Source organism: Saccopteryx leptura, chromosome 6, assembly GCF_036850995.1.
Source record: "Saccopteryx leptura isolate mSacLep1 chromosome 6, mSacLep1_pri_phased_curated, whole genome shotgun sequence".
NCBI lineage: Eukaryota > Metazoa > Chordata > Mammalia > Chiroptera > Emballonuridae > Saccopteryx > Saccopteryx leptura.
Genome location: NC_089508.1, coordinates 64,163,433 through 64,307,611, shown reverse-complemented (window position 1 = coordinate 64,307,611; position 144,179 = coordinate 64,163,433). Strand labels below are relative to the sequence as shown.

At 40.2% G+C, this 144,179-nt stretch overlaps 2 protein-coding genes across 11 annotated transcripts; both read right to left on the bottom strand.

The window, feature by feature from the left end:
• Positions 1-28,874: 28,874 nt before the first annotated feature.
• RSL24D1 (ribosomal L24 domain containing 1) lies at positions 28,875-43,927 on the bottom strand. The gene is made up of 6 exons (XM_066343186.1): positions 43,771-43,927; positions 39,491-39,604; positions 37,802-37,874; positions 32,330-32,393; positions 31,566-31,651; positions 28,875-30,219 (listed from the first exon to the last, which is right to left on the bottom strand). The coding sequence occupies exons 1-6, from the start codon at positions 43,849-43,851 to the stop codon at positions 30,131-30,133; spliced, it is 507 nt and encodes a 168-aa protein (XP_066199283.1). The 5' UTR covers positions 43,852-43,927; the 3' UTR covers positions 28,875-30,130.
• A 16,026-nt stretch (positions 43,928-59,953) lies between these two features.
• Positions 59,954-142,474, bottom strand: RAB27A (RAB27A, member RAS oncogene family). 10 transcript variants are annotated; one of them, XM_066342572.1, is made up of 8 exons: positions 142,129-142,474; positions 141,337-141,461; positions 119,718-119,832; positions 88,672-88,846; positions 82,864-82,949; positions 81,015-81,118; positions 72,472-72,595; positions 59,954-62,145 (listed from the first exon to the last, which is right to left on the bottom strand). In XM_066342572.1, the coding sequence occupies exons 4-8, from the start codon at positions 88,822-88,824 to the stop codon at positions 61,947-61,949; spliced, it is 666 nt and encodes a 221-aa protein (XP_066198669.1). In that variant the 5' UTR covers positions 88,825-88,846; positions 119,718-119,832; positions 141,337-141,461; positions 142,129-142,474; the 3' UTR covers positions 59,954-61,946. The 10 variants fall into 10 exon arrangements, with proteins under 10 accessions (XP_066198669.1, XP_066198668.1, XP_066198671.1 ...); XM_066342571.1 differs by lacking the exon at positions 142,129-142,474 and adding an exon at positions 141,869-142,021; XM_066342574.1 differs by lacking the exon at positions 141,337-141,461.
• Positions 142,475-144,179: the final 1,705 nt, after the last annotated feature.

The following is a 144,179-nucleotide window of genomic DNA, read 5'->3' as shown; positions in this document are numbered from 1 at the left end:
TGTCAAGTGTACAATACAGAATTATTAACTATAATCAACATGCTATATTAGACCCCCAGAACTAACTTACCCTGTGACATTCGCTGCTCATTTCCCCAACCCCAGCTCTGGGTAATCACCATTGTACTCTTGCTTTTTAAAATTTGGTTTCTTCAGATTGCACATCATACAGTTTTTATCTTTCATTGTCTGGTTTTTTATTTACTATAAAACCCTCAAGATCCATCTATATCATCACAAACGGCAGGATTTCCTTCATTCTAATTGCTGAAATATATTCATGTATGTGTATCATATCTTTATCCATTTATCCATTGATAGGTTGTTTTCATATCTTGGTTATTGTCAAAAATGCTGCAATGGACATGAGAATGCAGATGTCTCTTCGATATCCTGTACTTATCTCCTTTGGGCATATTCCCAGGAGTGGAATTGCTAGATCATATGGCAATTCTATTTTTAACTTTTTGTAGGAAACTTCATACTGTTTTCCATAGTGAAGGCACCAATTTGTATTGCTATTTACAGTGCACTAGGGTTCCCTTTTTCCACATCTTCATAAAACACTTGTTATTTTTTGTCTTTTTGGTAATAGCCATTCTAACTGGTGTGAGGTGGTGATATCTCATTGTGGTTTTGATTTTGTATTTCCCTAGAGGTTAGTGATGTTGAGCATCTTTTTATGTACCTGTTGGCCATTTCTGTGTCTTCTTTGGGAAAATGTCAATTTCCTCTACCCATTCTAAATCAGATTTTTTTTTTTTTTGCTATTCCGTTCTATATTTTTGTACTTTAGATATTTATTCCTTATCTAATACATGGTTTACAAAAATTTTCTCCAGATTTATAGGTTGACTTTTCATTCTGTAAGTTCTTTTGCTATGCAGAACCTTTTAAGTTTTCTATATTCCCATCTGTTTGGTCTTTTTCTTTTGCTTTGTGCTTTGAAGTGACATCCTAAAAGTCTTTTGCCAAGATTGATGTCAAGGACCTCCTGCCCTGTTTTCTTCTAGGAATTTTACAGTTTCAGGTCTTAAGTTTAATTCTTTCATTCATTTTGAGTTCATTTTTTTCCATATCCTAACAAACCTCATAACGACAAATAGCATACTCATGAAAGAGGTAGTTCAGCATGAAGACAAGGGTCAAAAGTGGAATGCTGGAGTTTTATTACTTTCTGTGGAATCTTTACCTAACCTTAAGAGCTGCACCAGCAAACTAACATTTCAATCTTTTCCAGGTTAGGAGTTGAAAAAGGAAGAAACAAAGTCCAATTGTCTGTTTTCTGCTTTGGGTGAGGATAACCATAGGGACAAAGAAAGGAAATATGAGCGGAACAGAATGTGCATCTATCTATTCTTCTTGTCTTCTTCTTTTACCCACAGTGCACCTCCTTTGCAGCTTCCTTGAGGAAAGACTATTACAATTTCCTTCCTTCCTTCCTTCCCTGTTCACTACGACCTTAAGCAGGTTCTAACTGTTGAGAGTCAGGGAGAAAAATGTAGCCTTGGAATTAAGCTGTGGGAAACAAAATAAGCAGCCCATAGATGATTTATGTAAGGAGGTTTTATCTTTGGACCCCCTTCACATATATCTCTTGAGTTAATTTTTTGAGTGGTTCAATTCATTTTTGCATGTGTGATTATCCAGTTTTCCCAGCGCCTTTTGTTGAAAAGACTATCCTCTTCAAACTGAATGTCTGACTCCTTTATCAAATATTTACCATATATGCAGGGGTTCAATACTTGGCTTTCTAATTCCATTCCATTGATCTATGTGTCTATTTTTATGCTTGTACCATACTTTTAAATCGTGATAGCCTTGTAGTATATTCTAATAACAACAGATGTGTTCTTCTTTCTCAGGATGGCTTTGGCTATTGGGGTCTTTTGTGGTTCCATTCAAATTTTAGAATTTTTTCTATTTCTGTAAAAAATACCATTGGAATTTTGATAGGGCTTGTGTTAAATTTATATATAGCTTTGATATCATGAACATTTTAACAATATTAACTTCTAATTTATGAACATAAGATGTCTTCTTTGACCTCTTCCAGCAAAGTCTTGTAGTTTTCATTGTACAGATCTTTCACTGCCTTAGATAAATTCATTCTTAGGTATTTTATTGGTTTGGATGCTAATGTGAATGGATACTTCTTTTATTTATACTTTCTTTGGTTCTTACAATTCACCAGGCCAGCTTTTAGAAACCTGCCTTTTATATTCCAGCAGGGGGTGCTATAGCTCAAGCTTGTGGTCTCTCCTTTGCCCAATCACCAGGGCCTACTTCCTGAGCACTCTCTCCACCAGAGCTCATTCTCAGGGAGGAACTCAGGAACACACACAGGAACACACAGCAGCGTGGGGGCAGGTGTGTATTTAGCACATGGGACTTCTGAGATGCCCTGCCCGAGCCCTTTAACAACTGGTTCTCAGTTTGCTATAGCCTACATGCTATAGTCTCATGGATGCAAGCCCTGTCTGCTTTCGTTTGAGGGTCTTAAAAATTGGAGTGCAAACTTCAAACCCTTCACTCATCAGGGACAGTCTCAGAATTGTGAGTTCCCTCCTGAATGTGAGTTACCACACAAGGGGCAGAGGTTATAGCAAGATTGTGTCAGCCTCTCATACCCATAGCAGTGTGGGGTTTTCTTCTGATTCACTCAGTGTATCTCTCAGTTCGTTTTTGGATTTCCTTCCTAAGGAACTGTTCCATGTGTAACTATAGAGTGGTGTACCTGTCGCATGAAGCAATTTCCAGGATCTTCACACACTGCCATCTTGATCCAGAATTCCTTCACCACCACCACCCCCACCTTTGCTCCAATGATTGGCTATTTTCAAGTGATCTATCTTCAAGCTCACAGATTCTTTTCTGTTTGACAAAGTCTGATGTTGAAGCTTTCTATTGAACTTTTTAGTTCAGTCGTTATATTCTCCAGCTCCAAATTTTCTGTTTGGTTATGTTTTCTATTTCTTTGTTGAATTGAACTTCTCATTTTATTTCATATTATTTTCCTGATATCATTACATTGTTTCTCTGTGTTCTTTTGTAGCTCTCTGAGTGTCTTTAGAACACTTACTTTGAATTCTTTACTAGGTATTCCTAGATCTCCATTTCTTTGGGGCCCATTACTGACGGTTCACTGTAATCCTTTGGGGAGTCATGTTCCTCTAATTCTTTGCGATCACTACAATCTTGCACAGATGTCTGCCCATTTGAAGAAGGAGCCACCTCTTCAGATTTTTGAACTCTGGTAAGGGAAGAACTTTTAATGTCCATCAGGGAATCCTGGAGCATGCCATGGTCCTTGGTCCAGTGGTGCAGGGACCAAGTGTAAGGGCATGTGGTGGCACTGGGTCCAGGAAAATGCGATTACTCTTCTCCTAATCTGCTGGGGTCCACAGCATCAACAACTGCATGGTTTGGTAAACAGGGTGAATATCTACAGTGGCTGCAACGACTTCTGGAATCTTCAGTCATACTCCAGGTCCAGCAGCTAGGGTAGGCATCAGTGGCCAGATCTGGTGCTATGCACACATTCAGTCACGGGGGCCAGCTGCAGGCACCTGTGTAATGGCAGGGGCTGGGGCCACCTGCAGGCGCAGTGGCAGCTGCAGATGCCCTACCTCTCAGTATGTACAATACTAGCTTGGCCCCTGGGTCTCACCACAAGTGCACAGCAACAGTGGAGGCCAATTACGGGATTTGAGCTAGAGCCATGCAGGTACCCAGCTGGAGGGACTAGCTGTAGGTGAGGGCAGTGGTGCCAGTGACAGAAGACAGGGCCTTATTCAGCTTCAAAAGGAGCTAGAGGGCCCTGGCTGTTGGTGTGCTGTTCTGTGGCTTCATAGTTCCCCTCGGGAATTCGCACTGCAGGGGAGGCTGGTGTGCAGCTGGAGAGGCTAACACTGAGTGCACACACAACAGGGGGCTTAGCCATGGGAATCTAGGCTGGTATCTTGTGCTCACACAGCCACCGAGGCCTGAACTGGCTGCCAATATGGTTCTTGGGCTCCAGCAGGGGCTTGGGTGGGGTGGCAGTGGAGAGGGATTGTGGTGGCTGGCATTAGCAAATGTGAATACCTGTAGGGCAAAAGCTGGGGAGATCTATAGGGAATCCCTGCAGCTGTGCTGGCCATCGGTTCTGTTTGTGATGAAAGCTGCCAGATTTGTCTGCAGAGCAGGTCACTGGGAACCACAACCATTCCTGCTCTGTGGGGGATACTGGCAGCCCCTGATTTTCTTCCTTGTTACTGGCCATCTCTCTAACTCTAGCTTTGCCACTGGAGTGGATTGAACCTGATGCAGGCACTTCCTTCAGTGCCCTGAAAAGCTAGGGAAGCTGGTGGCTTGCCAGATTCTTCCTTCTAAGGAAGGGGACTCTTTCCAGTGGGTAAGCTCACTCTTGGTGCTGAGCAATGCCAGCTTGGGGGATGGATGACGCAGGAAAGAGGTAGCTGTCTTCCTTCCCTTTCAGTGCGGTTATTCTCGGGTTCCTTGTACTGCCGTGTTGCTAAAGTTTCTTAAGCTCATTCCAGAGCTCTCTCGGAGCTTTTTTTATTTATGGAGAACTGTCTAATTGTTGATCTTTCTTGATGGAGGGAGACTCGAGTCTCCTTTGCCAGTATTTTGATGACATCACTCTGAAATGTACTTTTGAATTCTGTCACATCAGCTTTACTTTTTCGATTTATTGTCTTTTCCATCCTGTTCAGTGCCTGGGCTGAGGGCCTGCATCAAGGAACAACATTGCCTAGAGTGGAATCTTTCTAATCTTTACACAAAAAGTCCAAAGTGACTTTGGTGATGTCAGTAATTAGCCCCGACATCACCAACTTCATGAGTCTGTTTTACTCTCGAGATGAAGGTGACAGGAGTGTTCTCTTGGCAGTGAGCCAGCCCTTCCACTGTCATTGCTCTGTCTGTGGGAAGCATACAATTTGGGGGTTGAGATGAGAGCCCGGGTGACTCCACAGTTTTCTGAGGCTGGAAGTTCTGACAGCGTTCTGGGGAGGATACCATTTTGTTTCCTTGTGGAAAAAAAAAAGTACCAGTATACCAGATTCTTGGAAAAATAAAAACTTTCAAAAATGAGTTCCTCAGCAGCATGTGGGCAAATGTACACTTTACTCTGGTCACCACTTCCCAAAATAACAGCCTGTCTTTTTAAATAACTGTTTCCATGGCAACATCCTCCACACTGAGAGTCACAGTAGTTCAAAGTTGGTCTAAGAAAACCCCTAACCCTTATTCCTGAGTTACTCTTTCAAGCAACCCAGACAAACCCTGGACATGTCAGTCTTTTCATCCCTTCTATAGTAGTGAAAGGTCTTTGGAGAGGTCAACAAAAACAGCTCATTCAGGGTTTTCACGGTCAGCTAGGGAAAACACGTCAAAATATTTTACAATATGGTGGAATAATTCTGCACTTCAGCACAAATCCCACACTGAAATCTCAGTACACTGACTGTTAAGTTTCCCTGCAGTATTGCCGGTCCGTATTTCAGATGACTAGTGGGAAAGCCCTAAAAACTTATTTTCTTGTTCAAAAAATAGTTTGTCCTTTGGTAGAGCTGGAAGTCTGAGCAGCATTTTATAACAGAGCCCCGTGGGAATGATTTGAAGCAAAATAAGCTACATTCATTCCCTCACTCATCACTCAATAAGTATTTATGGAACATCTGCTACTGCCAGGTTCTGTGGGGACTCGGCAGGGTTTCCAAAGATAAATCAGCCCTGTATCCTTCACTCTAGGAAACTGGTCAACCTGGTAGTAAAGGAAAACAATAGCCTTAGAGCATCACCGCAACGGTTCCTATTTATGAAGTACCAGGAACTAAGTTAGGCACTCTCATTTCAGCAGTGCCAGGGAGGGACAGATGGTGTAAGTGTGAGTCAGGGTTTCAGGTAAATTGGGCAGCATGGACACAGCTAGAGTGTGGCAGAGTCAGGGCGAAAAGCAAGGGCACCCTGACCCCAAAGCCTCTCCCTTGATGAACAACAGAGGTTACACTCAGAAAAAGTACACTGGCAGTTCTAAACAGACAAAATACATCTTGACCTTTTTGTAATGTGGGAGTCTCAGAAACCATGCTCACTTAGACTTGGTAGCGTTGCCTTTATGAACATTTAACAAAAGACTTTCCTGAGCCTAAAAATGGGTGCTGCAGTTTACAGCAGTTTTTCATGCCCACCCACAATTAAAGAAGTTACTCATCAGATTATGGACCTTAACGTCTTTGCACGAGACCTGTCCCATCCTGACCTGTCCCAGGCAATCAGTCCCACTTTCATCAAGGCTACTAGGTGTCCAGTGTCTCCGTCCCTTCCTGGGTAAAACCTTTGCCATGTGGTTCCTATGAGATTAATCCACATTACCCCGTTCCCCAGCATATGATCTAATCCAGGTGATCAGAATATTCCTTTCCCACTAACCTCAGTGGGATTAGTTCTGCTATGGAAGGGGCCCCAACCAGACCTCTTAGTCTTTCCTGGGACTCTTCTGCTACCACACAAGAGAGTCTTTTGCCCTTGCCTGGGTGTTAGGTTGAAAAAGTGTGAGTTCAGGACTTCATTTGCCATCTTGCCCAACACAAGGAAAGAGTAGAGAGACAGAGTGAGAGCAACCTGACAGTATCATTGCAACCTGGATTCCACATACCTGAGGCAAGCCACATACCTGGTCTCTCCAGTTCACAGTGCCATACAGTACCCTCTCTCCATAAGCTAGTGAGAGCTGGGTTTCTTTCACTGCAAGCCACAAATCCTAAATAATACAATAAAGTAGTTGTCTACAGACTCCTTTGATTATGTGTACCCCATCACTAATAAACAGTGTGTCCATAAAGTCATGGTGCACTTTTGACGGGTCACAGGAAAGCAACAAAAGATAATAGAAATGTAAAATCTGCACCAAATAAAAGGAAACCCCTCCCAGTTTCTGTAGGATGATGTGGCAGCATGTGCGCATGCGCAGATGATGACGTAACACCTTGTATACAGCAGAGCAGCCCATGGCCATATCAGTCAAGATGTGGACGGTACAGAGGAAAATTCAGTGTATTCCGTGGCTCCCTAAATTTGAATCTGTGACCAAAGTGAAACGTGAATATCAGCGCGTTTATAATGAAGTGCCACCACATCGGAATAACATTACTCGGTGGGATAAGCAGTTGAACAAAACCGGCAGTTTGGTGGAGAAACCCCGTTCTGGTAGGCCATCAGTCAGTGACGAGTCTGTACAGGCTATACGGGATAGCTACCTAAGGAGCCCTAAAAAATCTGTGCGTGAGCCCACATCGAACTGCACTGAATAGGTATGAAACTGGGAGAGTTTTTCTTTTATTTGGTGCAGATTTCACATTTCTATCGTCTTTTGTTGCTTTCCTGTGACAGGTCAAAAGTGCACCATGACTTTACGGACACACTGTATTATGTAATTATAAAAATACACAAAAATATATACATTATGAAAGGATGGTTGAAAGCTAAATATAAATAAAAGCTTTAACATTTTCCTAACCCTTTGAATTGTCTTCCAAAGCCTTTGAATGGTCATACCCCACTTCAGAGACCACCATGAACGAAGTTAGGAGGGTGCAAGAGGTCAAGTAGTACCGAGATTAAAATCAGCTAGGGTCTTAGACACTGGAGCAGTTTCTGTTGGCAATGCCCTCTAAGATGACACCTTTCTGTTGGCTGGTGGAAATCACTGGTAGAAATAAAGGACATTATACCACAGGAAACTGGGGAATTTAGAGTACAGAATGACAGCTCAATAATATCTTCTACATTTTTTTTTTATTATATAATTTTATTTTTTTAATGGGGTGACATCAATAAATCAGGATACATATATTCAAAGATAACAAGTCCAGGTTATCTTGTCGTTCAATTATGTTGCATACCCACCACCCAAAGTCAGATTGTCCTCTGTCACCTTCTATCTTGTTTTCTTTGTGCCCCTCCCCACCCCCTATCCCTCTCCCATTCCCCCCTGCCCCCCCGTAACCACCACACTCTTATAAATGTCTCTTAGTTTCACTATTATGTCCCACCTACGTATGGAATAATACAGTTCCTGTTTTTTTCTGATTTACTTATTTCGCTTCGTATCATGTTATCAAGATCCCACCATTTTGCTGTAAATGTTCCGATGTCATCATTTCTTATGGCTGAGTAGTATTCCATAGTGTATATGTGCCACATCTTCTTTATCCAGTCATCTATTGATGGGCTTTTTGGTTGTTTCCATGTCCTGGCCACTGTGAACAATGCTGCAATAAACATGGGGCTGCATGTGTCTTTACGTATCAATGTTTCTGAGTTTTTGGGATATATACCCAGTAGAGGGATTGCTGGGTCATAAGGTAGTTCTATTTTCAGTTTTTTGAGGAACCACCATACTTTCTTCCATAATGGTTGTACTACTTTACATTCCCACCAACAGTGTATGAGGGTTCCTTTTTCTCCACAGCCTCTCCAACATTTGCTGTTACCTGACTTGCTAATAACAGCTAATCGAACAGGTGTGAGGTGGTATCTCATTGCCGTTTTGATTTGCATTTCTCTAATAGCTAAAGAAGATGAGCATCTTTTCATATATCTGTTGGCCATTTGTATTTCTTCCTGGGAGAAGTGTCTATTCATATCCTCTTCCCATTTTTTTATTGGATTGTTTGTTTGTTTGTTGTTGAGTTTTATGAGTTCTTTGTATATTTTGGATATTAGGCCCTTATCTGAGCTGTCGTTTGAAAAAATCATTTCCCATTTAGTTGGCTTTCTGTTTATTTTGTTATCAGTTTCTCTTGCTGAGCAAAAACTTCTTAGTCTGATGTAGTCCCATTCATTAATTTTTGCCTTCACTTCTCTTGCCATTGGAGTCAAATTCATAAAATGCTCTTTAAAACCCAGGTCCCTGAGTTGAGTACCTATGTCTTCTTCTATGTACTTAATTGTTTCAGGTCTTATGTTTAGATCTTTGATCCATTTTGAGTTAATTTTTGTACAGGGGGAGAGACTGTAGTCCAGTTTCATTCTTTTGCATGTGGCTTTCCAGTTTTCCCAACACCATTTATTGAAGAGGCTTTCTTTTCTCCATTGTGTGTTGTTGGCCCCTTTATCAAAAATTATTTGACTATATATATGTGGTTTTATTTCTGGGTTTTCTATTCTGTTCCATTGGTCTGAGTGTCTATTTTTCTGCCAATACCATGCTGTTTTGATTGTCGTGGCCCTATAATAGAGTTTGAAGTCAGGTATTGAAATGCCCCCAGCTTCATTCTTTTTCTTTAGGATTGCTTTGGCTATTCGGGGTTTTTTATAGTTCCATATAAATCTGATGATTTTTTGCTCTATTTCTTTAAAAAATGTCATTGGAAGTTTGATGGGAATTGCATTAAATTTGTATATTGCTTTGGGTAATATAGCCATCTTGATTATATTTATTCTTCCTAGCCAAGAACAAGGTATATTCTTCCATCTCATTATATCTTTTTCGATTTCCCTTAACAATGGTTTATAGTTTTCATTATATAAGTCCTTTACATTCTTTGTTATGTTTATTCCTAAGTATTTTATTTTTTTTGTTGCAATCGTGAAGGGGATTGTTCTTTTGAGTTCCTTCTCCGTTGTTTCATTGTTGGCATATAGAAAGGCTATTGACTTCTGTATGTTAATTTTGTATCCTGCGACCTTACTGTATTGGCTTATTGTTTCTAGTAGTCTTTTTGTGGATTCTTTGGGGTTTTCAATGTATAGGATCATATCATCTGCAAAAAGTGATACCTTTACTTCTTCTTTTCCGATATGGATGCCTTTTATTTCTTTGTCTTGTCTGATTGCTTTGGCTAGAACCTCTAGTACCACATTAAATAAGAGTGGAGAGAGTGGACAACCCTGTCTTGTTCCTGATTTAAGGGGGAAAGCCTTCAGTTTAGTGCCATTTAATATGATGTTAGCTGATGGTTTATCATATATGGCCTTTATCATGTTGAGATATTTTCCTTCTATACCCATTTTGTTGAGAGTCTTAAACATAAAATTGTGTTGTATTTTATCGAAAGCCTTTTCTGCGTCTATTGATAAGATCATGTGGTTTTTGTTCTTTGTTTTGTTGATATGGTGTATTACATTAACCGTTTTACGTATGTTGAACCATCCTTGAGATTCTGGGATGAATCCCACTTGATCATGATGTATTATTTTTTTAATATGTTGTTGTATTCGATTTGCTAGTATTTTGTTTAGTATTTTAGCATCTGTATTCATTAGAGATATTGGTCTGTAGTTTTCTTTTTTTGTGCCATCCTTGCCTGGTTTTGTTATGAGGGTTATGTTGGCTTCGTAAAATGTGTTTGGAAGTATTGCTTCTTCTTCAATTTTTTGGAAGACTTTGAGTAGAATAGGAACCAAGTCTTCTTTGAATGTTTGATAAAATTCGCTGGTATAGCCGTCAGGGCCTGGACTTTTATTTTTGGGGAGGTTTTTAATGGTTTTTTCTATTTCTTCTCTACTGATAGGTCTGTTTAGGCTTTCTGCTTCTTCTTGACTCAGTCTAGGAAGGTTGTATTTTTCTAGGAATTTATCCATTTCTTCTAGGTTGTTGAATTTAGTGGCATAAAGTTTTTCATAGTATTCTACAATAATTCTTTGTATATCTACGGTGTCCGTGGTGATTTCTCCTCTTTCCTTTTGGATTTTGTTTATATGAGTTCTTTCTCTTTTTTCCTTGGTAAGTCTTGCCAAGGGTTTGTCAATTTTGTTGATCTTTTCAAAGAACCAGCTCCTTGTTCTATTAATTTTTTCTATAGTTTTTCTGTTCTCTAATTCATTTATTTCTGCTCTGATTTTTATTATCTCCTTTCTTCGGCTGGTTTTGGGTTGTCTTTGTTCTTCTTTTTCTAGTTCCTTAAGGTAGGAAGTTAAGTGGTTCACTTGGGCTCTCTCTTGTTTGTTCATATATGCCTGAAGTGATATGAACTTCCCTCTTATCACTGCTTTTGCTGCATCCCATAGATTCTGATATGTCGTATTGTCATTTTCATTAGTCTGTATATATCTTTTGATCTCTGCACTTATTTCTTCTTTGACCCATTCATTTTTTAAAAGTATGTTGTTTAGTTTCCACATTTTTGTGGGATTTTTTTCCTCTTTTTTGCAGTTGAATTCTAGTTTCAAGGCTTTATGATCAGAAAATATGCTTGGTACAACTTCAATTTTTCTGAATTTGCTGATGTTGTTTTTGTGGCCCAATATATGGTCAATTCTTGAGAATGATCCATGTACACTGGAGAAAAATGTATACTCAGTCACTTTGGGATGAAATGTCCTGTAGATGTCTATCATATCCAGGTGCTCTAGTGTTTTGTTTAAGGCCACTATGTCTTTGTTGATTCTCTGTTTGGATGACCGATCTAGAGCCGTCAGCGGTGTATTGAGGTCTCCAAGTATGATTGTGTTTTTGTCAGTTTTTGTTTTAAGATCAATAAGTAGCTGTCTTATATATTTTGGTGCTCCTTGGTTTGGTGCATATATATTAAGAATTGTTATGTCTTCTTGATTCAGTGTCCCCTTAGCCATTATGAAATGGCCATTTTTGTCTCTGAGTACTTTTCCTGTCTTGTAGTCAGCATTATCCGATATGAGTATTGCTACACCTGCTTTTTTTTGGATGTTATTTGCTTGGAGTATTGTTTTCCAGCCTTTCACTTTGAATTTGTTTTTATCCTTGTTACTTAGATGAGTTTCCTGTAGGCAGCATACAGTTGGATTTTCTTTTTTAATCCATTCTGCTACTCTGTGCCTTTTTATTGGTGAGTTTAATCCGTTTACATTTAGTGTAATTATTGATACTTGTGGGTTCCCTATTGCCATTTTATATCTTGCTTTCTGTTAGTTTTGTGTCTTGTTTGATCCTTCTCTTTTGTTTTTCTATCTTTTGTTTTTATTTGGTTGTATTCCATACATCTTTCCACTGTTGCTATCTTTTTTATCTCATGTGCTTCTGTGGTGGTTTTTTCAATGGTGGTTACCTTTGAATAATGAAAAGGGTCCCTACCCTGTTCATTGTAGCGAAATATTTTGTGAGTACTTTTGCACTCCATCGTCCTTTGCTACTGTTAATCTCCATCTTCTCCCCCTCTTTCTTTTTGTTGTTGTCACAGTTTAAATTTGGTTTTATTGTGTTCTTCTTGGAGCTTTTACTTGTGGCTCTGTTTTTTTTTTTGTTCTTTGTATCTGATTGGAGAACCCCCTTTAGTAATTCCTGGAGTGGGGGTTTTCTGATGATAAATTCCCTCATCTTTTCTGTATCTGTGAATGTTTTTATTTCTCCTTCATATTTGAAGGATAGCTTTGATGGGTATAGTATTCGTGGCTGAAAGTTCCTCTCTTTCAGGACTTTAAATATTGGGGTCCATTCTCTTCTAGCTTGTAGAGTTTCTGCTGAGAAATCTGATAATAATCTAATGGGCCTTCCTTTATATGTTGTATTCTTCTTTTCCCTGGCTGCCTTGAGAATTTTTTCTTTGCTGTTGGTTTGTGTCAATTTCATTATGATATGCCTTGGAGTAGGTTTGTTGGGGTTAAGAAAACTTGGAGTTCTGTTTGCTTCTTGAACTTGAGGCTTTAGTTCTTTCCACAGGCTTGGGAAGTTCTCATCTATTATTTGTTTGAGTATGTTCTCCATTCCATTTTCTCTCTCTTCTCCCTCTGATATACCTATTATTCTTATGTTATTCTTTTTGATGGAGTCAGATAATTCTTGTAGGGCTATCTCATTTTTTTTAATTTTTGAGTCTCTTTCTTCTTCTCTCTGTTGTGCCTCAAGTTGCTTGTCTTCTATTTCACTAATCCTCTCTTCTATCTGACCTGTTCTATTAGCTAAGCTTGTTACTTCGTTTTTCAGCTCGTGAATTGAGTTTTTCATCTCTGTTTGATTTGTTTTTATAGTTTCAATTTCCTTGGACATATATTCTTTGTGTTCATTGAGTTGTTTTCTGAGCTCCCTAAATTGCCTTTCTGTGTTTTCTTGTATATCTCGGAGGATTTTTAGGATTTCTATCTTGAATTCTCTGTCATTTAGCTCCAAGGTTTCCAATATATTAAATTTTTTCTCCATAGATTTTTCCTCATCTAGCTGTGTTACCTCTCTTTCTTTTGTATCCATGATATTCGATTTTCTCTTCCTTAATGGCATCTGAGGGTGGTTTTGTTGATAGTATTAATGAGATTTAATAAAGAATAAAAAGTTTAAAAAAATAATAATAATAAAAAATCGAAAAAAGTTGTTTTTTTTAAAAAAAAAATTAATAATGAAATAAATAAAAATAAAATAAAATAAAAATTAAAAAAAAGGAAATTATTCCCCCCCTCCTTTTTTCCTCTCCTCTCCTCTCCCCTCTTTCTTGATAAAATCTTGTGGTGGACTGTGAATTATAACAAACAATGCCTGTGATGGAGGGCCTGAATTGGGGAAAAGTAATAAAGGGGCAAACAAAAAAAAAAAAAAAGAAAAAAGAAGAAAAAAAAAAGAGCGTATGGACCCACAAAAAGCAAATAAGGAAAAAATTTGGGTCAAGAATAAAATGATTTGCTTTTAGGTGTTGGTTGTCTAAGAGTTATGATGAGAGGATTAAGAGGAAAACGGAAAAATGGGGGGACAAATTAAAAAATTACTATTGTATTTAGTGGAACAAGAACTAGATAATATGGAGAGCCAGGGATGGGAGCACTGCTAGTGAGTTAAAAAGGTGAAGTAAAAACCCCCCAGAATGCCACAAACATAAGTTTGAGTCCCAGATAAGATAATTTGTTTGTTATTGAGGTTTGAGTGAGAGGAGATGTAAAGGAGAAAGGAAGAAACTAATATAGAGGGAGAAAAGAAAGAGAGAGAGAGAAAAAAAAGAGGGAACCACTGAAAGAAAAAAAAAGAAAGGAGAGAGAGAGAGAGAGTTAAGGGTTTTGGAGTGCAACCCTCATAGAGAGAAAGGAAGAGAAGAGAAAAGATAATGGGAGATGTAACACTTATGGGTAGTGTAGTTCAAGGAGAGGAGAGAGTAAGACCGGTAGAGAGTTAATCAGCCAAATTGGAGGAGGAAAAAAAAAGTATCAAGAATGAAGATAAGAGAAACAAACGAAAAAATATAATAAAATGCGATAGGTTATAAAGTCTGCAGATTATTCTTGATTTTGAGAGGTTATCTTCTTGCTTTTTCTTTTCTCTCCCTCTTCCTGGTCGGTGACTCTGTACCCCGGGTTTTGCCCCTTTGCCACGCTCAGGTGGAGGTTTGCAGTTGATAAGTCTCTATGGCAATGTCATGTATTGTGCTTTAGTCTCGTTGGCAGTCTAGGCTATTAGCATTTATAGGCTCCGACAGTGAGAGAGTCCGTGTTCCTAGAGCCTTTCTCCTAGTCTTTCCTTCCTCAATTAGTAGCCTGATAATCCAGCTATGGGGTTGCTGCTGCCTCTGCCTGGATAGTAAGAGGCTCAAAGAGCTGGCAACTCCCCACTCTATTTCCACTCAGCACAGGGCTCTAGGTAAGGCTCAGTCAGTCAGAGCTGCTAGCATAATCAGGCGGGCTTTCCGGCCATTCAAAGACCTCTGGCTCTGCCACTCTGTCCGGTAACACAAGCAGGTGCCCACTTCCGGGGCGCTTGGAGGAAACTCTCACTCACTGGCTGCGCGCGCAGACCAGGATATCCGGCCAGCAGTCTCACGCTCTGAGTGAAACCCCCAACCGCAGGGAAAAGTTGCAGCATTGGAATTGAGTCTCGCTCCGTCCCCGTGCGCGGCTTTTGCAAGGCGCTGGGGCGGCCCGAGATTCCGCTTTGGCCCACACAAAGGCCCCTGACTCTGCCCCTCTGTACGATAACACGGGCGCGCACTGCCGAGGCACTCGGAGGAATCGCTCACTCCTTATCTGCGCGCGCAAACCAGGATATGAGGCCAGCCGCTTTCCCTCTGAGTGAAACACCCTCCGGCAAGGAAAATCTCCACCGTTGGAATTAGTTCTCACTCCCTCCCGTGCGTGGCTTTCCCAGGGCGCTGGGGCTGCCCAGAGACTCTGCCCTCGGCCCACAGAAAGGCCTCTGACCCTGCCTCTCCGTGAGGCAACACGGGCACTGACTCCCGGGGCCTAGGAAGAAATCTCTCGCCCACTAACTGCGCACCAGCCAGGAGACCGGGTAAAATGGCCGCACCGCTTGTCTTTCTTTGTTTGGGTTTGGCGCGAGTGTTAGCTTGTATTGCCCGGGTTGCCACAGGATCAGATTTTCCTCGGCTTGGATCTCCGTGCCACAGCCTGGTTCGGCCGTTTGTTTCGCGGCCTGGATGTATTCACCCCCTTTGCCCGCCTCAGTTTCTATATTCACAGTTACCAGAGAAAGCCGCCCTGTTTAGGTTAGTGAGGAAGGTGGAGCATTTCTTACTCCCTATTTCCTTCGGGGTTTGGTTATATATTTAGCCAATTTTTCACTCAATCATACCTTTGGGTGTATTGCGAAGCATCTGGAAGCTCCAAGTATAGGTTTTTCTGTTTCTGGTTGAAGATCTTGTTGAGTTTTGGGGGAGATTTATCGGTATCGCTTCCTACCCCGCCATTACTCTGACGTCATCTCCTCTTCTACATTTTAATGCCATCATTGAAGCCCTCTGCACCTTCCCATGGAATTAATAACTTTCTCATAACTCAACTTTGGCCCCCACCACATTGTGTCATAGCTAGGTGACAACCCCTCTATCGCTTTCATTTAACTGTAAGAATTTTAATTACATTTCACTCATCTTCATCCCTAATGCTTGCTCAACTCAGGACAGGGAAACTTCTGTGATGAACAAATGCATGTAATAACTCCAGCATAGAGCCAGAAAAAGAAATCAATTTAAGATTCTTCCTTGGCAAGACAAAAAGATAGTATGTGTCACTTTTCAGCTAAGAGAACCTAACATTGAGTTTCAGATAGATTACTTTAAACCTGGGTCTACCACTTAGAAGGGAAAGGAGGCCATTTCCTATGCTTTGTCAATGACTGAGTAGAAGAACGATAATGATAATAGCAAACATTCACTCTATGTGATAAACTCTTTATATGTATCAACTAAAAATAGTGTTATCATCCTCAATTTCCATAAAACTGAGACTTACAGAGGTCGAATTACTTGCCTGCGTTCACATAGGATTCAAACAGAATTGTGTCACTTCAAACCTGCTATATTAGAGCTTTCATTTTTAAATAGCCCTTTCTCTTCTAGATTGCCTTGGCTCCAATCCCTTTCAACCAAGATCCAGGGTCTAACCCCTGGATTCTTACCGATTACAGCCACATTTACCACCTTTGCTTGGAACACCCTGCCTTTCTGAGCCTCTCAGGTTGGGGGCACAGCACCTTTGCATGGAATCCTGCTTCTAGCAACTCTCTGCTGCCACCATCTGGCTCCTAGAAGTATAGAGTCGATCACTTGAGCCCAACGGATACCTTACCAGCCTAGTCCAGTCACCATGTATGTAACTAAATATTCTGGAGACCACATTAACAAAGCAAAAATAAATGGATAAAATTAATTTAATGACATATTTCATTTAACCCAATAAATCCAAAATATCATTTTGATACTAAAAATTTGTTGAAATACTTTACATTGTCTTCCAGCAGAATCTGGTACGTATTTTACACTTACAACACATTGTCATTGGGATCCATTCACATTTCAAGTGCCTGATAGCCACACACGGAGTGCAGCTATGATATTCTAAAGCTTAGCCTTTGACATTAGATAGACCCTTTATGTCCGATGAAATTAGTCAAGTTGCTCCCATCTGTAGATGAAAAAGCATTACCAAGTTTTAAAGCTCAGCTAATGTGTTCTGCCAAATCAGACTGGATCATACTTAAAGCAAGTCACTTAAGAGCCAATTTGGTAGAGTGAGGAAAGAGCACAGACTTTTTAGTCAAACAATCTCAAATACAAATCCCAGCATAACAACAGTTAAAAGGATCTTCACTAACTGGTTGTAATAGTGAAAAATTAAACATTTGTTTACATTTCCCTCACTAGAATAATGAATAATAGCTTGCGGTATAGTTTCATGAGGAAATATTGGACCATTATTTAAATGAAGAAACTAGATCTACATGTGTGCACAACATGGCTAGAACTCTGAAAAAAAATAATATGTAACAGGATACCTTCAATATGAGACCCCTTTTTTAAATACATGCAGAATAATTCATTGTTTGTGGATGTGCAATAATGGAGTGAAATTATAAAGACATACTTGGAAAGAGACATCCACTTCAGAAGCAGTGGTTCTCTGGGGATGGAAAGCGGGGAATCAATTGGGTGACAGTGTGAAAGAGAACTCAACAGTATTTATCATGATTTATTAAAGAGGAGGGGAAAGAAACCAAAATCTTAGGCAGTTCACAAATGACTACATATCAGGAAGTGCCTTGGCTGAAAAGCAATATTATTCAGGCTTTCTCTCAGTTTGGAAGAAGCAAAACCAGCAAGTGCAATTTTTAATCCAGAGAGTTCCTAGACAACTATCGATCTAACATCAGCTTTCCAAGGCAGCCGTCTTCCCACAGGCAAACCCGGACTTCAGAGACATTGGCTTGAAGAAGGTTAGAGAAGTACAGAGGGATAGCTACTAACTACTGAACTTGCCACAGAGACAAGTCTGGGAAGAATGCCGTTCTGAACAGTCTAATAACTTACCGTATTTCCCCACGTATAAGATGCACCCTTTTTTGAAATATTTGGGGTCTAAAAACTGGTTGCGTCTTATACAGTGGTTGTAGAATTTTTACTTGCATTTCCCACTTTTGAGCACTTGTTTCTGCACTCGCTGATGAAGACAGTGATTTGTCATCAGACACAGATAAGGACAAGCTAATAGATGGGAGTTTTGACAGTGATGAGGAGTTGTATGAATTTTATGATGAATAAAACTTGAGTTCAATAACTTTATGTGCCCTGGCCGGTTGGCTCAGCGGTGGAGTGTCGGCCTGGCGTGCAGGAGTCCCAGGTTCGATTCCCTCTTCCCCTCCCACAGCGGAGGCTCCATTGGAGCAAAGATGGCCCCGGCGCTGGGGATGCTCTGTGGCCTCTGCCTCAGGCGCTAGAATGGCTCTGGATGCATCAGAGCGACGCCCCAGAGGGGTAGAACATCAGCCCCCGGTGGGCATGCCCGGGTGGATCCTGGTCGGGCGCATGCGGGAGTCTGTCTGACTGCCTCCCCGTTTCCAGCTTTGGAAAAATGAAAGAAAAAAAAAGAGAGAAAGAAAAATAATAATAACTTTATGTAACACATTTTTTTCAAATTTTAGGCCCCAAAATTAAGGTGTGTCTTATACATGGGAACGTCTTATAGATGGAGATATACGGTAAATTAATGGAGAGTGACAAGAAGTGCCTCCATAGTTTGCTCAGTCTGTAGAATTTCTACTCAGAGCTACAAACAGCATAAGAAAATTTAAAGTAATTAATGCAAAGTTAATTGTCATACAGGCACTGGGAATTTAATATAGTACTTATGGAGAATTTATTCCTGGAGATATTTTTATCAACCTCTCTCAGTACATCTGTGCTTCTGCAGTGAGGTTTCTGATGCTCAAGTCCTATGACTATTTCTGTTTGCTTTGTTATAATTATGCAAAACTGTGAGTTTTGTTCTGCCTGATCCCAGTTCAGTATAAACACTGATTAAATGGGAAATAACTTAATATGCAAGTAATAATGGAATCATCATAAACTGGCACTTATACATGGAAACAAACCAGCTACTGATGAATTAATTGTACTCTTTATTGGGGGGGGGGGAATCATTTGATATAATCAAATGGAGTACACCCACAATTGTGGGTCCCAATAAAGGGGTATGTTACAAGAATGATAGTAAGTTAATTTTAATACCTAGCACAGGATATACAAGCTCTAGTCAGAAAAATAAGGGGTCTGGTGAAAGAGAAAACATCATCTGCCTTGCCCACTTGACAGTACTTGTCCTACCAAGATAATGTGACATTTAATCAGAGAAGGAAGACAATTAATTCCCTGATGAATAAAACATGTGCTTTTAAAGTAACAGAAATCCTGAAAGCGTTTCTGCAGAGCCTGCAATAGCATCCCGCAAACCAGCAGAATGCCACTGGCCCCAAGTTCCCTGCAAGTCAAATTCAGAAGCTCATTGGCGCAGTGGATAGAGCGTTGGACTGGGATGCGGAGGACCCAGGTTCGAGACCCCGAGGTCGCCAGCTTGAGCACGGGCTCATCGGGTTTGAGCAGGGCTCACCAGCTTGAGCCCAAGGTCGCTGGCTCGAGCAAGGGGTCACTCAGTCTGCTGTAGCCCCCCAGTCAAGGCACATATGAGAAAGCAATCAATGAACTAATGTGCAGCGACAAAGAATTGATGTTTCTCATCTATCTCTCTTCCTGTCTATCTGTCCTTCTCTCTGACTCTCTCTGTCTCTGCCACCAAAAAAAAAAAAAAAAAAAAGCTCATTGGCCAGGGCACATAGGAGAAGCGCCCATCTGCTTCTCCACCCTTCCCCCTTTACTTTCTATCTCTCTCTTCCCCTCCCACAGCCCCACTGGAGCAAAGTTGGCAGGGGGGCACTGAGGATGACTGCATAGCCTCCGCCTCAGGCGCTAGAATGGCTCCAGTTGCAACAGAGCAACACTGCAGAGGAGCAGAGCATCGCCCCCTGGTGGGCATGCCGGGTGGATCTGGTCAGGTGCATGCAGGAGTCTGTCTCTCTGCCTTCGTCCCCCTTTCTCACTTGGGGAAAATACACTCCCCAAAAAAAGGCATTTTATTGCTAATCTTTATTTCTATGGTGGCCTTAAAAAGGGGTAGCCAAATTAGCAAGCCCATGTATGCCCTTATAAATCACAATATTTTAACCAAAATAATGAGGCAATGGACCTATCCCCAGCTTTTCTGGAGATGAGCTTCAGCAGTTGAGGCATTCAGTGTACATCCTTGTCTCTCTGGGACCTGGGCTCGGGGTGGAAGGTCCTCTGACTTTCTTAGCATAAAACCCAGTGACATCTAAGAACATGCTATTCAAAACGCAGAACAGATGACTGCCCTGGACGGATATTAGCTCATTACTAAGCAGACAAGGACATCCACCCATGTTACAGGAGTAAGCCAGGACCAGGATTACTTATTCTCAGGTCCCTCAGAATAGAAGCATCACAGAGACCAGCAGTCAGGTGTGCACAGGCCAGGAGAGCAGCAGGAAAAGACAAAAATGCCTGAACTCGTTACGAAAAAAACACTGCAAAGCTGAGATAATTAGTTCAAATTTTAACACCACATTTGCTAACAGGTTTTCTTTTTAATTACAAAGTTAATACTTTCTCATTTAAAACAAAATTCAAACACACCAAGAAAAATAACACTAAAAATCATCCATAACACCAATTATACAAAAGGTATTTGTCCTTCAATTCTGTATGTGATCTTTTAAGAGCAGGGTTTTTTTCAACTTCAGCACTATTGATAGTTTGGACCAAATGATCACTGTGGAGACCATCCTATGCACTGTGGGGATGTCCAGCAGTATCTCTGGCCTCTACTCACTAGATACTAATAGCACCACCCCAGTGTGACAGCCAAAAGTTTCTCCATTATTTGGCAGATGTTCCCTGAGGCAAAGCCACCCCAGGTAAGAACCACTGTTTTAGAGGAATCATATCACACAATTTTGAAACCAGCAATTTTTACATAATAGTATGTTGTAAGCATCTTTCTATGTATATTATAATTAGAAACATTTCTGCAGCATCCTTTAACCAGTCTGTAATTTATTTAACCAGTCCCGATTTTCAGTGTTGTGCTAAAATATAATGAAGACCCTTTTACGTACGTATTTAGGCAAGTGATCACTTCCTTATATTTCTTAAGATTTCTAGGTAAAGGTTTTTTAAATTAAATTTACTGGCATGGCATTGGTTAATAAGATTCTATAGGTTTCAAGTGCATGTTTCTATGATACATGATCTGTATAGTGTATTGTGTGCCCATAACCTAAAGTCAGATCATCTTTTATCACTATATATTTGACCTCCTTTACCCCTTACTGCCCGCGCCCACCCTTTCTCTCTGCAACCGCCATACTGTTGTCTGTGTCTGCTTCTGTTTTTATTTGTTCATTTGTTGCTTTCAGTTTTCTATTCCACATGAATGAAATCGTATGGTTCTTAATTTTTCTGACTGATTTCGCTTAGCGTATTTTGGTTTTATAATGTCATTTTATTTTAAAACTGTTGACACATCGTTGCATCATTTTCTGTTTGAGACTGGTGTCAGCCTCTACCTGGGACATTCTCTCCACCCAACTCCACGGGTCCAGGGATCCAGTGCCGTCTGTTCTGTTCTCCACAATACCCACACGGGGTCTAGAACAGTGCTTGGCACATAATAGCAGCTCAACATTTGCTAAAGAAATAACGGGGTGAGGAAAGAATGGCAGTTAAAATTTAAAACACCTTGCAAATTACTAGTTTTACAACTTATCCAAAAGAGCACATCTGAGGTTGAGCCTGAAGTAATTAATAGGCAATAGATGCGTTTTGACTTCAAAGAATAAGGAAGGGTAGGTATTAAGGACAGTTCAAAATTCCAAGACCTGAGCACTTCAGAGTTAGAAGTTGCCAGTTGAAGAGATTTAGGTGGAGGGAAGGAAGTGATGAATTATTCATTGAATTCCCCTAGCTCTGCTGCTTCCTTAGAAGAAAATATGTGTTTGCTGCCTTCGTGACTGTACAGCTCCCTTCCTGGGAAGAAAATTACCAAGAAAGTGATATCTTTGAATATTTTTATAAGACTACAAAATTTGGAAGATGCTTCTTTAACTAAACATTTGTGATGGAAATATTTCAAAATGAGATTGAATAGTTCACCTGCATTAACATTCTGTACTTGTCTGTCTCTACTTAGTACAGGGGTCTCAAACTCAAGGCCCGCGGGCCGCATGCGGCCCGCCCACCAATTTTGTGCAGCCCGCGGGCTGCGAGTTTGTGACCCCTGACTTAGTAGAACTTGAACCCCAAAACTCACTGGGAAAATACAAATCTGATTATAACAAGAATATAAAAAAATGCTTCGTGTAACATTTCATCTTTCAATTATGTCCACCCACAAATGGTATATTAAACTTCTCTTAGAAAACCCCAACTCTTTCCACTCATATATCCTGTTCACCTCTCTTTAAAGTTAGTTTCATTTTTTTGTGATAAAATACACCATGACAGGAGCACAAATTTGGTGAGTGCCTCATTTAAGATTCAAGGAGTCCTAACCAGGCCATTCGTAATTGGGAAAATTAAAGAAGATAAATCATACAGATCCTGGCAAGTGGACCATGCCTTTCTCATTGTTTAATTCCAAGGTCACATCGGTCCAGACAGAATATGAATCCCCAATAAAGAATAGAAATGATTCTTTGTACTCAAATTTGTTCTAAAACTCAAGAAACATCAGTCAGTTAACATGGAGTCATTAGTTACTTGGATAATTATGTAACTGAATTATGCAGCTGAAGATATACAAACATAATGCTAAAAATGTTTTCATTATTGTGTTGAGCCACTTGATAACCAAGAAATAATTTAAGAGTGTTTAGTAAAATTACTCTTTTAAAAAGCACTATTTGAAAACATCTTCACATTAACTGCCTACATTAAGAAATTCTAAATGGTTAAATGGTAGTCCTCAACCTTGGGAAAACATTAGAATCCCCTGGTAGCTTTTTTCAGTTTTCCTGAGTTACAACTGATGAACTAAATTGTAAGATGTTTAAAATATACAATGTGGTGACTTGATATATGCACACATTGTGAAAGGGTTTGACTCATCAAGTTAATTAACACATCCATCACTTCACACATATTTACCCATTTTTATTGAGAACATTTACGTTCTACTCTTGGCAAGTTCCAATTACACAATAGTTATCAACTATAGTCACTACGTATACATTAGATCCTCTGACCTTATTCACGTTATCACTGAAAGTTGTGCCCATTTACAAACCACCCAGCTCCTGGAAACCACTTTCTACTGTTTCTAAGTTGGACACACACACACCCTGCCTTTTAAAGATTCTACATATAGTTCTAAATCATCAAGGTTCATTCATTTTTCTCACAGATAGGATTTCCTTCCATCTTAAGGCTAAACAATACTAATATATATATATATATATAATATATATATATATATTACATTTTCTCTATCCATTCATCCATCGGGGCATTTAGACTGTTTCTATACTTTGGATATTGTAATACTGCAGTTAACATGGGAGTACAGATATCTTTCTAGATGAGAACTGAGATAACTAGAAAATAAGGGTAGTCCTATTTTAATTTCTCAAGGTACCTCCATACTCTTCCAGAGCAGCTATACCAATTTACATTCCCAGCAACATTGTACAAATGTTCCCTTTCCCCCGTGCCTTCACCATCACCTCTTTCGGCATCCTACAGGTATGAAGTAATATCTCACTGTGGCTTTGATTTGCATTTGTCATGAGCGTGATGCTAAGCACCTTTTCATATACCTCTTGGCCATTCATATGCTATCTCTGGGAAAATGTCTATTCAGGAATTTGCTCATTTTTTAACTGGATTATTTCTTTGCTATTGAGTTGTGAAGTGCCTTGTACATTTTGGAATTAACCCTTATCAGATACTATGATTCATAAATGTTTCCTTCCATCCAATAGATTGCCTTTTCATTTTGTTGATGGTTTCCTTTGCTAAGAACAAACTTTTTAGCTTAATATAGTCCCACTTGTTGATTTTTGATTTATTGCCATTATTTTTGGTGTCAAATTTTAAAATCTTTGCGAAAACCAGTCAAGTCTTTAATCTGTTCGAGTTGAATTTTGTTTTTAGGGGTCCAGTTTCACTCTTTTGCACATGGCAATCCAGTTTTCCAAGTGTTTATTGAAGAGACTACACTTTCCCCACTGTATATTCTTGCCTCCTTTGTTGAAAATTAATATACGCATGGATATGTTTATGAGTTCTGGTCCACTTATATTCTGTTTCGTTGATTTGTCTTTATTATGCCAATACGATACTGTTTTGAGTACTGTAATTTAGTAATATAGTTTGAAATCTAGAAGCGCGATGCCTCCGGCTTTGCTCTTCTTGCTCAGCGCTGCTTTGGCTATTCCAGTTCTATTGTGGTTTCATATAAATTTTAGAATTGTGTTTTCTATTTCTTTGAAATATACCATTGCAATATTTTTTGCCTACATTCTAAATTGTGATATAATTGGCACATAACACTCTATTAGTTACAGTTACACATCTAATCTGCTATATTGTAAAAGGGGTAACCACAATATTCTAGTTAACACTGATCACCAGTTACAATTTTTTTTCTTGTATCCTTTTAATCAAGTGCACTGCCTCTAATACTTGCTCAATACCTACATTACATTCCTACATATCAGAAGAGGAACTATGCAACACTGTAAGTGCACACTAGAAAATTCTGGGGAACTCACTGACTAGAATGGCATCATACTTTTCATTGCTGTTCTTCTTAAGAGTCCATGGCTTAGTGCCAAACCAAATATATACTTTATTAGACAAATACTAGACAAAGTCAATATTTAAAAGCTGATTTTTTGAAAAGAAAGTTTTCAAAATACAAAAGGGCAGTCTCCTGTATTTTTTGGTTGGTTAACATTGCTTTGGAGCAGCATTTCATTTTAACAGATTCTCCCCACTGAGTTGTAGTTACTTCTATTTTTAGACTGTGGCGACTGAAATAAAGGACTAAGTTCATTAAGACAGCAAGTTCTGGGAAAACAAGAAACAGAAGAGCCCATGCTAAGTCCTTCCTGGGATTTTCGGACATGCGACTACGCCCACCAGACCCATGTCTGGTCTGTCACCGACAATTAGATCACAGCAGCAGATCAAGTACACAGCCCAAGGTAAGCACTGTTCTTCAGCACGTCTTCTCAACAGGCAGGCTGCTTATTTCATTAATGTCTCTCTGCTGGTAAGTTATTCTTTGTTATCTTTCAAGTTACTGGTCATTTAAAAAAAAATACTGAAGTAAACCTAGCATATGGCTACACTCGTTTTCCATTTATTAACATTTACTGAGCACATTCCACACACCACCTCCCACACATCACGTATTTAATATGCACCTGGAGTACGACAGGAACAGTCCCTGCACTCTCAGACTAGGATAGAAATGGGTTACCTGAGTTTGCTGGAGAAGAGGGGGACGTCCGTCAGTCAAGATCATGGGGGCAGGGGCATGAAGAGACACACAGAATCAGTGGAAGGCTAGAGAATCAGACCAGGTAACTGGTACACTAGGGAAGGGCATGTGGCAGAAGCATCACCTACAACCCCCACATGATAGCTTCAACTAACGTTCAAAACCCGGGAACAAAAAGTCAGTATAGGGACTATAGTCAATAACATTATAACTATGTATGCTATCAGATAGGTATTAGACTTACTGGGGTGATTATTTCATAAGATATATAAATGTCTAATTCCTATATTGTATGCCTGAAACCATTATAGCATTGTATGCCAAATGTAATTGGAAAATAAAATTTCTTTAAAAAAAAATTCAAAACCCAGAGAAGATTCAAGCAGGAGACCTTACATCAGAGGCTTACCCCATGGCACTAGAAGGTAGATTCTTATAATCAGAATATAAGAATACATTCTTTAGATAAAGGTAATCTCTCCTATAAAAAGAAATTCATTGGCTCTGGCTGGTTGGCTCAGCAGTAGAGCAAACGACCGGTGTGTGGAAGTCCCGGATTCAATTCCCGGTCAGGACACACAGGTGCCCATCTGCTTCTCCACGCTTCCCCCTCTCCTTCCTCTCTATCTCTCTCTTCCCCTTCCACAGCCAAGGCTCCATTAGAGTAAAGTTGGCCCAGGTGCTGAGGTTGGCTCCATGGCCTCCGCCTCAGGCATTAGAATGACTCTAATTGCAGTGGAGCAAAGCCTCAGATAGGCAGAGCATCGCCCCCTGGTGGGCATGCCAGGTGGACCCCAGTCAGGTGCATGCTGAAGTCTGTCTGCTTCCCGGCTTCTCACTTCAGAAAAATACAAAAAAAAAAAAAAAAAAAAGGGAAATTCATTAACAGATACAAAAATTATTAAATGAACAACTTAAGGCTGATAGATACACTCAGTATAAAAACATGCACAGTAAAATTTGTGTGTTACCTATCAAGTCTGTTAAATATTAATAAAGGGATGTACATTTTGGAAAATTTCTTTGAAATTGAATTGTTTTCTAATACTGACTTTTCCCTTTATCTTTTCAATATTTTTAATTCAGCAGGCTACCATATTAACTTTTACAAGGTAGTCTTCATTCAATATTGCAATTTACACTATAAATCTGAGTGATTCAAGTATGTTGTCTCTTCCAAATCTTCATTTAAAATATCAGCCGAAGGACAGGGGGTGGGGGATCCAGTCAATCCTAGTAGCTAATATTTTAACACCAGCTTACGATGGTGGTGGCCTTGAAGCGACTATTTTACATGTATTACTGACTAATCCTCAGTAATACATGTAAAATATATTTGTTCATATTATCATCTCCATTCATCAGATGAAGGAACCAAGTCACAGTCAAGTATTACTCAAGGAACTTATATAGTGATCTCTTACAGCCAATACCTCAAGGTCGACTCTGTGAGGTTCTGGATAAAGCCCTACTATATACATGCAAAGCAACTTTGGAGACAGGTTTGTACAAACAAAAATCCCTGCCTCCTCCGTCTCCTACATGTGTGAAAGAGGCATCACCTAGATCTACAATTTTTCCATCTATAAAATAAAAATAATGCTGTCCACTTCATGACATACTGTAAAATAGGCCAGTCCTTCTCAAACTCCCTTCTACAGGATAAACATCTTCCTAGGGTTTCCTATTTGGGGGATTTTTATTTTTAATGTGAGAATTTTTCTGTACCCTTACAAGATTTTGTAAGATGTAAGAAAATTTTCTAAGACTTCCCGTTCAATATTGTTGTTAAGCAACTAGAGAATACAAGCATACTGTTTACTGAGGTTCACAGATGTTGCAATGTAAGACCGCCCACCAGCAAAAAAATGACGACTTGCTCTATTGAGATACTTGCTTTACTGCAATGGTCTGCGACCCAACCTGCAGCGTCTCCGAGGTGTGCCCATATGCAAGTTCTGTGTAGTGAGTGTCTGGAGAATTTTATGCTTTTGTATTATACTAAATGCCCAGCATTGGTCTCAACCAGGCAAGGTGAAACAACAGAAGCCATTAAGTACTGTACCATGTAACCTATCAGGCAACATTTTAAAAAGACAACTCATCTCAGTGATCCAACCAAGCGTAGATAGTTGCGGGGGAGAAAACTGTGGCATTTGAACACATACAGTTTACGAGATCTGGGGTCTCAAAATGCTATGGCATCCTTCCTGACAGTTGAGAACTATCTACATGTTAAATCTGAGATGCACATAGAAGAAGACATAGGTACTCAACTCAGGGACCTGGGTTTTAAAGAGCATTTTATGAATTTGACTCCAATGGCAAGAGAAGTGAAGGCAAAAATTAATGAATGGGACTACATCAGACTAAGAAGTTTTTGCTCAGCAAGAGAAACTGATAACAAAATAAACAGAAAGCCAACTAAATGGGAAATGATTTTTTCAAACGACAGCTCAGATAAGGGCCTAATATCCAAAATATACAAAGAACTCATAAAACTCAACAACAAACAAACAAACAATCCAATAAAAAAATGGGAAGAGGATATGAATAGACACTTCTCCCAGGAAGAAATACAAATGGCCAACAGATATATGAAAAGATGCTCATCTTCTTTAGCTATTAGAGAAATGCAAATCAAAACGGCAATGAGATACCACCTCACACCTGTTCGATTAGCTGTTATTAGCAAGTCAGGTAACAGCAAATGTTGGAGAGGCTGTGGAGAAAAAGGAACCCTCATACACTGTTGGTGGGAATGTAAAGTAGTACAACCATTATGGAAGAAAGTATGGTGGTTCCTCAAAAAACTGAAAATAGAACTACCTTATGACCCAGCAATCCCTCTACTGGGTATATATCCCAAAAACTCAGAAACATTGATACGTAAAGACACATGCAGCCCCATGTTTATTGCAGCATTGTTCACAGTGGCCAGGACATGGAAACAACCAAAAAGCCCATCAATAGACGACTGGATAAAGAAGATGTGGCACATATACACTATGGAATACTACTCAGCCATAAGAAATGATGACATCGGAACATTTACAGCAAAATGGTGGGATCTTGATAACATGATACGAAGCGAAATAAGTAAATCAGAAAAAAACAGGAACTGTATTATTCCATACGTAGGTGGGACATAATAGTGAAACTAAGAGACATTTATAAGAGTGTGGTGGTTACAGGGGGGAGGGGGGAATGGGAGAGGGATAGGGGGTGGGGAGGGGCACAAAGAAAACAAGATAGAAGGTGACAGAGGACAATCTGACTTTGGGTGGTGGGTATGCAATATAATTGAACGACAAGATAACCTGGACTTGTTATCTTTGAATATATGTATCCTGATTTATTGATGTCACCCCATTAAAAAAATAAAATTATATAAAAATAAATAAATAAATAAATAAATAAATAAATAAATAAATCTGAGATGCAGGGTTAGCTCTTTGTTTTAGCTCAGTTTCCCTAAATTAATGGTCTCAAGGCAATAGCAAGTTGCTCCCTAACTAGCATGATAGGACACTTGTTTCCTAATAGTATGTTATTTTGAACATTTTTATACTAAAACAAACATGAACACAGTATAGAGTGAAAACTTCAATTTTACAAATGTCTTTGATTCATATAAATTTCCCCTAATTGTTACATCAATAATATTGTTTACAAATGAGCTGTATTTTACAAATAAGAACAAAAAGGCAAAACCACACTGGAATTCAGGTCTTTTAACACTTGGTCTAGTTATCAACCAACCTTATTACTAATACTGAAGTAAAATTTAGGCAGTACTATATAATTGCATAACCCTAAGAATTTCTAATTCTAAATTCTGTCCTAAAAAATATATTAATACTGAGTTACTTAATACTCATAACGTACTTACTCACGTTTCTGACAATCTTACTGAATAATAAAGTATTAAAATATAGAAACATGAAGCATGAAATATGTATTTTTCTATAAATATACCTCCTACTTCAGTAGTACATGTGGGTGAAGTTATTTTCTTCCAAGTAATCAATACTTGATATCTTTTAGTACCTTTAAATAATAAATATGTAGGCCCTTGCTTATAGAAATGATTTTATGTGTTAATAATGTATAAGCATTCTACTCATAAATTCCCATTTACCCCAAAACAATTAGGTTTTTAAAAGAAAAGCACATAAAATATTTAAAAGGTTCTGGATTCCTCTGCTTCTAACTCAGTGTTGAGCTGGAAGAATAAAGCATGTTCTACCAGGAACCCCAAGTGAGAATTTTCTCAAAAGTGGAAATGAGACAACAGAGGGTCATTTCAGAAATACTCTGCTCTCACACCCAACAGCCACAATGCCTGACCAAACAGCTATACCAGGTCAAACAGCCCAAGAGTTAGACTTCAGTATATGAGGCCATTATGTTCTTCTAAGATATTAATAAACCAAAACATAAAATACTGAAATCAAAACAAAAGACAATAGTACTTGAGACTAATTATCATACACATAATAAACAAAAAATTTTTTACTGGAAAGGAAATTTTATTTTATACATCACAAGCCATGAATTTTTATTAGTTCTTACATAAATGCTGCCTGGTGCCATTATCTACATGGCACGATATTTTATCTCTACACTCCACTTTGTATTTACAAAATTTTACTGATTTACATAAGTGAACCTATCAGTGAAGGTTTACCTTTGAGATGCAACTACGCATCCACCTTATCTGATGTTTTGCCAATAGCAATGTAGAAGAAACGTATTTTTAACCACCTTTCCATTTGAGTCACCTTATGTAAGAAATATATCAATAACTTAGAACATCTAAGTCCCTAAAGGAGGTTTTCCAATGTGCTCACAGAAATGGTTAAATGGTAACATTGTCAGAAACAACTTCCATGTCCACATCTTCTTGCAGTTTCTGTACCATTTTGTCTTCCAGCTGCTTTCCTTTGCCTTAAAAAAAATAAAATCAAAAACCTTATCAATTCAATGTGACTTACAGAACTCATTAACACTTTATAAACGATCTTGAATGTTTTCAAATAACATTGCCCATTTCTACGATATTTAAGAATAGTACATAAACCTATACAGGTCTTATAATACGCCACACATAAGCATTTATTTATTCATTTCACCCTCATAACAAACTGAAATTTATTTTATTATATTTGTATTTTTTCTGAAGTGAGAAGCAGGGAGGCAGAGACAGACTCCCGCATGCGCTCAACCAGGATCCACCTGGCAAGCCCACCAGGGGGCGATGCTTGGCCCATCTGGGGAGTTGCTCCATTGCAACTGGAGCCATTCTACTGCCTGAGGCAGAGGCCATCGAGCCACTCTCAGCACATGGGCCAACTTTGCTCCAATGGAGCCTTGGCTGCAGGAGGGGAAGAGAGAGATAGAGAGAAAGGAGAGGGGGAAGGGTGGAGAAGCAGATGGGTGCTTCTCCTGTGTGCCCTGGCCGGGAATCAAACCCAAGACATCCATACGCTGGGCCGACGCTCTACCACCGAGTCATCTGGCCAGGGCCATAACAATCTGAATTTTAAAGATGAGAAAAGCTGAGGCATATAGAAAGATGAATTTGCCCGAGGTCACTTAGCTGGTAAGTCCAGTAAGTCAAACTGATGGAATTTCAACCCGGACTTCATTATCCATGGTCCCTGCTCTAACTGATATACTTACAACCTCAGAAGGTTATCTAAAAACTTAGATAACAATGGTTCATTCCTGTTGTTTTCTGGGTCAGTTTGTATCATCTACATGTGAAACAGATGCTCCAGGATTCTACTATATTTTGTTTTAATAAAATTTGGTGCACACACAACCAAGGTAAGACTTTAACACAAATCTATTCAAAATGTGCTTACACAAGTTAACCTTTACTAAGATTTAGAAATGGAATCATTTGGGAATCGAGTCTTCAACTAAATCTCACCTAAACTTCTCTCTCTTTAAGCAGTCTCTGTAAGTAAATTATGTAACAGTCTGTACTTGGTGCCAATCTGTGAAATGATTATTCAATTCAATCTGATTAACTTAGAGATAACTTACAGAAAATAGGATTTTATAAAGGATGGAAAAGAAATGCCATAGGTAAAAAATTGACTGGAACTGGGAAATACACTGGATAAATTATATTTTTTAACCAAATCCTGTCATAAATGGACTGAGATAACATTTACTGAAAAAATACCCTTAAAAAAAATGTGGTTGATACCCAAATACATAGACCACAAAAATCTATAGATTCTTCACCTCACTTAAAGAAGAACTCCTATGCACATATTACTTACATGCAAAAGGGGCCCGGATAAGATGAATGTTTTGCTTGACTTCTTTGATGTCCTGAACTTTCTGTAGTTCTTTATTTTTCTTCAACCTAAGGTAAAAACATTAAAGCCAAAATGTCAGTTACTAAAATTTTAGACATTAATTCATAAGTTTTAAAAATGACATTTATTAAATAAACCATATAAATGAATGGGAACTCAATTATTTTTTAATTCCTAATTAGCTTAAATAGGATTCCTACACTATGGACTTAGTCATTCACCATATCCCTAGAGCCTAAAATGGGGATATTTGCAGGGTGAATGAAGGAATGAGATTGAAGCAAGGAATTAACCAATCTCAGAGATCAATGTCTATTATACACACGTAATGAGAATTTTTTCTAGTGCCTAGATCTTTTCTTCTCAAATACAGAACAATCTGTTACCAAATTTTTTAAATCATTCAGTAATTACTAGAGCACAAACTCCTAAGATTGTCAACAAAAAAAATAACAGAGTTGGTCGCAAACACATGGGTCCCTTTTCTCTGATGCTTTAACAAAAGAGCTGTTGGCACATGCTTCTCTTCTATGCCAGACCGGCACAGACACAGGGATGAAAGTAAATGTGGCAAAAGCTAATAGAATACATAATTCTATATACTATTCTTGCCAGTTTTTGTAAATCTTAAGTTATACTGAAAATAAATGAAAAAAAGAAATCAAATGCCTCTAGATATCTACTAGTAATTACTTTTCCATGAGTTACTCTCTATATATTCATACCTGTTCATTATAAATTTAGCTTGACGCTTCTGTTTGATCTCTTCGACTCTCTTCATTGCATCAACTATAAAAAAATCCACAAGTGTTAGCAAATTATTCACATTCAATCAAGAACTTTAACAATTACTTCTTTAAATCTTTATTCCTACTTAGAAACTGAATAAATGAAAAACTCATTGGAAAAAAATCCCTATTAAAACAGCTGGAGAAGGTATGTATCCTTTGCTGACATCACTGTTAACTCTTTATCTTTCACAAGTATCACTTCTCTAACTTTTATTTTACAAAGGCATTTGCTATAAATTTTCCTTCTACATTAAAGCAGTCCAATGCTTTCCAAATCTTATTCTACAGAGAACTTAAATTAATAGCAACTAATCCCATTCTTAGCTTGTCATCTCCATTAATAAAGGACAAAACCTTTCCAGGCATGAGTACCCCTTTCTCTTCAAGTGCCTGGGATATGATCTGCATGTTAGGAATACTGGTAAAATGAGCCAGTCAACCAATCTGCCACGTTCTCAACCACTAAAATCCAACTGTTTTGGAAAATGTGTACAAGAGTTGAATCCAACTATGCACTAGTATCTAAATCAGCACTGTCCAATATAAGACACAGCACATATGTAATTTTAAATTCCTAGGAGCCACATTAAACAAAAAAGTAAAGAATAAAAAAGGAAAAGATCAAAATTAAATGTAATGATATATGTTGTTTCACCCAACATATTCAGTATGTCACTTCAATATGTAATCAATATAAAAAATTGTTAGATATTTTATTCTTGTTTTCATATTAAGTCTTCAAAGCCACCATGTATTTTATATTTACAGCACCTCTTGATTCAGAGGAGCCACATTTTGATTGTTTAACAGCCCCTGTGGCTAGTGGCTACCCTACGGGACAGGATACTCCAAATATAGCTTCTTAAAGTGTAGTCTGTGAAACTGAAGTATAGCAGGATCTTCCATCTTAAATTATCTCCCTGCATTACACTTAGCAGTTACAGAGGGTAAAACACTAACTTTACAATGCAGAAACCTGGCAGACACCCCCTAAACAAAAGATCAAAGTTAGCAAGTGCCTCCTGACAGGACAACGACAAGAACAAAACATTGTGTTGATAGTGTTCCTGCCCAATGTACATTATCCAAATCTAATCTTGAGAAAACATCACATAGAACACAATTAATGAATTTTAAACCAAACACCTGGCCCATATTCTTGAAAACAGTCAATGTCATGAAATATGAAAACAAACTCAAGAATTGTTCCAAACCAAGAGACTTAAGAGATATGACATGTATCATTCTAACAGTCTTCACAATAAAAGATATTGGGACAATGAGAGAAATCTAAACAGTCTAAGATTAAATAACACTACTCTATCGATGTTAATTTCTTGATTCTGATAACTATACTACAGTTGTATGAAAGAATATTTTAGTTTTAGAAAATACATGTCAAGTTGTTTATGGATAGAAGAGTGTTAGTTAATAAGGCAACATACTTAAACAGTTCAGAAAAAATTAAAGAAGAAAAGGGAGAGACGAAGAAGAGGTAAACTTAATAAAATGTTAACAGCCAGGTATTATGGATGAATGATAACAGAATTCTATTCCTGACGCTTTCTGTTCAGTCTAAAATTATGTCAAAATAAAAACTTTTTTTTTTTTTGCCTGACCTGTGGTGGTGCAGTGGATAAAGCATCGACCTGGAACCCTGAGGTTGCCAGTTCGAAACCCCAGCTTGCCTGGTCAAGACATATGGGAGTTGATACTTCCTGCTCCTCCCCCCTTCTCTCTCTCTCTTTCTCTCTAAAAATGAATAAATAAAATCTAAAAAAAGGGGAAAACTTAAAAACAAAACATTTTTTAAGTGTAGGTAGGCTGGGGACCAACATTAGCATCACCTGGGAGTTTGTTAGAAATGCAGACTCTTAGGCCCCACCCAGACATACTGTATTAGAATCTGCATTTTAACACGATCCCCTGGAAGACCCCAAGGTACCTCTGCCATTAGGATGATGTTTATATGAATAACTCTAAGATGATGTCAACTCTAAATCTGTACATGCTATGGCTTAGAATTAATATTAATAATACAGGAGGAGGCAAAAGTAGGTTTACAGTTGTTTGTATGGAAAATAATAATAAAAGAATAAACTGTAAACCTACTTTTGCTCCAGCCTGTATGCTTGATAGGTAACTTTTTTTTTTTTTTTTTTTACAGAGACAGAGAGAGATTCAGAGAGAGGGATAGATAGGGACAGACAAACAGGAACAGAGAGAGATGAGAAGCATCAATCATCAGTTTTTCGTTGTGACACCTTAGTTGTTCATTGATTGCTCTCTCATATGTGCCTTGACCGTGGGACTTCAGCAGACCGAGTGACTCCTTGCTCAAGCCAGCGACCTTGGGTCCAAGCTGATGAGCTTTGCTCAAACCAGATGAGCCTGCGCTCAAGCTGGCGACCTCAGGGTCTTGACCCTGGGTCCTCCACATCCCAGTCTGACGCTCTATCCACTGCACCACCACCTGGTCAGGCGATAGGTAACTATTTTAATCTTTCTTTGCCTTTCAGCAAAAATGATACAGGCAAGTTCTAGTATTCAGGAGCATTTCCACAATTTGAAGTTACTCAGAAGGGAAATAAACACAGAAGTAGCAGGTAAATACTTTCCAAGAATAAGATGCTGCATTTCTGGATATTCCAGAAGACTGAAAAATTTTAAATGTAACAAGTATCTAATAGATATTAAAAGTTGATCTGCAATACAGAGAACATATGAATAAAATACAAATTATTCTTCCTACTATTGCTGCTTTCAAGTTCTACTGCAGTTTCTATGGACATCAGCACCTTAAAGCTTGCTCAGTCCACATCTTCACACAATTTGATATTGTAAGCAATAAACATAAAACTAGTATAAACAGACTTTATAGACAAGATAATATTGAAAAAGGGAGCATGGGAAATCAAGAAATCTTTTAGAAGAATAGTATATTTTTCTGGAACATGACTAACAACTATTTTAATTGTGTAAGCCAGCAGGAAATAGTTTTAAGTTCCAAAACTCATACTGTCTACCAAGGAAACCTTCTTTGGAGAATCTATCTTTAAGATCTCAATATGAAAGGATATCATAATCTGTGCAGGAAAAGAAACTCAATAGAGCACCACTTCTTACAGGACTTGCAGATGTATAAATGAGTGGGGCAAGGGAATGAGACTGTGATCATACCTGAACCAATTCCCATTGAACAGAAGCAATGAAATAAGTACGCAGTCAAATGCACTAGGAGGGAGAGATTGAGCACTCTGTTCACCTCTGCCTGCTGGGGCAGTGATTTCTGTTCAAGTATATGACCTCTTACAGAACTAAACAGTATTTCTCACAGTCAAAGTAAATAACACAAACGAGAATGGAGGATCATAGTAACTGAATATCTACACGTGACTAAAATAAGATATGCACTCTCAACATCAAGCTGAATAACCACTAAATAAAAGTAGTTACAAAATATGTTAGGGTGGACCCTGGCCGTTGGTTCAGTGGACAGAGCATCAGCCTGGAGTATAGATGTCCCAGGTTCAATTCCTGGTCAGGGCACACAAAGAAGAGACCATCTGCTTCTCTCCCCTCCCCTCTCTCCTTTCTTGACCTCCTCTCCACCCGTGGCCAGTGGCTCCACTGGTTTGGGCATTGGCCCTGGGCACTGAGGATAGCTCAGTTGATTCGAGCATCGGCCCCCAGATGGGAGTTGCCACATGGATCCCAATCTGGGTACATGCAGGAGTCTGTCTCACTATCTCCCCTGCCTTTCACTTAAAAAGAAAAAGTCAGGAGGGCCCTAGCCAGACAGCCCTAGTCAGACAGGCCGGTTGGTTAGAGCATCATCCCAACATGCAGAGGTTGAGAGTCCAACCCCAGTCAGGGCACATACAGAAACAGATTGATGTTCCTGTTTCTTTCTCTCTCTAAAATAAATAAATAAATAAATGGATAAACAAAAAGTCAGGGTGATCGGGAGCCATTATCTTCAAAAAGTAACAAAAGAGAAAGCAAAGGCCAAAATGAACTAAAACTCTTTGGGGTCCAGAAATGCTTTAGGATCTTCCAATAATGTCCTTGACAAGAGTGCCTTTTGGAATCAATTTCAGAATCCTATGAAAAATGTGTAACTATGTGAGGTGATGGATATTAATACTTATTGTTGTGATCATTTCTTAATATATACAAGTATCAAATCATTATGCTCTATACCAGAAACTAATATATGGCAATTATATCATAATAAAAAAAGAATACTATGAAATTATTAATCTCTTTTAAAATGTTTGAGTTTGAATCAGTGTTATTTCTGTACCAAATAAACCCAATAAAACCAACTGCTTTTCAGAAGAACTTTTCCTCTACTTACAAAGTTTTTTAAAAGAAAAAAAAAAACATCAAGGGGCAGAATATTTAGTGCTATGTAGAACAGGCAATTCTAAAACTGTACTCTGATTTCTCCACACAGATCAGGAAGATAAAGGTTTAGAGGGTGTCCAATACCACCACCAAGGCCCCCAGCTTTTCAGTTCCACTCCTTAAGTCTTGTGACTGAGGAAAAGGTGCTGAAACGGATGCCCTGCCTAACAATGCTTGTAGGATTCAAAGCTTTAGGGACCTCTAGCTAACAAACTACATCATACTGTCATACTCTACCTAAGATTAGAAATAGCTAAAGCCTCCACAGGCAGGATGGGAAGGAGGGGGCCAAGGAGGAAGGACACACACACACACACACACACACACACACACACTAGAATATATACAAGCTGGCTTAAGGAACTAAATTTTACTACATGTGGGCGCTTGTCAGTTTCTACCTACATAAAAAATAAAAATTGGGGAAAAAAGACAATAACAAGCTATTACTGCTTTTAATTTCAGTCAACTATAGTTTCATTTTTCCTTGTTAGCACTTAGAAGTCTCATATAAATTATGTAATTATCATGTAAATGTTGCACTTCTTTAATTTTATCAAAGCACTAATTTTATAAGATACACAGAATACACACTGTTATATCTCTAAATCAAATTATCTAAACTTGTAAAGTGTTCTAGGTTTTGTGCATATTTTAACTATGCCACACTCATCCAAAAAAATATTCTCATCTCTATTTTTTTTTTTTTTTGTCAGATTTTTGGATGTTTTATGTGTGGGCACTTCAAATAATATCAAATTTAGTAATTACATTTATTTTATAATGGACACATCAGCCACTTCTAGAAAGGATTTTGGGCAGCTTATAATAAAAACACAAATACAAAAGAACCACTGAAATGAGGATAAGAGAATAAAATTTGACCAATAAAAAGGAGAAGAAATAAAATACTAGAGTTAAACAACAAACATTAAAGGTATGGCAATATCCCCAATCCCTCTCTTCTGAAAACTCCCGGCATTCCCTGTGACTTACTTGTTTTATTCCACAGCTCTCTCTGGTATTTGACAGGTTCATTTCTACGTTTTTCAAATTCAAATGAATTATCCTGTAAGGGGATGGGGGGGGGTTAGAAGTATAAAAAGTTATTCTCCTTTTCACAAGCATTCTGAGTGTTTCACACTATGGACATGTTAAGATTCCCCCCAGGGTAATCCCAGCAATACAAGTTTTCAAACCTTTCTCCTTTACACACCATGATGTACAAGAGAACCCTGCTGAAAACATTTCTCTGTATCTGAGTAATTCTCGAGGGGAGGGGAGGGGTGGGGAGGGGAAACATTTAACAACCATGGAGATTATAAACAAACTGAAAAGGCTTCCCTCATTTCCCTACCCCTAAATGAATGAGTCTCACAACCAGAAAACTTTGGATTAGGCTGAACCATATGAAATTACCATTTTTTATAGATCAAAAATGAGTCAAACATTAAGAATTCAGATGGTTCAACCTACATATCTATTGTGCTTATATATTTTAAGACCTATATACCTTTGTGTTATAGCATAAAGGTGTGAAACAACACATCTCCAAATCAATGTAGCGTTATGCTACATGACATAAGCTTTGCCCTGAAACTCTTCGGGTCCCTTCTAAATGTAGTAGGTTTTATGGCAGTTAATAATCCTATTTATCTTTAAAATATGCATAACAATTTTGGAAAAGCTACAGGTTTCTTAGCAAAATGACAGTATTTCTTGGTTTTCAAATCTACCTCACACAGGCACATGGAGCAGCACTAACGCTGTATCTGGCTATTACATTTATAATACACACAACTCTACTTAGATCACAATTACGTCAGCAATAACAAGGTGACCAACAAATGACGGTGTTTGGTATCCTTTCTTCATTCATCCAGTTGCCACCTACATGGAAGGTGCTTGTTTCTTCTTGTCCATACTGAAAATTATTTTTTTTAATTTATTTTTTACAGAGTCAGAGAGAGGGATAGATAGGGACAGACAGGAACGGGGAGAGATGAGAAGCATCAATCATCAGTTTTTTGTTGTGACACCTTAGTTGTTCATTGATTGCTTTCTCATATTTGCCTTGACTGCGGGCCTTCAGCAGACCGAGTGACCCCTTGCTCGAGCCAGCGACCTTGGGTCCAAGCTGGTGAGCTTTGCTCAAACCAGATGAGCTGCACTCAAGCTGGCAACCTCCGGGTCTTGAACCTGGGACCTTCTGCATCCCAGTCCGACGCTCTATCCACTGCGCCACCGCCTGGTCAGGCTGAAAATTACTTTTTAACAGTAATTGTAATTTGGCCTTGCATCTTGTCAAAAACTATTCATTACATTCACTGAAAACCTCTGGTGTTCAGGAAGCCAGCAGAGGGTTTCTTGGCAAATGCTTAGATACTGCCCTTAAGGAGTAGAGAGGTGGGAAAGAAGTCATGGGTTTGAAGGAAGAGGAAGTCATGGAGGGAGGAAAGAGTTTAAAGATATTCCTCCCTCAGGGTAGCCTGTGCAGCAGTGTCCCCTCCTCCTCAGAACTCTACAGATTTGTGGTTTTTAGGATCATGTGATAATTATTACCATAACAAAATACAAATAAGTCACCCATCAATCATGTTAACAGGAAGCTTTGTTGTTGTTAATTAAATCACCCCCCCCAACAAAGACACCCTGAAATTTTTGAACTGTAAAAACTTGACTCACCACTGTCAGCTCTTTACCAGCTGCTTTACGGAATGCTTTAGTCCACCGGACCTTGCGAGGATTGCGCTTCTTTTTAAAGTTCTTATGACACTTGGATTTACAGAACCTGAACACCTACAGGGAAAGGTAAAACAGTGAGACGTCAATATTAAAAGTTCTTCTATCCCCTGGCCGGTTGGCTCAGTGGTAGAGCGTCAGCATGGCATGCAAGAGTCCCGGGTTCAATTCCCGGCCAGGGCACACAGGAGAAGCGCCCATCTGCTTCTCCTCCCCTCGCCCTCTCCTTCCTCTCTGTCTCTCTCTTCTCCTCCCGCAGCCAAAGCTCCATTGGAGCAAAGTTGGCCTGGGTGCTGAGGATGGCTCTGTGGCCTCTGCCTCAGGTGGTAGAATGGCTCTGGTTGCAACAGAGCGACGCCCCAGATGGGCAGAGCATCGCTCCCTGGTGGGCATGCCGGAGTCTGTCTGACTGCCTCCCTGTTTCCAACTTCAGAAAAATACAAAAAAAAAAGGTCTTCTATCATAGGACAAAATATACTGTAAAGTCTAAGAAATGACAATGTTTCTCATTCACAATTCACCCTCCTTACAATACCATTTGGAAATGTGTGGACATGTCAAATTAAATGGAAACTGCACTACTTGTTGACTCTCAAGCATCATCACAACTAAAAGCTAGGCGCCCTGAAAATACGGTTAAAAACAACCATTTTTATAGAATAACAATAAAACCTTTAAATGATCTTGAATCAGGAAGAGGTTTAAGGAAAGTAGTTTATTTAAATAACTTTCCATTTCAGAATAATTCTCAAATTCACTTTCTGTATACCTCAGTGGGGAAAAAGGTTTCACGCCAACATTCTGAAATATCCTTTGGTTCTTTCCATCCTTGCACAAAATAATTTCAAAAAAGCAACTAAACGTGGCTATAGATTTGTTTTCTAAGTATTCACAGATCTAACTAGGGAGATCAGTAACTATTTTTAATTCTCCACCTTCATCCCAAATGATCTGAACCTTTAGTAGTACTTACAATTCAATGATGCCTCAATGATGATTCAATGAGCTCCTGAAATGGCTTATTGGGACTTATTGTATAAATCTAAAATGCACTGTTTTGTTAGTTTGTAATGTCTTAGGACACATTACAACTTCTGTGTTACTAGAAAAATCTGAAGAGAAAAAGTAATTTTTTGAGTTGAATTATCACACCTAAAAGATGTGACTCATTTTAAAGAATAGGTCAAAACAAGGTATAAACATTTCAATCTAAGTAAGCCTATGTATATACCACAAGCCAAAATAATTTTCATTTTATATATACTTTTTTCTATGAGAAACTTCAATTAGATCACTATACACAGCAGAACATACTTTCTTATCAATAATCAATATTAGGTTAATCTGCTCCAGGCCCATACCTCCTGGAGAGCCTTTTTCTGAGAGACTTGAGGGTAATTATGTTTACAGTCTTGAATTAATTTCAAAGTAACTAGCAAGTACAAGAACTACTGTGGTATCCTGGACATCATTATCAGTAAAATCTCTTTCAGTATTTTCAGCCCAAAATACTATAAACTTCTCAACAAAAAGTTTAATGCCTCCACTGTTTAATACCTACTAGATAACTCTTAGACAAATCCCCACTTCTGAGATATATCTAATGAGGGATTTGAACTCGTCATAGTATCCCCAATTCCAAAAAGAGCCAATAGGAAGTTCCAGGGAAGTCTGTCAATACTTAAACTCCATACCTAATAGACATTATCTGAAAAGCGCAAGGAAGTATCACAGACTGGAGTCACTGGAGATGGGAAAGGGATTCAATCAGCAAATAAGGTGCATCTACCATGAGCCTAATACTGTACTAGCTAGGGATACAATAACTAAAACACAAAACCCTACCTTGAGAACTTAGGCTATCAAGCTAAGTATGATAAGTCTCACGGCAAATAAGGAAGAGCAGAGGAGGGTATAAACAATGGGATAAAGCTTTATACAATAATCACATATAAAGTAATACGAAAGTATACAATAAAGTGGTTAAATGTACAGTGGGGTAGGTGGTGGGTGGATTATGTGTAAGACAAAGCTTCACAGGCTCAAGGATCCCTTTTAATCTAGTCCTCTAGCATCACCCTCAGTCTTCAACATGCAAACAAACGATCCAATCACATCACTCAGAGTCTTTCAACTCTTTCTTATTCCACTAATTCAACAGTATTAAGCGCTCATTAAGGGTGTAGGTATTTTTTCCTGTTTGCAAACTATGTGAAAACATGGAGCATTAGCACTAGTTCTACCTTTAAGAAGCTACTTAAGAAGTGTAAGGGGAAGTCCCTAAGATGGTCTCAAAAGCTAAGGACACATAGGCAAAAAGACTAGTTAGGAGGCTAGGAAAGTGACAAGTGCCAAATCTGGAACCAGGGCAGGAAAACAAAAAGAAAGCAAAGACACAACTATCCTTCGCAAAGGCAGAATGAATAGGACTTAATAATTAGATAAAAAAGTTAAAGACTCAAAAATGACTCATTTCCAGCAAAACTGCCTAGCAGATGACAGTGGAATTAATTCAGAGAGCAAAATGATCTGAGGTAAGAAGGAACTCTCTTTCAGGGAGCTCACCGTTAGGTACAAACATTCGGACCTGGAGCTAACGAGATAGACTCGGGATTCACCTACACAGATAAAATGACACACGAGCATACCTCATTTTATTGTACTTCACAGATGTTTTTTACAAATCGAAGGAAGACCCTCTACTAGCAAAAAGATCACAACTCGCTGTATTCCAGTGGTCTGGAACCAAAGCTACGATACATGAGAAGTGTGCCTTTACATTTTCTTCATTAGTGCTTCAGGGCACCCACACTCATTTCCCCAATCACTTCCGTTCTGGATCCACTGGCCTTCCCTGTCTTTTCTAGGAACACAGACTTTCTCATCAACGTGAATTTGCAATGTGTCTGCCAGATCAACACCCAACTCTAGGTAGCTCCCACAATCTGTGGTTCTAATTCCAAGCTGGACAAAAATAAAAAACTCATAATGACCAGATCATCCACAATGCCAACTGTGAATCTGACTCCAACCTGGCAATGACTCATTTTATATATTTTATCATGTTCCCGAGAGCAGGTATTCAAAATCTTCTACGTGCTCTTTCAAGTTCCCAAACATAGCTTCAGTCCCTCACTTTCAGCAAGAACCCTTGTTCCTTATTTAATGAGCTCAGTATCTTCCATTTGTTACAGAGATAAAGCAATAAAGTAGGAACTGTAATTCTTTAGCATGTCAAAATCACCTTCTAGGAGTGATTTTCCAAGTCAATGTATCTGGTGGAAACCAGAAATCTGTATTTTTATTAGTGCCCAGTGATTCAGAAGCAAATGTAAGAGGTCAAATTCTGAGAAACAATGTGTTAAAGAAACAGAGGAGATTCATTCTCACAGAAAGCAAATTCATGCATTATTCAGTCTTTCACAACCAGGCCTTATGGTATAACTACATAATGATGATAGAAAGATAGATACATAGATAGATAGACAGACTCTAGACAGATATCATATGTTTACAGACTAATCTTTTTGCATCTAGTCTTATATTTGTATTTACGGCCCTACCCCAAGCCTCTCTCACCAACCACAATACAAAGAGATGTAACTGCTTCGTTCTGTGCCTCTGCTCAAACTGTTCCCTTTCCTTCCACCCTCTCCTCACTTTCTCCTGCAAAATTCAAGATCCAGGATTAATGTCAACTCCATTCCGGGTATTTTCATTTACGACCCTCCACAACTCACCTCCAATAACATCAAAATATATAAACCTACTATTAAGCCCCATGCAACATTTCTATCAACCTCTACACACTATGGACAATCTCAAGTCTTATTCATATCCACGCTACGGACCTTCGCACCGAGGCAAGACTGAGAATGCGTTCAACACAGCTAACTGAATAGAAGAACTTGGCCCTTGTAGTAGGATGGCCAGGCTGCCCAAACAGACGCCAGACTCCCCGTGGGGGCTGGCTGGGCTCGCTCGTGCACCTCGTCGCAGCCAACCTCGCCCAAGCGTGGCCTGGTGACCAGCTCCGTTCCGGATGCCGCAAGGAGAAACTCCCCAGCGGGAGGTCGAGGCCGGAGCTCCTCGCAAAGCCTCCCCCTCGCGGGGTGAACGCGGAGAACCCGGCCCGACGCCGCAGGCGCAGAGGAACGCCGAGCGGGCGAGGCCCGGGGTCCGCGGGAGCGCAGCGCGGCGCGCTTTGGCCTTAGCCACCTCACCTTACAATCGTTGCGGACGAACATCATGCCGTGGCCCGGGTAGATGGGTCCGGAACAGAAATAACACTTCTCAATACGCATGTTGAACGCGCGTGGGGACCCACCATCCAAACGCCGAGCTAGAAAGGAAGTGACATCTCCCGTCACCGGAAGCGATTTTCTTCCGAGTTCCTGACCCGGAAGAGGCGAGCGTCTTGGCTCCTGCGGGTCCCTGGAAAGCGATCCGAGCCTGACCGCGCCCCCGCGTGGCCGCAGCGGCAAAACACTGTCGTTTGACGCAGGCGCAGAGCTCCAGGGTAGCCTGGCCGCCTTCTCGCTGGGCAGCTCGCTTTCTCGTAGCGCCTGGTTTTTCTGTCTACCATGCCCTGTAATGTCAGCCTTTATTCGCCTTTGATTTGCACTCTGCCGCCAGAGGGCTTTGCACACATTTCCCCACTCTCTTCCCTGAGCCCGCCCCTGATTCCCGTCGCAAGCCCACGAGCTTGGCGTCTGCTGCAAGGACCTCCGCTCCTTGGGATACTGGAGGGAAGCAGCTGAGTCTCTGAGGCACCTTTGCTCCTGTCCCCTTTTAAACGATATATTATACATAAGGGGGGGGGGGGGGATTTTCACGAGAAACTAAGTTGCTTCCCCAGAGCTGCAATACTCACCAGAGACATTCGGTTCCTTTTAATACCTGCCAGAGATTTTCTGTGCTTAGCCAAGCATATATACTACTAGAAAGCCTGGCGGTCATACAAAATGACCGCTGTTCTAGATATTATAAATTGTAATTAAAATGATTTGTGCAGAGGTGTCTGCTAATTCAAACTGAATTACCCAGGGCAGGCGGCAAGGACGCCCCTTTGCTTACTGCCCCACGGGTTTCCCCCTTCTACTTGCTTAAAGTAGAGTGCAATGAAGGAAACCACTGGGGGTACATTTCTTAAGAGCCACCGCTAGCTCAATAAATAAAGGTGATTTAAATAATAAAATGTTAATTCACGTGTCAAAGATCTCTTTGTACACAACATTTCTTGTGTAAATCTTTCCATCATTTTTAAGCTCGCCTTGCAGAGGACCATCAATTATTTTTAATTTTACATCCGTTCTTTCACGAACTCTTGAACAGGCAACATAAAGTTGACCGTGTCCAAATGCAGGCTCAGGTAAAAAAATGCCAACACGCTTAAGCGTTTGGCCCTGAGACTTATTGATGGTCATAGCAAAGGCAAGTTTTACAGGAAATTGTCTAGTCTCAATTGAAACGGCAACCCTGTTTGAGATGGAGCCAAATCAATTCTTGGAATGACATGTATTTCACCTTTAGAGGAGCCAGTCAAAGACTTAGCCATTATGACATTATTTTTCAATTGGAGAACCTCTAGTCTTGTACCATTGCAAAGACCCCTTCTGGTGTTAAGATTTCTTAACAGCATGATAATTGCTCCAATCTTTAACCTCAAATTTGTGAGGTGGCATGCCAGAAGGCGGGACTATTTGAATGCCGTGGCAACTTCACCCCATTGGCTAGTACAGTTACGCAAGCAACCAATAAGCTATCAGCAACAGACACTTAAGCCGCATATAATAAAGATATGTGTAAGTAGGTATCCTCCGTCTTATTTAAGACACTAGTAAGCATCATTGTCACACTTTTCTGCTGTTCTGTCTCCCTTCATTGCAATGTGAGCTTCATAAGGGCAGATTTTTGTCGTTTTCTTTACAACTATATCCCCAGTAACTGAAATAGTTCTGGCTCATAAGTAAGCATTTAATACATATTCTTTTTCAAAATTATATATGCAAATATATGAAGGTATTTTAATTGGTTGCCTATGGATAAACATGTTTCCAATCTGTTGGCATAATAACCATCTATACTAATATATATATACATATATATATATATTTTTTTTTTTTTTTTACAGGGACAGACAGAGAAAGGGATAGATAGGGACAGACAGGAACAAAGAGAGATGAGAAGCGTCAATCATCAGCTTTTCATTGCAACACCTTAGTTGTTCATTGATTGCTTTCTCATATGTGCCTTCACCAGAGGCCTTCAGCAAACCGAGTAACCCCTTGCTGGAGCCAGCGACCTTGGGTCCAAGCCGGTGAGCTTTTTGCTCAAGCTGGCAAACTTGGGGTCTCAAATTTGGGTCCTTCCGCATTCCAGTCCAAAGCTCTATCCACTGCGCAACCGCCTGGTCAGGTACTAATATACTTTTTTTCAAATAAATAAATAAATAAAGTTTATCTATATAGAAATGCTATGTCAGGGGGTATGTACAGTTTCAAAATTTGGTAAATAATACTAATACTCTACAAGTTTTTACCAATTAACAACCAGTAAGATATCTATTTCATCACCTCCTTATTAAAGATGATTTTGTCAATCTAAGGTTAATTCTCTTCTATTATTATCTTAACTTGTATTTAATTATGAAGTTAAAAATCCTTCCAGATGTTTGAAATCTTTTTTTTCTCTGAATTGCCTGTTTATACTCTTCACAGTTTTCTAGTGTGTTGTTGATTTTTTTATTATTATTTTTTTTTATTTAATAATTTTATTTTTTTAATGGGGTGACATCAATAAATCAGGATACATATATTCAAAGATAACAAGTCCAGGTTATCTTGTCAATCAATTATGTTGCATACCCATCACCCAAAGTCAGATTGTCCTCAGTCACCTTCTATCTAGTTTTCTTTGTGCCCCTCCCCCTCCCCCTTCCCCTCTCCCTCTCCCCCCTCCCCCCATAACCACCACATTCTTATCAATGTCTCTTAGTTTCACTTTTATGTCCCACCTACTTATGGAATAATGCAGTTCCTGGTTTTTTGTGATTTACTTATTTCACTTCGTATAATGTTATCAAGATCCCACCATTTTGCTGTAAATGATCCGATGTCATCATTTCTTATGGCTGAGTAGTATTCCATAGTGTATATGTGCCACATCTTCTTTATCCAGTCATCCATTGACGGGCTTTTTGGTTGTTTCCATGTCCTGGCCACTGTGAACAATGCTGCAATGAACATGGGGCTGCATGTGTCTTTACGTATCAATGTTTCTGAGTTTTGGGGGTGTATACCCAGTAGAGGGATTGCTGGGTCATAAGGTAGTTCTATTTTCAGTTTTTTGAGGAACCACCATACTTTCTTCTATAATGGTTGTACTACTTTAAATTCCCACCAACAGTGTATGAGGGTTCCTTTTTCTCCACACCCTCTCCAACATTTGCTATTTCCTGTCTTGTTAATAACAGCTAATCGAACAGGTGTGAGATGGTATCTCATTGCAGTTTTGATTTGCATCTCTCTAATAACTAATGAAGATGAGCATCTTTTCATATATCTGTTGGCCATTTGTATTTCTTCCTGGGAGAAGTGTCTGTTCATGTCCTCTTCCCATTTTTTTATTGGATTGTTTGTTTGTTTGTTGTTGAGTTTTATGAGTTCTTTGTATATTTTGGATATTAGGCCGTTGTCTGAGCTATTGTTTGAAATTTAATTTCCCATTTAGTTGGCTGTGTCTGTTTATTTTGTTATCAGTTTCTCTTGCAGAGCAAAAACTTCTTAGTCTGATGTAGTCCCATTCATTAATTTTTGCCTTCACTTCTCTTGCCTTTGGAGTCAAATTCATAAAATGCTCTTTAAAACCTAGGTCCTTGAGTTGAGTACCTATGTCTTCTTCTATGTACTTTATTGTTTCAGGTCTTATGTTTAGATCTTTGATCCATTTTGAATTAATTTTAGTACAAGGGGACAAACTGTAGTCCGGTTTCATTCTTTTGCATGTGGCTTTCCAGTTTTCCCAGCACCATTTATTGAAGAGGCTTTCTTTTCTCCATTGTGTATTGTTGGCCCCTTTATCAAAAATTATTTGACTATATATATGTGGTTTTATTTCTGGGTTTTCTATTCTGTTCCATTGGTCTGAGTGTCTATTTTTCTGCCAATACCATGCTGCTTTGATTGTCGTGGCCCTACAATATAGTTTGAAGTCAGGTATTGTAATGCCCCCAGCTTCATTCTTTTTCTTTAGGATTGCTTTGGCTATTCGAGGTTTTTTATAGTTCCATATAAATCTGATGATTTTTTGCTCCGTTTCTTTAAAAAATATCATTGGAATTTTGATGGGAATTGCATTAAATTTGTATATTGCTTTGGGTAATGTGGCCATTTTGATTATATTTATTCTTCCTAACCAAGAACAAGGAATATTCTACCATCTCATTATATCTTTTTTGATTTCCCTTAACAATGGTTTATAGTTTGCATTATATAAGTCCTTTACATTCTTTGTTATGTTTATTCCTAAGTATTTTTGTTGTTGTTGTTGCAATCGTGAAGGGGATTATTCTTTTGAGTTCGTTCTCAAATGTTTCGTTGTTAGCATATAGAAAGGCTATTGACTTCTGTATGTTAATTTTGTATCCTGCGACCTTACTGTATTGGCTTATTGTTTCTAGTAGTCTTTTTGTGGATTCTTTGGGGTTTTCGATGTATAGGATCATATCATCTGCAAAAAGTGATACCTTTACTTCTTCTTTTCTGATATGGATGCCTTTTATTTCTTTGTCTTGTCTGAATGCTCTGGCTAGAACCTCTAGTACCACATTAAATAAGAGTGGAGACCACATTAAATAAGAGTGGAGAGAGTGGACAACCCTGTCTTGTTCCTGATTTATGGGGGAAAGCCTTCAGTTTTATGCCATTTAATATGATATTAGCTGATGGGTATCACAGGGGTCCCCAAACTACGGCCCGCGGGCCACATGCGGCCCCTGAGGCCATTTATCCGGCCCCCCGCTGTACTTCCGGAAGGGGGCACCTCTTTCATTGGTGGTCAGTGACAGGAGCATAGTTCCCATTGAAATACTGGTCAGCTTGTTGATTTAAATTTACTTGTTCTTTATTTTAAATATTGTATTTGTTCCCATTTTGTTTTCTTACTTTAAAATAAGATATGTGCAGTGTGCATAAGGATTTGTTCATAGTTTTTTTATAGTCTGGCCCTCCAATGGTCTGAGGGACAGTGAACTGGCCCCCTGTGTAAAAAGTTTGGGGACCCCTGGTTTATCATATATGGCCTTTATCATCTTGAGATATTTTCCTTCTATACCCATTTTGTTGAGAGTCTTAAACATAAAATTGTGTTGTATTTTATTGAAAGCCTTTTCTGCGTCTATTGATAAGATCATGTGGTTTTTGTTCTTTGTTTTGTTGATATGGTGTATTACGTTAACCGTTTTACCTATGTTGAACCATCCTTGAGATTCTGGGATGAATCCCACTTGATCATGATGTATTATTTTTTTAATATGTTGTATTTGATTTGCTAGTATTTTGTTTAGTATTTTAGCATCTGTATTCATTAGAGATATTGGTCTGTAGTTTTCTTTTTTGGTGCCATCCTTGCCTGGTTTTGGTATGAGGGTTATGTTGTCCTCATAAAATGTGTTTGGAAGTATTGCTTCTTCTTCAATTTTTTGGAAGACTTTCAGTAGAATAAGAACCAAGTCTTCTTTGAATGTTTGGTAAAATTCACTGATATAGCCATCTGGGCCTGGACTTTTATTTTGGGGGAGATTTTTAATGGTTTTTTCTATTTCTTCTCTACTAATAGGTCTGTTTAGGCTTTCTACTTCTTCTTGACTCAGTCTAGGAAGGTTGTATTCTAGGAATTTATCCATTTCTTCTACGTTGTTGAATTTAGTGGCATAAAGTTTTTCATAGTATTCTACAATAATTCTTTGTATATCTACGGTGTCCATGGTGATTTCTCCTCTTTCATTTTGGATTTTGTTTATATGAGTTCTTTCTCTTTTTTCCTTGGTAAGTCTTGCCAAGGGTTTGTCAATTTTGTTGATCTTTTCAAAGAACCAGCTCCTTGTTCTATTAATTTTTTCTATAGTTTTTCTGTTCTCTATTTCATTTATTTCTGCTCTGATTTTTATTATCTCCTTTCTTCGGCTAGTTTTGGGTTGTTTTTGTTCTTCTTTTTCTAGTTCCTTAAGGTGTGAAGTTAAGTAGTTCACTTGGGCTCTCTCTTGTTTCTTCATATATGCCTGAAGTGATATGAACTTCCCTCTTACCACTGCTTTTGCTGCATCCCATAGATTCTGATATGTCATATTGTCATTTTCATTTGTCTGTATATATCTTTTGATCTCTGCACTTAATTCTTCTTTGACTCATTCATTTTTTTAAATTCATTTTTAAATGGGAGAAAGAGACAGAGAGGGAGAGAGAGGAGAGAGAGACAGAGAGAAAGAAGGGGGGAGGAGCCAGAAGCATCAACTCCCATATGTGCCTTGACCAGGCAAACCCAGGGTTTCGAACCAGCGACCTCAGCACTTCCAGGTCGACACTTTATCCACTGCGCCACCACAGGTCAGGCCAACCCATTCATTTTTTAAAAGTATGTTGTTTAGTTTCCACATTTTTGTGGGGGTTTTTTCCTCTTTTTTGCAGTTGAATTCTAGTTTCAAGGCTTTATGATCAGAAAATATGCTTGGTACAACTTCAATTTTTCTGAATTTGCTGATGTTGATTTTGTGGCCCAACATATGGTCAATTCTTGAGAATGATCCATGTACACTGGAGAAAAATGTATACTCAGTCACTTTGGGATGAAATTTCCTGTAGATGTCTATCATATCCAGGTGCTCTAGTGTTTTGTTTAAGGCCACTATATCTTTGTTGATTCTGATTTCCGTCAGCGGTGTATTGAGGTCTCCAAGTATGATTGTATTTTTGTCAGTTTTCGTTTTAAGGTCAATAAGTAGCCGTCTTATATATTTTGGTGCTCCTTGGTTTGGTGCATATATATTAAGAATTGTTATGTCCTCTTGATTCAGTGTCCCCTTAGCCATTATGAAATGACCATTTTTGTCTCTGAGTGCTTTTGCTGTCTAGTAGTCAGCATTATCAGATATGAGTATTGCTACGCCTGCTTTTTTTTGGATGTTATTTGCTTGAAGTATTGTTTTCCAGCCTTTCACTTTGAATTTGTTTTTATCCTTGTTACTTAGATGAGTTTCTTGTAGGCAGCATACAGTTGGATTTTCTTTTTCAATCCATTCTGCTACTCTGTGGCTTTTTATTGGTGAGTTTAATTCATTTACATTTAGTGTAATTATTGACACTTGTGAGTTCCCTATTGCCATTTTATATATTATTTTCTGTTAGTTTTGTGTCTTTATTTTATTTTATTTTTTTTTATTTCTGAAGCTGGAAATGGGGAGAGACAGTCAGACAGACTCCCGCATGCACCCGACCGGGATCCACCCAGCATGCCCACCAGGGGCGACGCTCTGCCCACCAGGGGGCATCGCTCTGCCATGACCAGAGCCACTCCAGCGCCTGGGGCAGAGGCCAAGGAGCCATCCCCAGCGCCCGGGCCATCTTTGCTCCAATGGAGCCTTGGCTGCGGGAGGTGAAGAGAGAGACAGAGAGGAAGGAGGGGGTGGTAGAGAAGCAAATGGGCGCCTCTCCTGTGTGCCCTGGCCGGTAATCGAACCCAGGTCTCCCGCACACCAGGCCGATGCTCTACCGCTGAGCCAACCGGCCAGGGCTAGTTTTGTGTCTTGTTTGATCCTTCTCTTTCGTTTTTCTATCTTTTGTTTTTATTTGGTTATATTCCATACATCTTTCCTTTGTTGCTATCTTTTTTAAATCATGTGCTTCTGCGGTGGTTTTTTCAATGGTGGTTACCTTTAAGTAATGAAAAGGGTTCCTACCCTGTTCATTGTAGTGCACTATTTTGTGAATACTTTTGCACTCCATCATCCTTTGCTACTGTTAATCTCCATCCTCTCCCCCCCCTTTTCTTTTTGTTGTTGTCACAGTTTAAATTTGGTTTTATTGTGTTCTTCTTGGAGCTTTTACTTGTGGCTTTGTTTTTTTTTTTTTGTTCTTTGTATCTGATTGGAGAACCCCCTTTAGTAATTCCTGGAGTGGGGGTTTTCTGATGATAAATTTTCTCATCTTTTCTGTATCTGTGAATGTTTTTATTTCTCCTTCATATTTGAAGGATAGCTTTGATGGGTATAGTATTCGTGGCTGAAAGTTCCTCTCTTTCAGGACTTTAAATATTGGGGTCCACTCTCTTCTAGCTTGTAGAGTTTCTGTTGAGAAATCGGATGCTAATCTAATGGGCCTTCCTTTATAGGTTGTATTCTTCTTTTCCCTGGCTGCCTTGAGAATTTTTTCTTTACCATTGGTTTGTGCCAATTTCATTATGATGTGCCTTGGAGTAGGTTTGTTGGGGTTAAGAAAACTCGGTATTCTGTTTGCTTCTTGAATTTGAGGCTTTAGTTCTTTCCACAGGCTTGGGAAGTTCTCATCTATTATTTGTTTGAGTATGTTCTCCATTCCATTTTCTCTCTCTTCTCCCTCTGATATACCTATTATTCTTATGTTATTCTTTTTGATGGAGTCAGATAATTCCTGTAGGGCTATCTCAATTTTTTTAAATTTTTGAGTCTCTTTCTTCTTCTCTCTGTTGTGCCTCAAGTTGCTTGTCTTCTGTTTCACTAATCCTACCTTCTATCTGGCCTGTTCTATTAGCTAAGCTTGTTACCTCATTTTTCAGCTCGTGAATTGAGTTTTTCATCTCTGTTTGATTTGTTTTTATAGTTTCAATTTCCTTGGAAATATATTCTTTGTGTTCAATGAGTTGTTTTCTGATCTCCCTAAATTGCCTTTCTGTGTCTTTTGTATATCTCAGAGTATTTTTAGGATTTCTATTTTAAATTCTCTGTCGTTTAACTCCAAGGTTTCCAATATATTAAATTTTTTCTCCATAGATTTTTCCTCATCTATCTGTGTTACCTCTCTTTCTTTTCTATCCATGATATTCGATTTTCTCTTCCTTAATGGCATCTGAGGGTGGTTTTGTTGGTAGTATTAATGAGATTTAATAAAGAATAAAAAGTTAAAAAAATTAAAAATTGAAAAGTTGTTTTTTTATAAAAAATTAATAATGAAATAAAGAAAAATAAAATAAAAATTTTAAAAAAGGAAATTATTCCCCCCCTCCTTTTTTCCTCTCCTCTCCTCTCCCCTCTTTCTTGAAAAAATCTTGTGGTGAACTGTGAATTATATTGTACTAAATAGAACAAACAATGCCTGTAATGGAGGGCCTGAAATGGGGAGAAGTAATAAAGGGGAAAAAAGAAAAAAAAAAAAAGAAAAAAAAAAGGAGGGTATGGACCTACAAAAAGCAAATAAGGAAAAAATTTGGGTCAAGAATAAAATGATTTGATTTTAGGTGTTGGTTGACTAAGAGTTATGATGAGAGGAATAAGAGAGAAACGGGAAAATGGGGGGACAAATTAAAAAATTACTATTGTATTTAGTGGAACAAGAACTAGATAAAATGGAGAGCCAGGGATGGGAGCACTGCTAGTGAGTTAAAAAGGTGAAATAAAACCCCCCAAAATGCCACAAACAGAAGTTTGAGTCCCAGATAAGTTAATTTGTTCGTTATTGAGGTTTGAATGAGAGGAGACGTAAAGGAGAAAGGAAGAAACTAATATAGAGGGAGAAAAGAAAGAGAGAGAGAGAAAAAAAGAGGGAACCACTAAAAGAAGAAAAAAGAGGCCTGACCTGTGGTGATGCAGTGGATAAAGCGTCGACCTGGAAATGCTGAGGTCGCCGGTTTGAAACCCTGGGCTTGCCTGGTCAAAGCACATATGGGAGTTAATGCTTCCTGCTCCTCCCCCCTTCTCTCTCTCTCTCTCCTCTCTCTCTCTCCCTCTCTCTCTCCTTTCTAAAATGAATAAAAAATAAAAAATAAATAAAAGAAGAAAAAAGAGGAGAGAGAGAGAGAGAGAGTTAAGGGTTTTGGAGTGCAACCCTCATAGAGAGAAAGGAAGAGGAAAGAAAAGATAATGGGAGATGTAACACTTATGGGTAGTATAGTTCAAGGAGAGGAGAGAGTAAGACCAGCAGAGAGTTAAACGACCAAATTGGAGGGGGGAAAAAAAAATCAAGAATGAAGATAAGAGAAAAAAACAAAGATACTAAAATGGGATAGGTTATAACGTCTGTGGATTATTCTTGATTTTGAGAGGTATCTTCTTGCTTTTTCTTTTCTCTCCCTCTTCCTGGTTGGTGACTCTGTATCCCGGGTTCTGCCCCTTTGGCACGCTCAGGTAGAGGTTTGCAGTTGATAAGTCTCTATGGTGATGTCATGTATTGTGCTTCAGTCTCGTTGGCAGTCGAGGCTCATTAGCATTTATAGGCTTCAACAGTGAGAGAGTCCATGTTCCTGGAGCCTTTCTCCTAGTCTTTCCTTCCTCAATTAGTAGCCTGATAATCCAGCTATGGGGTTGCTGCTGCCTCTGCCTGGATAGTAAGAGGCTCAAAGAGCTGGCAACTCCCCACTCTATTCCCACTCAGCACAGGGCTCTGGGTAAGGCTCAGTCAGTCAGAGCTGCTAGCATAATCAGGCGGGGCTTCCGCCCACTCAAAGACCTCTGGCTCTGCCACTCTGTCCAGTAACATGGGCGGGCGCCCACTCCCGGGGCCCTTGGAGGAAACTCTCGCTATCTGCGCGCGCAGACCAGGATATCAGGCCGGCAGTCTCACACTCTGAGTGAAAACCCCTGCCCGCATGGAAAAGTTCCAGCGTTGGAATTGGCTCTCGCTCCCTCCCCGTGCGCGGCTTTTTCAGGGCGCTGGGGCGGCCTGGAGATTCTGCTTTTGACCCACACAGAAGCCCCTGACTCTGCCCCTCTGTGGGATAACAACGGCGGCGCCCAGTGCTGAAGTGTTTGGAGGAATCTCTTGCCCACTCTCCATGTGCATCGACCAGGATATCAGGCCAGCCGCCTCACACTTTGAGTGAGACCCCGCCCACATGGAAAAGTTCCAGCGTTGGAATTGGCTATCACTCCCTTCCCCTGCGCGGCTTTTTCAGGGCGCTGGGGCGGCCCGAGATTCCGCTTTTGGCCCACACAAAGGCCCCTGACTCTGCCCCTCTGTGGGGTAACACAGGCACCCACTGCTGAAGTGCTTGGAGGAATCTCTTGCCCACTCTCCATGCGCGTCGACCAGGATATCAGGCTGGCTGCCTCACACTTTGAGTGAAACCCCCGCCCCCACGGAAAAGTTCCAGCATTGGAATTGGCTCTCGCTCCCTCCCCGTGTGTGGCTTTTTCAGGGCGCTGGGGTGGCCCGGAGATTCCACTTTCGGCCCACACAAAGGCCTCTGACTCTGCCTCTCTGTGGGATAACACGGGCGCCCACTCCCGGGGCTTTCAAAGGAATCTCTCACCCACTATCTGCACGCGCTGACCAGGAGATCGGGGAAAATGGCTGCTCCACTTGTCTCTATCTGAGTTTGGCACGAGCGTTAGCTTGTATTGCCTGGGGTGCCACAGGAACAGTTTTTCCTTGGCTTGGATCTCCGTGCCACAGCCTGGTTCGGCCGTTTGTGCCGCGGCCTGGATCTAGTCACCCCCTTTGCCCACCTTAGTTTCTATATTCTCAGTTCCCAGTGAAAGCAGCCCTATTTAGGTTAGTGAGGAAGGCAGAGCATTTCTTACTCCCTATTTCCTTCGGGGTTTGATTATATATTTAGCCAATTTTTTGCTCGACCATACCTTCAGGTGTATTGTGAAACAGCTGGAGGCTCCAAGGATAGGTTTTTCTGTTTCTGGTTGAAGATCTTGTTGAGTTTTGGGGGAGATTTATCGGTATCGCTTCCTACTGCACCATTACTCTCATGTTGTTGATTTTTTTTTTGTATTTTTCTGAAGCTAGAAACGGGGAGAGACAGTCAGACAGACTCCCGCATGCGCCCGACTGGGATCCACCCGGCACACCCACCAGGGGGCGACACTCTGCCCACCAGGGGGCGATGCTCTGCCCCTCTGGGGCATCGCTCTGCGGCGACCAGAGCCACTCTAGCACCTGGGGCAGAGGCCAAGGAGCCATCCCCAGCGCCCGGGCCATCTTTGCTCCAATGGAGCCTCGGCTGCGGGAGGGGAAGAGAGAGACAGAGAGGAAGGAGAGGGGGAGGGGTGTAGAAGCAGATGGGCGCTTCTCCTGTGTGCCCTGGCTGGGAATCAAACCCAGGACTTCTGCATGCCAGGCCGACGCTCTACCACTGAGCCAACCGGCCAGGGGCTCGTGTTGTTGATTTTTAATAGTACTTTACATACTAAGATTAGCTCTCTACTGACATTTAGAAATTATTTCCTAATTTATCATATTTTAAATATTGCTTATAGTGTTTTTCCATGCAGACATGTTTTATTTGTATGTATCCAGATTTAGCCAATCTTTTATGGTTTTAGATTTGGTGTTTTGCTTGGAACTGCATTTCCCTCTTCAAAATTGTTTTTCATCATTTTTCTCCATTGTTTTTTTTTTTAGTGTGTGTGTGTGCGTGCGCGCGTGTGTGTGTGTGTGTGTGTGTGTGTGTGTGTGTTAGAGAGAGAGAGAGAGAGAGAGAGAGAGAGAGAGAAATAGATAGGGATAGATAGATGGAAAGGGAGAGAGATGAAAAGCATAAATTCTTCGTTGTGGCACCTTAGTTGTTCATTGATTGCTTTTTCTTATGTGCCTTGACTGGGGGGCTACAGCAGAGCTAGTGACCCCTTGCTCAAGCCAACGACCTTCAGCTTCAAGCCAGCAACCTTTGGGCTCAAGCCAGCAACCCCACAACCAAGCAGGCCGGCAACCTTGGGGTTTCATACCTGGATCCTCTGCATCCCAGTCCGACACTGTATCCTCTGCGCCACCTCTGCGTCAGGCAGTTTTCTCCATTATTCTTATAGTATCATTTTTCACATTTGAATTTGCAACTACTCTGGAATTTACTTAAGTGTAAATAATGACATAAGATTTCAGTTTGGGTTCCCCCACCCCAAATGCCATATGTTGAATAAAATATCACTTCCCCAATTAATTTAAAATGTCACTTTTCTATGGGTCTACCTTTGTACTTTCTGCCTTGATATATTCATTTATGTGCCTGTTACAAAGTGCTTAAATTTTTGTAATTTTTAAAAATAATTTGGTTTGCCTACAGTACTCCTCTCCTTTCCTTCATTCCTTCACCTTCTTGTTCATTGTTTTTCTGGCTATTTTTCAGAGTTTATATTTTCATTTAAACTCTAGCGAGTTTGTCTAGTTATAATCTAAAAATACACATAATTTTTCCTTTTATCTGGTCCTTACATTTTTTCTTGTCTAATCATTTTATTAGTAATTCCAGAACAATGTTAAATAACAAAGGCACATACCAGAAATGTTAGTAATAAACATTTGCCCAACTTTTCATTTTCAACCAAGAGACTGAAAATTATTTTATCCTTGTTTACTCTTCTCCCTCTCTTATTCTCTCAACGACAGTAAAGGAGCCTCCCGGGTCTTCCCTCTTCCCAAGTTCTTTACACAGATCCCTCTCCCATGCCGTAAGGCTTTATCTGAGACATACTTCCTTCCTTCAGTGTATAAGCATACTCGCTGCTTCACTTTAGGGTAAGTAGCCAGTTTTCAACATTTTTTTTTCCTTCAAATTACAATAGAATACAAGAGATGTGGAGAAAAGCATATGTTCCACATCCAGTAAATTGAATTGAAATCTTGGAAATACCATTTCTTTTATGGATCCTGCTTCAGAATTATGATTCCTAAAACTGAAGGTACATGTCTCTTATCATTACTAAAAAGTTCTCGGCTATTTCCTTTTCAAATATTGCCTCTTCCTTTATTTTCCCTAATTTCTCCTTCTAGAATTCCTGTTAGACATAAGATGGAGCTTTTATCTTTCCTCTGTATCTCTTAGTGTCTTTCATATTAACTCTTTATCTTTCTTTGTTAAATTCTGTGTATTTTCTTCTGATCTAGCTTCTAGTTCACCAGTTCGCTCTTCAACTCTGTCAAACTTGCCATTTAACTTCTGACCATAAAGTTTTAAATATCAATGGCTATGTTATTTTTATAAATTAAGTCATTTGTTTTTATTCAAACCAGCCTTGTACCTTTAATGATGCCTTCTTTTCCCAGATGTTTCCATTCATTTTACATTTGTAATTATTTTTAAAAAATTTATTTTATTGCCTCCATCTGATATATTACTTGAAATTCTTACTGGTCAAATCCTGCTTTTTTTGGTTTACTGGCCGTCGCTCATGGTTGTAGCTGAGGGGTTGAGGAAGGAATGAGTTTGTCATTTTAAATTGAATCCTGTAAGGTCTGGGTGGAGATGTTCCCTTTGAAAAGATTTTGCTTTGCTTCTACCAAGTAATCCAGAGGTATCATCAACCACAAGTCACTTTGTTAATTCTTTTATCAATTTCTTGGCTGAGACATTCCCGGGTGGGGGGTGGGAGGCAGTGTAAACTTGTAAGCTTGAACCTCAAACCTTTGTAAAAACAGACTTAGGGGAGTCTAAGACAGACTGGGCCCAGGATTTCCGTTTTCAGGGTTAGGGGACTGTCCGTTGCAGCACACTACTGCTAACAAATCCAAGGCTTTCTCTCCTAAGGAATGTAGCCATAAAAACCAACCACCTTGATTACTAATACTGTCAAACAAAATCACACTCAGTATCAGATTGTTGTAAATTCTCTCTGTTGCTGCTGTTGTTGCTGTTGTCTTCTGAGTTGTGGGGGAGAAAGGTAGTCTTGGGCCATTTCCCTCACTTTCTTGAGAGATCAACAGTCCATTTAAATAACATGTTCATTATATTTTATCCTGCATTATCTAAATGTTTTATAGTGAGAGAGTTATTCAGTTATATAGTCTCTATTATTTAGTCATATTGCCCAAAATAGGAGACCAGAGAATACCATATAAAGATTTTTTGTTTATAAAAATGCCAAAGAAAACATCCCTTATTGAATATTTCTAAATAGATGGTTAACTATCTTACCAACTTCAAAAGATTAGAATGTACTTCTCATATTTCCTAAGTCTCACAATAAACCAATATGGATTATATGTGAGCCTTTCTAAACAATTTTAAGCTGTATTTTTTAAATTTTCAAATTCTATCTATCTTTGAACATTAATAGCGACTCCTATTTTGAAAACTTTCACTTGACCCTGCTGCCTCTTAATTACTTTATTTAATCAGCCAGTAATCATGTGAGTATCTAATGTGTACCAAGCATTTTTCTGGGTAGTGACAAAACAATTTTGGAACTTATATTTTAGTAGATAGAGACAAACATATAATATATCAAGCGGTGATGAGTGACATGTACAAAAGCAAAGCTGGATAACAGGTCAGGAAGTAACCATCTGGTTGGGGCTATGAGGAAAAGCAACAACTATTTTGTATAAGGTGGGCAGTAAAGTCCTTTTGGACAAGGTGACATCTGAAAAGCTTTAAAGGATGAGAGAGAGAGCCAGGCAGATCTATGGAAGACCAGCTTTCCAGACAGAACAATAAATATTCCTGGGGCAGAAGCACCCTGGACTACTCCACAGCCAGTGTACCTGCAGAGGAGTGAGTGAGGGGAGCAAGGGTAGGAAACAAGGCCGGGGAGTCCATCTCCCCCCATATTCCCTCCTCATCTAATCAATTACTATTACCATCCCAATGTCTCTTGAATTTGTATCTCAGACTCGATCTTTGTTCAGGTCTTTACTATCCCTATCTAATTCATCTGAGATTGGTTAATACAGCCTATTCTACACCAGTGGTAGCCAACCTGATCCCTACTGCCCACTAGTGGGTGTTCCAGCTTTCATGGTGGGTGGTCACAGAGCAACCAAAGTCTAAATAAAAAGATAGATTTAACTATAATAAGTTGTTTTACAAAGATGTATTCTGCCAAACTTAGAGAAAATCCAACATAAAGTACTTGGTAAGTAATTATTATTATATGCTTTAACTTGCTGTAACTTTGCTTTATAAATTTTATAAAGTAAAGTTACTTCCCTACTTTATAAACCACCATTACTGTGGAACCGGTGGGCGGTTAGAAAATTTTACTACTAACAGAGATACAAAAGTTATCTACCCCTGTTCTGCACTGTAGGTACTCCACTAATATTAGACAATAACATATTTGGATTACTTTTTCCAAATATGTTGTCTTGACTGGCTCCTCATCAAGGACCTAATGGATTTTTGTCCCTGAATTTGGTTTCCTTTAGTTTTATGACCTCTGGTTTGAAACAATGTGATGAGAAATGAAGTTACATTCATGTACAAATTTGATAGACTAGACCTCTATTTTATTATAAGCTCAATTGGCACAATGTTCACAAAAGATCCACTTCACTTTTACAGGCTTATAAGTAGAAGAACACAATGACTCATAAAAATATGGCACTTCGATAACAAATTTAATCAAAGGATTTCCAAATACAGGTTATTTATTTCAATAATTAAAGATGGTTCATGTATATGCAATATATCATTTGTGCACATTTAATTATATATGTGTTTAAGGCCAGTGGAATCTGTGTAGCTAACCGCTTATTTGGTTCTTGAAAAGTGGAAATATACAAAATTGTCTTCTTTTTAACTACACAAATAGACTACAAAAAATGTTCCCTGATATGTAAATGTAAAAATATGATTTACTCCACTGACATCTTATGGCAATTTTAGAAGGCACTGCTTGTGATTAGGACTCGGCCATTAAATGTCAATATTTTCCTCTCTAAAATGTACAATTCAAATGCATAGGACACAATGACTTCCTTAGGATTTAAAGAAAGTTCTCATGTTAAGGACAGAAATATATAACATCTTAGTAACCAAAGCTCAGTTTTTTAAGGGAGTTGTGGGAGGGCAGTGGCAAAAAAAACAGGATAGGTACTCAGTAAAAAGCCATTTGAAAATAATCATGTAAAAGCCATTACATTCCATAATAGTTGTATTTTTCTAATTACACTTCTGCCAAACATTTGCCACCACAAAAGAGATTTATTCTTATTCTTTACTTAAATTATAATGTATTTGTTCCTAAATAGCTATCAAGCTTTATGGAAATTTTAATCTATTTATACCACTTCAATAAATAGGAACTTTCCCCTTTGAACTTTAAGAACTGCTATGAAGCAAATTTTTAAACCATCTTTAATTTGGTATAAAGACACTTTGGCAATATATATAGAATACATAAGCTTGGCAAAACCCAGCAAGTACAGATGCCCATGATCTCAATGAAAAATATGGGCTATAGAACACTTCCATTTTTCTTATTTTGAGCTAGAGTACAAATGTAACTGATTAAATATAATCATCTATCTTCCACTAAATAGCAAACCAACTTTTTACATAATTGAAAACTAATTCCTTGAAGTCAACCCGTATAAAATTAAAACGAGGTGCAAATATCAATGACACAGAGCCTGATGATGAAGATAGATGATTAGTTTGCATGCTAATTGAAAGTGAAGTTTGAGGATGCCAGACCAATATTATAAATATGAAGAAAAAGAAGCTAAATAGTTATTATTACAAATAACTTCAGCATAAGCACCACCTATGCCGAGTATAAATGCACAGATCATGGTGAACTGAATATAGTTCCCTGACCTTTCAATCAAACCTTCAGAGCAATAGGAATACACATAGCAGGGAGCCAGAAGCCCCACTTCAGTTGCTCATGCTACATTAAGCCACCCCTGCCCTCACCCCCCAATACCTCTCCCACCAACAAGAATCACAGTGAGTATATAATTGGTCAATCCAGTTTATCCAGAGTCTATAGATATTGCCATAATTTGTCCAATTCTCATTTTAAATAGAATGCTTATATAAATTAATATTTGAAGACACTGAACCAATGTTTGTGTATATTCTTGTTTAGTAAGTGGTTTTGATGGCATTTTAGAAGGTCACCTACAATATAAGTAGGATATTTTAATTTGGATTAAAGACTGATAGTCATCTTTCACAATAAATGCACTCTAATGTGGCTACAAAATACTGAGTTCTTGAATGATCCACTATAGGCTAAGGTTTTACAAGGCACTTGTGGCTATGTGCAATATTTCTCTTAACTCTCAGGCTGAATCTTAAAGAAATATTTTTAAAGCTGCAGCAAATTGATTTTAAAACTGGATGCTTTATTGATTGGTCTAACTGGAGTGGTGAGAAGGAGTTTGTACTCAATGCCCATTAATCTCTCTCTGTGCCAGCTATCAGCCATAGTGAAGATTACAGACACGGGCCACTTAAATTATTGTGTAGCTCACTTGACTTTTCAACAGCCACATGCCCCCTTCTGCTTTCCTTCACTTAACTGCTCTGTAGAGGTATGGCCATTAGATCGCACCACTCCTTCAGGAATCCAGGACTTGTCCACACACCGTTCCATTCGCTTCATTATCAGGTCCAAGAGCGTCTCAATTGCTTGGCTTATGTTTGTCCCATTGGCGGCACTAGTTTCAAAGTAGGGGATTCTGGAAGACAGAGACAACTCAGATAACAGCTTGTAGAAGGAAAATACAGTGAGCTTTGCCTTTGCTAATTCAATGTATAAAATAGAGTACAAACATACAAGGCAACAAAAGCACTTTAATGCCACAGGGTACACTAAAAGTTGAAAAGGCAATAAAATAAAATAATTGACACTGTATTCCTAATAGAGATGTAAAACTTCTGAAAGTTTCCATTCTCACTTTATATTAGTAGATGATTAAAGTGTGGCCCAAAAAGACCAAGTAACTTGTGCAATTTCATAATGCTAAAAGGAACGAAGTTAGTAGTAGAATCCGCAGCTGTTTGATTCCAGGGTATCTAACTTAGCACATAGGGGAAAAATTGACATTAGAAGGAAATCAGAACCACTGGCTGTTTGCCTGTTTGCCTAGTTGATGCTAATCAACTTCAGGTGATATTCCTGGACCATACACTTGAATGCATTCTGAATTCTGCATCTCAGAGCTCCTCAAGGATATCAGTCTTAAGTATGCTTGTTTTGTTATCCAAAGACCTGTGGTATATGTATAATTTTTTTAAGTAACTCACAAAGCATTATTTCAAAACTATAAGGCTGCTTATCACATAATCTCTTAGTGGCTACCCTTTATACATTTGAATTAGCCTTTACAACAGGATTAATTAATACATTGAATCAGTCTTTGCAACAGAATTAATCAACTGCAAAATCCTTCCTGCTTTTTAATAAAGGCATGAAAACAGTAATATGATTGTATTTCCTCAAACTGTTTATTTCATTTCCACCACTTAGTAAGAAATCTGACTAAAATGCTCTCAGATGTAAAAACTCCAAAAGAACCTTGTTTTAGCACCTCAGGGAGTCCTAGAATTGAATTCAGTCAAGTATTTTTTACATTTATAGGGACTTTAAAATCCTCCATTACTTTTCTTAAACAATGTCTTTTGTTTCCTGTGTTCTCCTAATACTATATCAGTGACTCTGATTTCAATTTCAGTTATTCTTGTATTATTTCCTGGCTAGAAGCAGCTTCCATAGAAGAGCTTTTAGATTTTTTAAACCTTCTCTGTGCTTCTACAGTTGTTTTCAGAATTGTTCTGCTTCTTATGTCATGGAGAGGCAGGTTAGGGTGTCCATGTGTAGGGATGGAAGGCTATTTTCCCACTGCCATTCATCAGAGTGCCATCTTATCTGCACACTTCCTATCAGAGCTGCAACTTGACCTCTGCAATTCTCTCCTGTTTTAGTATAGATTCTAAAAAACGAACTAAGGAACTACAACTTCATTTGAGCATTTATCTAGCCATTTGTGAGTTTTGCAAGACATGGTTGCTCCAATGACTCTACCATGCCCACATATGCTGACTCTAAAATATCTTAATCACAGAAGGTTCTGTTGGGTAAATTACATGCTCTCAGTGATTTTTAAACCTCCTGCCTGTCTATCACTTTGGTTACTATCAGTCTTGTTCCCTCCCTCTTTATCAGGCACCTTATCCACAAAGTGAAGATAATGCATCTTTTCTACCCCTCTCGTCTCATGCAGTATTTGATTATCAAGTACCCATGATGTTATTGAGTTAACTCCCAAGTATACTTTGTGATGTTGCCATTGTTACAGAAATTGAATTTTGGATTGAGAATTCTCAAAACTTAAATACCCTTACATTTTCTTCATTATGTTATTTCTCAAATATACCCATAAAGAATCATATCTACAGAACATTTCTTATACTTAAGGGGAAGGCTTGATCACTCTACTGCCATATTTTTTAAGTGAGTGGAGGGGAAGTAATGAGACAGATTCCCGCATGTGCCCCAACTGGGATCCACCCAGCAACTCCATCTGGGGCCAATGCTTGAGTCAACCAAGTTATCCTCAGCATCTGAGGCCAATACTCGGACCAACCGAGCCACTGACTGCAGGAAGGGAAGAGAGAGATAGGGGAGAGAGAAAGGAAGCTTCTCCTGTGTACTCTGACCAGAGATTGAACCCAGGATGTCTGCACACCAAGCCAGCACTCTATCCACTGAGCCAACTGGCCAGGGCCTCTACTGCTATTTAGAAATATACCATTTCATGAAAAGCAACTGAAAAACAAATCCCTCCTTCTGAGAATAATGAGCTGAAATTGAAAATACAAAAAAAAAGTGTATAATAAACATTCTTGTAAGTATTCGTAATAATAATGTACATCTAATTTTTTTAATTTCCACAAATTCAATTATAAATACCTTCCAACTCTAGAGTCCTCAAACTTACTAAACATCGCAACTGAATCTCACTAGATCTTTCTGCTTTCCATAGTTTCTTCACTATTGGCTCCTGAAAATTACCTCACAGTGATTTTTAAGGCTTAAAAAGAGAAAACAGTTGAAATTACTTTTAAAAACTATAAAACCTATTTGTGGAAATTACAGAGAATTTGGACAAAGGTAAAGAGCCATAACCTCTAGAGCCAGACTTCCTGGATGCAAGTCTGGTACAACTTGTTACGAACTGTGAACCCCAGCAAGCTATTCATCTCTGTGCCTCTGCTGCTCCCTCCATAAAACTAGATAACATCAGGCCCTTCTTATAAGAATTAAACAAGCTGACATTTAAAACACTTAGATTGCAATCAGATATATAGGAAATGTGTCATTTTTGACAAATGTGTCATTGATAGGCATTTCTTACTTCTAACACAGAAATGGGTTACAGTTACAAAAGTTTGGCTGTAATTTTGTTTGAAACTCAGAACACATAGAAACAACATCACTGAATCATGGAAAGTCATAGCTTTAAGAGCCATTGGTGCCTGACCACGTGGTGGCGCAGTGGATAGAGCCTCGGACTGGGATGCGGAAGGACCCAGGTTCGAGACCCCAAGGTCGCCAGCTTGAGCACAGGTTCATCTGGTTTGAGCAAACGCTCACCAGATTGGACCCAAGGTCACTGGCTCGAGCAAGGGGTTACTTGGTCTGCTGAAGGCCCGCGGTCAAGGCACATATGAGAAGGCAATCAATGAACAATTAAGGTGTCGCAAAGCACAACGAAAAACTAATGATCGATGCTTCTCATCTCTCCACTACTGTCTGTCTGTCCCTGTCTATTCCTCTCTCTGACTCACTCTCTGTCTCTGTTAAAAAAAAAAAAAAAAAAGAGCCATTGGTAACATTATAGACATTAAATTCCCAGTCTAATTTACTGTTGATTTAATCCACAATGTAGCTGATCTAAATTTTGATACCTGGGACCAGAGCTTCCTGCACCAGGGACCTCTCACTCAGGCCTACCTGTCCCAGCCAAAGTGTTTCATGCTCCAAAGCATTTGCCTCCCTTCACTCCTCATCAAACCCCTCATTTCCCCTCAAGTGATCATCTCTAAATGCTGACAGAAAATGAACCTTACTTTACTGATTAATGCTCAAGAATAAATGACCAATGCCTCTAGCAGAACTATGAGCTATTGTCTAATGTTTACTAACTTAAGTAAATGCTTAATTGGTAGTATGTCAGGTATAAGATGTATATTTTAAGTCCTTCATATTAAAAGATGTACAATATTAACAAGATGTTAGATTTATAACGTCAAATTCAAGTAACAAATTTTTATCCTTCAATTAGAGGTATATTTCCCTGCCATTTGTGAATCTCCAGATGAAGTGACCAGAAGTCAGGTTAACAACCTGAAAGTCTGTAACTGATCGTTTAGTCTTCTGAGCAATTCGGGCAACGAGGGTTTTGTTACTACAAGAATAAAATATTAGAGTTTACTGCTCTCCACTCTTAGCTCTTTGAGCTACCAGACGAAAAGCAAACTATATATAGATGAGATCCACAGAGAAGACTTTACTGAATAATGAAATGATGCCCCTCGAGACAGAAGTGGGCCTTGTGCTCACATTTGAAAATTGGACTGCTCAGCTTGTCTTAAAGGCATATAAAATCTGGTGGATGGAGTAATATTTTTGTGTTCATATCATCTTGTTGTTTACGTTTTGAAGGCATTTGGGGTACTTTATCTGAACACTTCTCTGTATCTGTAAAGAGGGGGTGTCTGTCGGTCGTGGGAAGAAGGAAATAAGATAATACATGTAAAGGGCTTAGCACAAGCCTAGCACCCAACAAGCACTCAATAAAAGTTCATCTAATGAAGTTTTTCCTAAAAGTGATATTCTGTTTTTCCAAAACATACTAGACAAAAGTTTAGTAATATTAATTTAAATTCAAGAGGATCCGTTCTTCTTTTTTAACCAATGGTATTGTTCCTTCTCTCCACATGGTGGAGCTAATGTAGCAGTATCTCCAAACCTTTGAAAAAAAACCCTGTGTAGTTAATGGTGATATCAATCTGTAAATGACTACTTACGGGCCAGTTGAAACACATGCAAAACACCAAATCTAGTGTGCTTTTAAAAAATATATTAGCCCTGGCCAGTGGATCAGTGGATGGAGTGTCAGCCCAGCGTATGGACATCCTGGGTTTGATTCTGGTCAGGGCACAAAAGAGAAGTGACTTTCTACTTCTTTCCCTTTCCCTCTCCCCCTTTTCTCTCTCTTCCCTTCCTTCAGCCAGTGGCTTGATTGGTTCAAGCATGGTCCTGGGCGCTGAGAATAGCTCCGTTGGAGCACATCAGCCTCAGGTGCTAAAAATAGCTCAGTACTCAAGCATCAGGCCCTAGAAGGAGTTGTAGGGGTGGATCATGGCTGGAGAGCATGCAGGAGTCTGTCTCACTATCTCCCTTCCTCTCACCTATAGGTAGATAATGATAGATAGATAGATAGATAGATAGATAGATAGATAGATAGATATAGATAGATGATAGATAGATAATAAAATACCTTAATCACAAATTTAAAAATAAAATAAAATGACAAACAGCTTCAAATCAATGAGGGGGGTTATTACCATTTGCATTTTTTCACTATGATACCTATATATCCAGCTCACGCCATAGATCAGGACCTACATCCAGCTGGTTGCACTATAATATGCAAGGTCCCTGTCAGAATTTGGCAGGAATAAAAGGAGGTATATTTGATGATCATCTCAAATGGTTCTAGATATTTGGCTCGCATATGGATCAGAAATTATGGAGAAATGTTTCACTCAAGTAAAAAAATGAGTCTTACTACTTTTCATAGCTCGTTGGATGCTAAGTGAACATATAGTAAGCAGTGATATTCAACCTTTTTCTTCTCGTGGCGCACATAAACTAATTACTAAAATTCTGCAGCATACCATATTTTTTGCCAATCTGACAATTAAATAGTTATACTTTTGATTTACAAAAGCTAATGACAATAGTAATTATACACATGTGTCTTTCTTCCACATGTTCATGCACTAATCATGCAAAGTTCTTGCAGCCTATATCAAGCTACAGGTGCCTTCCCTTGGTGCAGATCACTTGTGGGCCACTGGGAGGGATGGTTTTCAGATCGCTTGCCTGCCACCAAGAGAGGTGGTGTTCCCATTTGCTCACCCGCTGCCATGAGAAGCACTTTTTCCATACCTGTTTGCTCACCTGCTGTTGCAAGAATCTAATAAACTGAAATGGCCTAACGCCTTTGGGCTCCATGGTTCTCCCATGGTCTGCTCGTATCCGATCTGAACCTGCCTAACCTCCCCCACGGGCATTACACCTGGCATAGTCAGCAGGATTCAGCTTAGACCAGTATGGAACCGGCATTACAGTTCTCGTCACAAGAAAAAAAAGTTGTAGCTGTATGTGGTGATGGATGTTAACTAAACTTATTTTGGTAATTATTTTGTAATACATACTCATATCAAATCATTATATTGTACACCTAAAACTAATACAATATTACATGCAAACTATATCTCAATTTTTAAAGTTTGCTGCCGATTTCTTTTTACAGAACAAGAAATATGTACATTCTATTATCACACTTTCATTGCATTCATAATTTTCTCTATTTCTCTCAACTCTAAATCAAGAATAAAAGGCTCATAATGACCACCAATTATCCTCTGTAAGTGAATCAGAGTGGGGGAGGAAATTTAGGTGCAACCATCATTACTCACAGAGTAAAATCCTTGTCTGCCCACTGTAGCTGGCGTTCCCTCAGTACCACTCCCACGGCCCCTTCCCAGTCTATATCACAGCTGATACAATTAATGGTATGAGGAAAAAATCCTTTTTCTCTTTAGCATGGATTTTCCAATGAGAAGTCATTGAGCACGTTACCCTCACCCATGCACGGCACACACAGACAACTGCTTCATATTCTGGGCATACATAGGTGATTCTGTCCAGCTATTATTCTGTCCAGGAAAATATCTGCACACGTACACCTGGAAGTAACTTGGCATCTACACTGGTGGTTCTCAAAGTGCAGACCTCAAACAGCAGCAGCAGCTGGAAATCAATTAGAAATGAAAATTTGGGGGCTTTGACCCAGACCTACTGGATCAGAAACTATAGGACCCAGCGTTCAGGGGATTCTAGTGCATACTAAAGCTTGAGATCCAATAGCAATGTCCAAAAGAGGAATGTGGGTGATACTATCATCTGCTCTCTTCTAATTGTCACTGACTTTGTAGCTATTCTTAAAAGCGCTTCAGCAACAGTGTGAATTTTAATAGATTGCCGGACTACAAGTTTGAATATACCTTTGTTTTGTTCTCTTCTCTGATTTCACTGACAGTATTACTCAGTACAACATACTGGAAAGCATTGTTTTGCACTTGTTCTGAAAATAGCTTGATTGGTTTACCAAAAAATCACTTTGTTGTGTTAGGAAGCAACCTAACATCATGTTATAATTTAAACAAGTCCTATAGCAAAAAAAGAAATAACAGGGAATTAGAGGTAAATGGATTCTTGTTTACTAAAAATAAATGTTCTGTATTCATTATCATGCATCCAATTCGCCCTCTCCTTTTTGGGCTGCTGCACAAGATTCTTGTTCTCGGATTTACTTGTCCCAGCACCCACAGATTTAGTTCCCAGCACCCACAGATTTATCTCCACATTTGCACTACAACATGTTCTTTATTAGGTTTGCAAAGTTCTTCTGAGACATGAGTTTGTCATTCTCCGAATGTATGTATATTTCAGAGAATCACTTGTGAGCCAATGATCTATTTTTATGACTTAAGGATAGAAGGTAGCATGATAATAACACAAGGGCAAATTTATCAGATAACATACAAATGACATGTCATAAATCATGCTGTTTTCTGACTGTTAGCATATAAGTCAACTGACCAACATAGCCCTTTAGGGCCTGTGCACTCAATGAAAATATGATTGTTAAGAATGAAAAAATATTTCTGTAAAAATAATCATTAAATTGATATATCAAATTTGCTATAAGCAGTGAACCAAATGGCCTCATATTTTCCTCTGAGACTGCCCAACAGCCTACAGAACTATACTGCACACTTCCTAGACCTTAAGGGAATTCTATTTCCACCCCTTTCCATTCTTACCCAATAGTTTCAATTACCTTACCTGCTAACCCCATCTCTCCTTATTTTAATTCAATCCAGAAACTTTAGGTTGAGTCTCTCTTTAAAACGCTCTCCAAACCTGTGATCTAAGCACAGATGAAAAACAACCCTTGTGTATCCCCAGGTTCCCCATATAGTCAGAGGGCAACTGAGGGCTCTTTGATACCAGGCAGGATGCGGCATCCTGAGAACCAAGGAAACAAAGGGCTGACGAAGCCCAGAGGAGGAAGACGTCAAGCCTGACTCTCCCTCAACACCTGAGGATACACTTGTTTTATCTACTTCACTCTACTAAATGTTCTATTTTTCTTTTGTCCTTTAACATTTCTCAAAAGCCTATTCTAGTAGGTTCATGGTTTACATTGCTTCATCACTTACTTCCTCTGTACGCCCCTTGCAACACAGCTTCCAGCTTCAACGCTTCAGTATGTGATCACTCCCTGTGCATTACAGGAGTGCCTCTCAAGGGAGGGAAGGAGCACATCAGAACTGCCTGCAGGATTTCATCACTTCAGCCAGTGGTTCTCAACCACAGGCCATGAAAACCACGTGGAGAGCTTTGAAAAGACACCATTGTCCAGGCACCCAACTCTGGTGGCTTTGTAAAATGTCAACTTGACTAGTTTGAACGAAATTTCCCAGAATTTCCTTTCCTTTAATTTTTTAATTTTTTTTTTATTTATTAGAGAGGAAAGAGAGAGAGAGAGAAGGGGGGAGGAGCAAGAAGCATCAACTCCCCTATGTGCCTTGACCAGGCAAGCCCAGGGTTTCGAACTGGCGACCTCAGCATTCCAGGTTGATGCTTTATCCACCACTGCGCCACCACAGGTCAGGCAACCCTTTCCAGTTAAGAGTAGCTCACAGAGAGCTCTGGGGAAGTCTGGGGAACAGAAGTGGAGCAAAAGCCATTCCTTAGCTCTCATATATTGTCACTTAACTGCTGGATCACTTCAGCATAAGCCAGCAGCTGGACCTGCACCTGCTCTACCTTTCCCTAGATCCTCCTCCAGCCTCCCTGACTCCTGGGCTGGGTGTGTGTGTTTAGCTCTGTGAGAAGGGCCCAGGCTGCTGCCATGCCTTCCAGGTCAGAGGCAGCAACGACACAGGGTTCGGTCCGTCAGTGTGGGTCCCGGCTGCTTCTTGCTCTCTCTCACTTTAAATTCATCTTCCCTTCCCGATTGCCTATATTAGTGGCTTCAAGCGGCAGCATTAGACTCAAACATAGCACCTTACAGAAACTGTCTACCCAGCTCCCACAACTACATAAGGTCAAATCCCTTTATAAGGATGTTTATTCAACTGAACCTTGCCTAATAAACCACTCCAGACCAATTATGTCAGAAGTTCAGCCATGAGCCTTTGTTGAAAGTATTTGTTAAAAGCTCCCCATTCGACACCACCTACTCTTGCATCTCGTTGCAAATCCTTACCAGAGTAAGACAGCTGAGTTGATGGGAACTGCCTCCTTCCCGGTGAGCTGGACTTGAGAAAGATTTCAAATCCTGTTCCCTCTGTGTGGTCTCTGATTTAGTCCTTTCCCTCTTCCACAAAGCCAGCCCCTGCCCACCTCACAGACCACTGTAGTCCATTTCCAGTCCTTCCTCCTTCCATCTCATCCCACCCACAACCCCCGGGGCTGATCTGGAAGAGTACTCATGACATCCCTCTGTGTTCAAAGGCTTTCAGCAACTCCCTGTCCCCCAGGAAATCAATTCTGCTCTCCTTACTTGGTATTCAAAGCTCTCCAGCCTCTGGCTTCTTCCCCATGTGAGCCCTACCCTTGAGTGCTTTCTGAACCTCCATCAGCCCAAGGAAGAGTGAAGCACCAGTCACACAATGAAGAGGGAAAGGGCCTCCTCTGACCTTCTTGGATTCTGCCTAACAACCAAGGCCACCAGTCAGGTAACAGCCCTATCTGCACAGCACTCCACACCACTCCACACACATCCTCCCCGGCCCCTTTCTTCACCACTCCACCTGCTGCTTCCTACTTATATCAGGGGTAATAAACACGTACACATTTGAGTTTTCACTGTAGTGGAGGTAGAAAGAAAGTAAAGTAGAAATTCCTTTGTAGAAGTGTCCTCGACACCTTACGAAAAAGTGGCTGACCCCTCCCTTTCATGTTCAATTAACGCTGCTGCTACTATGACCCTCTTCCCAGAGCTCAAGGACAAAGACAGTGTTTATTGATTCTCTACCACAAAGACACAGTCAAAACTGAAGGGGATCCTCTCCCAGCACAGAAATTTCAAAGCCAGTATGGAGCAGCATAGGAAGTACCTTTGAAATTTCCTTGCTGAACATAGAGGATTTCCTTATCCCGGAGGTCATTTACTTGCATCTTATAAAGGAGGTCTTGCAAAATTAGGGCATTGGCCCTCAAAGCTGTCTTTCTTCAAACACCAAGAAGTTGAGAAAATGGGACTAAAATACTGAATGAAGACACTTCCCCAATGCTTTTTCTATGGTTCCCACTATTATTTCTTTATTTATTTATTTATTGAGACAGACAGATAGGAAGGGAGAGAGATGAAATGCATCAACTTGTAGTTGTGACACTTTAGTGGTTCATTGATTGCTTCTCATATGTGCCTTGACCGGGGCAGGGGGGGGGGGTGCTCTAGCTGAGCCAGTGACCCCCTTGCTCAAGCCAGTGACCTTGGGCTTCAAGCCAGCACCTTTTAGGCTGAAACCCACTATTATTTAATATTACTATATAAAATAGATGTTTGTATACCAAGGCCTATATTTGAGTGTTTTGTTTTTATTCTTTTGCTTTTATCTTTTTTGTTATCTATTTATGTGCTAATGCTTAAATGGGAAATGTCTTCTCTAGATTTCTCCACAAAAATACTCACCCGTATTTTTCTGCAAGTCCTCTGGCTTCCTCCTCTTTCACTGCCCTCTGGTCTTCCAGGTCACTCTTATTTCCGCATAACACTATATCTGGGTTTTCACAGTACGCATGCACTTGTAGCTGGCCTGTTAATATAAGAAGAAAATTATAGGTAAACAATAACATATGCGTATGATCAACGGAGAATACATGCAAAAGTGCCGTGAAAACTGTAAATGGATATACAGATATAAGGAACAGATACAGTGCTTTCAAAGCATCCAAAAGTATGTGTGTGCATGCATGCACACAACACACAAGAGGTGGAAGTCTTTTTATGAAGGCCATGTGAAAAAACTTGGAGGATTTCCTAGTGTATATTGTCATCTTGAAACTAATTTTTCACATATTGTCTCTCCATAGCAATCACAATTTCAAAAATTGTCTCCCTATAAGCTGACCTATTCCTATAAAAAAAAGTTTTTCACAGTTTTCTCTTATTCTAAGACAGAATCAATTCATTTAAAACAAAATACAAGATTAAATGAAGGGAGAAAACCCAGAATGAACAGTCAATAATTCAGTCACCAGAACCAAGAAAAAAGCAGGAAACTACAATTCTTATTCCACAGCTTTTCTGTCTTTTCACCTGAGAACATGTAAATAGCAATTAAATCAAACAAGAGGGCTTCACGAAGCTAAATAGTTCAATCTCCTTAAAAAAGGAAAATCAAGTCTTTTTTACTGATCACACCTCATAATAAAAGTAAAACAGCTTAAACTTTCACAAAGTTTATAGCCTAATTTATTTTTTTCATGGTTAACCAGAAAAGTGTTGACATTTTAGTTCCTCATTATGAACTCATGTTCACTTTTATCTTATCAACAGAAAGTCAAGGTGGCAAGGATTTACTGAGCATTCATTCACATTGGCCTGATATCTGGTATAGAATTTCAGGGCAATGACCTTTGCTCTCAAGGGACAACCAGATAAACGAGAACTATAGAAGCAAGACCAACTGTGTAGTTTTCAATAACAGCCATGCCCTTTCTTTCCTCAACACTGTTACACATGCTGTCCCCACATCTTTGAACACCCAACCACAACCTTCCTTCACAGACTCTCCACCCTTCCTTTAAGACTTGCTTATCATTTACCTCTGCTGTGAAACTCTTCTGGTCTCCAGGGGGGCTCTGTGTTCTGTTAACACCTTCTATGGCCAGTGTCATGGTTGAAAGCATGAACTCACAATCCAGTGTAGGCCGAGTCCTGGCGCTGCCATTTACTAGCTGTGCCACCCTAGGAAACTTATTGGACTTCTCTGTGCCTTGGTTTCGCCACATGTAAATGTTGATAATAATGGTGCTTATTTCAAAGGGTTCAAGTGAGGACTGAATGAGTTAATTTAGTGATTCTGTAGGTCAGGTCCATGGACCAGCAGCCTAAGAACTTACTAGAAATATAAATTCTCAGGTTCCCAACCCAGATCTACTGAATCAGGAACAATCAGCACAGGGCCTGGATTCTGTGTTTTAACAAGCCCTCTGGGTGATCCAAAGGCACACCCTCATTTCAGAACCACTAAGTTAATACATTAAAGCATTTAAAGTGCTATGTAAAAAAATAAAATAAAAGTGAAGTGCTATGTAAATATTACACAATAATGTTTATGATTATTTGGGGGAGGCTGTGAAGTATAATTATTGGTAGTTTCTATTTTTTCCTAATTTTTCTACAAAGACTGTGAACTACTTATATGAAAAGTAAATTAGCTTGACCAGGTGGAGACACAGTGAATAGGGCAGTGGTTCTCAAAGTGTGCGCCAGGGCGAACTGGTATGCCCTATGGTATTCCAGAGAAATATGTGCCTGTTGGGGACCAAAAAACCAACAGGATTTTTGAAGTTTAGATATTTGGGGGACAGAGGTGTGGGGAATTGGCTATAAACTGATAGTCTGCCGAACCCCCCACCTCACTTGTCTGATTAGGTTGCAAAAGGCTGTTAAGCTGTGGTGCTAGATTGTTTACACTACCACCCATGTTCCCCGGAAAGACTGGAGGCAAATTTCTTCTATCCTTTGTTAGGTGTAAAGTTAAGATGATATGTATGGTGGGGATTTTCTGCACTTGGTAAAATTCTTGGTTTGCCTTGGAAACATGATCAGAGACCATTGATTTGCTAATGGCCTCATTTTTCCCTAAAAATAATCAAGATGTGGTTTTTGGGTGCGCTTTGTTCTTGCCAGCAGCAATTACAGGGCCCTCCCGACCCCAACCCTGTACTTTCTTAAGTCCATGTATTTTCTGAATTCTGCACGGTTCCCACTCGGGACCTGGAATTACTAGCTGCACTGGTTCATGGTATGTGCCCAAATATAAAAATAAATATAGGTACTCTATTGTACCATTTCATTATGGAAATACCGCTCTTTTTGTTAACACATCATTACATATATTATATTTATTATTAACACATCATATTATTTTTAGATAAATACACCCAAATAAAATGGATAGATTTCTCAAAAAGAAGCATGATATTGAAGAATTAGATTCTGGAAGTGAGCTAAAGTTAAGTGTAAATAAAATAGGACTTGAAGGCTGATGGACAGAATTTAATTTATAGCATTTTCCATCACTTAACACTGAACAATATGATTGAATTAGAAACCTATTCATGGAAGCTTCAAGTGATTTTGGTTTAACATTAGCAGAGGAAGAAGAACTGGCAGCTATATCCACTGATCGTGGATTGACGATAAAACATAAGGAATTGTCTCTTGAAGCCTTTTGGATTTCTATAAAAGAAGAATATGTGGCAATATATAAAAAAGCTTTGAACATTTTACTACAATTTTCAACATCTTATTTATGTGAATTAGCATTTTCTACCCTCAACACAAGAGTAAAAAGAGAGGAATTCTTCAATGTATTGATGAGGAAATGAGAGTTTGCCTTTCAAATATATGCCCAACATTGAAGAACTCGCTAGGACACATCAGGCTCATGTTTCTCATAAACACAACAATGAAAAAACTTAACACATTCACACCGGGACCTGCCAAATTTACTAAATCTTACTAAGAATGTATCTATATATATAAAAAGATAAATATTTTGTCTTTTTAAATATTTTTAACCCCTCTTTTTTATGAATTCTAAAAAGCATAACTCAAAAAATGTAACATAAAAATGTTTTTTAATGTCAGAATAAATTTAATTTTATTGTATTTATTTCATTTAATTACCATAAAAGCATGCTTGGACTTTTTTTTCTTTAATATTTGACTTAATTATTATAACATATTTCTCAGCAATTTGTCTATAGTGCACCTGCAATTATTTATAGGATTTTAAATGCGCCCAACTTCAAAAAGTTTGAGAACCACTGGAATAGAGCGTTGGCCTGGCATTCTGAGAATGCCAGGAGGTCACTGGCTTGAACGTGGGCTCACCAGCTTGAGCACAGGGTTGCTGACTTGAGCGTGGGATCATAGACATGACTCCATGGTCACTAGCTTGAACCCAAAGGTCACTGGAATAAAGCCCAAGATTGCTGGCTTGAGCAAGAAGTCACTTGCTCAGCTTGAGCCCCCTGGTCAAGGCACATATGAGAAAGCAATAGATGAACAACAAAGGTCTCATCTCTCTCCCTTCCTGTCTGTCTGGCTCTCTCTCTCTCTCTCTCCCTCTCAGAAAAAAAAGTAAATTAATTAATGCTGTTAAAAAATCTTACCAAGGAAAAAGGCACATACTTAAATAACTGCAACTAAAGATGGTGTGTGATAAGAACCCTAAAAGTAGTACAAAATGTAATAAAAGTTAAAATGAAGGAAAAAAATTTAATTGAACTAAAGTTATCCCAGAAAATTTCATGGCGGTTATATTTTGCCAAATATTAAAGAATAAGTAGACTTCTACTCAGTTAAAATAAATGGAAGTAAGTGTGTGAGGGGCTTTTCAGAAAGAGGGAATAACAGGACTAAAAATATACAGGCCAAAACATGTAGAAGACATACCTGTTGGACTCTTGTACGATTTATGTGAGGCTACAGAAGAACAGTTTAGAAAGTGAGGCAACTTCAAAGTTTCCTTACAAAATATGCTGCCACCGGATGGGGAATGACTGTGGACAAGACTGCTTACTCTCCAAGCTCCAGGAAGACAGGTTAGTCAAGATAAAGCTACCTGATTTCTTTCAGATGCAGGCCCAGAGGACATGGCTTTCTGTTCGGTCTCCTAAACTCAAGAGGGGCTCATTTTTAGACTCTTATCGCTTCCCAAGAGGGTGTGGACAGACGTGGCATCAAGAGAGAAGGAAGGAACTGCAGCACAGCTGTGGAGATGCTGAGGAGTATGCACACCTGCTCTCCTCTCCCTGAGCCTTCCCGAGTCAGCTCCTTCTTAGTGAAACACTGCTCCGATCTGGTATGCACCACGTATGTGTGGCTAGATGGGTGGGTGGGTGCAGAGATAGACAGACAGACACATAAATACATATACGTATATGTATATATATTTTTAAACTATTATTCAGTAAAATAAATATCTTTATATGTTATATTAAATAAATTTACTTACATTAAACAAAAAAAGAAGAAATGAATGACCCCTGCAATAGTCAAAATGCTAACAGGCAGAGGAAAAACAAAATGTATAGATAATTAACTCCTAATTTTTACTCCTAATTAAGATCTGATATTACCAACCCTAACACAGAATATTATTCCTTTGAAAAAGAACCAGGACTAGAGAAGAGAATACTTTCCAGTGAAGATATAAAGTCTTCATTGTGTATGTTTTATTTACCTAACTGGGCAGTGAGGTTTCTTTTACTCTATAAGAAAAAAACAAACAAACCAAAATACATATATACTGATAATTTCACATAATTTTTTTCATTGTCTAAAATATGATATATAAGCTCAGATGGGCAAGATTTAGCTAATGTCTCAGTTTCCCTTTCTACCTGTGGAAAAGAGGTGGGTTGATTATTTTTAAGTGTCAAGATTCTGTGAGCACATATCTAACAAGGGTTCTTATAAAGTGCTTTACTTAAGAAAGTCCCCAAACTTGTTCCAATGATGCAAAGGAGAGAAGCGCGGGCAAGGGCTGGGGATAAGGGACTAGAAATAGTCACCATCATTCAATTGTAAGGGAAATAATGAGGTGTGCACCTAACTCAACCAGGCATTGTTTTATGATTTTAATTTATTGTGTTTACATAGCTTCAAGTGTCTCACCGAATATATCTCCCCCCACCCTCGTGTTCCCCTCAACACCCCCCCTGCCCCCTGCCCCCAATGCCCTCCCCCCTTCCCTCCAGGATTTGCTGTCCTGTTCTCTATAACGCTGTGTTATGTGTATATAATTTCACTAATCTCTTTCCCTTCTTTCATCTCATCCTATCCTCCCCTTTCCCTCTGACCACTTTCCCTCTGGTCCCTTTGATCCCGCCTCTGCCTCTGTTCCATTCCTCAGTTCACATTGTTCATTGGATTCCTCAAATCACTTTTGTGTCAACCAGACATTTAACAAAGTGAAGCCCAGTAACCAAAACTAATTTCAGGGACATATATTTAAAGTATTAAATAGCTCTTTAACTCTTTGTAATGAACTTAGTTGAGAAAGAGTATAAAAGGTCACTGAACTGAAAGCCAAAAGTTTCACGCCCTTGGATAAGTCCATTACTCCTTAAGGCTCAGTGTCCACCTGCCTGAATTTCCTCACAGGATGATTATGAGGATGAGATACAAAGTATGTAAAATGCTTTGAAAACCACAATGCTGTATATAAATCACCTATTTAAAAACTCATTTTTAAAAATTTTTTTTATTTATTCATTTTTTTAGAGAGGAGAAGAAGAGAGAGAGAGAGACAGAGAGAAAGAAGGGAGGAGGAGCTGGAAGCATCAACTCCCATATGTGCCTTGACCAGGCAAGCCCAGGGTTTCGAACCGGCAACCTCAGCATTTCCAGGTCGATGCTTTATCCACTGCACCACCACAGGTCAGGCAAAAAACTCATTTTTAAAAATAAGGTTTGCTAGCCCTGGTCAGTTGGCTCTGTGGTAGAGCATTGGCCCAGCATATGGATGTCTCGAGTTTGATTCCTGGTCAGAGCACACAGGAGAAGTGACCATCTGCTTCTTCACCTCTCCCTTTCCCTTCTCTCTCTCTCTCTCTCTCTCTCTCTCTCTCTCTATCTCTTTCCCTCCACAGCCATGACTCAATTGGCTCGAGTGCATCAGCCCCAGGGGCTGACTCATGTAGCTTCTGCCTCAGGTGCTAAAAATAGCTCAGTTGCCAGCATGGACTCAGATGGGGCACAGCACTGGCCCCACATGGAGTTGCCAGGTGGATGCTGGTCAGGGTGCATGTGGGAGCTGTCTCTCTATCTCCCCTCCTTTCACTTGGAAAATAAATAAATAAAAAATAAATAAATAAGGTTTTCTCAGTCCTGGCCAGTGGTGCAGTGGATAGAACATTGTTCCTGAGTACTGAGGTCACTGGTTCAATCCTAGGATCACCAGCTTGATCTGAAGGGTGCAAGCTCGATCCTGAGATTGCCAGTTTAAGCCCCATCAGGGCTTGATCCTAAGGGTGCCAGCTCAACATCCAAGGTGGCCAGTTTGAGCCCCAGGGAGAACACGTATGAGAAGCAATCAATGACACAACTAAGTAGAACATCAAGTTGATGCTTCACTTTCTCTCCCCTTCTTTCTCCCTCTCTTCCTCTCTCTTTAAAATTAAAAAAAAAATTTAATGACAAGGTTTTCTCTCCCATGTGTACCCAGACCAGCAGAGGCAGCTAGCAAAGGATTGCATTTCAGCTCCTAGCAGGAGGACCTGAATAAACACTTCTCCAAACATGACATACAGATAATCAATAGACACATGAAACATGCTCAGGATCACTAATCATCAGAGAAATACAAATTAAAATTACAATGAGACATCACTTCACACCTGTCAGAAAAGCTATTAACAATAAACCAACAACAAGTGTTGGCAAAGATGTGGAGAAAAGGGAATCCTTGTGCACTGTTGGTGCAGCCACTGTGTAAAACAGTATAGAGGTTCCTCAAAATCTTAAAAATGGAACTGCCCTATAACCCAGTGATTATGCTTCTGGTATATATCCAAAGAAACCCAAAACATTAATTTGAAGGAATACATGCACCCCTATGTCCATTGCAGTGTTATTTACAATAGTTAAGGTATGGAAATGACCCAAGTGTTCATCAATAGATGAGTGGATAAATAAGATGTGGTATATATATCATAGATATATACATCTATAACAGCATGGATGACCTAGGGGACATTATGTTAAGTGAAATAAGTCAGAAAGACAAATACTATACGACTTCACTTATATGTGGAATCTAAAGAGCAAAATAAACAAACAAAATAGAAACAGACTCATAGATACAGAGAACAGACTGATTGTTGCGAGAGGAGAGGGGTTTTTGGGATGCTGGGTGAAAATGATGAAAGGATTAAGAAATACAGATTGGTCATTACCAAATAGTGCCGGGGATGTACAGTACAGCATAGGGAATGTAGGTACTAACACCGTGAGGGCTATGTACGGTGTTAGGTGGGTACTGGAAATATCAGGCGGAACGCTTTATAAACCACTATTTGTCTAACTATGCTGTATACCTGAAACTAATACAAAATAATGTTCAATATAAACTCTAATAGAAAAATAAAAATAAGATTCTCTACTATCAAAACCACAGCCAATAATAACAAATTACCAAGTAATTTTTTTAAGTAGGAGATAATTTTTAAAGTGTTTTCATTTTAAAGATTTTGATCTTAAGAATTTAACAACACAGCCTTTCCCAATAGATTCTCTAGGTTTATACTAATACAACCAATGAAAGAAAATGTACCTTTGCAAGTTGTTATTTGGTCAAGTAGTAGGATTTTAAATGGCTACTAGCAATCATTTAAGACATTGGGATCTCTACAAAAAGCAAAAATTAGGGTTTGTGTGTGTGTGTATATAGTGCAGAGGACCACTTTGCCAATGCATTTTTAGAGTCTTCCTGGCAAATGTGTGGCCCTAAAAGCAAAGAAGGGGCCTCTAAGCGCAGAAGAAACATGCAGCCAGGGGTCTAATCCATTAAGCCTTCAAAAGGTATTTATGTAATACATGTAATCTGTGTATACATGCTTTAAACCCTGGGGTGGTAGGAGACTTGATAGCACTAAATAGGCAAGCAGATATTTAGTGATTTACTTTCTCTAGGCTCTATATCGTCATTTATAAAATGGGGGTGAGTCCCCTCTGTGGAAAAGGCTGACTAAGAGATCACATGGAAAGCACTACCTTATACCTGGAACACAGGAAGTACTCAACAAATCAAAGTTAGTGTTGCTAGGAAACGCAGAGTATTTCGGTTATCTTTGTCCCTAAATTAATAGCCTTGCACCTTTAAATAGCATTTTAGACAGCATTAGGATTTCTCTCAAAAGATTTTCCAACAAAAGTAGAATATCAGAGGGCATTTTATTATAGGGAGTAGGAGGCAGGGAGATAATAACACTTACTTATCCAGTTTCTGACATTGAGGAAACTCTGCTCATTTGTCAGATCAAAAAGCAGAAGAAACCCCATAGCATCTCTGAAGAACGCAGTGGTCAAGCTCCGAAACCTGGGGACATAAAAGCAGAGTGGTCACCTAAACCAGTGGTCCCCAACCCCCGGGCTGCGACCGGTACTGGTCCGTGGGCCAATTGGTACCAGTCCGCAGAGAAAGAATAAATAACTTACATTATTTCTGTTTTATTTACATTTAAGTCTGAACGATGTTTTATTTTTTAAAAATGACCAGATTCCCTCTGTTACATCTGTCTAAGACTCACTCTTGACACTTGTCTCAGTCACATGATACATTTATCCGTCCCACCCTAAAGGCCGGTCAGTGAAAATATTTTCTGACATTAAACCGGTCCATGGCCCAAAAAAGTCTGGGGATTACTGACCTAAACCATGGCCTCACTCTTGAAATATAAAGCTACCAGCAGTGCCCTGAACCTCTCACAATAATTCATCAATAACAAATTAGATATTTAATAACACATTGTTTCTAATAACTTTGCATTATACATGCATATGCTATCCCTTAGTTACATATGTTTTAGTAAAGTCTGCATGCTACAAAATGATACTTTAACAGTATAAAATTATGAGTATAACCAAGATATTAGGTATTTTACAAAATATGTATAGTAAAGAGATATCTAGAGCAAGAAAGAATATTTGAAATATATCTACACTTTAAAATGTGCCAACAGTGATCAAAAGTTGTGCCTGGAATGTTCTTTTAAAATAAAAACAACCTGTATAAATTTAAAAATTTTTAAATAATAAATTAGATGATGAGATTTCAAAAGTGTATAAAACATTTACTTATCACTTAAGAATCTCCCGCAGCCAGTGGCTCGACTGGTTCGAGCACTGGCCCCAGATGAGGGTTGGGTTGCCGGGTGGATTCCGGTCAGGGCGCATACAGGAGTCTGTCTCTCTATCTCCCCTCCGCTCACTTAAAATATAATAATAATAATAATAATAATAATAATAATAATAATAATAATTTGGGAGAGGAAATAAATAGGAATGAGGGGTATACATAAAAAAGGTTGGCCACAACCTAATGACTGTTGAAACTGAGAAATGAATACATGAGTTCATTATATAAATACTATCCTTTCTGTATACTTGAAGTTTTCCATAATAAAAAAGTTTTTAAAATAAACAGTTAAAAAACAAACAAAATCCTTCAAAAAACCTGTGAGAAAAAAAACAGAGACCTTGGCTAAAAGCAACTTTACATCAAGATTTCATGTGACTTATTTTGGTCAAGCAACTTCTGCCTGTATGAGTTCATTCCAGCCAGATTTACCACTAGAATTCAACAATCAGGTAAAAATAAAACATTCAGGGGTGGGCAAAAGTAAGTATTACAATTGTGAGAATGCGAGACAGTTCATTCTTGTGTTATTCATTAATTATTGTATTATTTCCCCATACAAACAGCTATAAACCTAATTTTGCCCATGCTTGTATATAACTGTAGCTTTTTGTGGCTGAGTAAGTAGCAAAAGTCAATGGAGAAAAGTGTATAAGCCTTTTAAAAAATAAAGAAGAAGAAAGAAAAAAAAGTCCATTAGATAAGTTGGTCTATTTTGAAAAGGATTTGTTTCCTTTGACCTTTTATGAAATAAAACCACCATTATCAACTCAAACTGATAATTTCCTGCAAATTTGGCTGGAAATTTGTCTTATCCAAGTACAAATCAACTAATCAGATGATGTTTTTCTATTCAGGTCACTATATGAAAAGTAGCTGTTTTTCCTTTCCCTCCAGTAAGGAGCACATAACTGAAGATCTCATACCTCTCCTGCCCTGCTGTGTCCCATAACTGCAGGTGGATTCTCTGGCCTCTTCCAATGGCTCCATCTGGCCCATTGGCTCTGTATACCTAAAGTAGCAAAATAAAAGAAAACAAGAGAACTTTTGAGAACAGTGAACTCTTCTTACTTTTCTTTCAGTACAACTCTAGCATAAATTTCTGAAGAAAATTCCATTTGGAATACAACCTTGTTTGTATTTTATTCCAAATATCTTTAGATAATATAATGATTTGCATTAAAAATATATCTTTATAAATATATTATGAAATATATAAACGATGCATAATTGCTATAAAAATAATAGTTCACCTTTCTTCAAAGTTACCTTCGGTCACTCATTTCAAGAAATATTACCTTTCTATGATTTTTCCCCATCCCATCTTTAAAAAGTATTCTTAAAACAATTTTATAGGAAGAACCTCTGAAAATCTCTGTATCTATAAAAACAATGAAAACACTGGCATAAACTGTTGAAATCAACTTTTTCACAACTCTGAATATCAGTAAAAACAATAAGCTTTGTGCTGTTTTAACTTGTCCTACTCTCATCTCCCTCTCCTTGGCTCCATAGTCGTCCTGAAAACAAACAGATACATAGCTAGGATAGCTGTGGAAACCATCAGTATAGCAGCCACGGCAGGCAGTGGACGCAAAACAGATGTGGAGCTGCCTCAGAAGTCTCATCCCTAAAGAACTGAAAGCTGCCTATAAAGCTCCATTCCCAGGCCCTGTCTTTATTTTACCTGACTCGGAGCTTGCTCTATGAGAATAACCCTATCCTTAGGGCATTGTTGAAAATAATCAGCAGCTAGTATTTAACACCACAGCTACCAAAAGCAGAAATATTAGTTGGGGCTAACAAAAATCTAACCAGAAGACTTTAAAAATAAAAAATAAATAAAAACCAGATAATGAGATGTCCATGGAGATATTTGAAAAGTTCCTAAATATTCCTTGGAATCGATTAGACCATGCTCGCATGTAGGGCTGTACATATGCTCAGGAAAGACCTGAAAACGTTCTAATATCTCACTTCTAACTAACCTTGAGGCTCTTCTCAAGCATGAGGTGAAGGCTAAGGCAGACTTATAAACCACCTACAGTAGCATTAAGACATGTCACACCACACACACACACACACACACACACACACACACACACTTCTTCAGAAAAGATGAGAAACATTCTGGTTTGAGGAATTTAATAAATGCTCTGTCCACTCATTAACTGACCACTAAGTTAACTGAGCAAAGACTTCAGGAACTGTACATAACAAATAATACAGTTTACAGAATTAGCCCAAGAATGTCACTAAACAAACAAACATCAACATAAATAAACAAACAGCACACAAAAAAGAAACCCTTGGGGAGAGGAATTTGATTTCCAGAGTTGCCATATTACATTATTTTAAATGTTCAGTTTTCAACAACAGTTGAGACACACAAAGAAATAAAGTATGGCCCATACACTGGGATAAAAGCAGCCTATAGAAACCATACCTGAGGGAGCCCAGATGTTGAACTTACTAGATAAAGATTTTAAATCAATAATTATAAATATGCTCAAACTATATATATGTGTGTGTGTATTATATATGTGTGTATACATATATTCATATATGTACATATATATATTAAATAAATGACAAGGAAATTAAAATGGAATACTAAAAAATATCTTTACAACAAAAAATAAAGCAGTCATGAAAAAACAGATACAAAAAAGAGATAAGATACATAGAAAACATATAGCAAAATTAGAGACATAAATCCTACTTTATCAGCAATCATATTAAATGTAAATGAATTAAAGACTAAAATAAAAGGCAGAGATTGACAGATCATAGACCTAAATGTAAAAGCTAAAACTATTTGCATGTCATATATCTATTAAGAGCACTTATCTAGAATATACAGTGTGTCCGTAAAGTCATTGTGCACTTTTGACTGGTCACAGGAAAGCAACAAAAGACGATAGAAATGTGAAATCTGCACCAAGTAAAAGGAAAACCCTCCCAGTTTCTGTAGGATGATGTGGCAACATGTGCACATGCACAGATGATGACGTAATACCATGTATACAGCGGAGCAGCCCACGGCCATGCCAGTCGAGATGTGGACGGTACAGAGGAAAGTTCAGTGTGTTCTGTGGCTCACTAAATTCAAATCCGTGACCAAAGTGCAACGTGAATATCGGCGAGTTTATAACGAAGCGCCACCACATAGGAATAACATTACTCAGTGGGATAAGCAGTTGAAGGAAACCGGCAGTTTGGTGGAGAAACCCCGTTCTGGTAGGCCATCAGTCAGTGACGGGTCTGTAGAGGCTATATGGGATAGCTACCTAAGGAGCCCTAAAAAATCTGTGCATGAGCCCACATCGAATTGCACTGAAAAGGTATGAAACTGGGAGAGTTTTCCTTTTATTTGGTGTAGATTTCACATTTCTATCATCTTTTGTTGCTTTCCTGTGACCAGTCAAAAGTGCACCATGACTTTACAGACACACTGTATTAAAACTCTTAAAATTTAACAAAAAGACAACCAATTTCAAAATAGACAAAGGATCTGATTAGACATTTCTCCAAAGATGATATACAAGTGGACAATAAAGCACATGAAAAGATGACTGTTCAACAACATTCTTCATTAGGGAAATTTAAGTAAAAAATACAATGAGGTACCTCTTCACATCCACTAAAATGGCTATCTTCAAATAGACACAGAGTTAGTGAAGATATGGAGAAATTGGGACCCTTATACATTGCTAAAAATGTAAAATGGTGCAGCATCTTTGGAAAATTTTGGAAGTTCCTAAGCATATACACAAAAGATTTGAAAATGTAGGTCCACACATAAGAGATATCAAAACATAAGTACACACACACAAAAAGTATATAAATGTTAATAGTAGCATTGTGCATAATAGCTAAAAAGTGAAACAACACAAATGTTCACCAGCAGATGAATGAATAGACAAAATGTGCTGTATCAATACAATGGACTATTATTTGATCATAACAGAATGATCATGCTACAACATGTATGATCATTATGCTAAATGAAAGAAGTCAGACATAAAAGGCAACACAACCCTGGCTAGGTAGCAGTTAGAACATTATCTCAATATATCAAAGTTGCAGGTTCTATCCTGTGGCAGAGCCCATACAAAAATCAACCAATGAATGCATATATAAGTGTAACAACATATTGATATCTCTCTCTCTCTCCTTCCCCTTCCCTCTCTTTCATATTGTATTGATATGATTCCATTTATATGATATATCCAAAACAGGCAAATCCATTGAGACTAGACTAGTGGCTCAGGAGAGGGAAAATGGCAAATGACTGCCAAAGGGAATGCGGTTTTCTTTATGGGGTGATGAAGTGTTCTAAAATTAAATAGTGGGGATGGATGCACTAAATTATATACTTTAAATGGGTAAACATTATGTTATGTGAATTATATCTCAATATGGCTATTTTTTAAAAACAAGATTATAAAATGGGCATTAACAAATATATACATATATATTCTACCAATTATACTGAAACTTTCCTATTTTTATTAAGTGAGAGGAGGGGAGATAGAAAGACACACTCCTGCATGTGCCCCAATGGGGATATGCCTAGCAACCCCCATCTGGGCCGATGTGCAAATCTACCCAGCTATCCTCAGCCCCTGAGGCTGATGCTCGGACCAAGCGAGCTATCCTCAGCACTCAGAGGCAACACTTGAACCAATCAAGCCACTGGCTGAGAGGGGAAGAGAGAGAGAAGAGGGAGAGGAAGGGGAAGAGAAGCAGATGGTTGTTTCTCATGTGTGCCCTGACCGGGTTTTGAACCTGGGATGTCCACATGCTGGGCCAATGCTCTATCTACTGAGCCAACCAGCCAGGGCCATAAAGATCCTATTTTTACTCAGCGGGTCTAAGTCTCAATAAGACTCTCTAGTAATAGAATAAAAGACCTAGACTGCATAGGAGGGAATGAATGCTTCTGTCCTAGTATCTAGGGACCTTGTATCTTTCCCAGGTAGAACCTGTTCCATTAAAGTGTCTTTGTCATTGATCTCCTGACCACTTGCTGGTAACAGTCAATGTTTCAGCAAGAAATGTAGTTCAAAGAAAAAGCCATCTTAATTCCTCTGCAACTCTGACACAGTGACCTATTTACTGCCTTCCCCTCCACCTCCAGAATATTTTTTAGTCTTGGGTCCTAAAAAATGAAATCCTGACCTGTGGTAGTGCAGTGGATAAAGTGTCAATCTTGAACCCTGAGGCTTCAGGTTCGAAATCCCAGACTTGCCGTGTCGAGGCACGACAAGCAACTCCTACAAGTCCATGCTTCTCCCTCCCCCCTTTCTCTTTCTCTCTCCTCTCTCTAAAATCAATAAAGCAAATCTTTTAAAATTTTATTTATTTATTTATTTATTTTTAGCATGCACTCAAGAGAGAAAGACAGATAGACAGGAAGGGATAGAGATGAGGAACATGAACTCATGGTTGTGGCATATTAGTTGTTCATTGACTGCTTTTTCATATGTGCCTTGACCGGGGGACTCTAGCCAAGCCAGTGACCCCTTGCTGAAGCCAGCAACCTTGGGCTTCAAGCCAGCAATCTTTGGGCTCAAGTCAGCAACCATGAGGTCGTATCTATGATCCAACAGTCAAGCCAGTGACCCTGCACTCAAGCTGGTGAGCCTGCAGTCAAGCCAGGTGAACCTGAGCTCAAGCTGACTCCCTTGGGGTTTCAAACCTGGGTCCTCAGCGTCCCAAGTCGACACTATCCTCTGCGCCTGCCTGGTCAGGCTAAAAATAACTCTCTTAAAAGAGCCTCTTTCCTGATTATTCTACAGAACTTCTGTTCCCATTGTTACTTCCCAGATCAACATACACTATCAGCATTCCCAGTCCTGTTCCAACCTCACCCTCCTGGCAGCAGTGAGTTCTGCCACCAGTGTTTCATGTGGATTGCTGAGGCCTTAATTAAGAGAAAAGTCATTTAGAATGATATCAAGGCCCTGGCTGGTTAGCTCAGTCAGTCAGGAGCGTCATCCCAAAGCGACAAGGTTGCAGTGTCCCTCCCCAGTCAGGGCACACACGGGAAGCAGCCAAGGAATGCACAACTGAGTGCAACAACAATGAGTGCTTCCCTTCCTCCTCCCTTTCCTCTCTCTCCCTTCCTCTCTTTGTCTCTCTAAAAATCAACAGGAAAAAAAAAATTAAGCCTTGGTCAGATAGCTCGGTTAAAGCATCATTGGGGGTTGCCAGTTCGATTCCCGGTTAGGGCTCTTACAAGAGCAGCTCAATGTTTCTGTCTCTCTCTCTCTCTATCTCTCTCTCTCCCTGCCTCTCTCAAAAAAAAGAAAGGAAGGAAGGAAGGAAGGAAGGAAGGAAGGAAGGAAGGAAGGAAGGAAGAAGGAAGGAAGGAAGGAAGGAAAGAATGGTATCAAAGGTGGAAGAAATAGCCAACAAAAGGGATATAAGAGGCAGGATGGTTTGTAGGCTTCATAACAAAGGTAGACAAATAACTGTGGAATTCAGGGGAAGATACAAGCCAAAAAGGTATCAAGGAAGAATTAAAAAGGATCTTTACATTTATTTTTATATAAAGTGTCCCCTGGCACAGCCTTTTAAATCACATTGTTCAGATTGAACACTTTCATATGTACCCTTGAATTTTAGACTCCAACCTTTGTCTTTATAATTCCTACAAAGAAAACTAAACAGACAGGCAAATGTGGATTTAGAGATTACATTTTTATATAGAAGGATATAGAACTTACCACTCTCTTTTCCCTGAAATCAATGCCCACTGTTGTGATAAATTTGGAGTTAAATTTACCATCCGTGTACTGGTAAAGTACACTCGTCTTCCCTACTCCAGAGTCTCCCAAAGCTAAGAATTTGATGAGGTAATCATAGTCTCCATCAGACATAATGAAGAACTCAGTGGTTCACCTGCAAAAACAAAGAAATGCATACTTACTAAAAATCTATTAGAATATATTAGAATCTTCCACAAATAAAGTAACGTACTTTAATATCCAAGTCAACAAGTACTTCTATGTAACACCAATATGCCTACCGGTTATTGGAGGATTAGATATTATTCATTGCCTCCAAGGATATAATAATTGGCTAGAAGAGATGCTACTGAAATAGTAAATTACTAACAGTTTAAATTTAATGTGAATATTATAGCACTGTTAAGAAAAAAATTCCAAGTGAGAATGATAATCAGAAAGGTAATGGTCATTAAGTCTCATATGCAGATCACAGGACAAAAAGTAACAAAAGGAAGAAACAAAAGAGAAAGGAGAATGTTCCAGGAATAATAACAACACTTAGAGCAGAAGTGGTTTCATTTCCTCCCTCAACCCCACTTCTTTTCAAAGTCTTCTAGAGCTGGATCCTGGCTTTTCTTTTTTAACTTGGACATCTAGGAAATTTCATTTATACTAACCACTTTCACATGCCTTGAAACACAACGCTAAATTGGCAAATCAAATTTGGCTTGCAGCTTCCTTATATTATTATTATTATTTTATTGTTATTATTATTATTAAATTCATTCATATTAAATCAGATTGTTCTGATCAGACTTTTCTGAATTATCACTGCTCACTAGGGCACTGAGGTCCAGATCTGAGCCGCGCCTACACAGAGGCCACAGTTCCACAGTGAAGGGCTCATTTACTACACTAGCCTTGGCATTCTCACATGAAATACTACCAATTGAGCTCGTCAATGTTGACTCACACCAAAGTTCACTTTAGAAAAGAAAAATGCCTGAATAAAAATGTCATCTGTCTCTAGAGAAGGCTTCTTTTTATCCTACCATTTCTAAGAACCAATAAGCCCTTCTGAGCATTAGAAAAATAATCAGCTATCCCATTACCACTGACAGCAACTCTGCTTGCTCAGACAAACATACACATTCCCCCTCCCCCACACATGTCGGATTCCCTGCATTAGATGCTGCCGACCTTCCTTTCATTGTCTCCTTTCTGCCTAGCCCCATGCACAGAAACTTAACCACAATTCTCAATATATCCTACAGGGATTATCCCCGTAGATCCATAAAATTAATAAAAGCTCAGGCAAGGACATTTATCAGTTTTGAAGGTTGCCTCCCCCTCCCCCTCCTCAATTTGTTGACTCACTTGATGCTCAAAAATCCTGATTGCTGAGACCCAAGAGCCACTGCAGTATACTTGCTTGGTGCCTGAGGGCAGCTCTGTGACTTCACATTCAGATACGGCTGGTCAACAGATAAGGGCAGAGCCTCTACAAACATCCATAATTCTATCTGTACACTATAATGAGTGACACTTTATAGATGATGGCTTTCTTATGCTCTAGCGTCTATATTCATGGGTGGAGGCTGCCAGTATCAATGCTGTATAACAGAATTCTTCTCCAGAAGATGATCACTTGGGGACAAATATTCTAGTGTGTCATATCACAGCATCACACTTGGCTCCCAATTATTCAGAACTAAGAGCTAAGAATTGAAAAGCAGGTCCAGGTCATGTTTAGTCATTTTGGAGGTTCCCCTCAAAAGGAATGAGGAAGCCAAATACAACTCCAAATTCTGCAATGAGACTGATGCAAAACACTGTGGCACCTTATTTCCTCTTTACATTTATTTATTTTTTTATTGATTTTAATTTATTGTGTTTACATAGATTCTAGTGTTGCCCCAAATGCATCCCTCCTCCCCCATATTCCTCTCAACATCTCCCTTGTGCCCTCCCCTCCCTCCCCTCCCCATAGCGCCCTCCCCCCTTCCCTTCAGGTTTATCCCATCCTATCATCCCCTTTCCCTCTGTTCTCTTTACATTTATTTTTTTTAAGTTGGTCAATTCTAAAACTATGTTTTTATATCATTTAAAGTACAAAAGGAAATGCTGTGACCAACGGCATCACTATTCTAGAATTCTCTAAACCCACATGAGTGGAATTTAAAGACAGAGGAAACTATCTCTGTTACACCAAAAGTTAAAGTGTGTAGTTATCAAGAGAGAAGAAGCACACGTTAGTCTACAAATGGTTGTCATGGGTTTTGTTTTGTATTCATGTTGAAGCAATATGTAAGAGTTTGTTCCCAAACCAAGCCATCATAGAGGAAGTGTTAATAAACCAAATGCTACAACTGAAGGAATGAATACCACCATCAATAGTAATCAGAGTTTACACTCTTCAGACTGCACCTCTAGACAATCAATGAACTACCATGTTGACCTGAAAATAAATGTTCAGACCTTTCATTTTCTGGGTTCAATTTTCTAAAGGATAAAACAGAATCCAGAAAGATTAACTCATTTGCACAATAAAGAACATAGGTCTCCTAACTCCAAGCCCAATGTCCCTTCCAGCCCTAGCTTTATGTCCATTGCTCATGTTTTTACAAATGCATGTTGGGCTTAAAAGCGACTAGGTATGATATCATACAAGGTAGCTTAACACATGATCTCTGAAGTCAAGCAGAGCTGGATTGAATCCCATGTTTAGCACATAGCAGCTCTCAGATGCCTTTAAGCCATATATTTCATGTTTCTATTCTATGAAATAGAAAATATACACTACCTCACAGCATTGTTCTAAGGATGAAATGGGATAATTTTTGTGGAGTGCCCAACACAATGCTTGGCACATCCTGGGTACTGGGTAGATGTTAGCTCACTCCTTTCTCCCCATTATGGATAGATCAGACTGCCTCTGAAGACCTAAAGCAATTTCTGAAATTGCCACAGAAAAACTCAAAATATATTTATAGCACAAAAGATCGCTGATTGGCTCAGAGTAGTTTGCTGAGTCAACAAAGATCACTTTTAAACTAATTCTTTTTTGGCTGGTTCAAACTATTTTCAATTCATTTTAAATAGAATTGTTAATTTCAAAAGAGTTATGACCAGCTTAAAAGCAGATTTCAATTTGTATAAAACACAGCAATCAATTCTAACAAGCTCATACTTGTTCAAAAGAATTTGAATGGTTCTTACTAGTTCAGAGTGAAAAAGTTGAGTTAAAAGAGGTTCTACCTATAAAACCATCTCTGGCTAATCTAAAACCACTCTGGCTAAAACCAGATATGTTTAACCAAATTTATTTGGGTCTGGTTTTAATAGCTCTAATTACTTCAGCTGGGTTTAGCTAGTTTTAATAAGTTCAGCCCTAGACAAAGCAGGTTCTGACTAGCTCACAGAAAGTTTGATTGATTCACAGTATATTTTACTGAATCAAGCTAGTGCTGACCAATTAAATCTATCTCTAACTGGGTCGTACTTGCTCTAATTTTGTCAAACTGCTTGTAACTAGTTCAAGCCATCTACAATATGGATTTTACTGGTCTAGGCTGGTAAAAATTGATTCAAAAACAGTCCAGAGGTTCAAACAGTTCAAGACTAGAAATGTAACATAATAATCAGAAGCAATGCTCTGGTGCTTTAAACTTGTGCTGAACCAACAAACTTAAATATTTACTTTAATTACTTCAATTGTCATCTGTCTGTATCCAAAATTTTATCTCCACCACAGTATAGTTTTTCTCTGCACCTGAACAGCTTGCTCATGTTGGAATACAGTAAACAGGTTGGGAGAAAGCAGAACAGCAGAGGAGAATTGTTTCCCAATAAACAATGGGGAAAGGTGTGATGAGTGAGTGACTTTCACTTCCTTGGTTGAGAAGTCACCTCCCATTTCATGTCAGGGACCTGGCAGCAAAATATTAACCAGTAATCCAACAACAAAAGAGAGTTCAGATGGGGAAACTTATAGCAAAGTAGGCTATGTAGTGTTTGTCCTGTATTGGCCACAGTGACCAGGCTGGTCTGGGTTAACAGAGGCCAGAATTCTAAAGAGGAAGGAAGCAGCAAGAAAACAAAAGGAGTCAGGCAAGTCTTCAAAGTGATACGAGGATTTCAGGTTTGGGGCAGGGTGTTGAAGGGGACAGGCTCCCTCTCTGAATTTGCAGTCCAGATAGAGCCTGGAATTAATGGGGTTATTTCATCTTTCAGCAGATAATCCTAATCCTTAGCAAACTACAGCCCCAAACCCAGTCCTATGTGTGGTTGTCTCACCACTGCTTATCACCACGAAGTGAAGGTAACTTAATGTTAAGATAACTGCTGGTAAGTTTTCATACAGAAACATTCTTATATAAAAAATTTATTTTGTTTCTTATTTTCGTTACTCAAGTGTTAAGTATTGTTTCTGGGGGATTTTTTTCTTTTTTCTTTTTTTTTTGTAGCAGAGACAGGGAGAGTCAAAGAGAGGGACAGATAGGGACAGACAGGAAGGGAGAGAGATGAGAAATATCAATTCTTCCTTGCGGTTTCTTAGTTGTTCATTGATTGCTTTCTCATATGTGCCTTGACCGGGGGCGCTACAGCAGAACGAGTGACCCCTTACTCGAGCTAGCGACCTTGGGCTCAAGCTGGTGAGCCTTGCTTGAATCAGATGAGCCCGGACTCAAGCTGGTGACCTCAGGGTCTCAAACCTGGGTCCTTCACATCCCAGTCTGACCCTCTATCCACTGTGCCACTGCCTGGTCAGGCTGGGACCTTTTTTTTCTAGAAAGAAAAAACTCTACTTACCAAGTATAGAAATAACAAAATTTTTATGTCAGCATTTTAGAACAGAGAGGGAAACAGTAAAAACATACCATGAAGAATCTGACATTTGGGGCATTCAAACAACATTTTGTGCATTCCATTTCCTGTAAGCACTCCAGCCTATTGATGGAAAGTCAGTCATCAAGACTTCCCAATTGCATTGCTCTTGCTAAAAATGGATCAGAAGCCTAGGTCCTATGCCCATGTGTCAAATAACTTCATATACATAAGTGTAACAATCCTTATCACAGCCCTAGAGGCAGGTGGCAAACACCACACACACTTCTTCCTTCAGAAGGATCTCAGTGCCGATTTGGTGCCATTCTATCTCAGATGCCACCATTGGGGGGATAAGTACCTGGGTCTAGGGCAGTCTATCCACATGTTAGCATAAGCTCAACTCCAACATATTGTTAAAAGACAGGAAAAAAAAATGGAGGTTAAAGGCAAGGACTCTAGAACCAAATCACCTGGATGTGAATCCAGTGATATAACTTTGGAAATGCTCATCCCTGTTGCCTTGGGGTCCTTGTTTGTAAAATGGAAATGAGACTTTATTAATTCTAATGTGAATACTTCCTTATTTCAACTTATTTAAAATTGGTGTGGGTCTTATATTTTACAGTCTTACAACCCATGACACCTTGCAGTTGCTATTAAATCAGGTGGCACTAGAAATATAGTTGTGTGAAAACCTTTGATTAGTGTCTTCTAACAAGATCAAGAATGCACCATCAACACAGTTTATATACAATGAAGTACACAGTAAACCCATCTCAGACGGCTGTTGTGAGGACTGAGTTAGTGTATACGTATAAGGGTTAGAACAAAGGGTTAGAACAGTGCCTGGAACACAGTAGTCCTATATAAATATGAACTGCTATTAGCATCATCATCTAGCAATCTAGCATCAGAAGATGGATATGAGAACAGTAGTCCTTTCTAAAACTTTTAAGAAAGAACTGAGTCCTTAAACTAAAATTTAATAATATAAAAAATAAGAATCTATGAAGAACACTTGAAGTTGAGGTCATTTCTTTAAACTCTGTACCTTTTTGAAGAGGTATCCTCTAAATATCTGAAGTTAATGTCTCCTAAAGAGTCAAGAATGCCCCAATTTGGAAGATGCAAATGACTTTCTTATTCAGCTCACTTCTGTCTCTCCTCCTTATACAAATATTTTTTCAAAGCTCTCCACCCTCATTCTCATCGGATTAACAATAGAAAGCGAGGAACACCCACTTCCTCAACATGTACAGTGATAACTGCCTGGTGAGAGAAAGTCAATGATCATCTTCCTTATTTAAAAAATAAAACATTTTAACTGGTTTTTCAGGGAATAAGATAGAAAAGAGTGGTTTAGGTTAAAAGCAAAGAAGAAAGATCTCTCTCTTGGATACATACACATACGCACGCGTACACACACACACACACACACACCACAGCCCAATTCTCTATGAAGCTTCCTATTATACTCAATTATAGCATGACCTGTGGTGGTACAGTGGATAAAGCATCAACCTGGAATGCTAAAGTCGCTGGTTCAAAACCCTAGGCTTGCCCAGTCAAGGCACATATAACAAACAATCAATGAATAATTGAAGTGAAGCAACTATGAGTTGATATTTCTCACTGTCCCCACCTCTCTTTAAAATCAATAAATAAAATATTTTAAAATATATAATAAAGCCAATCATAGACTCCAACCTTTGGATCCCCTATCGAGGCAGAATCCTTCTAAAACTCCTCCCTATAGGCCAGCCATTTCTTAAAAGCCAAATTTTCCCTCTATTGTCCTTGAAACAGGATAACATTAACTGAACTGAACAATTACCATGTGCCATATATGGTACTAAACATTCATGATTTTACTTTATCTGCTCATAATCCTTAAAGGGAACTTAGTCTGTACTATCCTTACACTATATAGAGAGTGATGTTTTCTTAATGTGATGGCAAGTAGGATGGGCTCAAATTCTGACTCTTTGTGTAACCTGGTCCAAGTTCTTCAAAGTAAGCCTCCATTCTTTCAACTGTAAAATAGAGATAGCATGACTAACCTCATTGGATTATTTTCAGAATTAAGTGACATAAGCCACAGAAAGCTTTTAGCACATTGTTTTGTTTGTGTTACAATTTCAATAACTAAAATGTCTTCAGCAATACTGATAGCTTCATCAGGTTCTTATTAACAAGACATGTAATTATATAACTGATTCTTAATGTAACCAGTACCTGAACCTTTAGAAAAATCAGAGACATTCAATTTAGGTTTAATAGTTTATGAGTCTCCATCCCTCACAAAAGCTATCTTAGCATTCCAACTAACAATGAATCTATCTGTGTGATTATGGACAATTTCATCTGGAGTGTCCATTAATTGAATGCTCTAATTTTCAGAACAGAAAACCAAGGCCCAGAGAAAGCAAGTGAATGGTGTAAAATCAACCAGTTGGTTAGATAACAGAGCTAAGCTAGATCCCATGTCTTTTAAATTCCAATCCTGTATTCTTTACTAACATACCAAGATTTTTTGTTCTCTCTGTATCCCCCCCTTCAGAGCCAAGAACCTCAATTTATAGTTGCTTTGATTCAGTTATCAAAATTTTCTGAAGCGGCATTTTATAAAGTACCAAGATATGGTGCCAGTAGCTATGGTAATAAATGGCTTTATGATAAAGGCTTTGGACACAGAGAGGTTGAAATGATGGATCTGTACTTCTGCCTCTGCAGTCCTGTGTCACAAAATCCTTCCTTCGGCTGGGTTCTTCAAAGAGAAAAGTCATAAACTGAGGGCTTATATGCTTCTTGTTGGTCATGAAAATCCAAGAAAATATCAATCTTGATACTTGTACCATCTCCTATAAATCTTCTTTTTTATCTTTCTTTCCTATAGTTACAAAATGTTAAGAAAGCAGAAAAATCATAAATTTTTTCATTTCCCTATAGATTTATTCGGTATTGAGCTTGGTATTTTTTCTCCCAAATCAAGATTATTTTCTGGCCTGACCTGTGGTGGCGCAGTGGATAAAGCATCGACCTGGAACCCTGAGGTTGCCGGTTCGAAACCCCGGGCTTGCCTGGTCAAGGCACATATGGGAGTTGATGCTTCCTGCTCCTCCTCTGTTCTTCCTATCTTTTTCCTCTCTCTCTCTCTCTCTCTCTCACTCTAGTAATAAAAAATGAATAAATAAAAAACATTTAAAAAGATTATTTTCTCTGGTGTTGCTTAAAGTTTTCTGTAAAGACACTTCTGGCTCTCTCAGTTGCTCCTTCACTCAACAAATGTCTACTGAATGCCTATCGAGGGAGCCAATATTAAATATGAAAATGCACTTTCTTATTTCTTCCCTACCTTAGACCTTACACATAATTTAGCCACGTCCCAACCTAAGTTCTCCTGATGACTATACCTGCTTCTTTGAGTTTTCAAAGAAGCCAATTTTTATGAATATTTCAATCTTCTCTCATAAACATAACACAACATAACATCAAACTTCACATCACCATATTGCTTTTTCCCTGCAAATATGTGCATAGTTACATTTTGGGCATTCATATTAAGACGCAAAAGGAATAAAGATGTAAAACTCAATAAAAAATAAAGAGAAAATTTTTAATTTTTCCAATGATTTGAGGGGGGATGGGGGAGGGAGAAGGAGAGGGAGGGAGGGAGAGAGGGAATGGAGGGAGAAAGAGAGAGAGAGAGAAGCATTAACTCTCTGTTCCACTTAGTTGTTCCATTTAGTTGTGTATTTGGTTGCTTCTCCTATGTGCCCAGACTAGATATTGAACCTGCAACCTCAGTGTGCCAGAACGACGCTTTATCCATTGAACCACCTGGCCAGAGCCAATAAACAGAAAGTTTGAAAAAAGACAAACATGAGGTATATTGTAAAGAATTTTTTACTGAAAAATATTTTGAATGTGTTAGAATGGTTAAAATATTACAATGTTCCCACATAGTTCATGGATTTCTACATAGGAATAGGCACATGGTGAATATAACTATTTTCATATAAAAGCACATAACTTCAGCACTTTTGAGAACTATTGACACATATTATTTCAAACATTTTAATGTCCCCTTATCCACGGATGCATTTGGAGGAAAAGTTTCATATATCAATGACTGGCATAGGACTATAAAATCTATCGATATTTTTTAACTCTAATTTTAAAAAGCAGTAGGCTTTTCTTGGCTTTTATATTGCACCATTGTTGACCCATACCTGGAGGACACACAATAGAGAGAGCAGAAAAGAGGAAGAGAAGTCATACAGAGTCAGGCAGGATCACAGAGGCATTTTATAATGTACAACATGTCAGTAGGGACAACTTGTGTTTACCAAATAAGCCCCAGGCTACGACCCTCTCAGCCCATTGCAATTCCTCCACCCTGAAGTGAAGCCCATCTACTCTAACTACAAAGCAATGTGTACTGTCCAATAGTGAGGTTACCTGTTTCCACAAGAGGAGACAGCCTCCACCCTTAGTGCCCATGAGCTTCCTGCTCTGTTTCTGGTCTAGGTGTAAGTAGATTGGTGGAGAGTGAAACAGAAGAAACTGTAAACAAAAAGCTTGTGCAAAGATCTCAGGCAGAGAAAAGCAGAAATTAAGCGGTTTTGAAAAGAGAAGGAAGTTGGTATCTAGCTCTTCCTTGTCTCTATTGAAACATGAGTTTGATTTCAACCAAAATTCAGAATATTCGATTGTAACTGCATTAGACATTCACCTACAACCTATAAATCATAAATGTATTTCTATCATACAGTTTTGTAGTAATAGCGTAAATCCATTCTTTCATTTTTCCTCAATGAAGAACAATAGCATATGCCTTTATTTGTAAAATTAAGGGAAATGTTCCTAAAAACTGACAGGACCTATATTTGCATATCTTTTAGCTTAATATTTAAAAATGTGCCTACTACATAGGAATATTCCATTTTCCCATTAAATAAAGTGAAAAAACTAAGTTCTAGCAGATGGTGATATTTCAACATAGCAAGTTATTCAAAGAAAAAGAAATTATCTGTAAATACTGTTGAATTAAATATACATTTCCAAATATTGCCAGGACATTGAAACAAATCCTCATCTGCAAAAGCTTCCTCCGGACATTTGCAAATTCTTTATAAGCATTAAAGAGAAAAAACCAGGATAAAGAAATAATAAGCCATCTCAACAGTGCGTTGACCTGCTAAGTCTGAAATGTCACCATCACTTCAGTCAGTGACCAGTGTAACCCAGTAAATAAATAATACAAGCAACTATACACTAAGAAATAAGGGGCACTAGGATCATTCCTGAAAGCAGAAAATATTCTTCTGGATGATCACTGTCAATGACTCAAATGAGATATTGGATTTTTTTTAATTTATGAAGACCATTGATTCATTTACTCAAAAGAGTTTATGTGTTGCGCAAGTCTCTTCTACAATCAAAAAATGGTTGTTTATAAGAACATATGGGCCCTGGTCATTTGGCTCAGTAGATAGAGTGTTAACCCAGCATATGGATGTCCCAGCATATTTGGTTCTTTTATGTCAGGGCACATAAAAGAAACAACCATCTGCCTCTCTTTCCCTCCCTCACCCCCTTCACTCCCTCTTTCCCTCCTACAGCCAGTGGCTCAATCGGTTTAAGCTTGGCCGGGTGCTGAGGATAGTTCAGTTGGTCCAAGCTTCAGCCTCAGGTGCTAAAAATAGCTCAGTTGATCCAAGCATCAGCCCCAGTCAGGGATTGCTGGTTGAATCCCAGCCGGGGCACATGCAGAAGTCTGTCTCTCTATGTCCCCTCCTCTCACTTAAAAAAAAAAAAAAGAATTTATGGAGCCTGATCAGGTAGTGGAGCAGTGAATAGAGTGTCGACTTGGGACACTGAGGACTCAGAATTGAAACCCCAAAATTGCCAACTTGAGAGTGTGATCATAGACACGACCACGTGGTAGCTGGCTTGAGCCCAAAGGTCATTGGCTTGAAGCCCATGGTCATTGGTTTGAGCCCAAGGTCCCTGGCTTGAGCAAGGGGGTCACTGGCTCTGCTGGAGCCCTCCGGTCAAGGCACATATGAGAAAGCAACCAATGGGCAATGAGTTGAAGCTTCTCATCTCTCTCCCTTCTTGTTGGTCTGTGTCCCTGTCTGTCTGTCTCTCTCTCACTAAAAAAAGAAGAAGAAGAAGAAGAATTTATGGAAAGTAAATTTACCAAAACATTGGGTGTTGACAATAGGTGTGTGACAAGTACCTATTCTTTTATAGTTCTAGGTAACAAGAAAAAGGGCACACTGTAGAATATGTTGTTGTTTGCAAAATATAGGCAATACAGTATCAACAGGAGTGGCTGTTTGGTTTGCTGAGTAATACTTCAAATAATGTGAAAGCACCCCCATAGTGGACATAACCATATGTCACTGCAATGGAATGTCCAACCCATGGCGACGTGTGCTTCTTAATGACACTGTGAAGCAGGGATGGTTCCAAAAATTCACCAGTAGTACAAAATGTAGTCTACACCCACACAGTGGGTGCTTTCTGTGAGCACACGGGAGACAGCAGTAACTGGTGTGGGGGTCAGGGTCTGCTAAATTCAAACAACAGGACACTGCCACCTCCCTGTGAGAAGTGAGTAGCGAAATGCCCGACAGAGAGCCATATATCATAGCTGTGCTTATGATTACAACAGATCAAGGCTTCAACCCTGATCATATGGCTTTTAGCGTGGTGTTTGTTTCCACTATAGTTTAAAAATGACACTGAAACTCTATAAAACTCAAAGAATGGACTGAAAATATTTTCCAAAAAATGGAAAAGGTGCAGTGACTGGTTAAACAAGGGAATGCTGCTATAGTTATAAGCTCTGAAGAGGTCAAGTGGAGAGGTGTAGGCTTTGTCAGAGTGCCACCGAACTCCCGCACCTGAGCCTCAAAGGTGGAAACATTTGGAGAGACAGTGCGACAGGACTGTGAGGAGTACAAATCAAGCAGCACTCAAAGGACTTGTTACGAGAATGTGCATTTCAAGGCTGAAAAACACAGAACACCTTTCCGTTTGTAACCTAGAAATGGAGTCTGGGATTCATTCCACCAGGCCCCATCCTCCCAGAACAGGAGACACGTGTGGAAAGGCCTCGCGCTGACACAGCCTCCCACAAGTCGTTCGTGTGCTGCAACACAGGAAAGCTGTTGGTCTGCCCTGGGAAACGCACCAAATCAAGATGAAACCACTTCACTTTGTGAAAGAGAAACGATGCTCAATTCAGTCCGAGGGAAAATTTAGGATGGAAAAAATATTATGAATTAGAAGAAACAAGACCTGCTGAGGATGACTACCTAATAATAAAAATAATTAGATAAATATCCCTGCGTTGGCAGTAACTGGGGAAGAAGGGACTCCTTTATCACTGACTTTAAAAAAAATGAGAATGGGAGTTGACAAGAGAAAAATTCTGAAGTGGTCTACATTACAGCAGGCTAGAGAGTGAGAGAAAGAGATGAGAATAACTAATTAGTTAATAGCTGTGGTCCAACTAACCTCGGACTTCTAACAGTCCTGCTGTATATTACAGCTGGGATCGACTTCCAGGTGGCTCTCCCTAGACCACTAGAGGCTACTGCGTCCTGCTTATGTTTGCATTTTCAGGACTGTTGCCCATCACCAGTCAAAAGTAGTAAACATTTCTTCTTTCCAGACAGTGCGCCTGTACCTATCCTAGAACTGCCCCCACTTCACTTTTTCCCGCCCCCAATGTACATTCTTTCAAAACAATTTACATCTTTCTTACCCAAAGCATAATGTATAGAAGAGCCTGTCAACTCCAGGATGGTGGATATGTGGCTTTCTCCATCTGGTCCTGCTGCCAGTGGTTTACACTTCATGCCCCAGGACCTGGTCCTTTTCTGGCCAGCATTTGGCTCAATAAATCCTTTCTTTCAGAGAAACTTTTGGCCGTAAACATTACTCTATATTTATTCACCCCATAGAGAAACTGCGTCTAGAATATTAAACACTAACCTCTCTTTCTAGACCCAACCATTTGCAAACTAGGATATTATCTTCACTGATGTTTTTTTTTTGTTGTTTTTTGGGGGTTTTTTTTGTACTTTTCTGAAGCTGGAAACGGGGAGACAGTCAGACAGACACCTGCATGTGCCCGACCGGGATCCACCCGGCACGCCCACCAGAGGGCGATGCTCTGCCCATCCGGGGCCTCGCGTCACTCTGTTGAGACCAGAGCCATTCCAGCGCCTGAGGCAGAGGCCACAGAGCCATCCCCAGCGCCCGGGCCATCTTTGTTCCAATGGAGCCTTGGCTGCGGGAGGGGAAGAGAGAGACAGAGAGGAAGGAGAGGGGGATGGGTGGAGAAGCAGATGGGTGCTTCTCCTGTGTGCCCTGGCCAGAAATCGAACCCTGGACTTCTGCACGTCAGGCCGACGCTCTACCACTGAGCCAACCAGCCAGGGCCTTCACTGCTGTTTTATAAGGGTGAGTTTTATAGTCTACAGTAGTCATTTCCCTGACTTCTTAAACAAAGGACACAGTCTATACTGTAACATTTCTATGATGAGATATGCTGTAACTGCATACTTGCAGGAAACGTGAACGGTGAGGGCGCCCGTCTCACTTGGAAGGCTAGGCTGAACCATCAATTCGGCACACAGATACTTACAAAGGCTACTAAGATGCAACAGGGGCAACTCTACTTGCCCTCTATCCTGCCGATCCCACACCCTCACCCTTTGTGACCATGTCAGAAAATAGTTATTCTTGCATCCAGGAATATACTTTTTAGGTACACGGTGTACCTTAATAAAAAGGTACCTTTAGGTACCTTTTTATTAGGTACACAGGGTTAGTTAATAGCTGTGGTCCAACTAACCTCGGACTTCTCACAGTCCTGATGTTTATTTTAGGTACACCATGTACCTTAATAAAACACAGATTCCATCTCCTCAGCGCTGGCCTTCTTTCCCACAGTCTAACATGCACCCAAAGACACCCTCGTGTTGGGTTCTAATAGCCCCACCTCTAACCATTACCCCTGTACCATGACATCTCTACAGTCTTTTTCCTTTTTTGGCTTTCTTGTCCCTCACCTCCAGTCCCTACGATTTCAGTCTGTGCACGCAAAAACAGACCTTACACTAACAACTGGTGTTAATAAATACATGTTTTCCTTGTAACACAGTAAGCCGCCATGTTAACTTCAAACATATTGGAGCCTCCTCAGTAAGCTCGTGTGCTGCTGTGTCTACAAGGACTTTTACTTTTCCAGTAAGGAAGAGTTTTCCTCCAGCTATGCTTGATAATAGAGTCATTTAGAAAACCCAAATGAGTCTCAATACTGTGGCAGCTTTGGTTTTACCACAATGTTAATGAAAATGAAGCATATTGATACAAGCTGGTCACGAGTTTAAAACCTCAGTATCTGTAGATATTTCTACCATCTACCAACTTAACTCTTTTAAAAGCACTGAAACACCTCTGCACAGCAAACAAAACCATCTACAAAATAAAAAGGCAACCTACTAAATGGGACAAAATATTTGCAAATCATATATCTGCTGAGGGTTAATATTCAAAATACATAAAGAACTCATAAAATTCATTAACGATAACCAGAAAAAAGCAATCTGATCTAAAAATGGGTAGAAAATGTGAGAAGATATTTTTCCAAAAAGATCTACAAATGGCCACCAGGTACGTGTAAAGATGCTCAACATCACTAATCATCAGGTAAATGCAAATCAAAACCACAGTGAGATATCATCTCAGACCTGTCACAATGGTTATTATTTAAAAAGACAAGAGCCTGACCTGTGGTGGCGCAGTGGATAAAGCATCAACCTGGAACACTGAGGTCACTGGTTCAAAACCCTGGGCTTGCCTGGTCAAGGCACATAGGGAGTTGATGCTTCCTGTTCCTCTCTCTCTCTCTCTCTCTCTCTCTCTCTCAAAATGAATAAATAAAAATCTGAAAAAAGAAGACAAGAAATAACAAGCATTGGCAAGGATATAGAGAAAAGTGAATCCTTGTGCATCATTGGTGGAGATGTAAATTGGTGAAGCCACTGTGGAAAACCAGCATGGAGGTTTCCTAAAAACTTAAAAATAGTTCTACCATATAACCCAGCACTTCCACATCTGTACATTTATCTGAAGAACACAAAATCATTAACTTGAGAAAATTATATGTACCCCATGCTTGCTGCAGCATTATTTACAATAACCAAGGCATGGAAACAACCTAAATGCCTATCAATTAATGATTAGATAAAGAGAATATGATAAATACACATAGATATATACAAGGGAATATTACTTACCCATAAAAAAGAATGAAATTATGCCATTTAAGGCAACATGGATGAAACTTGAGGGCATTTTGCTAAGTGAGATAAGTCAGAAAAAGACAAATACCATAAGATTTCACTTATATGTGGAATCTTAAAAAGGAAAACGCAGACACACACAGACACAGACACACATACACCAAGCTCAGATTGATACAGATCGGTGCTTGCTAGAGATGGCAAAGTAAGGGGGGTGGTTAGGGGATGAGTGTTTGTGATAAAAGGAATCAAAAGGCACAAAGTTCCAGTTATAAAACAAGTCTCGAGCCTGCCCAGTGGTGGCACAGTGGATAGAGTGTCACCCCGGGACACTGAGGTTCTGGGTTCAAAAATCCAAGGTTGCAGGCTCATCCTGCTTGAGCATAGGATCATCGAACAATCCTAAGGCCACTGGTTTGAGCAAGGGGAAACTGACTCGGCTGGAGCCCCCAGGTCAAGGCACATATGATAAAGCAATCAGTGAACAACTAAGGTGCCACAACTATAAATTTATGCTTCTCATCTCTCTCTTTCACTAAAAAAAAAAAAAAAATCAAGTCCTGAGGATGTAATGTACAGCATGGAGACTAGAGTTAACACTGTATTGCATATTTAAAAGTTAGAGTAAATCTTAAAAGTTCTCATCATACACTGTAATAATGTATTACTGCTGTAACTAGTACATTAACTACTTATGGTGATAGATGCAAACTACACTTATTGTAGTGATCATTTCACAATATATACTAATAGTGAGTCATTATGTTTCACACCTGAAACTTATAATGTTGTTTGCCAATTATACCTCAATTTTTAGTTTTTTAATAAAATTTTCAAAAATAAAAAATAGAAGAATTTAAAGAAAAAACACTAAAATAGGCTCAGAAAATAAAATTCATTTTGTGATGTTTTAACACCACTAAAACAATACTAGCCTCTCGCTAGTAACAATGATTCTTAGCCTCTTGCATTAGGAGTCAACTAGTTAGAGACAGCTGACTGTGGGTCTTTTGGTCCTTATCAGGCCTACTCTCTCCATTAATATATTTATAACATTTGTTGAACTGCTCCCTAAATATCATATTCTTTAATAGCTAAATCCAAAGGAAAGAAAAGAAAGTCACCAAATGGACAAAGACTAATCAGATATACTTTTATTGATTCTCAGGAAGTCTTTCCTTGTTCTACCTGTTCAACATGCAGAATCTTAGAAGAGATGTTTGCATTTCTATCAGCAGCTGTTTATAGAATGGGGTGTACCTTGGGTTTGCCTATGCAAAAGGATTGAGAAACTACAATGTGCTTGCAGCCATCCAGCCGGTTTCTAAATCAGCCTGTCATATCACAGTTAGTTGGCTTTTTTGTTATTGTTGTTGATTTCTAATTTTATTGCATTTTGGTCAGTAAATGTGGTCTCCAAAATATCAAATTTTGAGGAATTTACTAAGATGAGTTAAGTTTTATGAATGTTGCATGATTGTTGCTTTTTTAAAATCAGAATAAAAATTCTTTTTGTTAAGTTAGTTATATATCAGATTTAGAAACCTCAAAATTCTTCACTTATGCCGCTTTGCAAAATTATTTGCTTCTGCCTTTAGTGAATACATGTTACTTGAAATTCTTATAAATGTATCATTAATTGAAAAGGCTATAATTTGCACTAGACTTTTTCCTTTTTTAAAAAAATGCAGAGTGGATTTATGTGTCTATTCTTGTGAAAACATTGAAGGAAGTGTATGTGAGCCACACCCAATAAATGACAGCAAGGCTCTGACACATCTGGCCGGTGTTTGCTTTCATCCTGTTAGCACAGTCAACTGAGCATTAAGGAATGAACACACTATGTTGCATCATAGCATTTTATTATAGATCACTACAGACAGGATTTTATGTTTGAGGAGCTTCTCAACCAAGCATTAAGGAATGAACACACTATGTTGCATCATAGCATTTTATTATAGATCACTACAGACAGGATTTTATGTTTGAGGAGCTTCTCACGGTGGTGGGGGGTCAGCCAGTTCGCACCAGTTTCACAGAACCGATGCCTAATTTTTTGTTGAGTTAGGGAAACAGGTTGTTAAATGGCACTTGTAATAAGGGTTCTCTCTAAGATGGGTGCCAGAGCAGGCACCAAATGTGGAAATCACAAATTTACATTCCTTACTCTTTTTTAATGTTCATCTGTGCAACAGTATTCTAAGCACTCGTAGTAATGCTCATTCCGTCCATAGGTGTAAAAAATTGCAAATGAGGATGCCAATCAAAAAGCCATATGGAAATATCTTAACAGTTTTATTGGTTTTTTGTCAGGTATTATTTAATATTTTTTCATTAATATATTATAAGTCTTTTCTATAACATAATCTAGTTTTGTGTACCTCTTTTATTGTTCTTATTTAAGTATTAAATGCCCAAAATAATAAACTACCTTTTGGTGTATCATTTTTTTTATACTTAAAGTGGTCATTAGGGCAGAGAACCAATTGTTAAATTATTTGAACCCCACAACTGGCTCCTTGTCTGACTTCCATAAATGAGAGCTACTCTTGGTCCACAGCCGATCAGTGTCTTCACAGCCATCTGGACACTACTGCTTAGGGTCTCAGAAACCTACATAAGGTCACTGCAGCAAACCTTACATTGCCTCTGAAAACTGCTCTGGTCCAGCCAATTACACATATTCTATAGCAAATTTCTTCAAGGGAAATCTTACGTGGCACTCTAAACATACAAAATAGATGAAAGTAAGATCATTCTGATTAAAGGAATGAAGAGAATACCCCCACCTCCAATGCCTGTGGACCTAACAAGGGACCTACTGAACTCCACTGTACACTATGGAAAACAAACACAGAAAGCTCTATGTTCAACCTGGTTCTGAATCATCTCATTTGCCTTCAGCTTTGTACCCAAACACTTCCTGTCTACTACTAAACACCTTAGATTAACAACACATTACAAGATCTCCTGGCTTTTTTACTTAGCAATTCTAAAGGTGCCTCCTCTCAGATCTCCCCCACTTACCGCAACCTTAGGACTCTTCATCTGGAAGGGAAATCTGAAATGTACTGGGTTTCCCTGGTGAGAACTCCAACCAAGAAGGGCTACCTGAAGCTTGAGAGAACAAGTCTATAGGAAAGAATTTTAGGGACAAGAATCATGAATCATTGGTCACTCATGGGAAAGAAATGGCTATGTGGCCTAGGACTCAATAGCCCTGGGAAGATTTAGCCAGAAGTGAACCAAGAGGCAACACCACCCCCTAAGTACAGGAAACCAGCATCCTTGAAAAAGGGAACTGTTGGAAAAATATATGTTAACCATCAACATTGGTGATCTTTTCCTATATCTAAGTGGATACACCAAGGCCATCAGAAAACATGCAGCCTACCAAGTGACCTCTTGCTCAAGCCAGCGACCTTGGGTTCAAGCTGGTGAGCTGTGTTCAAACCAGATGAGCCTGCACTCAAGCCAGCGGCCTCGGGGTTTTGAACCTGGGTCCTCCGCATCCCAGTCTGACACTCTATTCACGGCGCCTGCTTAGTTAGGCTCAACAGTCAAGATATTCCTTAAAGAACATAATAAAATGTTGACATAGCAAACAGAATAATTAAGAATATATTATTTTATGCTATGTCAGAAACCACTTTATGCTAAATTATAGTACAGAATAAGAGAGAGGCACAATTAAAAAAAAAAACACAAAATTCCCTCCACTAACTTTATCTTTTTTTTTTTTTTTTTTTTTTTGTATTTCTCTGAAGCTGGAAACAGGGAGAGACAGTCAGACAGACTCCCGCATGCGCCCGACTGGGATCTACCTGGCACGCCCACCAGGGGCGACACTCTGCCCACCAGGGGGCGATGCTCTGCCCCTCCGGGGCGTCGCTCTGCCGTGACCAGAGCCACTCTAGCGCCTGGGGCAGAGGCCAAGGAGCCATCCCCAGCGCCGGGGCCATCCTTGCTCCAATGGAGCCTCGGCTGCGGGAGGGGAAGAGAGAGACAGAGAGGAAGGAGGAGAGGGGGGTGGAGAAGCAAATGGGCACTTCTCCTATGTGCCCCAGCCGGGAATCGAACCCGGGTCCACACGCCAGGCCGACACTCTACCGCTGAGCCAACCAGCCAGGGCCTAACTTTATCTTTTTCCTATGAACTCAGAAGAGATTGCTGGTATTATATTTTATCCACAGAACCCCTTGTCCCAGAGGGTCATGAGGAATGTTTTACAGGAATACCTTGGAACTATTGCAAGTTTGGTTCTAGAACCACAACAAAGCGAATATTGCGATAAAGTAAGTCACACAATTCTTTTGGTTTCCCAGTGCATGTAAAAGTTACGTTTACGCTCTACTGTGGGCTATTTAGTATGCAAATGCATTGTCTAAAAAAATGTACATACCTCAACTAAAAAATATTATTTGAAAATGTTAATCATTATCTGAGCCTGTTGAAAAATGACGCCAATAAATGTGCTTGACACAGGGTTGCCACAAACCAATTTGTAAAATACGGAAATTTGTGAATTGAAATAAAGTGACACACAATAAAATGAGGTGTGCCTATATCCATTGCTACATAAGACTCTTAGAAAGTTACAGGAAAGGAGAAAAGAACATAGGGAAGACGGGAACAGAACAATCCCTAGGGCTGCCTCCTGGAGCAGGCAGTCTTATTGAAGGCGTCACAGAACCAATTCCAGGCCACAGAGGTCATATACAAATGGAGGTCCCAGACAGGGGGTCAAAGTTACATCAAAATCAAACACTAAGGAGAAGTTCAAAAAGGGAAGAGGTGATGGATTTGGGGAGAATGTTCCAAAAAATTGGGAGGACACCTCACCAAACAAGACTGGCGAGACCACCTAGCTCATCAAAGCCAGCAGAAGCAATACCTAGAAAAGACCCAAGTAGTTGTCTCTTCATCAAAAGCCAGAGAAAGCTCCTTTGATAAAGCCTAACTGAAACTTAAAACATAATCTGTTGGAAGTGTCTTAAGGGAGGAGCTAGAGCTTATGAAGGTCTCATACTCTTCATAATTGTGAGAAACAGACAGGAAAAACATTCTGTTTATAATAAAGCTTTATGGTTCTAACTTCCCCTTAACTTCCTTTTCCTTTATAGAAAGACTCCATCTTGGGACATAGGCCAGAGAGTGCCCATGGCTTGCCACATCTGCAGGCACTGAGATGCAACCTCCTCTTTCTCCGGAATAAATCCTTTTGGTGATGAAACACCTCGTTGATATTATTTTTCAGTTTACACCTTCTAAGTCGGGGCAATTTCTTCCAGCCACTTGCTTTCCCCTATTCTTAGCCCATTCAGTGTCAAAGACTCCCCCATAATTGCTCCAGCCAGATTCCTTCACTACATTTCCCGGACAGATAGAAAGCCAAGCATCCAAGTTAGAACTTGATCCACCAAAGCCATATCTTGTCTCTGTCATCAGCCAAGCCTGAGGTAAGGCGCCTCTGTGAACCAAGCCCCTCTTTTCTGATTGCACTTCTGAGAAAGATATTTGATGGTAGGAGGCTAAGAATGTAGATGCAAGACAATCACTCAGAAGAAATCTAGAGGGCCCTATTCAAAAAAAAAAGTAGATAAAGAAACTTCAATATAGATTCACTAACAGAAAGAGTCTGTGTTCAGAGAAACTATGACTCAGCAAGAGAAGAAGCCAAAGAGCACAGAGCACATGAAAAGAATACCATGGAGATGTAAATATCCCCGAGTTTATAAGAAACTGATAAACAACAACTTTAGGAATTTTGTTTTAATGTTTGGAGAAAATTTTTAAAGCATGTGATATTAAACAATTTCAAATGAGGATAAGATGAAGTTCTACATGAGAGAGGTGACCGTAAGGTAGTAGAAAAAGTTTTGTAAGCCACACACAAATATCGAGCTCATATTTTACATAATCATGGTTTAGTAAATTTACTTTTTAAAATATATTCTCCACATACGAACACATTTAATTGCCAAAGTTTATAAGTTGAGTGGTTTGACCTCAGGAATTATCTTTCCATTTTAAAAACTGATGTTATCAATGGGTGCCTTTTTTAAAGTTGAACTTCCCCATATGTATGTTCACATCACATAAAAACACAAGTGTTACATAGCTATCAAGCAATGAGAAACTAAAGCTTCCAACAATAAATTCCAATGATACTAATATATTTTCCCATAAATGAGAGAGCATCTTAAAAATTCATACATGAATATCCAAGTAAATCTTTTCCATATTTACATTTTAGAGTCTAAAGTATAGAACACAATAGAGAAAATTATACTGCATGGAAATTACAAATATTGATTTGAAATAATCTCCATGAATCACCAGCATCTCTAAGTGGTTCGGACACACATTCCTTTAGCTCCTCTAAAATATTTCTAAACCATGAACATTTCCAACACAGGAAGAGCAGATATTAAAGTTCTGTGACTTCTAATCTAAAAGATCTTGATCTTATGTTCTCTGGAGAAGACAGAAACTTACGAAAGAACATTTGTACACTTCTACTATTAGGAAATTAGATATTTTTCACATGGATTCTAGTGGAGCAGTTTTTATACTTTTCTTTAGATAGAACATGTTTCTGAACTCAAGAGATATGGTGTGATTTTTCAAACCAAAATCTGGGGCATGAGGTCTGCCAGTGGGTTTTATGTGACCCTTTTGGGGAAAGGTAGAGTTGGAAATATAGTTTAGTTGCCAAAGTATTAGAATTTCTGAAGCCTCTCACTGGTTTATGGAGCACATACATGCACAAGAATAGGTGACATGGGGCAGAACCAGAAAATCCATGGAGTTGATCATCACAACACACCTCTGTGTACAGATGACACATGTAATTATGTGGGTTCTCTTCACTTCTACCAGTTCAGGGCGGAGCCCTACTGATTGCTATAGGGGGGAAAGGGAAGGGAAATTATTTCAATGGAAACATCTTCACCTATTTGTGCTCCTTTTCTCACAGCCTCCGTAACAGAAGGATCATGAACTAAACCAAATGCTTCTCCAGCCATTCCACTTGCATCCTGGAAACCTGTCCTCACAAGCCACATTCTACTGTGAATATTTCTTTCCACATCATCTTCTCAATATGCTTGAGTGCTTTTATCTCGCTTAACTTATCTGGGTATATGCTAATTCTAAGTACTCCTCTCCCATCTCACGAGTGTGCCTCAGCTCTCCAGTATACTTGCATATTTCCTGAAGACTGTCTACTTCTGCACTGCTTCTCCACCACCACTCATTAATGAACTGACAACAGGCCAGCTGTCACTCAACTGCTAATTGTATCTACCATCTGGCTTTTCCTGACAACCTCTTCCTTCCTCTAGTTCCCTCTGTTCCCTGCTGATTTCATTCAGGAGTGACTCAAAAAAAGTATCTTGGGGCTCCACTGATAGCTGTTCTTTTTTGGTAAATTAAACTATATTTGCATTCAACTCAACAGTATTTGATCATCAACTTCTATGTACCCGGTACTGCTAGCTAGCAACTATGAATGGCATGAAAAAATAGGTGATCCAGCCAGTCCCTTCATAAATTGGTAATTGAGATGAGAAAACAAAATGAGCTCATTGTCAACAAAAAAAATATATAAGATATGGTAATCAGGGAGGAAGATGTCTGGTACACCACGTAGATCACCTAGCCCAGGACGTCAAAGGTGAAGCAGGTTTGATGTCAGAAGACCTGGACTCTGCTACTTCCTAGCTGTGTGACCTACAGCAGTCACGTACCTTCCCAGCCTGTTTCCCCAATGTGGGGTACTGACCTAGCAAGATTATTAGAAGGCGTGTACATTACATGAAGGCATTTTATAAACTGCAAACGGCTGGGCACAGAGAAGATGATGATTTTATTTTATTTTTTATTGATTGATTTTAGAGAGAGAGGGAAAGAGAAAAATGTCAATTTGTTGTTCCACTAATTTATGCATTCATTGGTTGACTCTTGTATGTGCCCTGATAGGGGATCGAACTTACAATGTTGGCATGTCAGGCCAATACTGTAACCAGCTGAGCTATCCGGCCAAGGCCAAGATGCTAATTTTATAAGACAAGAAAGAGGAAACTATCTCACCAAGTATTCAAGCAGGAATCAGGGCCTGAGCTGAGCACCTTCAAAGTCAGGACAGGTTTAGCTGGATGACGAGGAGAAGGAAATACAGCATGTTTGGAGCAAGAGCATATTTTGACTTCAATTTAACAAGTATTCAGAGCCCTGTTAACACCTCAAAGGTTATAAATGTCAACAAGATTATCACTCTTTCCCTCAAAATTCACAGTCAGGGAGACTGTGCTAACAAGAGAAATAAACAGCTATAAATTCACGGGAATGCGTATGAGGTGACGCAACAAGCTGAAGGGCGCTAGATGCCACCCCATCAGTGCGCGGAGTGCCAGGCCCAGCTCTGCTACCACCTGTGTGCGATCCGGCATGGGCCATCACCCCTCTCCTGGACTCATTTTCTCAAATATGAAATAAGAGGTTTAAACTCAATGTGGTCTTCCCTACACACTCTATGCCGTATGATTCTAGGTTCAAAGTCCAGAGTTTAGCCGTGAGAAACTGAAACGGGGTCATGGTGGCAGCTGCCCTTTGTATCCCCTCTCCTTCCTTAAAGCCTAGACAAGGGCAGCAACAGCAAAAATGAAGCACAGGGGCCTACGGGGCATTAATTTAAAGATCACAGAATGCTTTGCCACACTGGGTGAAAGACAGAGCAAAGAGAGAGACCTCCAGGGCAGCAAGATGGTGGTGCAGACAGAAACAGGATATCTGAAGTGGAGGAAGGGAGAAAGTGGAAGTGGATATAGATTTTTGAGGGTGGGTATCATATATTTGGAATGGAGAGATGACGAAATTGGATCAGAACAGGTGGAGTGTTAGGAGTAAGCGGTCACAGAGAAATGCTTGAAAGCCACCCCCACTCCCTGTGGCCCACATTTATCTCTGTCCTTGGGACAGAGGCAGAGGAGCCAACAGTGAAAGGTTCAAAAAGAAGGCTACGACTGTACAAACCACAGAAGAGGGAACGCAAGGCCAAGGATCACAGTAGGGTGTTCTCAGAAAAACTAAATCCCACGGGATATGATGGGCAGTCCCTGCTGTTCTGATGAAATTCATTTGCAGACATCATGCCTCTGTCATAAGATGCTTTATCTGGCAGTAAGAGGGAAATGTCAGTGAAGACACCCGGATGTCACTTTGGCCCCACAGCAGTCTCTCCTTCAGGGAGCCTTTATTAAGGCATCTCTATACAGACTCAAAACTTAGACCTTACCCACCACCTTACACCATCCAGCTGAAAACATGTTAATGAAAATACATTCGGGCCAGGAGTCATATCATCGTCCTTCAGCCTCTCAGTCTCTTTCATTTGGTTTGAAATAGTTACCACTTTTACCACTGACGTTGAGAAATGCCATGCCAAAACCTTCTCTAATTGCTTAATGCCTGTGGGTTTTCAGAGGAGAATTAGCTTCACTAAACCACATCCCCCAGGTTTTTGCTCTCATTTAAAATACTACTGCTATAAATATGCATGTGTCTCCCAGTGCATGCCAGCAAGAGTTTCTCTAGGAAATTGCTTCCCAACCTTTTTTGTGATATTTGTACGACAAACGGAGGCAAATTCTCATTATCGGGGACAACAGATCTAGGGGCATCAGCCATGCCAGACCCTGCCCATCCACCCTGAGAAAAAAAGGGTTCAATATCCCAACACATCTGAACCACTTGAGGACATGCCCCAGGAGAGGCTCTGCTCTAGGTTCGACACAAGGAGTGGAAGTCCTGGGGTAGAGGTTCATGAATGTCCAGTAAAACGAGATAATGTCAAATTACTGTCCAGTTCAGTTGTTTTACACTCCCAACTTTACATCTTCAACAACACTTGGTGTCTGTTGTCTGACTTCACAAAATGGTAACACATTGTGATCTAAATTATCATCTTTCTGCCTGACCTGTGGTGGCGCAGTGGATAAAGCTTCGACCTGGAAGTGCTGAGGTTGCCGGTTCGAAACCCTGGGCTTGCCTGGTCAAGGCATATATGGGAGTTGATGCTTCCAGCTCCTCTCCCACTTCTCTCTCTCTGTCTCTCCTCTCTCTCTCTCTCTCTCTCTCTCTCTCTCTCTCTCTCCCTCTCCTCTCTAAAACGAATAAATAAATAAATAAATTTATTTTAAAAATAAATAAATAAATAAATTATCATCTTTCTGATTGTTAATGTAGTTGAGCATCCTTTTTTCATTTGTTGGTCATCTGGTTTCTGCTTATGGAAAGGCACATTCATGTGCTTTCCCTACTTTTCTGTTGTGTTGTCTTTTTCTTGTAGACATGCAGGAAAGAGTTCTTTATATATTCCTGACACTAGTCCTTTGTCAGTTACAGATGTTGCAAATATCTTCTTCCTGTTTGTGGTTGGTCTTTTCCCTTTTTTAATGGCTCAATCTTGAGCTAATCAAATCTATCAATCTTTTCTTTAGTAGTTCTCTTTATATCATGTTGAAGAAATCCTTCCTTACCTAAAGTGATAAAAAATATTTCCTACATGATTTCCTAAAGGTGCTGTATTTTACTTTTAAGTCTTCGATCCACTGGTAATTTGTTAAGGTGCATGGAGAGATCCACTTTCATTGTTCTTCCCTGAAGAATGTGTAATTGTCATAATACCAGTTATTGAAAAAAATTATCGTTTTCCTAGTGATTCAACATTTATGGGCAGATCTGTTTTAGGGCTCTCTCTTCTGTCCCTTTTGTCATTTTCACTACCTCTTGGCCAGTATCACAAGGCCTTTATTACCTTTTTTTTTTTTATTTTAGTGAGAGGAGGGAAAGCAGAGAAACAGATTCCTGCATTCGCCTGGACAGAGATCCACCCGGCAAGCCCACTAGGGGGCGATGCTCTGTTTCTCTGGGCCGTTGCTCAGCAATTGAACCTTTTTTTTTTTTTTCAGCCTCCAGAGCCATCCTCAGTGACCGAGGTCAACTCATTTGAACTAATTGAGCCATGGCCGCAGGAGGGAGAGAGAGAAAAAAAAAAGAGAGGGGGGAGAGAGAGAAGGAGAGGAGAGGAGAAGCAGATGGTCGCCTCTCCTATGTGCCCTGGCCAGGAATCAAACCCAGGACATCCACATACCAGGCTGACGCTCTACCACTGAGCCAACCGGCCAGGGCCTACTATGACTTTTCAATACAACTTTATATCTAGGAGTACCAGTTCCCTCCACTTTATATGCACATTCTTGACCTTTCACACTTCCATCTAAGTTCCTCAGAAACCAGACAGCGATTTTGATTGGGATTACATTAAATCTATAGATAAAATTGAGAAGATTGACATATTCATGATATTGACTCTACCTGTCCATGTCTATGCATTTGGCTTTTAAATGCCTTTTAAAATGTTGCCAACACATAAATCCTTTTCATAAAGATCTTATACATCTTCAGACTTATTGAGAGTCTATATTTTGTCACTACTGTGATATCATATATATCTTCTATTTATTACTTAGCCATACTAATTCTAATGATTTGTTAGACAGCTAAAAATATTACATTTTGTTCTTCCTTTCTCCTCTCTATACCTTTTATTTTTATTTCTTGCCTCATGATGCTAGTTAGGACCATAAAAGTACTGAATAGACAGTTCATAGGATAATGTGGTAAGGACTTCATGTCATACATACAACAAAAAAGAGAATAGACCCTATCAACAAAATGATCATTGATGCTAATCTGATAGAAGGTATAACTGATTTTTCATGGAATTAGGTAAGGGCTGTCTGACATTCAAGTAGAAAACACTTGAAGGCCAGGCTTAGAGCCATGTACAGGGAGCAAGTACTGAGGTGACTGAGTGGGCATGTGGGAGAGCATTTGTACTTACAAAGGAATAAGACAGAAAAAGGTTATGATGCATTTAGGGGACCTCAGCAGATGGATTTGGCTAATGGCTGCATGGGGACAGGAGAAGATATATCCAAACAGAGGCTGGGAAGATGGGGATTTGGGACCTACACCTGAAAGGACCCTTATATGGCACTCACATGTTTGTGTGTTATCTTCTGGGCAGGAGAAAGCCACTGTGGGCTTTTACAAAGGAGAGAACATGAGGTCTGTGCCTTAGAAAGATCTTTCCGGCAGCCACGTGCAGACTGGGAGTACACAGAGGAGTAGGAGGCTGTGGGAACGGCGGTGAGTGACTTGTGTCAGTGACAGTGTTGATAAAGAGGAAGGAATTCATTCAAGATATGTTAGGATGAAAAATCATTATCATTTCTTAACTGACTGGTACAGGCGTTACAGATAACCAAAACTTTTAAACTGGTAACTGAATGAATGGTATCATCATTGAGGAAAAGATATTTTGAGATAATTGTAACTAACACCTACTGAGTACTAAGTAATTTAATCCTCACAACCCAATGAGCTCTCTCATTCACAAATAAGTAAAAGGCAGAGCCAAAATTTGAACCCACATTCACTCTCCACTACATTATACTATCTGGGACATGACCAATTAAATGTCCCTCATGTCTGAGGGCTACCCAGGGAGTTGTGTTTAATTTGTTTAAATGGCATTTGGAAAACTGAACCAGGGCTCAAAAGAAAAATAAGGGTTAAAATGATATGGATTCTAGACATAGTTGATTTCTTGAGACCAAGGGAGAGAGAAGATGGACACTTAGAGTGAAGGAGAGCCAAATATATAGATCAGGAAGAGAGATCCAGGAAAGACACTAGGAATAGGAAGGATGTTTTTAAACAATTGTCTATAAACCAGGTCAGTCGCCACAGCACAGAGATGCAAGCTTAAAGCCGTCTGGACTTTCTCCTTCCTGAGAAACAGGGGACCCATTCAGTATTGCTGAATAACAAATCTAGCGCTCATAGCTAAAGCATCAGGGATAAGAGAAGTCTAATAACGTATGAAATGGGGAAAACACAAAAACAAACAAACAAAAAAGTCAATGCTCTCAGCCCTTGGGTGATTTGCATCTGTGTTTGAGCAAAGCGGCTCCTGCCTCCAGAAAAGCAGCAACACAAGCTCATCTCTCAGGAGCACCCTCACCTCCTTCATCACCCCTACCCTCCAGTCCCCACAGAATCTAGCCTCTGCCCTGCCCAGAGGGCAGGGACTCTGCAAGGTCACAGCAACACCAGCAACGTAGAAGAAAGCAGGAAGCCACCCTATTACAAAGACAGCCCAAAAGAATGATGGCTTCTGCAAAAATCAGCTTTTATTTTTAATGTTTTAATGGGCATGTTACATGACTCATCAGCTATCATGTATGCTGTACACCTAAGCTCTAGCTCAAAATTTACCAATTTGAGAGGGAAGAAGGAAATAATAATAGCAAAAGATGAGCAGATATCTCAGGAAGCTTTAATCCTAAAAAAGTGAAACAGAAGGAAGTGGTTGAGCATTTCCTCTTTAAGCACTCAGGTACTGAAGGTCTAGAGTGGGCAGAAGCTGAAACTGCAGCAGAGGAGCCCTGGGCCCTGGGACCTGCTAATATGCGCAGGTCCTGGTTACCATGGTGCCATCCTGCTGGCGCAAGGTTTCATCAGCATTCTCTTTCTGCGACAGTTCCTGTCTTGTTGACAGCCACAAGAAAGAAGAAAAACTGTTGTATTCTAATGGCTGCTGGCTCACTGAATACCATGTCTGGAAAGAACAAGGAGAAAACGTAGGGGATGGGGAAGTATCCAGGATGAGATTAAATCCCCTAGGAATGTATTAAATCCAATCTGGATAGTCTATATGAATGAAATGTCCTCATGAATAAACACTCCTCCCCAAAGCATTTTTTTTTTTTACCTATAATCCAAAAATATTGACAGAGAATGTCAGCTTTTTATCAAGGTTATTTTCCAGTGATTTCTGGTAATAGGACTCTGGGTTCACTCCTAGATAAAAAGCATGAACTTGTAGCAAAGAAACAAGACGACGTATCAGTCAGCACACACAGTGGCAGTCAGGACATGCTGTGGCTCTGACACTAAATCAGCCAAATGATCTTAGCACTTCTAAGCCTCAATTTCTTCACCTGAAATGAGGAGGTTTTACTAGATGAATGTTAGGGGTCCTTCCACTCTCCTAGACTATCTTGAGGGTACTTGGGAGTAAGAGAGCCCTTTGGGTGCCTCTCAAAAAAATTAGGCTGCCCATGTGCCAGGACTCTGTGTCCCAGGGGCACCCAATTGTGAAAATGAGCACAACTCGGTGGAAGAGATAAATAAACACATACACAGGAACTTATATCCATACATTTGACTAAACCAATGTTAGTGAGCAGAGACCGTGTCTCATTCACCTTCACACACTCAACATCCAGCATAGTCTAGGCCAGGGGTCCCCAAACTATGTCCCACGGGCCACATGCGGCCCCCTGAGGCCATTTATCCGGCCTCCGCCACACTTCTGGAAGGGGCACCTCTTTCATTCGTGGTCAGTGAGAGGAGCATAGTTCCCATTGAAATACTGGTCAGTTTGTTGATTTAAATTTACTTGTTCTTTATTTTAAATATTGTATTTGTTCCCGTTTTATTTTTTTACTTTAAAATAAGATATGTGCAGTATGCATAAGGATTTGCTCATAGTTTTTTTTATAGTCCGGCCCTCCAACGGTCTGAGGGACAGTGAACTGGCCCCCTGTGTAAAAAGTTTGGGGACCCCTGGTCTAGGCACTCAGCTTAACAAATGGCTATTGTATGCCCCTACAGGCAAATCTTTAAAATGTGAGAGGATGAAATCTTTCCAACTTATCTGTTACAAGCTGAACTTTGTTGCCCCCAAAATTGTACATTGAAGTCCTAATACCTAATACTTCAGAATGGGAGCTTCTTTCAAGATAGGGCCTTTAGAGAGATAATCAAGTAGGTGGACCCTAATCCAATATGACTGGTGTTGTCATGAGAAGAAGAAATCTGGACACAGACATGCATAAATGGAAGATGACAAGAAGAGACACAGGCAGAAGACGGCCATCAATCAACAAGCCACGGAGAAAGGCCTGGAGCAGAACTTTCCCTCACAGCCCTCAGAAGGAGGCAACCCTGCCAAGACCTTGATCCCAGACTCCTGGCCTCCAGAACTATGAGACAATAAATGTCTGCTGTTTAAGCCACCCAGTTTGTAGCAGTTTGTTATGGCAGCCCTAGCAAACAAGTAGTACAAATTCAAAGTAGAGAGGATTGTATAATGAAATGTATCATCATACTCATCAGCCAGATCTTTCATTACTACACACAAATTATCCCCAAAATACATGGACTTTTCCTTAACGCCACAATGTTTTTTGGCGTTTCCACAACGCCATTACCAAACCTAACAATATTAATCATTTGAAGGCAAATTTAATTGATAGAAAAAATACACCTTATAAAATACACTTTATACTAAAACACATACTTAACATAAAGCTTTTCTCCATTAAAGCTATCAAGAATATTAAAATAAAATCCTTATAAGTTTGCATTTTGGAGGGTAAAATCCTCAGAGGATGAACAAGACTCTTAGAGCAATTGAATTCCTTAGCCAGCTCTCTTTATCAACATATGGTCTGAGAATAAAAACCTGTTACTTTATCAAAGTACAGAAAAGAAAAGAAAGGAAAAATGCTGTTAGTATTCATACCTACTGTCTGGTTATTGCAATGTACTTTTCAAACTAAAGAGATTTAGCAGACATCTTAAAATCTTTAAAAAAAATACTTTAGTGCTTTTTTAAAAAGTACTAATATGTGCTGTAGTATTCTATGTTAAATTGTATACACTTTAAGTACCTGAAAATTGACATGGCAGAACTCAAAACCTCTCAAAAAAAAAAAAAAAAAAAAAAAGATAAATGTAAAACCATACCTTGATAAAGTATAAATCCTTGGTTGTTTTCTAAGACTTTACAAACTGGAGTTCCAAACTTCAACAATTAGGCAACTTCCAATCACATGTCCTCTTCAAAAAGCTTACTTTTTGTCTAATACAAATAAAAATGTTAAAGTCAGAATCGCCTTCTTACCAAAGTTTTTCAAGAGTCTCTTGAAAAACAGTTTTCTCTATCAACTTCCAAAATCAGACATCAATGTAAAAACCCACAATCCAGCTAATTAGTCTCAGCTGTTTGTCATATGGTCTGCAGACCAGTCAAATGATTTCACCCTTTCAAGCTTACGAAAACCTAATTAGACCGGCCTCTCAGACAGAAGGCGGTGGTATTAACCTCTTCTAGTGTTAGCGAACTACTACGTACTTCAACTCTCTCTTTTCCCCCCCATCAAAAAAGTTGAACTTTTGTCTTCTTGAGAAAACATCTTTTTTAAAAGTATCTTCTCGGGCCTCTCCAAGCTATACTAATATTATTTCTTTGCAAATACAATGCCTGATCCAAACAAACCATACAGGAGACAAATGGAGGGAGTGGACAGAAAGGGAGCTCGACGACTTACTAGAACTCTCGCTCCTGGCCTCTGGACCCATAAGTAAAACTGTCCACTGGGGCTGTCCACCAGATAGCTTGCTGGCATCTCAAATTCAACATGTTGTGCCCTCAACTTACCTCCTTTGCTCTTCTCCCTGGACTCTGGTTCAGACCCACTTCTCTCCGTGTTGAGTAACACAATCTCAGCACACACCCAGCCAGAAATCTGATGATCCTCACTGACTCCTCCCTCTCTTCCTCACCCACTTCCAATTGGCCCCCACATTCTAGGGATTTCTCCTTCTCTCGCCTTTATTCCAAGCTTTTATTTCTCATCTGAATGGCTACAATTAACCACTTATTTGGTTTTCTGACCCTCAAACGGGCCGCACTTCCACATCCTAATCCATCCTCTACATTGCACCCAAAGTGACTTTCCAAAAGGCCGCGAGGGGGTCCATCACTCTCTTCTGTAAAACCTGCCAGTGGCTCCCCCCAACCTCCACAATGAAATCTCTACTCCTCAGGCTTCTGTCTTCAGTGTTGCCTACCACTCCCTACCTGCCTCCTGCCTCCAGAATTATTTGTACTTTTTTTTTTTTTAATTTATTTATTCATTTTAGAGAGGAGAGAGAGAGTGAAAAAGAGAAAGGGGAAAGGAGCAGGAAGCATCAATTCCCATATGTGCTTTGACCAGACAAGTGCAGGATTTTGAACAGGCGACTTCAGCGTTCCAGGTTGACACTTTATCCACTGTGCCACCACAGGTCAAGCCTACTTGTACTTCTGAAACCAGTGGTTTTCAAAATGTGAAATCAGCATCATTAGCATCACCTTGGAAATTGTCAAAAAAGCACTTTCTTGAGCGTGCCCCAAGCCTACCGAATCAGAAATTCTAAGTATGGGTGCAGCACTCTGTGTTTTAAAGAGCCTGCCAGGTAATTCTGATACACACCAAACTGAGAGCCACTGCTCTGAACGCACTAAGCTCTTTTTCCAAGAGAGTGAGCCTTCTTCTAAAGAGCAATGCTGAGTCAGAAGCCTCATCTCAATATTTATACTTTCATTGAACTGGTCAACACTGTATGATAATTATCCAATTTACTTGTTGGTGAATGAATATCTTGAACACGGGAATTGTGTCTTATTTGATTAACTCATTCCACAATCATTTATTGAACACTTACCTGTCACTGAGAGAGATGCTGAACAGAAAACTAATGACTCCATCCTTTGCCACTAAAGGAAACCACCCTCTGACTTTAGCAGCTCAAAGTGTCCCAGAACACTCAACCTATCCAATTTACAAAACCCCACTAACATCCTAGAGAACTGTGGGCAACTAAGAAAGTCTGAATATAATCACCCTGACATCTCTCGTGGTAACACAGAATTTCTGGTTCACACATGATGCCGCTCAGATATATAAAGGGGGAAAGGGTGCATCTTCATGAAAACTTAAAGTCCTCATTATTATCTCACAGCAATATCTAGCATTTGGATAATAATTTCTTAAAGTTCTCTTATTATCTTACAGCAATATCTAGAATTTGGATAATAATTTCTTAAAGTTCTCTTATTATCTCACAGCAATATCTAGAATTTGGAGAATAATTTAGTGCAAGCATGTACCAAGATTTTTAAATCTCAGATTTTTTAAAAAAGTTAAAGTTTCACATTAGCCCTTCTCAGCCTTCACTAGGCATAGGGCTATCCTAGGATTCTGTTAAAATGCTAATTATGACTCAGTAGGATTGGGTGGGGCCCAGGAATCTCCATCTCTCACAAGCACTCAGGCAATGCCCAGGTAATACTGATGCTCCTAGTCCTAGAACTACACTTTGAGTAGCAAGTAAATTTAGACAATCCTATTTTTCATAGAACTATCAGTCTTCCCAGTAGAGCAACAAAACCCTTTCTGACCCCTTTGCTTGGAAAGTTTTCTAAAACATCTTTCAACTTCAGGATAAAGGCCTTCACATGCAGGCCCTGGTCAGTTGGCTCAGTGATAGAATGTCAGCCTGGTGTGTGGATGTCCCAGGTTTGATTCCCAGTCTGAAGACACAGAAGAAGTGCCTATCTGCTTCTTCACCCCTCCCTCTCTCAATTCCCCTCCTCCCCTCCTGCAGCCATTGCTCGATTGGAACGAGTTGGCCCCTGGCACCGAGGATGGCTTCATAGCCTCTGCCTCAGGCACTAAGAAGAGCTCAGCTGCCTAGCAACAGAGCAACTCCCCAGATGGGCAGAGCATCACCCCTTAGTGGGCTTGCTGGGTGGATCCTGGTCAGGGCACGTGCAGGAGTCTGTCTGACTGCCTTCCCTCCTCCCACTAAATAAAAAGAAAGAAGAACACATGCATTTAGTTCTGCTACCTTCCCAAATCTTACTAATACAGGAACAAAGGGAATTTTATTTATTTTAGACATAAACTCACAAGGATAAAAAAGAGAGTGAGTGGATATAACAGCAATAGAATATTAGACACTAGAAAGTAGATGGACAAGAAGTAACTGATTAGCAAACCCGGAAAGTTGACTCCCTACCCACCAGAAGGAAAAGCCAAGATGCAACTTGTGGGAAAAATAACTGTGTTAGGTTGGCTCACTGGTTTACGGGCTACAAGCACTGTGCTTGATTAGTGTATGAGCACGTGATAACACCACATGTGGATAGTCTATGTAAGGCTATGGGTGCTTGCTGCTCGGGGCAGATTGTGGATGGCACTGTGAGGGGCCTGAGAAGAGGTTTTCTCCTGCCTTTTTGCTCATCTGCTGTTGTGAAAATCGATTAAACAGGAATGGCCCAACGCTTTTTGGCTCTGCAGTTTCTCTACCGTCTTCCTGAACCCAATGTGGACCTGCATGACCTTGGCCAAGGCATTACATCTGGTGTAGTGGGAAGTATTCAGAGCAGATTGGTATAGAGCCACCAATACCCTTGAAAGGTGGGGTAGAGTAGTGGTCATTGTCCTCTAGCATATGCTTCCCCATGGCTGTTCTTTTGGGGGCCATGGACTGGGTGTTTTTATACAGCCCTATGAGAAGAGACTGAGTGCCAGCAATGGCATGAACTGGAAGGAGAGCCAGAGAAGGAGACCAACCCAGTTTGAGAACTGTAGTGTGAGATGCAGGCTAAGCACCAATGGTGCTTGGAACTTGAACAATCTCTGGAGAAGAAATAACAGGTTCAAAAGTTGCCATTTGCCCTGGAAGCTGAATGTTAGCAGAACAGTTGTTGGAGAAACAAATGAGGGTTCAAGAGCTCAAGTCTCAGCTTTAGGCCGAGAGCTGGCAGCCACAGGAGCCCAAATGGTTGCCAAAGAAGGAGCAGCATATGTGCCAGTAGAGTGGCTCTGAGTCAGCAGCAGCAGGAGTTTCTGACTCCTCAAAAGAGGAGGAAGCTTAGGCTGAAACTGCCATTCACAGACTCAGAACCCAGCCAGTGATCACCTAGAAGGTAAAAACCCAGCAGCCAAGGGTCCCTCAGGGGCAGGCACAATCCCCTCCACAGGTAATGGAACACTCTGTGGTCCAGCCCTACACCCAGGCAGAGCTGATGGAGTTGGGGGCAAAATTCAGGCAGAAACCCACTGGTTGCTGCAGTTGTGGGACATAGGTGGCATCATGTTCTCCAGGACAGAGATGGAGAAATTGGCCGCCATTACCACACACTCCTCCTTGAGGCAGCATCTTCAGAACTGCCATGACAACCCAAAAAACCATACCCTATTAGAATGGGTGATGGCTGACATTCATACAGTCTAGCAGAATGCCCGAGACTTGCCAGGAGCAGTGAGTAGGTGGCAGTGCTCTACTGAGCAGCACCAGATCCTTTGGGAGCTAAGTATGAAGACTGCTGCTTTCAACCTGAAGTCCCATGGGCCAGATGAGGAAGTATTTACAGCAGGGATGAGGGACCTTACTCTCTGTAGCACCCTGTCAGCCCTTTTTGGGTCACTAGTGGCTATCTTGGGCCCCTATGTGGAGCAGCCCATCAATGTGGTCACACAGATGGTAGCAGATTTGGGGAGCTGGAGACGGCATGGAACCGCAAGGCTGTGTGGGCTGCTGCCTGTGCTGCCCTGACCCGACTAACAAGAGAGACAGACCTGTAAAGGTTACCTGAACACAGATGTGGGTATATTTGATAACGGCCAGGGCAGATAGGAAGAAATTATATGGCAGATCTAATAAAACCCTGTTAGTGCTTTGGCAGTAGCTTAAGGCGCAACAGAAATTCCAGCAGCCGAAAAAGCAGGGAAAGTGGGTGGCCCTGGCAGATGCCAAGGAAAAGTCTGGTGTTCAGGTTGCACGGTTGCAGGATTACTTGATGGAGACAGCTGAGGAAGAGGAGGATCCCCAAGACCCATTGTCCCAGTTTGAATAGGGGGAAGGCTGAGGGACCCATCTAACTAGGATTGGTGGGGGCCAGAGGCCCCGTGTGGAACTGGTTTATTGCACAGTGAGTGTTGGCCTTAGAAGGCAATAGGTGCTCTTTTTTGCAGCAGCAAAGAGAACTGTCAAGGTGGCATAGGCCTTGAGTGTGTTTGACCCCACCAGGCTCTGTGAGCTTGGACCTCTAAGGGGTTTAGATGGGGCTTGTGGCAACACACAGAGCACTTATGGAAAGGTGCTGAGGTCTGTTATCAAAGAGCTGTGTGGCTAGTTGCCTGTAATAGACTTTCACCTTGGGTGATTTGCACAGACAGCTGGGCTGTCTATCGTGGACTAATCGTTGGGTAGTATAATGGACTATGAAACAGGAACTTTGACAAGAGAGGGTCAGTGGCTCCCTTGTTGGATGGACATGCCACTTGTGGACAGTACTATGAGAGACCCTGATTGGGGGCTGGGAGGGTACAGCACGTTTGAAGGCGCTCTGGCACCAGGAAGCTGCTCCCTTCCAGTTGCAGAGATGCACCAATGGACACAGCCCTGGACTATACAGGCCCTCCCACCTACTGTGGGGTAGGGGGCTAGAGGTGGGTCTCTAGTTAACTCTCTGGACAGAGTGCTCAGGGAGACATTGTGAAGGACACCTTTGTAATTATTGTATAACTTGTGCTGTTGCTATAATCTGTTTGTTTCTGTAATGTACCTCACTCCTCACACAGGGACAATCACAGAAGATACCTGTCACATAGATTGTGAGGCAAGCAACCCTAAAGAGGCAGAATATGGGGAAAACAGCTGTGTTAGCCTTGCTTGCTAGTTTACCAGCTGCAAGCACTTTGCTTGATTAGCGCATGAGCATGTGGCAGAGGCACATGTGGGTAGTCTATGTAAGGCTATGTATAGCTGCTTGCTGCTCAGGGCAGATTGCAGATAGCGGATTGTGGATTGCCTGCCTGCCCACCACTGTGAGGGGCTTGAGTAGAGGTTTTTTCCCTGCCTATTTGCTCGTCTGCTGTTGTGAGAATCTATTAAACGGGAATGGCCCAACGCTTTTTGGCTCTGCAGTTTCTCTACCATCTGCCCGAATCCGGTGTGGACCTGCCTGGCCTCAGTCACCGGCATTACACAACTCATCACAGAATCTCCAGAAAGGCTCTAGCCTCCTAAGCCCCGACACCTTGGGAGGTGGAGAGAGGGTCAAGTTACAGCTACAGATGGTAAAAGTCTGCTTAGATCCCAGCTTTGTGACTCCTCTAGTTCTGGCAGAAGTCAAAGGTTTATTCTCTAGAGAGAGAAAAACTCTCAGGGTCAAACTCTTGAGGACTCTTGGAGGTACACCAACTTCAGCGGAGACAGAGGGGGGCCATGAGAAGTCACATAGTAAATACGGAGAAACTGCCACCTCCCACCTACACAATGACTTCCAGAATGCAAGCACTCTCCACAGACTGGTGTTCAGATAAAAAGGAGCCAGCAACCTATTGATCTAACTCACACGATGATGTACTATGGTATGAAGGAGGGGATGGAATCATAGGCGGAAACCAAGCTAAAATTCTCTTCTTCCATAGTAAAGGGTCAACAGGTAATGCCTAAAACTGAAAAAAATCAACCATGGAAATATAAGTGCATCATTTAGAAATGGGATGGAACTACCAGCAAGAGTCAACTAACTGCAAGAACTGAAAGTGGATGACTGGGGAGCAGGAAATGAGCTGGGGGAGGGGACTCTGATGGTTTTCTGCAACAGGCCTTGTAGATCTATGTCCGTGTGTATATAACCTTGACAAAAAATTTTAAATTAATACAAAATAAAATGGAGTGCCCATAGTTTAATTTTTTTTTCTCAGATGATGCAGGACATCACAATAAACATCACTAAGGTGCTGTGCTCAGGATCGAGGACACACACTGAAGCAGAATGTTGAGGACCAGGCTCTGGAAACAGGCTCTCTCTCTGGCTTTGAATCTCAGCTTTGCCACTCACTCACTAGCTGTGTGACCTTTGGCAAATTACTTAACCTGTCTGTGCCCCAGTTTCCTCATCTGTGGAACAAATAATAACAGAATTATTTTGTAATAATGTAATTAAATGTAATAATTTAATACCTATAAAGTATTTAAAACAGGGCTTGGCACATAGTAAAGGTTCAATAATAGCTCTTCTTATTGAGGTATGTTTGCCCCTGTAATACATGCCTCTTGACCTCTTATTGATTTCGTCTTTTATTAGTTTATATTTCATTTTCCCTGCCCATGCCTTCTCTTTTAATGTGCCTTTCTAGAGTCTCCCCTTCCCCCTTCCAAAGTGCAGTTTCTAATAGACAAGTCACCTGAAAGCCAAATGGCCAAGCTTCTTAGAACTGTGTGTAAAAGAGGAAAATGGGCACCGAGAAGTGTTCTGCGGGGCTCTCCATGAGGCCGATCAGCAACTTTCATTATGTGAACCATCTGTCTGACTGCGCAGAACCCACTTGGCTTACTTCAGGGGTAGTCAACCTGGTCCCTACCACCCCCTAGTGGGCGTTCCAGCTTTCATGGTGGGCGGTAGCGGAGCAACCAAAGTATAAATAAAAAGATAGATTTAACTATTACTAGTAAGTTGTTTTATAAAGAGGTATTCTGCCAAACTTAGCAAAAATCGGACATAAAGCGCTTGATAAGTAACTATTATTATATGCTTTAACTTGCTGTAACTCTGCTTTATAAATTTTATAAAGTAAAGGTACTTCCCTACTTTATAAATCACCATTACTGTGGAACCAGTTGATCAGCGGTTAGAAAATTTTACTACTAATAGAGATACAAAAGTGGGCGGTGGGTATAAAAAGGTTGACTACCCCCTGGCTTACTTCCTAACTATCAACTGTGGGTCAGGAAACTGGGTGCCACTCAGGGGAACCAATCATCCCAGTTTACCCCAGACTGTCTGAGGTTTAGCCCTGGAAGTCCTGAATCCCTGGAAACCCCAATCCTGGCACTGGGCAAATTACTCAATCCTTTTGAGCCTGTTTTATTATCTGTAAAATGAAGGCTAATATCTACGTTGAAAGTCTGTTGAAGATTAAGTGAGAGGATTTTGTATAATTCCTGGCACACAGTAAGCTCTCAATAAATGGTGACTGGAGCTGCTGTTCTCAATTATTATCAACCAGTAGCAAACAAATTATTCTTAGAAACCTAATCCGTACCTTGGTTATTTTCTTACTGGCAAGCTGAAATGTTTGCTCTGATGAATTTTCTTCCACTCTTGTCCTATACAATTTGTTTCAGGAACCAAGATATATTACAGGAATCTAGTATTCAATATTGCTGACTTTTCCACTGGGCAAAGGCCTGGTAGGTTTCCATTATCTTTTGGCACTTGTATCTTTTTCACACAATGTAAGTCTTAGAGTGTTTATGTCAGTAGCTACTCCTAAACTTTAGGACAGAAAGCAGCGTGCCACCTCCCAAAGGAAGACCTCAGGCATCATACACCTGAAATTCTTTTTTAAACTTGCATCTTACTTTTTTTCCTCATCATGGCTCCAACACTGTCTTCTAATGAATTGACAACTCATTCACTAAATATGTCAATTCTATAAAGGCTCTTACCATCAAACAGATGAAATCCCATTTCTGACCTCAAAAGCCAAAGTAATTCAGTACTCGATAGATAATTAATTACAGCCAGGAGAAAATCGCTCACATCTGTGCACCCCACCAACACAAGGGTGAAGTTGCTGCACAGCCTGACCAGGCAGTGGCGCAGTGGATAGAGCATGGGATGGGATGCAGAGGACCCAGGTTCAAAACCCCATGGTCACCAGCTTGAGCATGGGATTATAGACATGACCCTATGGTTGCTGGCTTGAGCCCAAGGTTGCTGGCTTGAAGCCTAAGGTCACTGGCTTGAGCAAGGGGTTACTTGCTCTGCTGTAGTCCCCCCCCCCCCCATCAAGGCACATATGAAAAAAGCAATCAATGCACAACTAAAGAAAAGCTGCACAATTAGAGGTAGATAGGGGAAGGCTCACAAGCTACTTAAAGCCAAAACATGCTAGGAACCCACCAAGAGGCAGCAATGAGAGAATGAACAGCCAGGCATATAGACTTCTCCAATATGGGCTCCCAAGCTTCCTCCCCCCTTGCTCATATTTCTTGTGCTGCCGTTCCCACCCAGTGCCCAAGGCCTGAGAACATGAAAAGCAAGAGACACTGGAGAACCACAGACCTTCACAGAAGCCTTGAGGAGCATCTGGTCCAATCACTGGGGCAAGAATGAATGAATCAGGACAGAATTTCTCCAAGTCTGCCTGATACCCCTGGCAGAAGGATCACTTGGGGTGATCACCTGATGAGAATCCAAAGTCCTGCATTCCACCCAGGCCTCTGAACTAGCCTCTCTGAGAGGAAGATTAGGGTATTTGCATTTATAACAAGCTTCCCAGGGGGTTCCTGGTTATGTATAATAAGGTGTGAGAGCAGCTGCTCTGGGGAGAAAACAACAAAATGTAGGAGAGCTGGGGAGCTCACCTGCAAGGAAGACCACGTTGAACCACTACCAGCCTCAGATTCCACATCTATAAAAGAGGGATGATAATACCTCCACAGAAGGAAGGTTGTGAGAATTAAATGAGATAAAACTAATAGCCTCAAGCACAGTGCCTCACATGCAGCAGGTATTCAGTGGTATTAATCTACCCCTTCTCCGTTCTTGTGTGTATGGCATTCTAATGAAGGTTTATAACTATAGTCTCTGCTTTGAATAAATGTCACCAAGGAAAGCAGATGACTGACTTAAGTTAAAGCCTCTACTTTAATGAGTCACCCACTAAAAGGCCAAGGCCAGCAGCTCTAACCAATGGTTGGCTTGTAAAATGTCTCAGTGGACAGTGGTTCCCAGGCTTCACTGTGCATCAGACTCACCTGGATGACTCTAAAATGGACGGGGCCCCATCTCCAGAGTCTCCGATTCCATTCTTCTGGGCTTGGGACTGAGAATCCACAGTTCTAACAAGTCCCCAGATAGTGCTGACATTGTCAGTCCCAGAACCACACTTTGATTAAAATTCTACAGCCCCAGGATCTAAAACCTAACTGATCTGATGCTTGCTAATCAAAAAAGAAAACTACGCTATATGCATTTCCTGTTTGACACCAGACTGGTTAGTTACATGTAAATAAATAAGAAAGTAAGAAACACAATTTCTGAGTCTGTGCTGCTTCTGTGCCAGAGAATCTTTCTTACTATGTTCATTGTTAATTTTGATTTTTCAGTTACCATTTACATTCAATATTATCCTGTATTGGTTTCAGGTGTACAACACAGCAGTTAGACAATCATGTACTTTACAGAGTGATCCTCCAATATTTCAAATACCCTCCTGACAACATACATAGTTATTAAAATATTATTGACTATATTCCCTATGCTGTACTTTACATCCCATGACTATTTTATAACTACCAATTTGTATTCCTCACCCCCTTCACCTTTTTCACCCAGTCCCATAACCTCCCTTCCCGCAGTCAACCCCTAGTCTGTTCTCTGTATCTGTGAGCCTGTATCTATTCCGTTTATTGTGTTCTTTAGATTCCACATATAAGTGAGATCATGTGATATTCGTCTGACTTACTTCCCTTAGTCTTACTACGTGTTTTTGAAAAGCACAGAGCACACAGTAGGAGAGCTGGTGCCACCTGCCCACTCACATGATCTCTTTGAGCCTCAGTTTACTCACCTGAGAACAGAGGTGGGCTGGGTCACCGGTTCCTAAACCTGGTTGTGCGCTAGCAATTGCTACAGCAGCATTTTAAATAAAACATGGATTCCCCAGACCTAACGCCAAACCTAAAAAATTAGAATCTCCGAAAAGTGTGTTGTTTTTTGAAGGTATGTTTTAAATGAAGTCTCCCTATGGGATTTCCCTGGACAGACAGTGTTGAGCAACCATTACCATGGTGATCATTCAGGCCTCTTCCAGATTAAAGCTCTCCCATCTTTTTGATTTCTAAGTCCCTGATCCCTCAGTTCATGTTTACCAAGTAGCCGTCTCTGTTTTTATTTGCTTCCCATGGAGTTTTTATTGCAGGAAGTGAGTACATTAGTCCTCAAAGCAAAGAAAGTGGTCTGCTTAACAGTTCCTTTTCTCATGTAGCAATAAACTGGCATTCTGGTTTTAGTTTAAAAAATAAAATAAAGTCCAATGTGCAAGACAAATCAGGAATTACAAAAGACTAAATTTGTCAAACAATCTCCGCTAACACCAACTGCTTACTTCCTTACCCTGACAGCCGCTCATTAACTCAGCATCTACCATGTGCCAGGCATTGTTCTAGGCGCTAAGCACACAGTAGTGCACAAAGCAAAGTCTCTGCCCTCGCAGAGAAAACATTTTAGCAGGAAGAGACAGACAATAAATAAGTGAACAGAAAGATGAAATAGTATTAAGTGTGTGAAGACACTAATACAGTAAAAGGGTAGAGAGTGGCTGCAGGCTACTTTCCACAGCGTGATCCAGGAAGGCCTCTTAGAGAGGGTCACTTCTGAAATGAAATCTGAATGATACCAAGGGACCAGCCAGGAGAAAAGGCACTGAGAAAGAGTTAAGGGCGGGCACAGAGGCTCTGAGGAAGGGATACGCTGGGCATTTCCGAGGAGCAGGAAGGGAGACGAGGCTGGAAGACAGAAGCACAGGGATGAGTGGAGGTCATGGAACCCACAGGGCTCAGGTCACAGACCCTCACAGACCATCATTAGAACACTTAGATATTACACCAGCTCAAGTGGGAAGCAAGTGAGGAATTTTAAACGAAAGAGGATATGATCTGATTTATATATATATATATATATATATATATATATATATATATATATATATATATATTTTTTTTTTTTTTAAAGATCATTGGCTTGGGCTGAGGAATGTGCTGAGGGAGGGGTACATGATGGCAGCTGGAATGGCACCAGAAATGCAGCAATACAGGCAAGAAACAATGATCTTGCCTGACAAGGGGGTGGCGCAATGGATAGAGCATCGGACTGGGATGCGGAGGACCCTGGTTCGAGACCCCGAGATCGTCAGCTTGAGAGCAGACTCATCTGGTTTGAGCAAAGCTCACCAGCTTGGACCCAAAGTCGCTGGCTTGAGCAAGGGGTTACTTGGTCTGCTGCAGCCCCATGGTAAAGGCACATATGAGAAAGCAATCAATGTACAACTAAGGTGTCGCAACGAAAAACTGATGATTGATGCTTCTCATCTCTCTCCATTTCTGTCTGTCCCTATCTATCCCTCTCTCTGACTCTCTCTCTGTCTCTGTCTTTACTCCATTGTATTTCCTTACCTCCTTTGTCAAATATCAGTTGTCCATAGAGCTGTGGGTTTATTTCTGGCTTCTCTGTTCTGTTCCATTGATCTATATGCCTGTTCTTATGCCAGTACCAGGCTGTTTTGAGTACAATGGCCTTGTAGTATAACTTGATATCAGGAAGTGTGATATCTCCCACTTTATTCTTCTTTTTTAAGATTGCTGAGGCTATTCGTGTTCTCTTTTGGTTCCATATAAATTTTTGAAATATGTGATCTATATCTTTGAAGTATGTCATTGGTATTTTAATTGGTATTGCATTGAATTTATAGATTGCTTTGGGTAATATAGACATTTTAATGATGTTTATTCTTCCTAACCATGAACATGGTATATGCTTCCACTTGTTTGTATCTTCCTTGATTTCTTTTATCAATGCTTTGTAATTTTCCGAGTACAAGTCTTTAGTCTCCTTGGTTAAGTTTACTCCTAGGTACTTTATTTTTTTGGTTGTAATGCAGACTGGTGCAGCAACTGTAGAAAACAGTATGGAGATTCCTCAAAAAACTGAAAATCGAACTGCCTTTTGACCCAGCTATCCCACTTTTAGGAATATACCCCAAGGACACCATAGAATGGCTCGAAAAGGAGAAATGCATCCCCATGTTTGTGGCAGCATTGTTCACAATAGCGAAGATCTGGAAACAGCCCAAGTGTCCGTCAGAGGACGAGTGGATTAAAAAGCTTTGGTACATATATACTATGGAATACTATTCAGCCATAAGAAATGATGACATCGGATCATTTACAATAACATGGATGGACCTCGATAACATTATACAGAGTGAAATAAGTAAATCAGAAAAAACTAAGAACTATATGAATCCATACATAGATGGGACATAAAAATGAGATCAGAGACATGAACAAGAATGTGATGGCAATGGGGGCGGGGGGTGGGGAGAGGGGGGATGGGGCGAGGAAGGAGAGAGGGGGTGGGGGAAGGGAGGGGCACAAAGAAAACCAGATAGAAGGTGACAGAAGACAATTTGACTTTGGGGGAGGGGTATACAGCACAATCAGATGTCAAAATAATCTGAAGATGTTTTCTCTCAACATATGTACCCTGATTTATCAATGTCACTGCATTAAATTAATAATAAAAAAATAAAATAAAAAAATAATAATAAATTAAAAAAAGAAAAAAAAGAAAAGAAACGATGGTCTTTCACTGGTATCTGGCACATGGCCATGGTGGGCACAGACACATGTCTGGGCTGCTTCAGCGTAGGTGATATAATACACTTGTTTCACTTCCTGTGATATTTCAGAAGCGTTCAAGAGACGCTGGTTGTTAGTGAAGCTCCATCTGAAACTCACTTTCTTTGAACAACAAAACAACACGATTTTGGATTGCCCATGTTAACACTGGTTACAATCAAGAAATATTAGCATAAGGACATGGAAGTAGCACAATGGGGCATCAGTAGAGTTGTCTTCTAAAACCTTCTCTGCCATCAGTTAGCCCTGTGACCATGAGCGTAGCTCTGAACATCTGGGCGGGGGAGCCTGGACTACATGGTTGCTAAGGTGCCTGCTAGCCCTTCAGCGGCATGACACTGTAAGTGTAATGAATGAAGTAGCCTAATCTAAGTGTCAAAACGGGCTGATGACTCAGGGCTGGGGTGTTTGTCATTGGCTTTTAATCTCCCAGAGAGGCTCTAGTTAAGCAGGAAATGGGGTGTTAATGAAAAAACTGTCCAGTCTTATTATTTCCTTGGCAAACTCTGGCGTCTGAGGCACCTCTGCCTGGCACAAGGGTACGGTGGCCAGCGGGGACGTGGGAAGTACACACTCCTGGTCATCTGAGAGCGCATCATCAGTGGTGCTGAGAGCACAGGTGTCTGAGGAATTCAGGCGCCCAGCCTTCAGTCACAAAGGTCTCTGTGGTCTCTCTGGCAGGCGCCCCCAACCTATGCTGAATCACAGGGCACACAGGCTTTGCAGCCTGGCTTACTTCCTGTTGACAGGCTGCCCCCACGGAGTGCACGCCTCTCAAATGGCCAACCTGACCCCTCCACAAGGACTTCGCTCCACAAGGACTTGGCTCCACAAAGTCCCCGAGGGCAGTGGTCCTCAGTCCTGGGTCCCACTCCACATTTATAAACTTGGGGTGAGGGAGAGATTAGAAAGACAACAGCGGTACAGTTAGGCTTAGTAACTTTACATGATGGAGAGAATGTGTAAGTCAGGAAACTTCAGACCACAGAGGTTTGTGACTTGTCTGAGGGCAAGGTTTCTCAGCCTCGGCACCACTGACATTCTGGGCAGAATAACCCTTTGTCATGAGGGTCTGTCTTGTTCACTGTAGGACATTTAGCAGCATCCCTGGCTTCTACTCACTAAATGCCAGTAATAACTCCCCAATTGTGACAACAAAAATGTCTTCAGATAGTGCCAAATGATCCCCAGGGATAAGGGTCAAAATTAACCCCAATGAAGAACTACTGGTGTAATATCACATAGTTAATTACCAGCTATGGTACAGCCTAAAAGCCAAACTACTGATTCTCAGCTATGTTGGTTTCTCCGTAAGCAAGCAGGCACTCCGGAACACAGGGCTGAGTCACTCCGAGGAAATGCCACAATCCACTTCACAGTCCTCTGCGCTGAAGCAGAGCAGGGGTAGTGAGAGCTGGCCCTGTCCCTGATGACAGAAGCCCAGCCTGGAAAAGCCACCAGCTCGTTGGGCCATATTTGTCTCCAGTATTTGACTGGAAGGACAATACCTAATCTTTCCAAGGGCTGCTGAACCCTTTACTCATTCTTGGGGTTAACGTTAAGGTTCAGGGGAGATTCACTGTGAAAAGCAACCACATACTGCAGGAGAGATGAGCTGCAGTTAATAAGAACAAACAGATGTTTCAGTCTCTTGGCAACCAATTTTATTATTACGCTGGTAAGGCTGGTAAGACCTGACAGTGGTAAGGCTTTATATGAATTAATCAACAAAGCTATGAAAAAACAAGACTAGTGGCTCTGAAGTATGCTATTCTAGTGGCAGTCAGAGGACACGTGTTCATTTTCAAGGCTACTTTCTTAAACAGATAAAAAGGATTTATAACAATAATAAAATAACCCAGTGTTTTCTAAGGACACATCTCTAAAGGGCAAATCACAAATACCTATCTACCTACATTGGTCCTTATAATATATCTTTCGTATTTGTTCTACCAAAATACAGAAAGATGAGGAGTTTCACAGAAGTGAGCCATTCAAGGCTAGCAGGCTTTCCATAAAATGATACTTGGCTATTGTGGAATTACTCTCAGGAAGTTCACTTAATCAAAGCATCCCACAGTAAAAATTCAATAGGCTCCTGCTCCTTGTGACAGCTCCTAACGGACTGAACTGGGTTTGGGTTGCATTCACAGGGATTTGGAATGGTGTTGGTGCCAACTTGGACTTGGTGAACATGTTAAGGATACTACTCTTTTATGGATTCTTGTTGTACTGGCCAAGATTTTGCTTAAAGGCTTTAATCACAGTAAAAAAAAAAATATATATATATATATATATATATATATGACCAGATAAAGAAGATGTGGCACATATACACTATGGTATACTACTCAGCTATAAGAAATGAGGGCATCGGATCATCTACAACAAAATGGTGGGATCTTGATAACATTATACGGAGTGAAATAAGTAAATCAGAAAAAACCAAGAACTGCATGATTCCATACATTGGTGGGACATAAAAACGAGACTAAGAGACATGGACAAGAGTGTGGTGGTTATGGGGGGGGGGAGGGAGAGGGGAAGGGGGAGGGGGAGGGGCACAAAGAAAACTAGATAGAAGGTGACGGAGGACAATCTGACTTTGGGTGATGGGTATGCAACATAATTGAGCGACTAGATAACCTGGACATATTTTCTTTGAATATATGTACCCTGATTTATTGATGTCACCCCATTAACATTAATAAAACTTTATGTATATAAAAAATTCAACAGGGACAAAAATATTAACAGACCTTAAAAGAAATAAAAACATATTGAAAAAAAAACAGGCTTTTGAGCATCATCACAGAGAATACTACCAAATAGTAGCTTTCGAAAGTCATGTGGCATTCAGAAAAAAATCAAGGGTGTCTCCTGAGAATGGTTTTACCTGACACATATTGAATCGGAGGATTAATCATGTGAGGGTGGCAACAAAAGTAATTAAGAGTCAACATGAAAGTATAAGCAATTTATACATGATCTCTTAAGGGAAGACATTAAGCAGCAGACCAACTACTGGACCTAGAATTCCAGTTCCAGCTCTGCCACTAACTGTGTGAGCTTACAAAGTGACTTAGTGTCTCTGGATGTGAATTTCCTTAACCACAAAAATCTAGAGTAAAGCTAAATCTTTCCCAACTTCTTTATCATTCTAATACTTTTTAAGTTTACAAGTTCTCTCCTTTCTTAAGATGGACACATGTGCAGTCATCAAAATGAGCTGTCATTCTTTGAACACTACCATGATAACTGCACTTCCTGCGCATAAGCATGGGTTTACCAACTAGGGTTACCAGGTTAAATACAAGACACAGTTAAATTTGCACTTCATAAAAAACAACAAATGCTTTTAAAACATAAGTATGTCCCAAATATTGCATGAAACACACTTATAGTAAAAAATTATTCATTGCTTATCCAAAATGCAATTGTTTTTGCTAAATCTTGCACTCTACTCCAACCCCCCATTAAAAGTTCCATTTTAAAAATCACAAGTTTGGTTCCATACATGCAGGTGGTTCTAAAAGCGGCTGAGGCGCTAAAGAGGAAATTTTCTCAAAAGTAGTATGAATAGAGACAAAAGAAACAGGAAGGGAGGAATAACTTTCAACATTCCTCTTGAGTAAATGAGGCAGTAAATAAAATGAGTGTTGTAGATCCCGGTCATTCAGGAAAAAGAATGTGCTGTGCCCTCTGAGCTGCGTGAGCAGACAGGAAGCTGAACAGGCTGATGGGCACTGCTCCACACATCTCACCCTATGGACGAAGCTAATTACAAACCCTTTATCTCTTCCTCCAATTCAGTGCTCATGTCTGCTCCCAGGTAATCAGCTTAAGGGAAACCGGATCATAAACTCAAGCTTCCTGACCAAGAGGCAGAGGAAGAAATAGGATCCAAGCAAAAACAGCACAAGGCATAAAAAGCAAAGGTAGTTAAGAGGAAAAATTACTCTCCTCAGATGGCAATCTTGGGTCGGGGGAGGTAGGAAAGGATAATGGGGGAGTGATTGGTGAAGGGAGGAGTCTTGACTACAATATACAGATGATGTATTATATAATTGTACACCTGAGACTATATAAGTTTTTAATCAATGTCACCTCAATAAATTCAATTTTTTAAAAAAAGAAGGCACTTGTTTTAAGATTGGCAAGACAATCCTGCTTCTTAGGGGCTCACACTTTTTTTTTTAATTTGAGCTTTATTGAGGTAACTAACATAAATTGTAACTTATTTTTTTAATAAAAATAAAATTGCAAGTTATTAGAGCATGCATCTTGGTGATTTTGATATACATATGCAATGTGAAATGATTCCCTTCAGCTAGTTTAATAGGGGCTCACAATTTAAACATGCAAGCCTTGTTTTTCAGGTGATATCAAACCTATCATAATTTATTAGAAAAATAATATATAGATATCATATATATATAAATACTCCTTTTATTACACTTTTCAGTGAAAATATAAATACAGCATATTCTAAGATAAGTTTGAATACAATGGAAGGTAGATTTCATATTAAAAGTAATATAGAATGTTAATTACCATACACAGTAGGCCATTTAATTTCTTACTGGAAAAGAGCAGCGGAAAAGCCCCTGCAACTGTAGCAATACTTCTCTCTCAGCAGCAGCAGGATGAGCTGGGCTACAACAGATACTGGGAGCTACTGGCTATGAAAATTAAATGTAGGGACTAGAAGTTTCCAATGATGAAAACGAATTCAGGTTTATTCTTTAACTTATTGGTATGTTGAGCAAGAGTTTATTGACCACTCCTTATTTTAAAAGACACCTTGGTCCTGGCCAGTTGGCTCAGTGGTAGAGCGTCGCCCTGGCGTGCAGGAGTCCTGGTTCAATTCCCAGCCAGGGCACACAGGAGAAGCACCCATCTGCTTCTCCAACCCTCCCCCTCTCCTTCCTCTCTGTCTCTCTCTTCCCCTCCCGCAGCAGAGGCTCCATTGGAGCAAAGTTGGCCCGGGTGCTGAGGATGGCTCCATGGCCTCTGCCTCAGGCGCTAGAATGGCCCTGGTTGCAACAGAGAAATGCCTCAGATGGGCAGAGCATCGCCCCCTGGTGGGCATGCCGGGTGGATCCTGGTCGGGTGCATGCGGGAGTCTGTCTGACTGCCTCCCTGTTTCCAACTTCAGAAAAATACAAAAAAAAAAAAAAGGCACCTTGTAGAATAAGACTCAAAAATGAGCTGAAGTCATGTTCGGCCTCTAGTATGTTTGATCTAACATGGAAATAAGGACATACAAACAGTTGACAGTCTAAAGTCGTCATTTAATTAAATGTCAAAATGAGTTTTCAAGTTGGCAATTTCAGGTAGATGCCAGAGGAAGATTAATTCACTGCAGTATAATTTCCATTTTCTTGATTTTCCAAGGAATTTCATTCTCTCCCTAGACCAGTACAAGAGATGGAATGTCCCTACCCAAGCTATCCAGGCTACAGAGAAGAGAGGGCTCCTCACTGCCTCCCTGGGAAGATCACAGCCCTCCCCTTCTACTTATTTGGCATTTCCCTTTCCAAGGTAATGACTTTCTCTTCTTGGAAAGGGAAAGTCAAATAGAAAACAAGAGGATAGAAGAAGAGAGACTTAAATGTTAGTGTAACTGTGGACGTTGCTTTTCTTCTATAAAGTGGGAAGGAATAGTGAGGAAGAAATAGCAAAGCAATACCCATTTCTCAGTCTCTCATTTCTTTTTCACTCGTTCCATACATTTCTGAGTGCTTACAATGTGCCAGGAACCACTCTAAATGCTATGCATACCATGGCAAAGAAAACTTCCTGACCTTCGTGAAGTTTGTATTCTACCAGTGGGAGACAAATATTGAGAGAGAGAGAGAGAGAGAGAGAGAGAGGGAGAGAGGGAGGGAGGGAGGGAGGGAGGGAGGGAGGGAGAGAAGACATACTCTGAAGAAAAATAAGGCCAGGTAAGGGAGCATAAAATGATGGGAGGGGTGAGAGATACTATTTTAGATGGGATGGTTCAAGAAGGCCTCTATACAGAAATAACATTTGACCTGAATGAAATGAGTGAGAAAGCCATGCAGACATTTGAAGGAAGAGCATTCCAAGGGAAGAAAACAGCAAGTGCAAGGTCCTGAGGTGTGCCTGGCTAAAGCAGAGTGCGCAAAGGAGAGAGTAACGGAAGATGAAGTCACATACCATGTAAGGGGCTTGTAGGCCACGATGAGACTTAGTTTTTCTTCTGAGATAAAAAAGACATTGGAGAGTTTTGAGCAGAGGAGTGACTGTAGCTGCGATGTTGAGAAGAGAATGTAGAGTGGTGAGGGGTGGCAGCAGGTCGGTCCTATAGGAGACTTTGGCAGCGATTCAGGTGACAAGTGATAGGAACTTGATGGTAACAGTGGAAGTGGTGAGAAATGGTTATCATCCTAGACATACGCTCAAAGTAGAACCAGCGAGATTTGCTGAGGGACTGGAGGTAGAAATGAGAGAAAGAAGAGAACCAGGGGTGACTCCAGGGTGTTCAGCCTGAGCATCTGGAAGAATGAAGTTGCCATTAACTGAGATGGGGACGACTAAGGGGAAAGCAGGTTTGGGAGGGAAAAACCAATAGTCTGGTTCCTACACATTGTTGCCCACTCTAAAATCCTTATATCTGTTATAAAACCAAGGCAGGAGAATCTAAGAAGAAATTGAGAATCCTAAATTTCATGTGGAAATTCAAGGGATCCAGAATAGCAGGATAATCTTGAAAAAAGAGAAAAAAAGTGAAGGAACTCACACTTCTCAATTTCAAAACTTACTACAGTAATATAGTAATCAAGGAAGTATGGTACCAGAATAATGATAGACGAACAGACCAATGGAATGGAATTAAAAGGTCAGAATCCTCATATTTACAGTCAATTGATTTTCAACAAAGGTGCCAAGACCATTCAAAGGGAGAAAAACAGTTTTTTCAACAAAAGGTGCTAAGAGAACTAGATATCAATATGCAAAAAGATGAAGTTGGACAGCATCCTCATGCCATATACAGAAATTAACTTAAAATGGGTTAAAGATTGAAATGTAAGAGCTAAAAAAATAAAACTCTTAAAAGAAAACGTAGACAGCCCTAGCCACTTGACTCAGTGGATAGCCTCCGCCTGGCATGGGGACATCATGGGTTCGATCCCGGGTCAGGGCACACGTGAGAAGTGAACATCTGCTTCTCTTCCCCTCTCTCTCCCCCTTCTCTGTCTCTTCCCCTCCCGCAGCAAGTGGCTCTCAATAGCTTGGTTGATTTAAGTAAGCATTGACCCCAAAGGAGGGTTGCTGGGTGGATCCCGGTCGGGGCGTATGTGGGAGTCTGTCTCTCTATCTCCCCTCCTCTCACTTAAATAAATAAAAAAGAGAAGAGAAAAGAAGAAGAAAACACAGACATAAATCTTTATGACTTTAGATTTGTCAATGCTTTCTTAGATTTGACACCAAAAACACAAGCAACAAAAGAAAGAATAAATTAACTATACTTCATTAAAATTAAAAATCAAGGCAGGCCATGGAAATTAAGGAGGGGAGGGAAGAAGGGAGGAAAGAAGAAAGAAAGAAAGGAAGAAGGTGGAATGAAAAGTAACATAAAATACAGAAAAGAATGATCCTCAGTCAAGTTCTTCAGCATTGTACTAACCTTTATTTACTGCCAACCACCTGCAGGAACCCTGTTTTCTGACTACGTTTCCCCTACTAAAGCAAGTTTTTAAGAAAATAAAGGGGGTGTGGGGAACAAGAACAGTGAAGCACCAAAAAGTCAAATCAACAATAATTACAGAAAACTACTCGCCCCTTCCAACATCTGATTGATAAGCCAACCATAAAGTGAGAATCCATCCGGTAGGGAAATAACAGCTGCTGGCCCACAGCGGTAAGGAAGAGAACTCTGTGACAGAAGATTCTGAAACCATGTGGCCAAGGTGGCCAGCAGGAACCAGAGGCTGGGAGGGCCAAGTCACAAGATTTCCTTCACTTCAGGCTTGACTTTGCTTAATACGTGGTCTACAGGGTCAGAAGCAAGCCTTTGGCAATAGTTAGGGAAACCTGTCATCACATCAGTACCACCGCCAGTCAATACCTCAGAGCCTGGCTGCAGGTAGAGCTTTTTTTCTGGCAGGAGAAGGGAGAACCCTCTCCGATCCCGCCAGTTTGCCGTCCAGACCCGAACCAACAGAGGTGTTGTCAAGACGTTCAGTAATGCAACTGAAAACAGCAAGAGGGAAGAAAGAACTAGAGGTCAGGGCGCAAGGGCTGGGACCTTCCTCCACTCCTCCCAGTGAAGTTTCCGCCCCCACTGATGGGGACTCTTCTCAGCTGGATGCCACTTGACCTCAGCATCCCGTCCCAACCCGGGACTAGACCGCATCATCACCTCGCCCCTAAGCAGAACCCCACTCCGAGCAGTTGTCTATCCTGGGATCTGTGCGAGGGCCATTCAGGGCCTGGGGGCAGCAAAGCAACTTCTCTGGCTGGCGCAGCCTCCAACCCAGCCCCAGGGCCAGACGCACAGTTCGCCCGCTAACCCGCTCAGCCCTCAGGGATGAAGCGGAACCGTGCGGGCGCTGCTGGCCGGAGCGTGCGTCCGCATTTATGGCAGCCGGCCTTCTCACCTGGCTCAGCCCGCGGTCCCCACGTTGCTCTGCCTTCGCGCCCGCTGCGGCCACCGGCTGCCAGCCTTTTTTGGGTCCCTGGAGGTTATTTTCCGTCCGGCCCCACATCACTTCCCGTGAAGGAGAGCGAGGTGGGGGCGGGACCTCCTCTCCACCCTCCACCTCCTGCTTCCTTCTGTCACCTCGGGGGCACCCCCACCCAACTCTGTGCGGGTGCGGGGCGGGCACCTCCTCGCGCGCCCAGGGCAGACCCGCCTCACCTGCAGAGTGGTCCTCTGAGCCGCAGAAAGGCCCCACACGCCTCCCTTGGCCCAAGCCAGGTCTCCACCGCCCTCTCCTGAAAGGCGCGAAATCTTAAGGGTTGTTTTCGTTTTAACACCGGGTGACTTTTACAGACTGCTCCAGGATCAGTGCGCTGCGACGTATGGTTTGGTGATTCTAGCCAAATCTCCTCCTCCAAAAGCCATTTTGTAAAGGTGTTTTCTAGGGCATCAGAACGGCGTCTCCACTTGTAGCCAGAGTGCTGAGCAGCTGCAAAGTCGGCCCACCCGGGCTTCCCGAGGCCCCCGGAGGTTCTGGGGGCCCCCTTCGCGCCCGGCATCGGGCTCTGCCGTTGTCCACCAGCATTGTCTGCCAGCCTTTGCTGCCCCCCAGCGTTTCCTTCTCTCAACGCCGACGGGTTTGTGTGTGCCTGCTTAGACCTGTGCCTGGGAAGTAGGTTCAAGCCACCAGGTTCCCACTCAGAAGCAGCCAAATTTCTCCTCCAGTGATCAGGATTTCTCTGTAGTGTCCTTGGGCCTGCCCTTGTGGGCTCTCACGCAAAGCAGTTCTGAACAAAATAATTCCACTTCTAAACAGAGCAAAATGCCTGGAAGCCCTAGTCCAGCTTCTCGTATCATCTGTTCTATCTCCCTGATCTGCCTCTACTTGCCACAGAATTCCAGGTGTCCCAGCCCCACCTGCCCAACCCCATCCTTCCAGTCTGTACTCACAGTTTGCATCATAGCACAATTATATTCTTAGCTATATGTCCAATTTACAAAATCACATATAGAATAACCATGTGAAATTGTCAGACATTGAATATACATTAGATCTAATACTTCCAAATAAATATAACACAGTGGCCCTGGCCGGTCGGCTCAGTGGTAGAGCGTCGGCCTGGCGTGCAGAAGTCCCGGGTTTGATTCCCGGCCAGGGCACACAGGAGAAGCGCCCATTTGCTTCTCTACCCCTCCCCCTCTCCTTCCTCTCTGTCTCTCTCTCTTCCCCTCCCGCAGGGAGGCTCGCTGGGGATGGCTTCTTGGCCTCTGCCCCAGGCGCTAGAGTGGCTCTGGTCGCAACAGAGCGACGCCCCCTGGTGGGCAGAGCGTCGCCCCTGGTGGGCGTGCCGGGTGGATCCCGGTGGGGCGCATGCGGGAGTCTGTCTGACTGTCTCTCCCCGTTTCCAGCTTCAGAAAAATATAAATAAATAAATAAATAAATAAATAAATAAATAAATATAACACAGTGATCTCAAAGTTAGGAATAATAGATTTCACCATAGCTTGATGGTTTCAAGGGATGTTCCCCAGATGACAGAAGGGCCATCAGACTGTTGTTGGTTGAGGGTAAGATAGGAAGAGTAGCCCCATGCTGATGTCTAGAGAAACAGTGCTGGGAGTTACTGATCAGCTAAGATCTGGGGGGTCACCAATGCAACAACTGCTAATGGCTGATAGGATATTGGAAGAGCCCCCTCTTCAGCCCTCCCCACTCCTGCATGCAGTCAGGACTGTCACCAGGAGTTTACCAGGCAGATCAGAAAACAGGCAGGTGTGCTATGGTCCATTCATTCATTAAGTCAACCACTCCATTAGGTACTGGAGATGTGGAAATGAACAAGGTAAATGGTTCTACAAGTAAGCAGTTAACTTAAGTGCAGTGAGGTAAGATCCCTCCCTGGTAAGGGAAGTTCAAGACTGCCACTGGAACACAGATGAGTGGCACCAAATCAAGACTTCCCAGAGAAAGTGATATATAAATATAAAAGTACATCAGAGAACACTATCAAAAGAGTGAAAACATGACTCACAGAATGGGAGAAAATATTTACAAATCATATACCTGATAAGAATATAATATCAGCCTGACCAGGCGGTGGCGCAGTGGATAGAACATCGACCTGAGACGCTGAGAACCCAGGTTTGAAATCCTGAGGTCGTCAGCTTGAGTGTGAGACTGTCATAAACATGACCCCATGATCACTGGCTTAAGCCCAAAGGTTGCTGGCTTGAGCTCAAAGTCACTGGCTTGAACAAGGGGTCACTGT

Bases quoted from the DNA above. Each gene is read 5' to 3' on its own strand.
- RSL24D1 (XM_066343186.1), bottom strand. From the start codon at position 43,851: ATGCGTATTGAGAAGTGTTATTTCTGTTCCGGACCCATCTACCCGGGC. The intron at 32,394-37,801 runs GTAAGTCACAGG...ATTTTTTTATAG, and splicing joins AGAGCTGTGGAATAAAACAA to TTGATGCAATGAAGAGAGTC. The intron at 31,652-32,329 runs GTATGAATATAT...TTTTTACCTTAG, and splicing joins GCTAAATTTATAATGAACAG to GTTGAAGAAAAATAAAGAAC.
- RAB27A (XM_066342572.1), bottom strand. From the start codon at position 88,824: ATGTCTGATGGAGACTATGATTACCTCATCAAATTCTTAGCTTTGGGA. The intron at 72,596-81,014 runs GTAAGTGTTATT...TTATATTAACAG, and splicing joins CAATGTCAGAAACTGGATAA to GCCAGCTACAAGTGCATGCG. The intron at 62,146-72,471 runs GTGAGTATTTTT...TCTGTCTTCCAG, and splicing joins GGACTTGCAGAAAAATACGG to AATCCCCTACTTTGAAACTA.